The sequence below is a fragment of the Hemicordylus capensis genome, chromosome 4 (assembly GCF_027244095.1).
Source record: "Hemicordylus capensis ecotype Gifberg chromosome 4, rHemCap1.1.pri, whole genome shotgun sequence".
NCBI classification, from domain to species: domain Eukaryota; kingdom Metazoa; phylum Chordata; class Lepidosauria; order Squamata; family Cordylidae; genus Hemicordylus; species Hemicordylus capensis.
The window spans coordinates 97496810-97640988 of NC_069660.1; the positions used below are offsets into that span (position 1 = coordinate 97496810).

General features: G+C 44.4%; 1 long non-coding RNA gene across 3 annotated transcripts; it reads left to right on the forward strand.

The window, feature by feature from the left end:
• Positions 1 to 23406: 23406 nt before the first annotated feature.
• On the forward strand, positions 23407 to 90875 carry LOC128324581 (uncharacterized). 3 transcript variants are annotated; one of them, XR_008306952.1, is made up of 4 exons: positions 23407 to 23689; positions 53275 to 53429; positions 53911 to 54023; positions 90076 to 90875. It is a non-coding gene; the product is annotated as an uncharacterized LOC128324581 (long non-coding RNA). The 3 variants fall into 3 exon arrangements; XR_008306954.1 differs by lacking the exon at positions 53911 to 54023; XR_008306953.1 differs by lacking the exons at positions 53911 to 54023; positions 90076 to 90875 and having other exon boundaries at positions 53275 to 53523.
• The last annotated feature ends 53304 nt before the right edge of the window (positions 90876 to 144179 follow it).

The following is a 144179-nucleotide window of genomic DNA, read 5'->3' on the forward strand; positions in this document are numbered from 1 at the left end:
TCACTTCTGGTTCCTTCTCACCCAAATGTTGCCCTGTTTCCCAGCTGGGCAACATGAGAATGGAATGGAGGCAGCTCACTGGCCCTCCCCACGCAGTTACTGCCCCTAAACATTGTAGGCATCACAGCAATGAAGAAGCTGCGAAGAAGCAGCTTTCTTCTGTAGTGCATAGAAATTGGGCTTTACATGGCTAGTTTCATGGGATTTGGCAAGCTGGATCTGGGAAAATCCAATATCACAGCTGTGAGACTGAGATTTTAGTGCTGATCAAAGTGCGGGTTCCTCTTCTATGATTCATTACATGAGGGAGAAAGAAGTCTTAGATGCTTTAATGTCCAAAATCAGGAGCCCTTTCATATAGAATATAAAGAGATTGGCTGACATTCTGTGCAACATTAAGCACCTGGTGGAACATAATGTTTAGGCAGCTGCTCAAGAGCACTGTTGTGCAAGCACCAAAAATGTGTAATTGTACAATGCAACCATTATATATAATGGCTGCATTGTCATGTAACTGTGTGCAGTTTTTGCATTGTACATCTTGTGCAATGTACAAGAATATATTGCTCTTGGGCAAATACACAAATGTTATGCTACCCACCACATGCATAACATTGCACAGTATGTCAGCCATTATATTATTATTATTTCTTGTTTACACAGACAGGTGTTATTGACTGGTTTGTTTTATCCAGACATCGTAATTCCAAAAGACCTGGGATGCCAGAATTTTGTTATCAGTATTGTTGTTATTATTATAGATATCATCGCAAAATATAGGGTGTTCCCAGGAAAGTTGCTTTTTGTAATTGGCTGGTGGTGATTTCTGTGTCTGCTATGGTGTTGAGGTGCTTTTCAAGGTGTTTTGGAATTGCACCTAGGGCACCAATTACTACTGGGATTATTTTGGTCTTCTTCTGCCACAGCCTTTCAATTTCAATTTATAGATCTTTGTATTTTGTGATTTTTTCTATTTCTTTTTCTTCTATTCTGCTATCATCTGGTATTGCTATGTTGATTATTTTAACTTGTATCTTTCTTGTCGACTACAGTTATATCTGGTGTATTGTGTGGCAGATGTTTGTCTGTTTGTAGTCAGAAGTCCCATAATATTTTTGCATCTTCATTTTCTACAACTATTTCAATTTTATGTTCCTACCAATTTTTGGCTACAGGTAGCTTGTATTTTTTGCAGATTTTCCAGTGTATCATCCCTGCTACCTTGTCATGCCTTTGTTTGTAGTCAGTCTGTGCGATCTTTTTACAACAGCTGATTAGGTGGTCCACTGTTTCATCTTCTTCTTTACAAAGGCGGCACTTGCTTTTTGTTGTTGATTTTTCCACTTTTGCTCTTATTGCATTTGTTCTTAGTGCTTGTTCTTGTGTAGCCAGTATTAAACCCTCTGTTTCTTTCTTCAAGTTGCCATTCTTAAGCCACTGCCAGGTCTTGGTGATGTTTGATTTTCCAGATATATTGTGCAAATATTGACCATGCAGTGGCTAATTTTTCTATTTTTCCGCTCGGTTCTTTACTTGTAGGTTTCATTGGTGTTTAATAGTTTCTCATTATTGACCATTTTAAGTGCATCTTCTTCACTGTACTTTATATGTTCTACAAGGCCTCTTTTCTCCTCCTCTACTGTTTGATGGACTTGCAGCATTCCTCTTCCATCTGAGCTGTGAGGGAGGTATAGCCTATCTACATCACTGCAGGGGCACAGAGCATGATGGTCATTATTTTCCTGGTCTTACGATCTAACATCTCTAGCTCTCCCTGGGTCCAGTCTATTATTCCTGCAGTGTATCTGTTAATAGGTATAGCCCATGTGTTTATGGCTTGTATGGTGTTCTCACCACTGAGTTTGGACTTTAGAATTTTTCTGATTCTCCTGATGTATTCACTTCCAATTTTTCTTTTTAACTTCAGTGTGTGCGATGTTATCAGCCTGGAGAAAGCCCAAGTATTTGTAATGTTCTTTCTCTTCCAGGTTCTTGATATTGCTTCCATTGGGCAGTTCTATTCCTTCTGTTTTTGTTATTTTCCCAGTTCATTATTAATGCAGCACACTTTTCTAGTCCAAACTCCATTGCTATATCCCTACTGAATATACGGACAGTGTTTAGCAGTGATTCGATTTCTGATTGGGGCTTTCCATACAATTTCCATGTAGAGCAGATGGTTTATTTTAGTTGATGTTTTAGATGTTTGGTATCCGAGGCCTGTTTTGTTTAGTATTTGTGAAAGTGGAGTCATGGCAATTACAAACAACAGAGGGGATAGTGAGTCTCCTTGAAAATGCCTCTTCTAATGCTAACCTGTCCAAGTGTCTCACCATTGATTGTTAACTGTGTACTCCACATGCTCATTGCTTTTTAAAAAATAAATATCTGAATGTTTTTGCTGACACCAGTTGTTTCTAAACATTTTAGTATCCATGTGTGAGGCAATGAATCGAAGGCTTTCTTGTAGTCAATCCATGCAACACTTAGATTGGTTTTTCTTCTCTTGCAATTTTCTAAAATCATTTTGTCAACCAGCAGCTGGTCTTTTGTGCCTCTGGTGTTTGGGCAATTTCCTTTCTGTTCAGCTGGAAGCTGCTTATTAGTTAATAAGTGTTGCATTACTTCATCTGCTATTATTCCAGTTAATAATTTGAACATGGTTGGCAGGCAGGTTATTGGTCTATAATTACTTGCAACTACACCTTTTGCTGGGTCTTTCATGATGAGATGAGTTTTCCCAGTTGTTAGCCATTGGTCAATATCACCTCCTTGCAAAATGTGATTGAACTGTTTTGATAGTTGTTTATGAAGGCTTGTTAGGTGTTTAAGCCAAAAGCCATGCAGTTCATCGTCGCCTGGAGCAGTCCAATTTTTAATTTTCTTTGCTCTTTCACTTATTAATTCTGGTGTTATTATTAGATCTTTCATTTGTTGGTTACATTTTTCGACCTCTTTTACCCAACTGGCTTTTTTATTATAATCTATTGGATTGCCCCATAATTTCCCCCAGAATTGCACTGTTTCTTCTTTATTTGGTGCTTCAACGTTTCAACGTTTCTTGCAGTTTCTCCTTCTATGCTTTGGTAGAAACGTTTCTGGTTCGACTGGAATTGGAGGATCAGATACTGTTTGGTGTTTTCATTCTTCAGCTTCTTGTCTTTCATATCTTTCAATTTACTAGCATCTGATCTAAGCCTGGTGATTTTATTTTCTAATCTAATCTTCCATTTAGGTGATGTACTACTTTCTTTTTTAACAGGCCTACTGATCTTATATCTGAGCTCTTGTGTTGTTATTGTTGCTGCACTGTACATTAGTTGGTTTGTTTCTTGCATATTATTGATTATTATTTCTGCAAGTGCAGCATTTACATCTTTTAATGCCTGAGCAAGTTCTTTTTTTGGCAACTGTTTTTAGAGCTGGAAGTCGAACCCTGGTATTTGTTTGGTTCATGTGCTTTAGTTCTTTTTTTGTTTTAGTTCTTCTTGCTTTTCTGTTAAATGGCATTCAGGTTCTTGAGATGAAGGCAAAGGAGAGGTTACCTGGTTTTGCATTTGAAACAGTTCAGTGACAGTGGCATCCTCTATTGCTGACACCTCCTCCACCTGCGCCTGAGCAACTTCTTCAATTGGTGGTAATTCTTCTATATCTTGAGCTGTGTGTTCCTCTTTGCAGTTCTTCCTTTCAACTTCTGTGAATACTTTATTTCTTATTATGAATCTTCACTGGTCTGCTAGCCTTTGTTCTGTTATTTCTGTATCTGGATGCTTCTCTTTCCAAATTTGGTGCATTCTTTTTAAATAACCTCTTCTAGTTGGACTAGACATGTAATAGCAAATCATTATTTCCTTGTTGGTGTTTTTTGTATATTTTTTCCGGTTAAGCGACATTTCTTCCAGTAAACCCTCAGTCTTCTGCCCTGGTTGCTCAACTGAAGATCCTGAGTCCTGTAGCCCACTTGCCACCCAGATATCCAGGAACTCCAGCACCTGGCACGGTCCTTGTTGACCTGGACAATGACCAATCTGGTATAGATTTATTAAAGTTACGTTTCACCATATTGTTGATGGGAGAGGCACTCTTCATCTGGCTACTCTGATGAGACCTGTCCAGTATGGTTGAAACTCTGGCATAGCTCTCACCTTCCTCAGAGCACGCAAGCCCCACAACCACGCCAAGGTAGTGCCTCATGAGGGGTTGTTGTTGTTGTTTTTATTATTTAGCTAATTGTGTTTCTATCTTGGATTTTGCTCTTTAAAAATGATGCATCTATAAAACCTTACTCTAAGGATTTCTTACCCCACTTTTTACTGCCTTTAAACTCCCTGATGATTAGCAAAGGAATGAAGCACTCTGTCCAAACCTGTTTACCAATTTAAGCCATTAGCAAGGTCTGTTTCCTCAAAACTGCCAATGCTAATCTGTAAGAGGTGCTTGGATGTCCTGAACACAGGCCATGAGGAACAACTGTTTAAAGGCCTGGGACCACCCTGTCTGTACCAACAAAGATTTCAAGCTCCCTTTGCTAGTCTAGGCATAAAAAATGAAATTGTGTCACGAAGCAATCCAGACATGCTCCTCTGTGAAATGTGGGTGCAAATCAGATTAGACAAAACTCTTAGTAAAGTAAATGTGTTTTATTATAAAGTAGAATCAGACAAAAACAGAATAATAAAATCTTTAGGCTGATTTTTCTTTTTACTGCTTGGTTTGCATGGTAATAGCAAGCAGGCCTCAAGTAGGGGTGTGCATGAATTGTTCAACGCTGAAGTGGTTTAGCTCGAATTGGGTCTGTTCAGCCCGAGATTCTGCAGAGGTAGGAACCGCGCCACTGCTGCATGGGCAGCTTGCTAAAAGTGGCATTGCACGTGCTTTGGGCTATGCCTGGACGGCGCTGGCAGCCAAACCAGGTGGGTAAAACCCTTTACTTCTCTCACCACCTTGCAGCCTCCCCTTCGGGATTTGCAGGACCCCCACTCCTTTACTTGTAAAGGGGAATCCTCAGAAGATTCCTTTTTACAAGTATAGCCACTCAAACCGTCAAACTGGTTTGGTCAAACAGACTAGACCAGCCAGCCAGTTCAACCAAACCTGTTCGGCAACATGCAGTTCAGTTTAAATTTGATCCGAATTCAAACCAAACCATGATTTTTGGTTCATATACATCCCTAGCCTTAAGATCCAGTAACAAGCAGAGTAACGAGCAGGGCTCAATGGACTGAGTCGACTGAATCCATTTTGAAGATTCCACAGTAACTCTGTCTGCTTGGTCCTTAGTCTGAAATATCTCCAGCCAAACCATGTATTTATATAACAACACTTTTATTTGTTAGTCGCCGCATAACAAATTGTTCTTTGGGCAACTTACAACAACACAGCAGTTAAAACATCCCATTAAAACACATAACACAAAACAAATTACAATAGAAAATACAAAACACATTGCAAAATATTTTTTTTAAAAAAATTTAAATCAATTTTTTAAAGCCTGCTCATTGCTTCCACAAACCAAAAATTGGGAGCACACATATATTCCCCCTAGGGGATGGAGCCGCTCGGGGAAGAACAGAAGGTTCCAAGTTCCCTCCCTGGCAGTATCTCCAAGATAGGGCTGAGAGAGATTCCTGCCTTCAACCTTGGAGAAGCCGCTGCCAGTCTGTGTAGACAATAGATAGACCAATGGTCTGACTCTGTATATGGCAGCTACATATGTTCCTATGTAACACAGTTTTTGATTGTGTGAATGACCTCTAGATCTTGCCAGTCCCTGTTGCACAAGCCTTTATCCTGTCTACCTCCTTGAATCTAGTAAAACTGAAAAAAGCAGGGACAATGGAGAATTTCTAGACTGCAAATTTACCAAAGGAATAGTTCCAACTTAGTAGTCAATTTTGATACACAGAGAAAAGGCAAAGGCATTCAAAGGCAGACAGTTTAAAAGAAAACCAAAAGGTTAATGCTACCTTTAAATGTGATGTTCTAAGCTTATCAAAATTCACATACAATTAGACCTGCAAAGCTGACAGCCTAACATTAGAAAACTTCTAGGCTTAGGGAAAAGAGGGGCTGTGGAGGTCAACCTTGTCCAATTAGCTCCTAAGAGAAGAAAATTTATTTCCCACTCTTGATTAGAAAGATCAATGAGAGAAGTTTTCCCTGCTGTCAGGGAATAGTATCAGTGATAACATTTAGCATGGTCTCCATTAGGTTTTTCACCAAGGAGAAATCTCAGCAGGGAGCGCATTCCACAATCTCGGGGCAGCGACCGAGAAGGCCTGACTCTGTGTAGCCACCAAACGAGTTGGCGGTAACTGGAGATGGACCTCCTCAGATGACCTCAATGGGCGGTGGGGCTCATAATGAAGAAGACGCTCTCTTAGGTACCCAGGGCCTAAGCCGTTTAGGGCTTTGTAAGTTATAACTAGCACTTACCCTGAAGTCCCTGCAAGCTATCAGGGAGCACTTCACATGCAATTCGGGTTTTTAATTGTGCATTAGAGTGTAGCCTAATTTATATCAAGGATTTTTTTAAAAATCTACCTTTTGCTTTGGTTTTCTGGAGCTACTTCAAACAGAAAGGTCTTCACCTGATGTCTAAAAGAACAAAGTGACAATGCCAGGCAAGCCTTACTAGAGAGGCTTTTCCACAGATGGGATGCCACCACCAAAAAGGCCCTCTCCCTACTAGCCACCCATTTCTCCTCCTTTGGCAGGGGCACTAAGAGCAGGGTCTCTGCTGAATCTCCTGGGAAATTAGTCCCATCCTTTAATAGGAAAAAAAATGTTAGCATTGGATCAAGGGGCAACAACCTGTCCCTTATGATGTGACCAAGTGAAGATCTCACAAGTCTCTAGAGAAATGACAAGAGACATGGTTTTACCAAAGCCATTTTGAGAAGTAATTCAAATTAATGATTGGAAGATGAAGATCTAGTTTTGACCTTTCTGGGCTAGTCTGACCAAGTATTGTGAAGTGATCACTTAAGAGCAAAGAATGACAAATGAGCCATTATTTAGATAATATGGAAGTGAGATCAAGGGTTTGGTTGTCCAGAGAACAAATAAGAAAATGCTTATCCCAAATTTATTTATTTATTACATTTATATTCCGCTCTTCCTCCAAGGAGCTCAGAAATAAGTACATACTTATTTTTATCCTCACAACAACCCTGTGAGGTAGGTTAGGCTGAGAGATACATGACTGGCCCAGAGTTACCCAGTGAGTTTCATGGTTGAATGGGGATTCAAACTTGGGTCTTCTCAGTCCTAGTCTAACACTCTAACCACTATGCACTCTAACCACTATGCTCATCTAACCCAGACTGTTTTTAGCCCTATTCAAGCATTAGATAAACCCACGTATCTGCAGTTCCTAAATGTCAGCAATCTGGCCACCCGGTAGGGAAGTCTAGGATGATAGTTCACCAAAAGACCAAACTGGGTTGCAGAAGCGAAACACAGCTTGGAAATCTCTCTCTCTCTCTTTTATGACTCATTTCTTTTTTAAAAAGGATTTTTTTCTCCACTTTTTTGTGGTTTGGGGAGGCATTTTGTAGTTTCAAGAGGCATTCTTGGGCACATGTAGACCCCGCAGAGTATGGTACAGTAAACAATTTCAATGATTTTCACCTCTCTCTTTTGTGTGTGTGTGATTTTAAAATATCTTTTGTCAGTTCTGGAACCTAACCTCCCATTTCCCATAGGCATAATGCCTTGTTACTCATGGTTTCATTACTTACGGTAGTAGGCAAGGGACCGAACTCCCACGAGTAACAAGGTATATCTGCAGTCTTGGTTTAACTAAGACTTTATTCAGAAACAGCTCTATTCCCCCCCTTCTCCTTCCCTTCCCTTTTCTTTCTGACTCTACCCATCCCCCACATGCTCTACAGGCTCCCCACTGGGACAAACTTCTAAAATCACAAAACATAAAATACCATTAGATAGAATACAACAGGAAGTGTGTTGCTGGAACATAGTGAGGACTGAAGCATTTTGTATTTGAATATTATTGAAACAGACATTGCATCTTTACCAGCTGTTTGCAAGAGGGTGGAGGTCAGAAAACCGGAAATAAGCACCCCGCAAAAAACCAAAATCATGGAAGGCTGTAGCAGAATGAATGTTTGTTCTTAATTGACTATGTTTTTATTAGACACCTCTTTTAATTATGATATTGGCTGGTAATTATCTTTAGGAGGTTAGATGGAGTAGAGTGGGTAAATAAAGTAAAATGTAGTCACTCAGAGCTTGGCTGGCCAATTTTTTAGTTCAGGAAATGTTGAGCATTTTGTGGTGGAAGTGATTCAGCACAGAAGAGCCCCATTAAAACAATTATTTGTGTTTCTGAATATGAAAGTGAAATTGATGCAAACCAAGTTGCCAAAGCCCAGAACATTGTAATAAAACTCTCCTCTGATCATAACATACATCCTGCAGCATCTAATTTCAAGTTCCTTGATTAGCACCAAATACATTTGTTTTTGAAGAACCAAGTGTATTGATGGCAATGCAATCTTGATCATATTCTGTTACGAATACTGGTTTCACTATGTTTTATTTCTTGATGTTTTTCTATGTGAGATGGAGTATGTAAATTTCACTTTTATATTGCTTTAAAAGAAAAAAACTTACAATTAGATGTAAAAAAAGAACTACACATTTTGTTGGTTGTATAATTTACTTCAGGTTACAATTTCATACTTAGAAATATAATATTATCAATGAACTAGCATGATTAAACCATGCATTTCAAAATGGATAAAGACATTCCAATGTTCACAGTAAGTTTTGATATTTCTTTCTGATATTTTACTAGAATTGTTAGCTTCTATAAGTATGTCAATTTCATTTTTTTTAAAAAATGAAATATGTAGTAGTGCAGCTTTACTCCAGCGGTGGTGTATACCAGGGATGTACATGAAATTGATTTTGCATTTCATTTCAAGCTCAAAAAGAAATGCAAAATGGTCAAAATGTTTCATTGAAGCAGTGGCCAAGTCAGCTGTTTCGACAAAATAGACCCCAAATGTTTTTAGTGTTTTGAGAGTTCCAGCCATAAGGAATAATGGGGAACTCAAAACACCCCATTGTTCCCCATGGATAGCTCCTAGGGACACCAAAGTGGGTTATATAGTAGGGCAAGATGGGTGCTACCTACCACCCAACCCACAAAAGCAATGGGCAAGCAGACAATTTTAAACAGTTTTTTAACCTTTTCCCATAGGATCTATGGCAGTTTTGGGGAAAGGTTAAAAATTTGTTTAAAATTTGTTTAAAATTTAAAATTGCCCACTAAGTAACACCAGCAATCTATGTAACAACAGTCATTAAAAAAAACCAGTGTATGTAAAAACAAGATCGAAATGTGGAGAAACACACAAAGGTACAGGAAACTTAGGCAATAGAGGGTCTGTCTTCATGGTTCAATCAAACTGGGCCAATTGGGAGTCCTGGAATGTGACAATGAGCACAGTGTCTCTGGGATAAACTACTGATTACTCTGCAATCATAAGAACAGAAAGGGAGAGACAGGTCCATAGCTCATAAGTGCAGTAGCCACAAGCCTGAGATTGATGTGCATTCAAGGGATTGGACTAGGTGTATGCATGGAACCAGTTTGGCCGGTTCAGTTTGAATTCGGACCAAATTCGAACCGACCCAGCCTGGTCCAGGGTCTGGCCGAACTGGGTCTGGCAGTGTACCAGAAATGGTACGCTGTGTACCATTTGCGAGGGAGTAACAGCAGGAGGGAGGGCATGCCCTCAACTCCTGCCTGTAGGCTTCCAGCGGCATCTGGTGGGCCACTGTGTGAAACAGGATGCTGGACTAGATGGGCCTTGGGCCTGATCCAGCAGGATTGTTATTATGTTCCTATGGCCACCAAACCGGGCCAAACCAGTTCATGGGCCGGTTCAGGGGTTACACTTGTAAAGGGGAATCCAGCAAGGATTCTCCTTTACAAGTAAAGGGGCATTCCCTATACTAAGGCGGGGGTGGGAAGAGAAAGGTTACTTAGTTACTATCTCTTTACAGGTAGCAGGGACGGCTGAGGTGATGGTGGTGGAGACCGCGGAGGAAGCAGTGGGGGCTCCTCCAACCCACCCACCCCGGCCTCCAGAAGAGCAGCCTGGGCTGGCTGCCTCCCAGTTTGGGACTCCATACACATGTAGAGGCCATTTTTGTGACCTCTGCACATGCACAGAGGCCATTTTGCATTGCAAAAGGCCTCCTTGCATGTGTGGAGTTCACAAAAATGGCCTTTGCATCTGTGCAGAGGCCCAAACTGGGCTGCAGCCAGCCCAGGCTGCTCTTCCGGAAGCCGGGGGGTCGGGGGGTTGGAGGAACCCAGTGCTGCCCCTGACACCTCCGCCACTGATGTCTCTGCTGTCACCACCCCTGCTGCCTACAAAGATAAAGTATTAAGGACCCTTTCTTTCACACACACACACACACACACACACACACACACACACACACACCCCTACCTACCTTGGTATAGGGAATGCACCTTTACAAGTATATCCCCTGAGCCGGTTTGGACCAATTATTTTAGAAGCGGGACTGGTCTGTTTTGAACTTGGAACGGCACCCCCGTTTGCAGGGCTAGTCCAGTCCGAAATTGGACGAGCCGAACAGGCCATTTCGATTCAAACTGCAGTTCGAAAAGAACTGGCTCGCACACCCCTAGCTTGGATTCACAAGGTTTTGGGTTTTTTAAACCTATTTCTGTGGAACAGCAGAGCTTTGTGTCCTATTTCAAACTGCTTATGAAACTCCCTTGAGCTTTGAAAGTAATTTGATATTCAGTTTGGATGGGCACTAAAATCAGAGCTTCTGGGCACACTAATTCTCTTAATGTGGCTCCCTAAATAGTGGCGTAGAAGTCAGATGTATTCAGAGCTCAGGAACTGCAGGCCAACATTTTGGGGTGGGTGGCACTTTGCATACAAATTCCCACAGGGGAAAATGACAGCAAAACTGCAGAAAGAATCAGATGAGCTATCTTCACATCCCATAACCTGTGTCCCAGTAATTCATACCACAAAATACAGATTCTCAGGTGGAATTGGAACATCCTGCTCACTTCAGGACTGCCACTTAAGGCCAAACTACATGTTAGCTTAAATATATCATTGGTGCCAACATGCTCAAATTCTCTTTATGAAATATAAGTGATGGTAGGGGTGTGTGTGTATTGATCTGGATTGGGACACTGAGGGAGAATGGCTGAATGATGAGCACACTGTTGTCCTCATCTGGATTCCCTCCCACCATCTGGAAGCAGCAGCAGCAGCAGCAGCAATTGGCTGTTAAATGTTGCCCTAACCGTAGTTGTGTTGGGTGCTCTAGTTAAGTGGAGAAGAATGAGCATGTTATTTGTATATTAATTCCCTAGCAAAACTATCCCATCTGAAGAAGTTGATCCATTGCATGAGAGCTGCCAATAATAGGTCTCCAAGAACTGGGGGAAAAATATTATTCAATGCTATTTCTGATAAAGCACACACACACAAAGAGTAAGGGGGTTATATGACAATTCTTGTTGATTCAGTGTATCTTCAGTAATCTTCATAGCCTCTTCCTGAGGAAAATTGGTGTATAAAGTCACTCACTCACTCACTCACTCACTCTCTCTCTCTATCTATCTATCTATCTTTAAATATGTATACCACCTTTCATGAAAACAATCCCAAGGCAGTTCACACATAAAAATTAAAACAAGACTATAAAATTACACAATTAAAATATTAAGCTAGAATATAAAAACATAGATCTGACTAAAAAGATTTAAAATACAAGCACTATACAAAATACAAAGAAGCAGCAGTAGAGATAAACATACAAAATTAAAAAAAATCTATAGTTACCAACAAATTATCTGTAAAATCCAATCTAATTCCTTCAATGTAGTTCAAAGGGTATCCCCTCTCACTTAACCAGCCCATCAAGATTCATGACTGTTTTAGAGATGCTGCCAAAGTTGCAATTTCTTTGGAAATCTGTGACTATCCAGATGATGGAAGTCTCACTACAAATGTTCATAGGAAGCCTACAGATGTCAATTCTTTTTTAAAATATGGTGTTTATTGCCCAATTCACAGATGATAAGATTCCAGAGAAATTCCATTGCATGTCTACTCATTGCGCAGGCAGCATTAAATCAAGCCAATATTTTCCCACAGCATTAACGAAACATAAACTTCATTTTCTTTTTGCCATCTGGAAGAACCCTGAATAAGTTTTTTTAAATGGACACATAAATACATGACTGTAACAGACAGATATGTAAAAAGATACGTATCATACAAGTACGCTTGGTGGAGCCCGTTCAGCTCCTTGGTTTTCCTTGGAGCTTAGGGCGATGAAACAACTCGGACGACGGCTGGAGCGACGCTGGAGGAAGAGTCGTCACGAATCCGATCGAACACGGGCTAGAACCCATTTTAGGGACTATGCCGTGGCGGTGGGGGCAGCGAAGAAATGTTTTTTCTCCGCCTCCATTGCGTCTGCTCAGTGCAGACAAACAGAGCTGTTTCGTGTGGTGAAAACCTTGCTCCACACATCCCCCCGGACAATGGGGGAGGAGTCATCTACAGCTCTTTGTGATCAGTTTGCCTGTCGCTTTGCAGATAAAGTCGTTTGCATCCGTGCTGACCTGGACTCCAGAGTTTTGGCAGTTCCAGCAGACGTGCATTTGGTACCATCTGGTCCCGTTGTGTTGGATTCTTTTCGGTTGGTGCGGCCTGAGGATGTGGACAAGATTCTGGGCAGTGTGTGGGTGACTTCGTGTGCTCTTGACCCTTGCCCTTCATGGCTAATAAAAGCTGCCAAGGAGGGGACAGGCAGATGGCTGGAGGTGATTGTTAATGCTTCATTAAGGGAGGGCAGGATGCCATCCTGCCTCAAGGAGGCGGTGGTAAGACCTCTATTTAAAAAGCCCTCCCTTGATCCCTCCAACCTGGACAACTATAGACCTGTGTCTAGCCTTCCTTTTTTGGGCAAGGTGATGGAGCGTGTGGTGGCGTCCCAGCTGCAGAGGGTCTTGGATGATACAGATTATCTGGACCCTTTTCAGTCTGGCTTCCGCCCCGGGTATGGGACTGAGACTGCCTTGGTCGCTCTAATGGATGACCTACGCCGGGAACTAGACAGGGGGAGTGCGTCCCTGTTGGTTCTGCTGGACCTCTCGGCGGCGTTCCATACCATCGACCATGGTATCCTTCTGGGCCGCCTCTCAAGTATGGGAATCGGAGGCACTGCGTTGCAGTGGTTCTGGTCCTTTCTTGAGGGGAGGGTCCAGAAGGTGGTGCTGGGGGACTACTGCTCGGCCCCGTGGCCGTTGGCCTGTGGGTCCTGCAGGGTTCGGTCTTGTCCCCCATGCTGTTTAACATCTACATGAAGCCGCTGGGAGAGGTCATCCAGAGATTTGGACTGAGTTGTCAGCAATATGCGGATGACACTCAGCTCTATCTCTCCTTGTCATCTGATCCTAGAGAGGCGGTGGATGTCCTGAATTGGGGGCTGGAAGCCGTGATGGGTTGGATGTGGGCTAACAAACTGAAATTGAATCCGGATAAGATGGAGGTACTGTTGGTCAGTAGGAGAGCCAATCGGGATGAGGAGATTTTACCGGTTCTGGATGAGGTTGCACTCCCCTTGAAGGAGCAAGTATGCAGCTTGGGGGTACTACTGGACCCGGCTCTGCTTTTGGAAGCTCAGGTGGAGGCGATGGCCAGGGGTGCCTTTGCATGGCTTCGGCTGGTGCGCCAGCTGCGTCCCTTTCTTGAGAAGGCAGATGTGGCCACGGTTACCCACGCCTTAGTCACGTCGCAGCTGGATTACTGTAACACGCTCTACATGGGGCTGCCCTTGAAGAATATCCAGAAACTGCAGCTAGTGCAAAATGCAGCAGCGAGGGTTTTATTCGGAGCTGCCCATTGGGAACATATCACCCCCACTTTGAAAGAGCTGCACTGGCTGCCAGTTTGTTTCCGGGTCCAATTCAAGGTGCTGGTTTTGACCTTTAAAGCCCTAAACGGTTTGGGCCCGGGGTATTTGAGGGACCGCCTGCTCCCAAGGGTTGCTGCCCGCTTGACGAGGTCATCTGAGGGGGCTCTGCTCCGGGTGCCGACAATGAGGGAGGCCTGGTTGTCGTGCACTCGGGACAGGGCCTTCTCTGTTGCTGCTCCTAGACTCTGGAATGCTCTCCCAGTGGCCATTCGTTCCTCGGACTCCATCACAGCTTTTAGAAAGCTTTTAAAGACTTGTCTTTTTACCCAGGCTTTTACATAATCGTTTTTTACTGCTGCTCTTGTGTGTTTTTATCTGTTGTCTTGTTTTTATGCTTGTTTTTAGCTTGATGTTTTTACTGCTTTTTATTGTATGTTTTAATTTTTGTAAACCACCTTGGGGTTTTCTTTTAACGAAAGGCGGTATAGAAATGTAAAAATAAATAAAATAAATAAAAGTAGGTATATGCCTCAGAGAAGCCAAGGCTGGCGGCAGCTTCCTGTTAGGTAGACCTTCAGGGGCAAACTTGGATTTGTTGTTGTGTAAAGTTTGAATGAACTCAAAAGTTAGCAAATGGGTAGCAAATTTCACCACCTTTCTCATCACTGTACTTACTGCCATTAGTTTGCATTGTCGTTATTGACTACACGTTGTATGCTCAGCGCTGTAGTCTTTCTTGTGTCTTCTCATAAGATATTTGGCAGATCTATCAATAATACTGAATCCTGGAGTCCCAGCTCTCTTTCTTTTTTTTAAATTTTTTTTCAACATTGTTGTTTTAAATAACTAAATACACCTCAGTTCTCCAAAATCTCACATCTCAAGTTCTGAAAGAAAGCTATGTGAAGTGTGTGTGAGAGAACACTAGATAATAGGGATGTGCGAAATGTTTCGGGTATGGAACGATCTGTACCTGAATCTGCCTGTTTTGGGCGATATGTGCACAAAACAAATCGCCCATCTGCAAGTCCCGACTGATTCGGCTCCAAAACAAATAGCTCAAATTTCAGAGCCAAAGGTTTTGTTGTTTCGGACCGCCATTTTGTGGTGATCTCCACGTAGTCTCCATTTTGTGTTTGCCGCCCTTCAGTGAATGAAAGCATGGGCTGATCTACTGATGATTCCCTCCTGGTTCCAGATTGGCTCTTTTGGCTCTTGCCACTCCTGACTGACTCCACATTGGCCAGGGGAAGGGTCGAAGAAGGGGCAAGGGTGTGGGGGGAGTTCAAGGAGGGATTTTCAATTAGATTTAAAGAGGCAGCAGCCACCATTCTGTCTTTCTGCCTCATGGGAGAAGAGAGAGAGTGCTTTGCTTTGCTTTGCCTTGCCTTGCCTTGCCTTGCCATGCCATGCCATGCCATGCCATGCCTATTGCCTTCTGCCTTGCCAGCCTGATCCCAACCTGCCTTGCCACTCAGCCTGCCTGCCCCTGCTACTGCATGCCAGCCTGGGAATGGATTATATCTGATACATTGCTTGTTTTTTGTCCCTGAGAAGAGAATTATTTTTTCATCCCCTTCCTGCTGCTGAGAGAATCACTGCCTGCCTGTGCCTGCTGTGTCTGTGCTAGACACCAGCCCTAACCCCTGTGGCCACTGGCCACCTGGCCAGCCACCCCCTTTCTCCCCAGATTTTCCAGGCTTTTGCCCCAGCCCCTCCATCTGAAGACTGAAGAAGGAGAAGAAGATTGAAGAAGAAAGAGTTGACTCAGAGACCAGACCACAGAAGTGGACAACTGGACACACAATGTGGGTGAAGCCCTAGACTGAGTGAGTGCCCATTTAAACACACACACACACACACACACACACACACACACACACACACACACACCTCTGGAATTGTGTATTCTTGGGATTTTTTTTTCCTTGTTTGGGGGGAGATTTTGGGTTGCAATTGAATTTTAAAAGTTCTGTGTTGTTTAGTTTTGAAGTTTAAACAGGGGTTCAGTGTGGGAGGGATCCCCGTTAGCTAATAATAGTAGGTGGTTAGAAGGGTAGCATAGCCACGTGGTTTTAAAAAACAATTCTGTCATTTTTCCCATTCCAAAGATATTTTTTTTCATTTTTAAAAAACAGAAGCCTGTCCTCCAGCCCTCTGTGCCCATAATATATCAGTATTAATATTATGTGCCCAGCAGCCTACAGGCTCTGGGTGGGCAGGAAGGCACATACTCTGGCCTCCTCCCTGCACCCATTTTCCCCTCACCCCCAACTGCAGCATTCTCAGGCCATGGCAAAAAGTAACCCTAAACCCACTAAACCTTGCACAGATCATACACGCATAGGTATACTATGCTTTCCCCCTATATAATCTCAATTCTAGCAGTATTTATATTATGCAATTCAAATGCCTTGGATGGTTTGTTGTTGTGCCTGTATTTTGGGGACCTCATGGATGGGCACAGGACAGGTTGTGTGTGTGTGTGTGTGTGTGTGTGTGGACTTCTTTGCAATGAAGATTGTGTCATATTGTGACTTCTATCATCATCATCATCATCATTTTTATTCAAACTAGATTGCTTGCATCTACAATAGGTTGTGCTGGTGCAACAGGCTCCAATCTGTTGCAGAAATGTCAAAAAAATGTGCCCAAAAATTGTGTGCCATTGTTGTCATCATCACTCTTTTACCTGTGTAGGTGGGAGGGGGGCCAAACCTCGCTGTTCCACTGGCATAATGTTGCACTCTTCCTTACTTAACTTGCTTTTATTGCCAGGTGCCACAGATGTAGCTGTGTCTGTTGCTTGTGGATGAAAAATGCTTGGGGGGGGAGGGAGGGCAGGCCACATTTGATGCTGCTGTTGGCCCTAGCCTGCTGCCCTAGCCTGCTGCATCTGTGATATCACGCTTGCTTGCTTGCTTGCTTGCTTGCTTGCTTGCTTGCTTGCTTCCTTGCTTGTTGCTGGCTGCTGCTGTTACCTTGCATTGGGAGAGGGTGCATGGGGGCAGTGTATTTCATTGTTGTTGTTTCACCTTGTTGTGTGTAGATCAATTGCATTTCGGGTGGGGGGATGGTGGCAAATGAGAGTGGATTCATAGTTTGTCATTGAAAATGAATCCACTCTCATTTGGTACCAGATAATCTACACTCAGGACACCTCAGAAACAACAAAACCCAGTACCCCATGGGCTTGTGGGTATGGGGGTGGTTGGCATCCTATGTGCACTTCACCACCACTCTCTCTGGGCCACCCCAGTGTCCCCCAAGTGGAGTTGTGGGGCTGCTGAAATCCCCATTATTCCCTATGGGGAGAAAGCTTAAAGATGCGAAAACTTCTCAAATTCTTTAAAAATCACCCCTTTGCCCAATTCCTTTGGAATCTGGATAGTAGCAGGCACCCATTGGGACACTACCGCCTGAACCACTCTTCTGCCCCTGAAACTCCCTTTCTGCCCAATTCTGCCCCAAAGACATGCCAACTTCAAAAATCATTTAAATATCAGCCCTTTGCCCAATCACTCTGAAATCTGGGTGGTAGCTTCCTTGCACCCATTGGGCACTACCACCCACCACAATGCCCCCTGCCCCCCCGGGAGTTATAACTAAGGCTGCTGAAATCCCCATTATTCCCTATGGGGAAAAGCTTAAAGATGCATAAACTTCAAAAAATCATTTACAAATCAGCCCTTTGCCCAAACCTTTTGAAATCTAGGTGCTTCCTTGCACCCATTGGGCACTATCACCCACCACAACGCTCCCTGGGCCACCCAGTGCCCCATACGTGAAGCTATAAGGTTGCTGAAATCCCCATTATTCCCTATGGGGAAAATCTTAAAGACGCGTAAAGTTCAAAAATTCTTTTAAAATCACCCCTTTGCCCAATTTCTTTGAAATTTGGGTGGTAGCTTCCACCCATTTGGCACTACCCCCCCCCCACTCTTTTGGCCCTGGGACCCCTTTTTTGATCTGAATAAATTCAGATTCAGATTTGGAAAATTTGCTTACAAATCGAATTGTGTGATTGGGGGGGTCAGATTCGGACCCCAAACAAACTGGGGGTGTTTTGATTTGGGTACAAATCAAAATTAAAAAATAGTTTCATGCACATCCCTAATAGATAACTGCACATTACAGCAACACAATTGATTTTATGTGAAATCTGTACTGAATATACACTCATCAGGCCTTGAACCAGGGGAACTGGCTGTCCCTGTTCTCTGTGTTCTTATGTCCAGTGACACTAAACTGCCTGTCAGATAACTTCAGTCCAGTCAGAAGCTTTGTTTATTTGAAGTACTGGGAGATCATTCTGCCAAGTCAGAAAATTAGGTGATCCAAAACCTGCAGCAGCAGGTCATCTTTCCTTAGGTAACTTTATGGAGCTCCACATCTCTCTGTTTTGACTGAGCAACTGGTTACAAAGGCCAGCCATCAAATGATGCATTTGCCTTCTCTCCTCTGCTTATTTTACTATCCATCTGCTCTGCATGCTCCCCAAAGCAATTTTATTTGTACCTCTGCACTCTGAAGAGGAACTGGTGCTTGTCACAGACTTTGCTTTGTCCTTTCTACAATTCTGCCGCATATTCTTCCACTGCCTGGGACTGGCAGTCTTGCTTAGCTTGTTGCTTACACTTGTAGTCTCATGAAGACACAGTGAGAATTAAGCTCCAAAGTGGGAACTGTTAAATCTTCATTTTAATAGCCTAAGTGCTATGTTTTAATGTCTCTTACATGATGTTCATAGCCTTTTGCATTATTTTAAGGAGCTAAATATTGTTGAACACGCACACAGTTGGAAACATTAGAAGAAAATGTGCATAGTGTAGTGTTGTTATTGCCATAATTTTGGCACAGGATTTGAGTTTGTTTTTTTGGCTGAAGTTCTGGGTTTTCTTTCGTGACAGACATTGTTTTCTTTGGTTGAGTATAATGCCTTCTTGGGAACATTTTCTTTAGGACAATTCAGTCCCAGATTTGGTCATTTCAATGATACCCTTATTTCTTCCTCTAGCTTTTCATCATTTTGTTTTAATATTAAAGGACATTAATTTACTATGCAAAGTTTTGTGTCTTGTAAATGTGAAGAGGATCCTACTTGGCTACACACTGCATAAATCCATTAAAATGCTTGAATGCAAAATCCTCACATCAGATTTGCTTGGGCTGTAATCAGCAGTCATGTGCTGCATGCAATCTGCAATGTAGCAAAGTATAATTTATATGAGATAAGGAGAGGCATATGTATCGAATGTTATGCTATTTGAAATTTAATTAGCCACATCAATTATTACGTAGGTAGTTCTTCCTTTCTCCAATGTTTCTGAAGGTTTTGCAGATGTTGTTCTGCCACTACTTCCAGATGTTACAGACTTCTTTCAAAGTGCTGGACTGTAGCCCATAAGGGGATTTTCTATTGGAAAATTCTGGCATGGACTGCAATTCCAGCCATGTATTCTGTGCTGTGAGGAAATGATTGCATGTGAGTAGAATGGGGATGCAGAACTTGAAGTAAAAGTCAAGTCTGAGCTGAGAAGGATATTGGTCTACAAGACCAACCATGGGTGAGAAGGGCGACATTTTGTGATTATGTCAGCTTTCTTATCTCAAATAGACCTGGATCAAAGCCCAACATGGTACCTAATTTGCAATCCTAGCCCAACCTGACCCAAATATAGAGGCTATTCACAAGTGCAGCCCTGCCCAGGCTAGGGGTGTGTGTGTGAAGCACCGGGATTGAGTCTGATGCTGGCATTGTCCCTGCATCTAGCTCCACTTTTGAACCTGGCATTTAGTGAACCTACAATTCACTTAACCTGTTGGGTTAAGAGGGTTCCCCTGAGCCCACCGCCATTTCCGGCAGCAAACCGTAGGTGGGGGGTGGGGGGATGGAATGGCTGCTCTAATGCAAGCAGCTACCACGCTCATGGTGCAGTGCACCTTGGTATGCAGGAGGGGGGAAGTCCTCCCCCTTTCCTGGCTATAGCCTTCACCGTACTGGTGCTCATGTGGGCTCATGGTGCGGTGAAGGCTCAGAGAGCCATTGCATGTCTCCCAGGGAAAGAGGCAAGTTCCTGCCTTCCCTGCAGCCCTCCCAGCAGCGGCCATGAGTTTGTGTGAAAGATCTCATAAACTATGTTTCAGAAATAAGCTGATCCAGCCAGAAAACTATGTGGATAGAGGCAACCTAAGTGCAGCTTGAAACTATTACCATAAATTTCCAGAGCTGAGAAAGCATGAATAACATCCTAAACATTCACAAAGAAAGTGACAACATACATTTCTTGGTTTAAAACATAGGCATTAACTTAACAGCACTGGCTAGACTCTTCACAGGTCTGACTCTTCACAGGTGATTGGTCTGTGCTGGATGCGCTGGACCTGTAGAAAGCCCCCTCTTGTGAGCGATTTCCTGGAGCTGTGAAGCCATGCCCACAGCCTGGCACTGGCATGGGTGGAGCGAAGCTCGGAGGACTAGAAAGTGGGAAGGGGAACTCTAACCTGCCTCTGGAGTTTCCCAAACTGGGGATGGGGGATTATCTTCCTGTAATGTCTGAATGCAGCCTCTGTTTTCCACTACTCTGCAGAACACTGGGAACAGAAGGCCCCAGGAAGCCCACCTGGAAGTTTTTCAAACCTGGCTTTTGGTTCGCTTCTCTTCCAGAATGGAGGGTGTGCGTTCGCATATCAGCCAAATTTACCCCAAAGTCCCTGTGAGCTATCAGGGAGCACTTCACAGACAATTCAGGGTTTTCAATGCATGTTAGAATGTAGTCCGATTTATATCCGGCGTAAAAAAAAATCCACTTTTTGTGTTGTTTTTGGGGGGGCTACACTGAACTCACAGTAAAGCCTTGCAGTAAACCCGCATAAAGCCTGCTGTCTGGGAAAGCTCAAGGACGCCTGAGGCCTTTTACAAGACTCTGAACTGAAGGTTCTTGCAACCTCCCCCTTCTCTTCAAATGTTTGGAAATCTTTCAGAACCCTGGAGAAAATTCAGGCAGAGAATTAAACTATAGCTTTCTGCCATAGGGGCTGAGAACAAGCCTGATAAAGTAAAATCATATCTCCTGTTGCATGTAATCGGGGAGGAAGTGCTAGAGCTTTATAATAATTTGCACTTTTCAGAAGGTAAAAAAATGAAATTTAGTGAAATCATTAGGAGATTTGAGGAGTATTCCATGCCATGAAAAAAATGAGACATTTGATAATAACATTTGATTCTTCACATGCATGCAAAAATTGGATGAAACTATAGTGCACTATGTTACAGAATTAAAGACTCTCAGCAGGACCTGTGCTTTTGGGGACCTGACAGATTCACTCATTGGGGACAGGATTATTTGTGGTATTAGGGATAATGCAGTCCATGAAAGGCTACTGAGTGAGGAAGGCCTTACTTTAGAAAAGGCTCTGAAGATTTGCAAGGCTGCAAAAGTGTGAAATTACAAGCAAAATAATTGATGGCATCTGAGGAAACTGTGTATGAACTCAATAGGAAAGCTGTGAGGCAACAAAAGCCAACCCTAGTAATGCAACAGCCAACTAAGAAATCTCAGACTAAGACCAATGGGAGCTCAAGATAAGAATGCAGGTACTGTGGCATGCACTGTGGTCCTAGACAGTATGCTGCATTTGGAAAATCTGTTATACCTCAGGCAAAGATAACCATTTTGCAAAATGCTTCAGGTCAATGCTGAAACTTCAAGTGCATGCTGTTGACCACCTCGTGGGAGAGGAGTTGTATGTGGATGTAGTAGAGTCAAGTGGAGTTACAAGCAGCGATTGGATCCAGCCAATGGAGCTGAATGGAACAATTATAGCTTTTAGACTGGATACTGGTGGCCATGTCAACATTTTGCCAGAATATGAATATAAAACACTCCATTTGGTTAATAGAGATTTTTGAGGCTCCCATTTGGCTTAGTTCCTGAAGAGTAGCATAAGACATCCATGGGATATATACACATACTGATAGAGTTGACACTTCAATGGATGACATCATTGTTTTGGGCACAACCAAGGCTGGAGACTTCAGGAGGTCCTGGAGGCAATCAGAGCTGCAAATGTCAAATTAAATAAAGACAACTGCAGCAGCTGTGATCTCGCCATAAGAGACTACTGGAACTGTAGACATGAGCTATCAGTAATTGATGGGGTTGTTTTCAAAGGAAGCAAAATGGTGACTCCATTGAGTCTCCAACATGACATGTTCTGGAACATTCATGAAGGTCATTTAAGGATTGAAACGTGTAAAAAAGAGCACAGTATATTATGTTTTATCCAAGGATCAATCAAAATATTGCCAATATTGTAGAAAACTGTTTGAATTATGCAACAGTCTGAGCCCCTGAACCCACATCCCATGCCACAAAGGGCATATGAGAAAGTTGGCACCAACCTGTTCACATGGAACTCAACTATATATCTGATATTTATGGATTATTATTTCTTATATCCTAATATTTGTACTTTGTGCAGTACTAGTAGAGCATCAGTTATTGCCAGCTTGAAAGCTGTGTTTGCAAGGCATGGAATTCCTCATGAAGTTATTAATGACAATGGGTCCCAATATCTGAATTTTGATTTCAAACAGTTTGTTAAGGAATAGGACTTTCATCATACTACCTCTAGTCCGCTTTATCCCCAGTCTATTTGTCTTGTGGAAAGATTAATCCAAACAGCAAAAAAATCAGCTGAGAAAAAGCAAGGAAGGTGGAGGATTGATCAAGCACATTTGGCTTACTGCAGTATACCTCTAGAAAATGTCTACTCCCTAGCACAGTTGTTGATGGGCAGGATGATATGCTCCACACTGCCCATAGCTGATGTCTTATTGATGGGTAATGATGATGGCCAGATAAGAGAAAAAACGGAAGCCCTGAAACAACATCAGAAATAGTACTTTGACAGGAGGGCCCAAGAGCTTCCAGGACTGAAACCAGAAGACTGTGTTATATGAGGAACCATAGCTCCAATGTTTGGGACCAGCAAGGTAATATTAAACAGCTAGTGCTACCATGATCTTATTGATTCAGATGGACCAAGGGGAACTTTATCAGCATAACTGGAGAGAACTTTGAATGCTTCTGTGTAGTACTAGAAATGAACCCAAAAATTGTTCTCCATTAACTGGGTTGCCTGCAGTGTCAGAACATACAGAAGAACACCTGGAACAGCCGCAAGAGACCACTCTTTATGACAAGGGAGAGCAGCCATTCCGGCAGTCCCAGCAGAAAGTGAAGGCCCAGAGAGACTCATAGAAAGGGCAGAGCCGTGGGTGGTAAAAACTCACTCCAGAGTGAAATGCTGATAACCTCTCCTCTGCAGAAGTAGTAGTTCAGGCAGATGGCTGTCCTGTTGTTTTTGTTGTTTGTTAAGAGGGAAGATGTGATTGTTATAATTTTGAGATAGTCCCTAACATAGAGCAGCAGGGAAGGTGGAACCTATTTTACTTAGAACCAGTTTGTGCTGGCTGTACTCAGCACAGTTTAGTTTTATTTTCTCTGCAGTAAAGAAGCTTTTCTTGCTCAAGTGCCTGTCCTTGTGTTGAACCCAAATTATTACAATCTGCTAGATGCAATTCTGTAGTAGTCAATCACAACATAGGCATTCTGGACCAGAGGTGTGCTGTTTGAACCAGGATGGGAGACTCCATTCTAAGATGGCATCTTTGAGTGCCTGGGGAAAGTTCATGAGGATCCACTACAGGCTTTTATTTGCACACAAGGTGAGTCATTATGCCTTCCTAAAAGGGTCTAACTGAGGGGGAAATGGGCAGCTGTGAAACCTTTTGCATGGAAGCCTCACAAAACAGCCACCAGTGAGAAGTTATAGAGACCTGGGGAGGTCAGTGGTCTGGGCTGTTAGGAACTAAGGACAATAAAACAGACTAATAAAAGTGATGTGCATGTCCTTAGTGCAGTCTAGGAAAGCCAATGGCCGACCCCATTTAAGGGCATAGTGGTAGGAAAGAATGGTTAACATGTGTAACAGATTATAGCAAACATATGCAAGAGGTAAGGAGCAGAGACCAAACCCTGGAGCCAGAGGATACACAGGCACATGGAACACCGGGACTTGTATATCACCTAGGAGTTCATATAATTCACAGCTAGCAGTGTACAAAGACTTTCTTGCACACCAATAAATATTAACTGGAAGATTATGGATACCAATGGATTTGCAGCATGACCTTTAGTGTGCTACAACTAAAACTGAGGAAGGGTGAATGAAAAAGTGGACTAGCACTTTGGGACGTGAATTTGCTTTCTGTTTTTGTACCTCCTAATCACCAGTCTTCACTTTTCTCCAGGCCTTTCAGTCTGACCTATATATGTTTACTCATTATTTATTTATTTATTAGATTTCTATACCGCCCTTCCAAAATGGCTCAGGGCATTTGGAAGTAAGAAGTACTTGGAAGTAAGAGCCACTCAGTTCATTGGGGCTTATCCCTAAATATGTGTGTCTATCTATCTATCTATCTATCTATCACATTTATATCCCACTCTTCCTCCAAGGAGCCCAGAGCAGTACACATGGTTATGTGTATCCTCACAACAACCCTGTAAGGTAGGTTAGGCTGAGGGAGAAGTGACTGGTGCAGAGTCACCCACAACGTTTCATGGTGGACTGGGGATTTGAACTCAGGTCTCCCTAGACAACCTCTCTAACCACTACACTCAACACTACACCACACTGACACATTAATCAATCAAAGATATAACAATTTTGTTTTGACCATTGTAAGCAGAAACCTGATTAGAAGGTTCATGTTGTTTATATTCTTAAAATGTTATTCTTGTTTTTACAAGTACATGGAAAATTTGGGTGCAAAATCCATCCGGGCCTGGTAATTCTTTTGGCTTCTTTCCCACTCCTCCCAACTTCCAGGGATTTTGGTCATCTCTTCTCTTTTCTGTAAAAATGTCAAAAAACCATATCAGTTTGCCACTCTGGAGAATGCCAGTGACTTACCATGAATGCCTGTTGTTATTATGACTAAGTGACTGCTAGAACTTCAGTGTTAAGTTCATCTGTCATCCTGGATCCCTGCTGAAAGCCCCTTTGAAAACATGACGCTCTTGCTGCCGTTCCATCTCTTGGTGTAGCTTCAGGCAGACAAAGAGATCTTGTTTGCTACTCACTTTCATCTCTGTGCATTATCAGCCCTATTAAAAACAAGGAAAGAACTCTCGTCCCCTGATTGGGCAGCAGCACCAAAGAGAAGAAGAATGAAAGAAAAGAAAAGGCAGCTTTTCCTTCTAAGAACCTCAACACCCCAACATATCCATCACTGTCTCATGTAATCACAGCTAGGAATATAAGAGAAGCCTGTGGCCTGTCAGCCTCACAGATGGATTCAGTGGTGATATGAACAAAATCAAAGTCTAGAAATCAGTGAATTCTCATTATAAAGATATATGACCCTTCCCTCCACTCAGAATAATGGAATTTTACATCTAATGGCTGTGAGAGGAGCCGTTTATTTTGCAGCTGTAGTGTATGCTGCATTGGGAATAGTTTCTCTTATATAATTGGCCCTCGAAATGATGAGGGCAACTCTGCTTGCTGGGAGTAGTTTTGGCTGCTTTAATTATGTGCCTGAGTGAGGATGTGAACCTGGGGAGAGCTGGGGTGCTTCAATTAGAGTGGTTATGGGTAGGGGAAGGTATGGCGTGGGGCCTCTTTTACATTAGAAGAGTGGAAGAGTGGTTCAACATTTTATTCTTATCTCTTCTTCTGGCTGTTCCCATAATGGGAGGGTTGCTGGCTGCTTTATTAGACTGTCCTTTGGCCTGCTGGTGCTGCTGTTTAATGCCAGGTCAGAGCAGAATAAAATCTCTGTCATCCATAATTTAATTGTGGAGGAAGGGGCCAAACTAGTTTGTATTATGGAGACCTGGGTGGGGGAGCTGGGAGAGATTAGTCTTTCCCAGCTGTGTCCACCTGGCTTTATTTCAGCATCAGTAAAACCTGGAGGGCCGAGGTGGGTGGGTGTAGGATCACTATAATTCCTAAAAGCTCTATTTTCCTCTCTAGTCCTCCTGTCCAAGTGAGTGCCAGTTCAGAATGTTTTTGGACCTGGTTTTGGGCTCTTGGGACTGAGTGGGGATTCTGTTGGTGTACTGTCCACCCTGCTGCCCAGCTGTCTCCCTGCCTGAGCTCATGGAGGGGGTCTCAGATTTGGTGTTCAGGACTCCCAGAATGATTGTTCTGGGTGACTTCAACATCCATGCTGAGGCTGCTTTGTCTGGGGCGGCTCAGGACTTCATGGCCACCATGACAACCATGGGGCTGTCCCAACATGTTGTTGGCCCAACACATGAATTGGGGCATACTCTGGATCTGTGTCCCCCCGCCCCCCAACTGGACAGGAAGATAATGATTTGAAAGTGGAGGTTATATCATCTATGACCTTGTCATGGTCAGATCATGTCCTTCTGAAGTTTAGAGTTTCAGTGGCTACACCACTCTATGAGGGTGGAGGACCTATAAAAATGGTCTGCCCCCAGAGACTGATGGATTCCAAAGGATTTCTGAGGGGTCTGGGGGTATGGCACACACTCCTGCTGGTATGATTCCTGCTGGAATCGCAGGTGCTTCTGTTTCTCAATTCCTAAGAGCAACTAGAGCTTCGTTGCTCTTGGGAATTGAGATATGGCTCCGGCGATTGACACGATCCCAAGTGCCCTCTCCCGCAAAACAGAACCCATGCAGTGTCTTGGTATACACTTGAGCTGAGAGAGATGAAGCAAGCTAGGAGACAGCTGGGAAAAGGTGGAGGAAAACTTGGGATGAGTCTGAGCAAACACTGGTTAGAGCTCATTATGGAGCCTATTCTGTGGCAGTGACGGAATATAAGAAGCTGTTTTTCTTCATCCACCATTGTATCCTCTCAATGCTATCCCTCAGGGCTTTTCCGGGTAGTGCGGGGCCTTTTGAAACCTGGCCCTGAGCAAGATGTATTTGAACCCTCGGTAGCACACTGGGACATATTAGCACAGCAGTTTGAGGGTAAAGTCGGTCAGTGAGTTAGACTCATTCCAATTCACCATGGGTTGGACTGATGCTATAACACCTGGTCCAGTTTTGCAGGAGGAGTTTCAATTATTGGTCCCCGAGGTTGTGGACAAGATATTTAGTCAAGTTCGGCCAACCACATACTTGGTTGACCCTTGCCCTTCATGGCTTATTAAATCTAATAGGGAGGGTTAAATGCCTGATGGAGAGAGGGAGTGGTCCCAGCTCTATTGAAGGAAACTATTATTTGACCACTCCAACATCCAAGATACTCTAGAGGATATTCCCTACTTGCAAGAACCTCTAGTACAGGAAAATGAAGTTAGATCAGCACTCCGGTCATTACCAAGTTGGAAGGTTACAGGAACTGATAGAATAGCTACAGATATGGCAGGCAACAGAAGAAATATCAGTCAAGGCTCTAACCAAACTATGCCAGCAAATTTGGAGAACGACACAGAGGCCAACGACACAGAGGCCATACCCATACGAAAGAGAGGAGACTTAACAGATTGCGCAAACCATTGAACAATATCCTTAATTTCACATGCTAGCAAAATAATGCTCAGGATCATCCAATGCAGATTAGAGCCCTACGTGGAAAGGGAAATGCCGGATGTTCAAGCTGGTTTCAGAAAAGGTCGAGGAACAAGAGACATCATTGCTAATGCACGCTGGATAATTGAGAAAGCCAAAGAATACCCCAAAGTCAATATGTGCTTTATTGACTACAGAAAAGCCTTTGATTGCATTGATTATGTCAAGTTGTGGAATAGCCTTAGGAAAATGGACACCCTAGAACATCTCATTGTTCTCATGAGAAACCTATACACAGGACAGGAAGCCACAGTCCAGATGGAACATGGTGAAACAGACTGGTTCCAGATTGGTAAAGGAGAAAGACAAGGCTGTATACTTTCTCCTTCTTTATTCAATTTATATGCTGAACATATACCGAAGGAAGCTGGATTGGAAGAAAATGAGCGTGGCTTTAAAGCTGGAGGAAGAAATATCAATAACCTGCACTACACTGATCACACTAGGGATGTGCGAAACATTTTGGATACAAAACGTTTTGTACCCAAAACAGCCTGTTTGGGGTGTTTTGTAGACAAAACAAAACACCCATTTTCCAGATCCAAAAGTTTTGTATACAAAACAAAACGTCCCTGTTTCGGCTACAAAACGTTTTGTTGTTTCGGACCTCCATTTTGTGGTGATCTCTGAGTCAGTCTCCATTTTGTGTTTGACATCTCTTTGAATTTCCCACCCTTCCAGCCTTCTGATCAGTGACCTAAATCATGGGCTGACCTGCTGACAATTCCCTCCTTGTTCCCCATTAGCTCTTTTGCTTCTTTCCACTCTTTACTGACCCCACATTGGCCAGGGGAAGGGTTGCTAACCTATGGGGTGCTGGGTTCTGCTGTTTCTGTGGTGTTCTGAGTGTAGATTCTCTGGTAGCATATGAGAGTGGATTCTTGTTTTTCTCAGAAAATCTCATATGCTACCAGAGAAACTACAATGAACACCTCAGAAACAACAAAACCCAGTACCCCACAGGCTTGTGGGTGTGGGGGTGGTTGGCACCCTTTGTGCATTACACAACCCCTCACTCTGGGAAACCCCAGTGCCCCCCAAGTGGAATTACGGGGCTGCTGAAACCTCCATTATTCCCCATGGGAGAAATCTTAAAGACATGTAAACTTCAACAAATCACAAAAGATCAGCCCTTTGCCCAATTCCTTTGAAATAATTCTGGAAGTTTCCTTGCCTCCATTGGGCACTACCACCCACCACACTCTGCTCTGGGTCATCCCTTTCCCCTTCATTTGAAGTGATACATTTGCTCGAATCCCCATTATTCCCTATGGGAATATTCTTAAAGATGTGTAAACTTTAAAAAAAATCACAAAAAACCCAGCCATTTGCCTAATTCCTTTGAAATTTGGGTGGTAGCTTCCACCCATTGGACACTACCACCACCACCCACTCTTTTTGCCCTGGGACCCTTTTTAAAATTCCAAATCGATTTGGATTTGGATTTGGAAAATTTGGCTACAAAACAAAACAGGGCTGATCTGGATTCAGAAAATTTGGGTACAAAACAAAACGGGGATGTTTTGATTCGGATACAAATCGAAACAAGAACATTCCAAAATGCACACCCCTAGATCATGCCACTCTGATAGCAGAGAATGCAGATGATCTGCAAGCTCTAGTAATGAAAGTCAAGGAGCACAGTGAAATATGAGACTATAACTAAATGTGAAGAAGACTAAACTAATGACAAGGGGTACAGCAACCAGCCTCAGAATTGCTAATGAAGACACTGAAGTGGTGGATAGCTTCTGCCTTTTAGGATCAACCATCAACATTAAGGATCCAACAGTCAAGAAGTACACCGCAGACTAGCACTTGGTAGGGTTGCAAGGCCTTGGAAAGGATATTTAGATGCCATGATATTTCTACACCTACAAAGATTAGGATCATGCGGACAATGGTTTTTCCTGTGACACTCTATGGATGTGAAAGCTGGACTTTGAAGAAGCAAGATAGAAAAAGCATTGACGCTTTTGAACTTTGGTGCTGGAGAAGACTTTTGAGGATACCATGGACAGCGAGGAAAACAAACAAATGGATCATAGAACAAATCATTCCAGAATTTTCATTCGAGGCACAAATGACCAGGCTCAAACCATCATACTTCGGACATATTACGCAAAGATCCAGCTCCCTTGAGAAGTCCATTATGCTGGGGAAAGTTGAAGGAAAGAGGAGAAAAGGATGACCAGCAGCAAGGTGGATGGACTCAATCACAACAGCAATGAATGTTCTTCTGAGAGACCTTAAAGGCCAAGATGAAGATAGATCATCCTGGAGAGAATCTATCTATGTAGCCGCTAAGAGTCGACACTGACTTGACGACACTTAATCAATCAATCAATCAATCAATCAAAGACAGCCAGTCTGGACCCAAACGATGTGAATAACGATATGTGTGTAGCCGATATTCCTTTCCTAGGCAAGGTGCTTAAACGTCTAGTGGCTGACAAGCTCCAGACACTCTTGGAAGAAATGGGTTATCTAGATCAGGGGTCTCCAACCTGTGGCCCACGGGCTGCAAGCGGCCCTCAAGCTCTTTCTGTGCTGCCCTCCAACTTGCTTGTTTGCTGCTATCACACTCAAGGTATTTTCCCTCAGACCCACACTGTTCTTCCTGCCTCAAGAGGCACCATCAACTGCTGCTCTTCCTGTTCCTTTCTTGCAAAAAAACACAATAGCAACATTGTTTCTTCTGGTCTCCATGGTTCCTTCTGTCAGCTCCCTCTTGGGCTTATCCTCTATATTAGCATTTTGGCCATTCTGGGTACTTTGCAAGCCAGCAAAGCTCAGGTACCCATACCACTCAGCTTTTTAACTCCCCCTCTCCATGCATTACCATGTTGAAGGCTATATACAGTATGTATGTAAGGAAGATAAAGCAGCTGTGTGTATTGGTACAGGAGATGTCTGGCCTGCTTTTGCAAAAAAGGAGGGGAAAGGACAGTAAAAGGGCTGGTGTTTTTGTAAAAAAAAGAGATACAAAGTGTTTTGCATACTGAACATATCTAGAGGCTCCGCCCATCAAGGCTCCTCCAAGTGGCTTCCAAGGTTACTGGTGAGGTTGCTGCTGCAGGCAAAAGCATTCCTTCTTCCTTCCTCAACAAGAGCTGATTGAAGTCTTCTTGCTGCTTTGCTTGCTTCTTCCTCTCCTCCCCCACCCACTCCAGCTAGGAGTCTTCTCATGCATCTGTGATTGCAGGAGCTGGTGAGTGGCCCCCTGGGTTGAGAGAGATGGAGTTCTCTCTTAGCAGAGAAGCTGATGGGATTCCCCTTCCCACATCTTCCTCCAGCCAAGCTCCCCCCCCCCGGCTGCCATTTTGCTTCTCATTATTGAGGCTTGGCTGGCAGGCAGTGATCTGTATGTGCAGGTGGAATTCCAGAACAGATTCACTGATTGCCATAAGCATGGAAAGGAAATAAGAATGTTTCAGAATGCATTTGAAGTAGCACCAGAAGATGCAAGTAACTTTTTTCAGATGGAACTAATTGATTTGCAAGCCAATGAGCATCTCAGAGACATTTACAAAGAAAATAGTCTGTTAGATTTCTATTCTGGTCTACCTGATATATTTATCAACCTGATATATTTATCAACCTGGTCTACCTGATATATTTATCAATTGTCTGTGATCTGAGCCTCCACAAAACTAAAAATGAGCTGATGTAATGCCTAAGAAATCAGAGAGATATTAAGGCCACAAGAACAGCCAATGGTTTCTGTAAAGATCTGTTAGATAGCTATTTGAAAGTTACATGGCCAGCAAAGCACCTCAGCTGAGAGGCACCAAGTGGGCCATTTAAAATTTAAAATTCGAGCACAGCACCTCTTAGCTGAGAGATGCCAGGCTAGCCACTTAATTTTCAAATCACCTGCACAACACCTCTCAGAAGGGAGGCACGGTGCTGGCCATTTAATTTCCAAATGGCCCTGTGTGGCAACTTTCAGCTGGGAGGTGCTGCACAGAGCATTTAAAAGTTAAATGGCCAGTGAGCCACCTTTCAGCTGGAAGGCAGCTTACTGGCCATTTAACTTGGGTCTGACTAGAAATTTCCGATTTAAGATTACCTGAGCCAACAATTTAGGAAGGCTCCCCTAAATTGGGTGTTGGCTCTCCAGCAATTTATCTGTCAGGTTGGATCCAATCAGATCCTGCATTTTTTAGGCTTCATAGGCCTAGCAAAAAGATTGTGTGTGAAGTTGCCCTGAAATATTTATCTAGAAGAGGTCCTTTATTTAGAAATTTCTTCAGCAGCTCTTCCCTGCTAGTGCCTCATAGGGCAAATGTTTTACTGGGATCAGACCCTCGAACAACCCCAACCCACAATGCATTTTGCACAACACGTGGTAATACAGGCCATGCTTTTTCTGGGTGCCTTCTAAAACAACTTCAGCCTAATTATTGCTTTTTTTAGAAGACAAAAATCATCATTGTTGTTCCTGACTTTTGTTGCTGTGGTTAAACAGTAACACTTAATAAAGGGAGGGCAAGAATCTCCATGGGAACAAAATGAGAGAACAAGAGGGGGCAGGCTTTGTGGAAAGAAAATGGGAGACTAATAAGTTGTTCATACTGCATGGATTAAAGGTCTTCTGTACAGTGAAAGAGGCTTCCTGTTTGTTATATAGACCTTTTAAAGTGGAAACCAGCCTGGTGGCTGTAAATCTGAAGTGTTATACATTCTTATAAAGTTCTGTCAGCAGTATCAAATAGTTTATAGCCCTGTGTCAAATTAAGGGCTGATTTCATCTAGCATCACCAGACGTATCAAGTCAATAGATTACGCTATGTTTTTTACAATTTTCAGCTTAATGATCAAAATAGCTGTTACTCATAGTAGGGATGGTCAAATGGGATATTTCCCTTGCTAACTAGAATTACTATTGTGTCCTTTTCAGAGTGCCAAATGTTTGCAAAATCTCATTGGGGGAAAACTATTAAACTGTCAAATTTTTATATATGGGTGTGCCAACATATTTTTTTCTAAGTGGGTGTGCCAAAATTAGGGTCATGATGTAGAATGTTTTGAGGTCTCATGAGAACAATCCACCCAATTAGGTGTTTTTAACTTTGGAATTCATGCAATATTATTTGATTTAATCATGTGATATGGGTGGTTCTGGCAGTTAATCCTTGAGTGTTTTGGGTACAGAATGATGCTAATTTTGAATGATGAACTAATTTTGCTGCCAAAGCAAAGGAAAGCTACACAAATAATGGGTGTATCACTTAGTTTGGCGTGGCCTTCAGTATTTTGGATTCAGTTTAGGGCTGGGGGAAAGAAACTGTGTTAATTTGCCTTTTATTTATTTATTTAAAATATTTATACCCTGCCCCTCCAGTACACAATTGCTCGGGACAGCTCACAGCATTTATAAAACAATGTACAATTAAAGATTAATAAAGTTAAACATGTTAAAAGACAAGGCTAAAACCACATTTAAAATTACAATTTTTTTAAAAAAGTTTCAAATTAAAAGTTATTAATAAAAAGCTAAAAACTGAGAACTATAAAAACTCAAGAAACTACCAGATATTAGCAGCGGATATAACATTTAAAAGCCTCATGTGTTTTAATTGTTTTTTTATAAAACACTGAGGGAGAGAGCATGGCAAAGCTCTTTAGGGAGGGGGTTCCAAAGCCAAGGAGCCACAACCAAAAAGGCTTTGTTTAAATTGTACAATAATTCAGAAGGATTTTGACATAAACATATGCATCCAAGTCCCACAAAACATTAATTAGCCACAAGGTGTGCACCTTCTTACCCAGTAAACAAATGCTGATGAGTCCAGTAAAGATAAAAAGATTTAATTGATTGGTTAAAAATCTGCCACAACTTCTGCAGTTCAAAGGTGCTTCTTAAAGGTAGGTTATCATATAATGTACACACGAATGAGTGATCCAGCTATCAAAACCTATGTCAAATAATGTTACATAGGGATGGATGGTCAATCAATAAAACTTCAGAAATAATGAAATCATGTTTTGTCAACATCAAGAGATCCTGTTTAATCTCGCTCATGCTGTATGCATTCCAGTCTGGTAATTCCTTCTGGAGACCATTGCATCCATGTGTAGAGTCCCCCCTCAATCATGTTTGTCCATCAGAAAGCTCTGATGCAATGGCCATGCCTGCCAAAACATAACAGCCTCATGGGTTATGTTTTTTCAGACTGTTTGAATCCAGTCTCTATTCCAGTCAAAAGTGAGGAGATATATATATATATATATATATATATATATATATATATATATATATATGATTGATGATAAATAATAAGAATTTGACAGTACTTTCACTCAGAGCTGGCTATTTGAACAAGTAAAATTAACAAGAGCAAACCTGAAGTATTCACAATTTTTAGTGAACATTTTTAGCAGTGTTAAAAATTGCTTCTCTTTTTCATTTTTTCCCCAGCAACCGTGTCAACATATTTCTTTACATGGCCCTTACTTGCCCTCATTTTCAGTTGCTGTCACTTGCCCTGAGAGATGCCAACATGTAGGCAAATCTAGCTATGTTTGCTCTGCATAGTGCTGTGGAATCATCCAAGTCGCTATAGCTCTTTTCAGACATTCAGTGAATGAGGGTTTGGAAGATGGCGGGGTTACAGAATCGTACTCAAACCCAACCCTGACCCAAACCTCACCCTGTGACATCCTAACTGCTGAGACCCCCAGGTCTGACTGAGCCACCATCAGTCTGGCATCTAAGATCTGTTGTTTTCTAGAAACTGGTGATCCCAGATAATATACTTCAATAGGGTCAAATTGTTGGCAGTCGACATTTTTATTGTGGTCTGTGCAATCATCCAAGTGTTTCTGGAGCAAACAGCACAATGGTAATGTTGAAACAATTATGAACAACGTTGAGGCTAAGGCCTTTCTCCAATCATGAGATCCAAACACTGAATTGCAATGCATATAGTCATTTGTGAACCAAGTGGGATTACCAAAGATTGCTATTGTAGCAAATAATTGTACATTGTTTCTCCAGGTTGTCATGGAAATTAAATTCAATGATTTTTTAAAATTTATTTATGATATTTCTATATCACCAGTCATCAAGTCTCAAGGTGCTCAACAAATGCAGAACGTACAGTTAAGTGCAGTTAGAACAGTATTTTAAAAAACCCAGTGGCCGATGTGTTTCGTAGCCTTACTAGAGAGGAACAGGAGCTGCTGTCTTTAAAAAGGCTGAGACTATTCACACGATTGCAGAAAATCGGGCTAGCCTCTGCTAGCCCGATTTTGTGCAATTGTGTGAACCACCAGGCTCGGCTGCAAGCCCGGTGGGTCTTGAGCAGGTAACCCGCTCAAGTACCCCTCCCCTAAAACCGGGTTTGTGGAGCGAGCACTCTGCAAACCCGTTTTTTAAAATCATCAGTAGACACGCCACGGCTCCGCGCCGTGGCTACTCACAAGGACGCTCGCGCAGGGCATGCTGGAGCTTCCGGGGGCCAATCAGCCCCCGCTCTCCCCAGCCCCCACCACCTCCGTCATGGAGCCAGCAATTTTGTGGGTGGCCAGTCTGGCTGCCCAGGGCTCCCGCTCTGATCGTCTGCAGGGAGAGCAGGCTTAGCTCAATCTCCCCGCTCAGCTCACCAATCCGGGTCTCACTGATTGTGAGACCCGGCTCGCTATCTCACAACTCAGTCCAGGAATGTTGCTGAGCAGCTGAGTGTGCAGAGAGGGAGTGATTTTAGCTGCTCCCCCTCCAAAAGTACTTGTCACTGCCAGAAACATGTCCCTTAGTGTCACACAGCCCTCAGGGATATATTTCTGTCAGTGAAAAGTACTTTTAGATGGAAGGGGAACAAAAATCACTGTCCTCTCCCTCTCTGCACATGTTTGGCTTCTCAAAAGTGTTCTTGGCCAAGCTCTGAGGCAGCCTCTTGTGAGAATGCAGTTCCCGTTGCACCCTAGTAATGCTGCAGAACATGTCAACCAATTAAAAACTCAATCAAAGAAATGTGTTTTCCAGGGTTTCTTAAAGGTCATCAAATATGTTAATCCTTGTATGTGCTGAGAGTATGAAAGAGGCAGAACAATAATATATATGGGTGAATGGGTGGAGGGAGGCAGGCAGGCAAGGGACAGGCCCAGGCCTCTCAGCGGCCTGAGGGGAACGAGCAACCATGGCAGTGGTGGCAGTGTGGAAGGGCCCGGTCAATCGCTGCTGCTGCTCCTGTGGGGAGGGGGAGGAGTAGGGTTCGGGTGAAGGTGGGGAGGGCTCTGGGGATAGGGGACTGCAGCTTGGCCAGTAGGCACCACAGTGCAGCAGCCATGACCACGAGGGATGAGGGGGATGGAGTAAAGAGATGGGGGAGTGACCAAGAGGGGCAAGGGGGATGGAAGCAACGAGATGTAAAAGGAAGAGCAGGAGGGCTGCTCAGGTGAGGGTGGAGAGATCTCTGAGGTGAGGGGGGTTGTGGCAGGGGGTGAGGGGAGCAATCAAGTACTAGCGCACAGATGCTCTGCACAGCTTAAGCTAGTAACAATTATTATCTTATTCACCATCTTTATCTATACCCACTGATTGGATCCACATTCATCAATATCCACAAAGACCACATCTATATCCACAGATTGAAACAGAAGGGTCATTTGTGTGTGCTCAGTACCCAGTGGTACATGCTCACACCATGGATGAGGACTTGTCCTTCTTTTAGTTTCTCATTATACATGCAGTTTTATTTCCAGCTCAGCAGTTGCTGAATTATCACTGAGAAACACTGTAAACCAAATGGCAGGTGGAAGATGCTTGACAAAAGACTGGATCTTCATGGCTGAAGTTGCTCTTATATAATGGCCAGACTTCACAGCATCTGCAAATAATCTTTAAAGCCCTCTGCCAAAAGGCTGACATACTCCGGAGAAGATGGCAAGTTCTCTGGTGCTAAAGCATCCCCACTTATGTGAAACATGAGGGTACCCACATTTAATGAAACATGTGGTGTGTTCTTCGCCCATGCTCATTTAATAGAACAGGAACAGCTTGCACATGGGTTTTTTTTTAACCATGTGTTCCTGTAAGGCTGAGTCAGCATTATATCCCTTAAAAGCATCATCTTATATACAATATTTTTATACAGCATTGACAATAAATGTTTTATCGTCTAACACTGGCTTCCTTGCTATTGCTGAGTGTAAGAGGATGCAAGCCAGAGAAATTTCTCTTTTATTTCTCTTTTAAAACGGATATGTGGTAGAAGCATAAGTCAGAGACCTACAAGGTGCAACTATATTATCAAAATATTGTTTCCAATGTAGTTATTTTCCTGGCCAGAAGCATTTTTTTTAAGAAAGCAATAAGCTTTGAGTGTCAGTTTGGATACTCCAAGGACTTGAGTTAATATAGCATTAAAGTCCATGCAAATATATGATGTATCTGATTACTGCATAATACTTTATTTCTATACTCAGGATAGGGAACAAACCATCAACTCATAAAGTCAATACAGACAATCATAAAAGATTGCGAGGAAACATGATATCTACAATGTGGTTAAGTATGAAATGGTCAAATCACAAATACACCAGGCAGTGGGCATCTGGATTATTTTAGCAATCAGTGAACGGAAGCATGGCACGTGACTCCTTCAGGAGGCCAAAGGGCAAAAGTGGCTGTGATTAGTGTGTAAGTCTGATGAAATGATCACCACAGTTCTCTTTTTTAGGTCTAAAAATCTGTGAATGAATTGGATACCTTTTTTTTAAAAAAAATCCTGTACCTTGCATACATGCTTGATTCTGATTGTTTATGAAGGGGATTGGAAGCTGCAGCAGTGTGGCAGAACCATTTGAGCTGGCTTAGCATGGAATCTGATGTGATTCCTTTTTCAAAGATTACTGCATACCCTGCAATATTTCACAGGTGAAAACAGAGACACCCATATTTCTGTAACTCCCTTATTTCCACGCCAAGCATCAAAGCCTAAGCCCTACACCCTGCTGAAGGATATTTTATGCCTGCAGCATGTTAAACTATATGTGCGTATGCAATGATAGGGGTGGAGGTCATGCAAATGGCCTTTACAAGCACACACACTAGAGTCAGGATGCATCTGCCTTCCACTCAGAGATTTAACTCAAGAGTCTTTCTTTAGAGAGACTTCCCCCCATCCTTCAATGAAATATGATAGTCACAGGCTTACATGGCTTTAAAAATGGATTAGACAAATACATATCAGCAGTTATTAGTTAGGTTCTATGGGTAACAAGTATTAGGCTACATGGAGCCTCCATGTTCAGGAGCAGTGGGCCACTGAATACCACTTAGTGGGGAGCAACTGTGGGAGAGGGTTACTGCCTTTATTTATTTATTTATTTATTTATTTATATACCGCCTTTTGTTAAAAGACAACCCCAAGGTGGTTTACAAAAGTTAAAACACAATAAAAGACAATAAAAATATTAAGCTAAAAAATATAAAAACAAACCAAATTTAAAATCTATAAAATACAAGCATAAAAACAATTCAACAGGTAAAAACACACAGAAGCAGCAGTAAAAACGATTATGTAAAAGCCTGGATAAAAAGCCAAGTTTTAACAAGCTTTCTAAAAGCCGTGATGGAGTCCGAGGAGCGAATGGCCACTGGGAGAGCATTCCAAAGTCTGGGGGCAGCAACAGAGAAGGCCCTGTCCCGAGTGCACAACAGCCGGGCCTCCCTCATTGTCGGCACCCAGAGCAGGGCCCCCTCAGATGTCCTCGTCAAGCGGGCAGCAACCCTTGGGAGCAGGCAGGCCCTCAAATACCCCTGGCCCAAACAGTTAAGGGCTTTAAAGGTCAAAACCAGCACCTTGAATTGGACCCGGAAACGAACCAGCAGCCAGTGCAATTCTTTCAGAATGGGCGTGATGTATTCCCAACTGGCAGCTCTGGATAAAACCCTAGCTGCCGCATTTTGCACTAGCTGCAGTTTCCGGATATTCTTCAAGGGCAGCCCCACATAGAGCGCGTTACAGTAATCCAGCCGTGATGTGACTAAGGCATGGGTAACCGTGGCCAGATCTGCCTTCTCGAGAAAAAGTCATTAACTTTTTGTGGGCTTCCTGGAGGCATCTGACTGGCCAATGTGGGGAACAGGATGCTGTACTAGATGGACCTTTGGTCTAGTCCAGGAATTATCTTACATTATTACTAGATACCTCAGAAAGGGCAGAAACTTGAAGAACTCTAGTTCACATATATGCACACAGAGGGAATTTTTTAAAAGGCCTCTCCAACTTCTTTCCAAAAGGCAAAAATACAGTGAGGTCATTCACACAATCAAAATCTGAGGCTATTCTGATACACACCCTAACCCAGGCTAGGGAAGCCCAGTCTGGGTTAGACTGTGCGTGAAAAGCACTGGGACCAGGCCTGATCCTGGCAGGGCAGTGCTGCCTAGGCCTGCTTTGAAGCCCAGCTCTTAGCCTGCTCAAGTGAGCCCTTAACCCTGGCTCCGGAATTGTGTGTTTGCTGGGGCTATGTTTACCTCCAGGGGACTCAGAGACAGGCACTCTCCCGGGGTAATCCACCAATGCATCATGCAAGTTGCACAGCACATTGTGGGATCAGTTGCAGGGGAGTAACAGCAGGAGAGAGGGCATGCCCCCAACTCCCACCTGTGGCTTCCAGTGGCATCTGGTGGGCATCTGGTGAAACAGGATGCTGGACTAGATGGGCCTTGGGCCTGATCCAGCAGGGCTGTTCTTATGTTCTTATCTCCAGTGGCAGGGACGTGTCATCTCAGTCTCCGGAGCTCCACGCTGATCATCTGGGAGCGCAGTCCACACTCCCAGCAACAAAACAGTACTCGTCTGGGGTGAAGGTGAGTGTAGTCTGGGTAGCTTTTCCTCCTAACTTGCTTCCACACAATCACTTCTACCCAGGTTTTCCTATTAACTTGCTTCCACACAACCGAACATAGGGAGCACACACAGTTTCCAAACCTGGGTAGAACACAGTTTTTGATTGTGTGAATGATCTCAGTATTTACCTAGGAGCAGGAACAAAATAGGAATAAATAGAGCTATTAGTCACGATGGATAGATGGAAACCATATAGGACATATTTGGGCTATATGTCCCTGGTATTTATTTTATTGTTAATTTTTTAAACCACCTTTCACAGAGCATCCCAAAGTGGGTTACAAAGATAAAACACACACACACACACACACACACACACACACACACACACACACACACTTAAAAAGACAACAGAAACAGGAGAACTGAGAGACCTGTCAGCCCCTAATGGGTAAAAGCCTATTTTTACCCCCTTTGCTCCTCCACTACGACCTCACAGCTCACTTGACAGCTCTAGACCAGACTGAAATCCTTTGGGGAGCTTCATTGCCAGGCAATGACCCTTTTATTTTCTCAAGCTTTTTAATCTGTCGCTGAGCTCTTCAGTTTCAACTCATTGCTATAATTTTGTGTTCTATACTGCTGTTTGGAGTATTGACTTTAATATTTTAATTCTTCACTGCCCTAGAAGCAGTAATGCTGAAAACTGGCCTATAAACCTCTAATAAAATAAATGTTGGAACAGACATATTTCAGCCACAAAGTACACTTTTGGACACTGAAGAAGCACTTGCAACTGAAAAGGCACAAAGCTAGTTAAGCTCCGGCTTGAGTGTTCTTCCTTTTTAGGTAAATAGGGGTAGTTGGAGTTTCAGTTGGAAATTCTATTGTAATTGATCCAGCCTAGAAAAGATGCAACCATGTCATAAAGACAGCATTTGAAGTGGAACTATGGTGATCTGATTTGAGAGTACACTCTTGATGGATTCAGACATCATGCTGAAATCGTAGTTCTGTGTGACCCTCAAGAGCACACACTTCCCTGCTCCCTTGCCCACATGCAAGGGAATTCTACTTCAGACTATAGTTAGAAACAAACCAAGAGTGGTCATGATCATGATGTTCAAATCAACCAATCTTTGTTTATGCTAACCAGAAATAAACTCCACTCCAAAACCCACTTCAAACCTTGGATTTGGATGGTGGTTTATTTCAAGACTGTTTGGTTTGGACCTCACAATGGATCTTGGTTTGTTTCTAAACACAATCAGAGACAAAACTCTTCCGACTTGTGTACAGGCAAGGAGGATGTGTGTGCACTCTCAGGTCTTGGAGATGTCATGTGGAAGATCCAAGATTTAACCAGGGTTCTGCATGACATCTGAAGATGATAAAGACCTGTATTAGAAATGTGTAAAGAAAAGACCATGGGAAGAGAACCTGGCATTTACCCTGAAGTTGGCAACTAAAAAAAAAAGGGGGGGGGAGTGGTGGATCTTGTGATTGTCTTCAGGGAATTGAGTAAATAAAAAATTCCATAATGCCATGAGTAGGATTCCATGAACATACACAGACATGAGAAGATCATTGCATAGGAAAACAACTAAAGCTAGGAAACAGTTTTTTTCAGTGCATACTCCTAAAGACAATCAAGGATAATGCAACTGGCAAATACTCGTCACATGCAAGAAAAAAATCTGTTTTAAAAAGGGGGGAAATAGGAACTATAGACTTCTATCTTTTCACTCTTGGGTGTGAATTATTTTTTTAATGCTTCATTTAGTAAGAGGAATGTCTTCCCTTCTGAATTTCAAAATGTTAAAAATAATACAAATACAAAGAGAGCTCCTGTAGCCATTTTTAGCCTCAAGTGCCATTTTATAGCTTCTGCAATAAACTCTTTTATAAAAAAAAAATGTCCATAATGGCTTTAATCACAGACATTTAACAACAGCTGTGCATTTGGCTCGCCTCTCAGTTCCCAATAAATCACTGATATAATTAGTGTTTCCTGTGGCTATTTGCAAAGGTTTTAGACTGTTACTCTTGCCTATTTGGCAACCATGCCTTTCACAACACAATCCAGGCTATGATTTCCACAGGTACATAGTTTTATATAAGGCTATTATTCTTTGGAAAGACTTCATACTAGAATAAAGAAAGATATGTGGAAGGTCTGATGAGTGTTCATTTAATTATCATGAGCAATGCTCATTTTCTAGCACAGAACTTTGACAATTAGGACAGATTTTACAATGCAGAGAGATTAGCTGAGGTGAAACTCCTCACTTCTGTTGAAATATAAATCATGAATCAATGGGCATGTCTCTGATTCAAGTCAGATTCCATGAGACTCCACAGAAGTTCATCAGTTACACCATCTACAGTGTTAAAAATGAAAACAAATAAATCCAAGTTGCCTCTCTTTTTCTTGTTCCAAACATGTTCACTGATGAAGCGTATCTTTTCTCTAGGAGTGCTTTTATTTCTTTTTGAACTTGGTAGTATATCTTTCATAACACTCCATGGTTGTAAGACAGAGGTGTGTGGGGGTGGGGGCTGATCTGTTTTTAAAAAGCAGCAACGACATAGAAATCTAGTGTTTTTCGCTAGTTGAAATTAGATATTACACAATATTCACATGACTGAAGGACAGCATTGTATGTGCATACTATAATGTAAAGATAGGCATAAAAACACAACATTCCTTCCTTGATCTGTTTATAAAAATAAAGACTGACATGATGCTCAATGCAATGCTGGCCAACATAATGTGCAACACAGTGCCAGTGTTGGCCATCAGCTGGCACTGCTCTGCACATACCAGGCCCCCCCTGGTTGTACAAGAAGGCAGTTGTGCAAGTCCTTAAAACTGCACACCTAAAGTTGCACAGTGCTACTTCAATTGGATTCAATAAATTAATAAATTGCAGCGGGGTATGAGGAGAGTTGTAGTTCAACAGCTGCTGGATAGCCTCAGGTTGTCCACCCCCGAGTTAGCATATCTCATACTTAAAACAAATAATGCCATTTGGCCTTAAGTTTCTGATAGAAATATTAAGCTTTAAATAACATTACCTAAAGTATTGTAGTAGATAAGGATTGCACCAGATAAAAGTGATATTATTTGCAGAGCAGACATCGAAAGAAAGAAAAAGAAAGCAGGGGTGCTTTCCAGATTACCTGCTACAACTGCGGTACAATGCTTCGGCTTGGCAGGATCGTATTCATAATAATCCCCAATCAAAAAATCCTTCAGCAGGAAAATACATGAACCTTTTTGTGACGTACATATGTAATAGCACTAAATCTCAGCGATTAAATCTGAAACAAGTCATCTGAAATGTGAACGGCACCCTGCTAACAGCGTAGGGACTGTGGTGTCACAAGACATGGAGTACAGAAGCACTCTTAGCAGATAAGCCGTGACCCTCTTGTACGGTCTAATCTGGAGGGAGGGAGGGAGGGAGGGAGGGAGGGAGGGAGACAGAGAGAGAGAGAGAGAGAGAGAGAGAAAGAAAGAAAGAAAGAAAGAAAGAAAGAAAGAAAGAAAGAAAGAAAGAAAGAAAGAACCATAGTCCTTAGGTAGAAAGCAATATATGAAAAACCTACTATTTTCAAAAAAGCAAAGGTGGATAATTTCCCCAACTGTGTCAATAACCAAGGGGCAAAATAGGTTTTGAGACAGAAATGGGATCATATAGAAAAACAAGGCTTAATCATTGCTAATTAAAAGTCAATATTCCAAGGAGGATGGCGGGGGTGGTGGTGGTGGAAGCAAGCCCACTTTGGTAGCCACCTGCCTCCTCTTTGACAATGTTTTTGAGATCTTTAACTTGTGCTGCTTTAGGAGCCACTGGCTGTAAGTGTATCACCTGGTTGGAATTTTTCACGGAGCTTGAATTTATTACAAAACATCCCCAGTCAGGCAGAACTGTGCAAATTAAATTGGATTTACATTACAAAATAGGTACCAAGCCCAGGCGTCTAGGAAATGCCTAGGGGCGAAATCTGTAGAAAATGGGGAAAGAACCAAACCCTAGTCAAGGAAAACAACATTAAAAGGTAGACTTGACTAAAAGAGCAATCCATTTGCTCTTATTGGCTTCCTGGAGGCATCTGGCCGGCCATTCATAGAAACAGGATGCTGGACTAGATGGACTCTCAGTCCCATCCAGCAGGGCTCTTCTTAAGATCTTAATGTTCTCACATTTAAATTCCAACTTCATCTGCCCTAGGGGTTCCTAACTGAGACACATCAAAATGAATTAAACGTTAGAGGAAATAAACAGACTTTGGTGTGCAATAAGAACTTTGGTTGTGTCGTTTATGATAGGATCAAGTGTTCAGAGTCACAGTGGCCTGACCCTCCTGAATCACACCCCCACCCCCACAGTCCTATTGCAAAGGAAAATAAGAGAGTTATTTCAATATCTCCTCACATCAGGATCTAGTCATGACTGAATAGTATACAATTGACTAATTTCATTTTCCAGGAACAGCCAAGACCTCTTTGACTTGTTGCAGGTTGTGTTATCAAAATATGGTTTCTACTTCTATAATATAGAGGTATGTATATTAGGATCTGTAAATATGGAATTGCTTCCATATGCTTTTGAGATTGCATCTACTTTGGGAATGTCATTACAGCCCAACATAATCTTGTATAAGCCATAATGTAAACTGAAATCTTATTGCAATTTATTAACAATTGGAAAAGAATCCAGGCTTTAAGGTCGGCAAAACAGCAAAGCTAATATGAACTCCATGGATCTTCTCTGGTAATTCAAACTAGCTACCCTGAGAATCTAATAAAGCCCTTCTAGAGTCATAGTACTGGAAGGCCTTACCACGTCCATGTTATGGACCGACTGTGGTTTCTCTCGTAAATCAATCAAAAATGAATTTGTAGAGTGCCTCAAGTAGAAAGACTGTGTATGCCCAAGCTGCCCTGAAGGAGCAGATGGCTCTAGAGCAGGGATTGTCAACGCTGGGTCCCCAGATGTTATTGGATTCAACTCCCATAATCCCCAGCCCCAGTGGCCTTTGGTTGGGAATTATGGGAATGGAAGTCCAATAACATCTGGGGACCCAACGGTGAGAATCCCTGCCCTAGATGACTCAAGCAAATCTTCTGCAAGTACACAGTAACAGAAGCAGAACTTTACTGAGCGCCACAAGTATCCAATTCATTCAGCCCAGTGTCCTGCCACTAGGTGGTCAATTAAGGATGTTACTAAGCTGAACAATTTATGTATTGGTCCCCAAACTAGGGACTAGGGATCCTGGTAAGGGAGATGTTCTTACCGACTACAGCCACTCTGCTCATGACCCCTCACCTGCCCCTCAACAGACTATCCTGGAGGGAGAAGCTGGGACCAGACTGGGCCACAAGCCTCCCCCAGCCAAGTCTCTGTGATGCAAACCAGGTCAGCCCCTTCTTGAATGGTTTCTGATTTAAACTGGACTGCCCTGGCATTACAAAGAAGCCAGGTGAGGCTTTGTGGGTGGTTGGCACTGTTCCCCATGGTCAAATACTTGGCAAGACAGCCAGAAAAGGAAACAGCTAGTAGATTTCTGATTTCCCTTCCCCATAACGGCCTGCTGACTTGCCAGTGTTACTTCTTCTATTCCCCAACACAAGAATAAAGGTAAAGGTAAAGTGTGCCGAGTCGGTGTCAACTCCTGGCAACCACAGAGCCCTATGGTTGTCTTTGGTAGAATACAGGAGCGGTTTACCATTGCCCTCTCCCAAGCAGTATGAGATGATGCCTTTCAGCATCTTGCTATGTTGCTGCTGCCCGATATAGTTGTTTCCCATAGTCTGGGAAACATACCAGCGGGGACTCAAACCGGCAACCTCTGGCTTGCTAGTCAAGTCAATTACCTGCTGCGCCATTAGGTGGCTTAACACCAGAACATGCACTTCATTATCAGTGGATATGCCCCCGTTCTCCTCATCTCCAGACAAACCTAGACACATTAAAAACCAATCTTGCCCAATACTTAAAACAACAGAAGCTAAAACCTAAAATCCCTGCCCAACACTACCACATAACCATCACACACACACACACACACACACACACACACACACACACACACACACACGTTCCTGGGCCAGGGGGGCTGGCCCTTGCCCTTGTTTATTTACTTATTTATCATATTTGTATTTATTTATGTATCATTTAATATATGATCTGCCTGATATGTACATCTCTAGGCGGCTTGTTGTCCCCCAAAGTGGGTCCACCAAAGGGGTGACTACCTTTGGTGTCGTCCCTTTGGTGGCAACCCCACCAGTGGTGGGACCGCCACCACAGGCAGCACTGCTATATAGTCTCAGAGTCGGCTAGTCTGGGCTGGTGGTATCCAGGAACTTCTGACTCACCCTGGGTCCCAGTCCTGCACAACCCCCACTCATAGCAGCAACAGCCACAGCCCCACAGGTCACCTCCAAGATAGGCAGCAGGAAGTGAGCAGTGGAGCAGACAGGCAGGCAGCAATAGCAGCAACAGACAGACAGCAATGCAGGCTCTCACCCTGAGCCCTCTCAGAAGTAGATGGTCTCTGCCTATCCTGCCAGGCTTCTGGCAAGCTCAGGCCACAGGCAGCATCCCTATTTGCTTCAGAGAACCCAAGATCTGAAGCTCACTTCAACCCTCAGGTTCAGATTTTGGGTTCTCTGATCCCCTTATCGATTATTTCCCTGGAAGTGCTCTGCGACACATGGCTGCATGACCCTCATGGACATATTTCTACTAGTTACAGGGTGATCTGAGGGGAAAGTAGGAACCCCCAAATGACCTCTCCCTACTGGGCACAGCCTTGGTAAGGAAGGCTGCCCAAGCTAAGCTCTCCAATCCTCACCCGCTTCAGTAGTCCAGATCTCAGCCTGTGAGATTTACTTCTAATGCTTAGAATTCAGTGCTTAGAATTGTGCTGCCATTATTTTTATCTGAGCGCAGAGACATATTACACCAGATCTCAAAGAACTACACTGTTTACCGATACATTTCTGGGCACATTTCTGGTATCTATATATATAATTCTCCTGGGTGTGCCTTGGAATGTGTGTCCCAGTGCCCAGCTGATTGGCTGAGTGGCAGACGCACCTGATTGGCTGAGGCGCATCCAGGAGGATTGGTCGCCAGAGATGGCGGCGGGCCCAGCCCGGCCGCGGAGGCAAAGCCCAGGAGGAGAGAAAGAAAGTGGGGGGTGGGGAGCAGAAGTGGTGGTGGGGAGGAGAAGTGGATGGGCCTGGAGACTGGGGCAGAAGGTGGGGGAGAAGAGGTAACCAACGACCCCAAAGAGCGCACAGATGCTCTGTGCGGGGTTGGCTAGTTTACCTTTAAAATCCTACCTGGATCAGGGTCAGAGTACCTTAATAGCAATAGCACTAGCAATAGCACTTACATTTATATACCGCTCTATAGCCGGAGCTCTCTAAGCGGTTTACAGTGATTTAGCATATTGCCCCCAACATTCTGGGTACTCATTTTACCGACCTCGGAAGGATGGAAGGCTGAGTCAACCTTGAGCCCCTGGTCAGGATCGAACTTGTAACCTTCTGGTTACAGGGCGGCAGTTTTACCACTGCGCCACCAGGGGCCTCTTTCTCCTGCACATACTTTCTTATGTTCCAAGGACATCCGAATAGGCCCTGTTTACAGTGCAGAGGTGTGTCAGGTGGCTACCCAACATTCCCACTTGTGAGCATCACTGTGTTATGCTCCTTGGATAGGCCCACCAGGCCCGTTTTTAAATGAGCTGCTTCTGGGTGACCACAATGTGGCATTTTAGTCAGGATTTTTCTGATTCATATTCTGACAATGTTGTTATAAATAACATATTTATGTTATTAATAGCATTATGAGTTCATTGGGATTGTTTTTGAAAGCTTCTTTGCACTCTAGAGTGGGAGATACAAAAACAAATACAGAAGAAATACATTTCTATCATATATACCTTTCCCGATCATTCATATGCCTTCATCCACCCATTCATTCCCTCCACGTTCCCCATTTATTTATTTGCTAAAAATATTTATATCGTGCCCCTCTAGCACACTGCTAGAAGAGTTCTTCATTCCTTCCCCATGCCGCCCCTTCCACCATCTCATTTCTAAGTTGAAGACAAGAGTCATAGAACACAACCCACTGTGAATCTTTCCTAGTCAAGTTCCACTGAATAATAAGTGGATTGTGCTTAGAATCAGTAATACAATGAATATTTACAATGAAAAATTATACAGAAATAAATTCATAAATAAACTAAATGGCTCCCTGTCCCCAAAGGGCCCACAATCTAAAAAGAAACGTATGAAAGACACCAGCAACAGCCATGGGAGGGATGCTGTGCTGAGGTTGGATAGGGCCGGTTGCTTTCCCCCTGCTAAATAAAGAGAATCACCGCTTTTAAAAGGTCCCTCTTTGCTCAGTTAGCAGGGAACTAAATGAGAAAGTAAGCCTTTCTTTATATAGAAGCCTATGCCTGATCATTTTTATATCTGTAACATATGCTAAAATAAGAAAGCCAAAAATGTTACTTTTGCATGCAAACATGCTTAGTTTTATTGGCTTTAAGGAAGACCTTTTTCTCCTTGCCTGCCCTTCAGGGCTGAGCCATAGTGTCCCTATTAGTGATGAATGACTGAACCTCCAAAGAAGCACATGTGAGGGTTTGGTACTAATCCTTCCAAAAACTGCCAGAACTTTCTAATCTGGGGAAATGTTTTAGAATGACATCAGTGTGATATTTTGATTTAGAGCCAACGGTGATATGCAGCGTGACTCAGTATCCTGATGTGACATTCTATGCTCTGTGAACCATTTGGTAAATGGATTGCCATTTCATTCAGAACAAGTAAACTCACAGCTGAGCACTAGCACAAGCCGAGTGCAAAATACTAGGCTTGTCCACAAGAAACCACGGGGGAACGAAGACAAGTGCTAAGTGTGTGCGTCATTTCCTGCTTTAATAGTGCAGCTCTAAGGTAGCAAAGAGTCTACCTTAAAATATGTCTGCACATTGAAGCAGACATATTTGGAAGCTCTTGATCCCACTTCCAATGAAATACTTTTGCTTCTTGCTCATAAAAAGGATTTTATTTTCCCCTTTATGTTTATCAGGTTTCTGTCACTTTCTTGAGGTACGTCTAAAGTCAAATTCTGGTGTAAAGACCGGACAAGTTAAGACTCCAAACAGTGAAATACTTATGACTGACACCTGAAGATGAAGCTTTTTCTGCTCTATTTACAGCAAACCATCCTTGAAGATTGTTCCAAGTTTTGAAGGATGCTATGGGTGTATTGGGCACGAACCATATTGCCACATTCCTAACAGGCTACATCTTACAGACCAATCTTTTGCATATATACTTGGCTGTAAGCCATTCCAGTGGGTGGTGAGCACCCTGTTCCAGATCATATGTTCTCCTTAGCATGCACACCCTCACCATATAGAATCAAGCTTTTAACAGGCAGCATCAGCCAGAGGGCTAGTCATTTATTCCATTGAAGCAAAAACCAAGAGTCAGACCGTATAATTCAGTGCCCGTGTATTCAGAAGTAAACCTGTCTGCGTTTAACAGGACATACTCTCTGATTAACTGCACATACTAACCCAGCTGTACTATCACATACTGTACAAACTATCATAGCCCAAATGTATGCTACAATAAACAGGTTAGTTAATCTTTAAAGTGCCACAAAACTCTTCATTGCAGGCAACATAGATTTGTGAGATTTCTACATACTCTATACAAGAGGCAAGAGCATTCATTCTGATGTTCTGCGCAACTTAATATTAGTTCCAATTGCTTTGGAAGGGGTTTCATCAGTTTTGGAAAAGTAACACCCAGACCTAAAACAAAGCAGAATGAGGATGTATTCAAAAGCAGTCCTGCAGGGCAGTAACAGCTACATGCATACTTTGGGAGTGTGGGGGGAGTGAAGGTGGAGGGGCTTCATTTGCAGGGGAAGGCTGTTCTGGTGCTTATTTAAGGAACGTTTGGTAATTTTATGCAGACTCTCTTGGGACCCTAGAAAGCTTAAGTGATGAAAATGCCTGCATGTCTTACACAGCCTCATGCATGTTTCTGCTCAAAAGGGAAATGTGAAATTACTGGAACAAAACCTGCATTAGAGCTTCACAGTGGTATTCCATGCTGGGCACAACCTCTGAGTCAGGAGAGCAAACCTGCTCATGATGGAAGCCTGTGGACTTTTCCAAGTTCTCTTGTACCCCCTTCAAGAGTCCCTGGTTATCCTGCTGATCCTTGATCATTCTGTACATAATCCCCCACTGCCTCTGCCCCCACAAGCTATCCTGCACTACCCTTGCAGTATCCTCTAATTTTTTCATCATATGTTCCTGGCCTGGCTCTGCCTGCAGCACTGTCTAGTGCTTCTAGTGATGCCTGCTAAATTAAAAGAAACGGTGTCAATCAGCAGTCCTTATTTCTGATTCAGGATTGTATATAATTTTTGCTGAATGTTGTAACTGACATCAAATTCTGTGCTTTTGTGTTGTTTACATTTTATCATTCTTTGCAACATTTTATTTTGTTCCTAATTAGAGCCTTCACCTGAGACTTTTCATTAAAGGGTATCCAAATGATCAATCAGTTTGTGCCCCAAACACATAGTATTTGTGTTTGATAGTTCTCCAAACTCCTGTTCCAAGACCCTCACACAATTTCCAGTCCACAAGCAATAGACAGAGAGTTACTATTTCTCTCTTTCTCTCTTTTATTAACCACCAACCTCTATTCATTTACGTGTGTGCAGGGGTGTGTGTTGTCTGTCTCTCCTCATTATATCTAATCATTTTTGCAACTGTTTCTGGCAGTGGAGGCAGCGCTTCATTGCATAGCCACCTCCCACACTACCACCATGTTTTTCTCCATAATGCCCAGCTGTAGCATTGTGAGCAAAAATGCATTATGGTGCATTGTAAGGAAACATGACCGCCTCCACAAAAACATAATGCCCGCACTGGAGGCGGTCATGTTTCCCCACAATGCCCCAGGCTGATGCAAAACCTAGGGCATTGGGGGTGGGTGTGTCGAAACATAGTGGCATGTAGGAGGGTGCTGGAAGCAGCTCTGGCTTCTACACTTTTAAAATAGTTTAAAGGAAGAAAAAAAAAGCCAGTCACTTGGTCACAGTATAAAAGTAAACCCCCATTGCAATGACGAATGAGGATAACAAATGACACACATGCTATTCATTACTCTTGGCATTAATTTCCAAATGAATGAAAGTTAACTATATCATTTATCCATAAATAAATGCATATCCTATGGATTACTGTCCTGTTTGCTGCTCTCTCTCTCTCTCTCTCTATATATATATATAGAGAGAGAGAGAGAGAGAGAGAATAGGCTCTTCTCCTCTAGCAGTGAGACTCCACTGCTAGAGAAGGAGAATACCAGTAGACAGCCTTCAGAGAACTAAGTTAAAGGAAAGGAAAATAAAGGAAGCAACAAAATGGTGGGGCATTGCTACAGGGGCATTACTGGCACTTACTTTTTTAAACATAAAAAGGCAGAATTCTGAGATTCTAAAAGAGGAATGGATAATACAACCTTCTTTCTAAGATTTAATGCTGAGAAAATGTGTTGTCTCAGCAACAGAAGAATCACTGTCCTAAGGCAGTATGTTTGAGTCCTATCCAACAAATGAACAACAAATGCATATGTGTTGCATTAAAGAAATAAAATTGGAAAAGGCCAAAAGTTTCCAATAATGACCTAAAGTAAAGTGTGCCTTCGAGTCGGTGTAGACTCTTGGTGACCACAGAGCCCTGTGGTTGTCTTTGGTAGAATACAGGAGGGGTTTACCATTATCTCCTCCTGTGCAATATGAGATGATGCCTTTCAGCATCTCCTATATGTGACTAAATGCACAGAACCCCAAAGGGCGTATCAAAATAACCCTATAAGCTGAAGCTGAAAAAGATAACTATATTCGAGAGATCACAGGCATGCGAAACACACAATTTTGTAAGCACCATACATACACGCATGTGAACTGACCCTTAGCAAAGCCACAGGGATAACTCAAAACAATAGTTCTATAATCTGTAAAGAGTTATGCCAGTGTTGTTGCTTAATAAATATTCATCTGGTCTACAAGCTGCATCTTGGAATCGTCAACGTGACATCTAATAAACATAACCAATCCCAGCCACATCGCAACAGCATTTGCTTTACATTAGCGTCTGAGCCAAGAGTCCAGTTTGGGAGTGTCTGTGTCCTTTATGCCTAAAACCTGTCCTACTTCAAATAAAAATGTAGCAAATAAATGACCCCACAAAGACTTAGAAAATGACTGAACACTGTTGATTTTAAAACACTTCCGTGTCACCCAAGGAATGATGCCTGACGAGAGATCTATAGTGAGATTTCTATTAACTAATGAAAAAGAGTGTCTTTGATTAAAAGATGAAAAAACGACCTCATTAAACAACTCAAAACTCTGCTCCCAGTTACGATTATTGCTACTAAATAAACCAAATAGTAGTAGCAGCAGCAATCACAGTAACAGTAGTATTTGTCACCGTGTTAATTTAACCAGAATGTTTAAATTGCTTAGCAGTGTGGCTATGAACTGATGATAGGAACAGGGCTAAATTAGTTATATGTCCATTTCTGGAGACAAATGACCTTAAAACGGTGGTACATATGCTGGTAACCTCTAGGCTTGAATACGGTAATGCATTCTATGTGGGGCTGCCTTTGTACATAGTTCAGAAACTGCAAATGGTACACAATGTGACAGCCAGATTAGTCTCTGGGTTTACCAGAAGGGACCATATAACACCGATTCTAAAAGAACTGCTCTGGCTGCCGATATGTTTCCAAATAAAATACAAAGTACTGATTATTACCTACAAAGCCCTTAATGGCTTAGGTCCAGGGTATTTAAGAGAGTGCCTTCTCTGTCGTGAACCCTGTCACCTATTAAGATCATCTGGAGAAGTCCAACTGCCATTGCCGCCAACTCGTTTGGTGGCAACTCGGGACTGGGCCTTCTCTGTGGCTGCCCCAGGGCTTTGGAATGCACCCCCTTCTTAAATAAGAGCACCTCCTTCTCTGTTTGTTTTTAGAAGGACCTTGAAGACATACCTATTTTCCAAGGCCTACAACTGAGATCAAATTTTAAATTTTAATGTGTGTTTTTATCTAAAATGATTTCTATCTTTTTATGAATTTTAAATGTTTTATATTATGTTTTAATTCTGTACACTGCCAAGAGATTTCTATACTAGGTAGTATAGAAATCCAATACATACATACATGACCCTCAAGCTTCTGCTAAACTGGGGCACCTCTATCACGTAGTGTGCACTTTTAACTCCACTTAATTGCAGGTACAAGCATGAGAGACTAGATTTTAGAACCAGCTACTAAAAAATATATAAAGCAATATAATTGTAAGTGGTTTATATAGTGATAGACAGACAAACAGACCGATACTTATGTAATGAACACTATTATACTTTAAATGCAAGCAAATTCAATCATGGAGATGTGCCTCTCTGGAGTTAACCATCCAAGATAACTCTTGACGGCTTCTTCCACCTCTATGTGCAGTAGCCATCCTACAGATCCTAAAATGCACACTCCGCTGTCAAAATGGCTGCTCTACATACAAAGCATGTTAGTATCTGTAACAGAAGCAGTAGACAATGACTGACATCCTGTCTAATGAGGAACTGAGGGGTGTGATGGAAGTCTTTGAACAACTCCCCTATTCCCCCTGTGTGTGAGCTGCTGCAAAAGAGCCATTAGGGTTCCAGGTGCCCCCACCCCTCACCCCAGAAGGGCTTTGCAAAATCAGAAATGATTTTGACCATCAGTGATGTGCTCCTGGTCTTGCAGATGTCCTTCCAGAGCATGGGAAGTGCTTGAAACTCAGAATTTCTTGAATGGCAGAAGAATGCTTTGACAAGACAGTTGCTCTTTATTGGGACAGCACCTTCTCCTTGGCGGAAAGACCCATGATCTGCAGTCCTTCAACAACGCTGAGAGCTCTGGTATATTTTAATGGTTAATCACTATATCCGATGATAAAGGAGTTCTATTCCTAAAAAAATGATTTTTAAAAAAACCCCAAGCTTGGCAAATTTATACTTACTCTTTGCAGAGTGTTTTCAATCACATCAGTCTAAACACCGAGTAGTATTTTAAACAGATGTAGGCCATCAGCTTCTCTAAACACTGTAATTGTTTGGCAGCCCTGTTGCTTACATTTAAAGACCTAATGTGCAAGGATACATAGAGATACCAGGCACACACTTTCTGCTATACCCCCAAACACAATTTATGTTACGTCAGAGGCCCTTAACTCTCCTTCCATAAAATCCTTTTTAGTGCAGAAAGGCCTGGCACCAAACCTCAACCATTATCCCACAGCTTTATATTTATGTACTTCAGACTCTGCCATTTTATAATATTTGGTTTGCTGGGCTTGACAGAAGGATGTGGTTTGTAACCCTAGCTCTTTGTTCTCATTAGTAAAACAACACAGATATGAAGTCCTCAGTGGGCATTCTCAACATCTCGCATGGCACAAAGCGAAATTCTAAATTGTGAAACAGAAGAGGACAGGCCTAGAGAAGAGAGATACGGTCAGGTGCTTCTCTTAAAATATATGTTAATGTTTCCTCACTTTTTTGTGGTTGTTGACAGAAAGTGATCTAAGGTCTTAAAGTAGTAGAAAAACCTCTTAAGGTTTACATTTGCTTTCCGTTAGTTGAAGAACAGAAGATTTAAAAACATTTTTTCTTGTTCTATCTTATAGGCCTGAAACATGTTTGTTAACAATTGATAACCTTATGGTCAAGCTGATTTCTCACTGGCAGATGCTGAATTATAAGAACGCTCTGTCCAAAGGGCGAATTAAAACACGAAATGCATCCTGTCATTTCAGCAGTAGTTCAGACCCTGTAATTAGGCCAGGTTGGCTGATCTTAAACTCAGCAGACATTCACCCCAGAGGCCAGCATTAAATGTACCCCACAGACATAACCATGAAAGCACCTGCTGATAAATCGCTTCTTGCACATAAGGTGAAGTAATCCCAATGATGATGTCTGCATTGCCAGATGAAATTATTGTTCTACCCCCTCTGCCATGGCAGTCTAGGTCTGATATAGCAGATCAGGGTGAAGAAATCCATCTTTACACAAACTCATTGCATATGCTGGAGTGAGGCATACACAAGAAAAAATGGTCAACATTCACATTCTGATTAATTCTTTGTAAACCAGAGCAGTTTGTAGCTTGATGGCCACTAGCTTTCTGCAGCACTCATGTCGTTTGGGAAATAACTCCTTAAGAATCCTCTATAATAAAAGCCTTGAGAGTGATCCTGTGTCATTTCTCGGCCCGTGTCTTTCTCGGCTGTTGTGGGCATGCGCGGAGTGCATGCCCAGAACGACCATGAAAGATACGGCCGCCCAGACACCGGCGGCCATGTTCAGAGACAGCAGGGGGACCTGGAGGACACAGGCAGCAGCGGGGGAACCGGGAGGGCTGAGGCAGCAGTGGAGGAACCGGGAGGGCTGAGGCGGCAATGGGGGAACTGGGAGAGCAGCGGGGAACAAAAAAAAAACACAGGCGGGGAGGGAAAAAAGTAAAAAGACGGGCCCACGGAGGGACCGGGAGAGCAGAGACGGAGGCGGAGGAGGTCGGTGGGTGGCGCGGGGCGTGAAGGGAATGACACAACAAGCCGCTTCTGGGGAGGAAGAAGCAAAGAAGGGAAGGGACCCCGCCAGCAGCTCCGCGGCCACACAAAGGGAACCCGCCGCGGCCTCCTGCCTTGCTTTGCTTTCCCGCGAGTGTCGCTTGCCCTGCTGAGCCGAGCCCAGCCAAGCCCGGCCCCTCGCCTTACCCAGCCAGCCCCGCCACTGCTGCTGTTCCTCCGCCTCCTGAAGCTGCGGCCGCACTCAGTCCCCGTCGCTGCCACTGCCCCCTGCGCTGTCAGCGTTGCCACCACTGTTGCCACTCTCACACACGAGAAACGGGTGTGACTGTGATGCTAATGCTGCTGCGATCCTAAAAATCCTTGGGGCAGAGAGAGCCATGGCTTGCTGCGCAGAAGGGCAGAAGGTATGAGGCCCCCTCCCAAAACACTCCCAGAAACAACCCAGTGCCAACAGCTGCCTCTTTTCGGTTAATACACAATACAAAATACACAAGAGCAGCACCCCACACACACTAGAGCCCGTTATTTAAACGGGCTTAAAAATACTAGTGATATATAAATGATTTCCCACACTTAGGGCAGGACAGGCTAGAACAAACTACTTAATAACTGGAAAATGTGTTCAATTTTTTTAAACCTAATTAGGGGGCACAACTTTACTTTACTTTACTTTACTTTACTTTACTTTACTTTACTTTACCTTTTGCTAGCAAGGCTCCTCTCCCTTAAATAGCTGCATGACAGGCAGAAACTGGCAGGTAAAGCTTTTCCTACATTGACATTCTGGGAAATTTTTTCACCAGCTAAATATCTGTTTCATGTTAGGGATGTGCCAAAACGTGATCTGGCTTCCGAATCACAGCACAATCTCTTTAAAATCAAGGTCAGTTCTCTTCTCCAGCAGTCTGCATGCAACACTGGAGCGCACATGGTCTCCATGCATGCATGATGCACTCTCTCCCAGCAGCGGTGGCCATTTGCGTGGTCACCATGGCAGATATTTAGTTGGCATGTGGCACACGCAGGCTGCTGGGGGAGAGTGCTGCCAGCACATGGGCATAACTGGGGGGAGTGCTAGGATTACTGCAGTGACAGCGATCAGAGGAGGAGCAGGGATGGACCTGCTCTCCTCCGCACTAAAGGGGCTGGGTAAGCCCTCGATTTTAAAGGGATTGTACCGCCATTTGGAAGCCAGATCACATTTCGGCACATGCCTAAATAGTAATACATGCAATAAAAGAGAAAACATAGAGGTATCCAGAATAAAATACAATTAAGCATAATATCTGAAGGAGAAATAGGGGGAAATGAAAGGAAAGAGAGATGTGGCAAATATTTTAAGCAGTCAGAAAATGTAAAGGCTTTAAAATATAACATTTATACTTTATGTAAGCACACAGTAAAAATCAATAAAGAGGCAAATGCACAAAGTGAACTCAGAGGTAAATGCCCCCATTTATAGGGGTGTGAAATTCAGGTTTTCAGTGATTCGGTTCAGGACCCGAACCGAATCGCCCCTGTTCTGTTCTGTGCCCGAATTCTGCTGACCCGAATCACCCCCGATTTGGTTCAGATTCGGATTAAATCCGAATCCGAATCGATTCAGATCAGCAAAATGGGCCCTGGGGCCAAAAGAGTGGTGTGGGGTGGTAGTGCCTAATGGGTGGAGGCTACCACCCCAATTTCAGGCTGATTGGACAAAGGGCTGATTTTTTGGGAATTTTTGAAGTTTTAGTGACTTTGGGGCAGATTGGGGGCATAAAGTGGACCTGCCCCAAAATAGTGGGGTGGGGTGGTAGTCCCTAATGGGTGGAGGCTACCACCCCAATTTCAGGGGGATTGGACAGAGGGCTGATTTTTTGGGAATTTTTGAAGTTTTTGTGATTTGGGGGCAGATTGGGGGCAGAAAATGGATCTGCCCCAAAAGAGTGGGGTCAGGTGGTAGTGCCTAATGGGTGGAGGCTACCACCCCGATTTCAGAGTGATTGGGCAGAGGGCTGAATTTTGGTGAATTTCTGAGGTTTTTCTTCATAAGGTGCAGTGTGCTAGATTGATTCATTCATCATACTCATAGTAAATGAGAGTGTAAAAAAGTGAGAGTGGGGTCTGAAAGTTGAGTATGATGAATGAATCAATCTAGCACACAGCACCTTATGAAGAAAAACCTCAGAAATTCACCAAAATTCAGCCCTCTGCCCAATCACTCTGAAATCGGGGTGGTAGCCTCCACCCATTAGGCACTACCACCCCACCCCACTCTTTTGGGGCAGATCCATTCCACTCTCTGCCCCCAATCTGCCCCAAAGACACAAAAACTTCAAAAATTCCCAAAAAATCAGCCCTTTGCCCAATTCCCCTGAAACTGGGGTGGTAGCCTCCAGCCATTAGGCACTACCACCCCACCCCACTCTTTTGGGGCAGATCCATTCCACTTTCTGCCCCCAATCTGCCCCAAAGACACAAAAACTTCAAAAATTCCCAAAAAATCAGCCCTTTGCCCAATTCCCCTGAAACTGGGGTGGTAGCCTCCAACCATTAGGCACTACCACCCCACACCACTATTTTGCCCCTGGGACCCAAAATTCGGGCTGACATCACTTCAGACCTTTTTGCATTCAAATCAATGGATGCAAAAAGGCAGGAAATTCAAAGAGCTGTCATCCCGAATCACCCGAATTTTTCGGGCCCTAAATTTGGGTGATTTGGCTCGGGCCCGAAAAATATTGGGGGGCATCGGGGGTGATTCGGTTCGGACCCGAATCACCCGAAATTGCTCGTTTCGGGCACAGATCGTTCTGTGCCCGAAATTTTTTGCACATCCCTACCCATTTATTTATTTATTTATCTATCTATCTATCAAATTTATACCCCACCCAAACTTACATCCCTGGGTGGTTAACAACAATAAAAATAATTCTCTCCCAACTAGAGTACCACCTCCACCTTTTTAAAAGTCAGGGTGCGTTCCTTTTCTTTTCTTTTCTTTTCTGTTCTTTTCTTTTCTTTTCAGCTTAGAAAGAGAGGAATGGCAAGAGAGTGTATGTGTACCACACTGACTGGTTTGTTTAAGCTGCCCTTGAGAATACTTGAAAAACTGAGTTTTGATCCAGACGCCTTCAAATTTAGATTCAGCTGAAAATGCAATTCACCCCACTACTAGGCAGCCTTTCCTGAAGGAAATTATGTCCGAGGAACATGGGATTTGTAACTACCTCTGGCTTCTAATTCAATGAAGAAGGAAGCTAAAACTACAAATCCCATACTCTCTTGAAGGAAATTACGCTCATACAATGCTCTAAGCATGTTCATGAGCATCATTTTCAGCTAAGAAGAGAGCCCTTCCCATCCCTGCTTCCTTCCTCCATCTTCGTAAAAATAAAGTGATGGGGTTTGTTGTTTTGCTTGGGAAGGAGGAAACTAACAGGAATTATCAGGGAAAGGTGTGGGTGCTTCACTATTTATTTTTTTTAAAAAAATGTCCTTGAGAATCCTAAAAAAACTAATTTGTTTGAGTATTCACAGAGACAGCTTGAAACAATCAAATGGATTTTTTAAGTGAGGCAAGGAGAGTTCATTCATTACTACTAAGAATTCCTTAGCCCTCATCCTCTGCTTCATAGCTACTGCTCTGATTTACGTTGATTGACCTAAGTCTGGCCAAAAAGAACTCTGTTAATGACTGGCTGTTCTTGGCCAGCTGTGTGAGTGATGGAGGAGGCCTCTCCTTGAGAAACAGACACCACCTCCCACAAATTTATTATTCTCCAGTTGAAACACATTTCACATTTAGGATTCAGCTAACAGGGATTTCCCCCCTATACTTTTACTACTAACGTGAAAAAGATGCTTTTCTTTTTTGCAGTGTCTGGCTGAGGAGCTCAGGCACTGAATGTGGCTGTTTCTCTTCTTTAGGCACAATTAAATGCATCTTAGACAAACACACAGCTCCATGCTTCTGTCTGGCTGATAATTTTCTTAGGCCAATGAGTAGAATGTTGTTTGCTATTAATTTCTTCCTTTTGTATCAGATTTTGTTCTTTCCCAAAGGAATTTGCACACTTGCATAGAAAATACAAATGACTGCTATTTTGAGTTAATTTTTAATTAGTGGAGTAAAATAAGACTAGATATTTGAGATGACCATTAAAACAAACCATGTACATGTGTGTGTGCACATACATAGACTTCCAAAAGCAAACACAGGCTGAAAAAATCCTACCTTTGAGTATGTATATATATGAGTATGTATATATAGTATGTACACCAAAAACGTATTATCCAGAGTGCTCAAACCTCAATTAACTTAATTAAGTCATTTCACTTTTCACGTGGAGATAGGTATATACCAGTTGCATTAAAACTATTTGCTGCCAAAGTACTTCCGCAAATTATGTATGGTGCACAGTTAGGTACATTTACTAATTTTGCCTTGATCGAATCTTTGCAAACTAAATTTATAAGACGTATACTCCAACTTCCAAGGTGTGTCTCAAATTCTGTCATTAGAAGAGAGGTGGGAATGACCACAATTGAATCCTGCTACTGGAAAGCCATTATACTTTTCTGGCTAAAGCTTGTGTAAAGGTTGGGTTGGCATATCTTATCCTGGAGGATCCTTTTAAATCTAATTGGGAATTAGGAATCATGGAAAAATTATCAGCATATGGATTCTCCCTAGTGGAGATAACCAGACTAGGATTTGATCGAGCTAAGCGCTTGATTATTCAGCACATACAGGATGTAGAATTGCAAATGGAACAGGCAAATTTACCGAGTGGTATATATCTTGGAAGTCAGAACACTGAGATTAAGCCAGCTCCATATTTAAGTAGTATCTTGATACCAAAGTTCAGGCGAGCTCTTACTCTCGCCCGACTAAATGACCTACAGCAGTCTTATTTGGAAGATTTGCAGGCACGTCAAGTGTATCTAGAGTGTGCCCATGTGGATCTGGCCATATCGAAACAACCGCTCATGTCCTGTTGTACTGCGATCACTGTAGAGAAGTAAGATGTAAATTAATAGCCTCGCTCTTGAATAATTTCCCTGGTCATCAAGATGAATTTTATTTAAATTACTTGCTTACCAACCTAAATTCTGATGTTGTATATATGGTGGCTAAATTTTGTTATATAATATGTCAAATGCAGACTCACATGGTGTAATGAATTTTCTATTGTTGTTTTGCTATTTTTATTTTTATCTGTTTTTATTTTATTTTACTGGTCTATGACCGAAATAAATAAATAAATAAATAAATAAATTAGAGAGAGAGAGAGAGAGAGAGAGAGAGAGAGAGAGAGAGAGAGAGAGCGCGCTATGATATGTGTGTGTGTGTGTGTGTGTGTATTTGCAGAGCAACTGCCAAGATTTGCTTTAGGGCTCTCGGACCATAAGCCTGATGCAACTGAATTTAGACAGTTTCAAGTTTTTTATAGAGTGTGGCATGTAGAGCCCTGACACTGGCCAGGGGGAAAGGAGCCAAATATTTGTCAAATAAGTGAACAAGACTACCCAAGTAAGTTGGTTATTCTGAATGGCTGATACCGTCATGCACCAGATGGTATTGTGCTATACCTCACTGGGAGACAAATAAGGGCAAGCTAGACAAACCAGATCAAAAAGAAATTCCCAGCAAAGGATATGAAGAAAAAAAATGTTTCGAAATGTGTGCATTAGTCATCATGTATTCCAACATCATGTTCGTCTTAGTGATAATTTTTAACATCTTCACACTCAATAAAAATTTTAAGTTGGAAATTATCTCAGCTGAGACCAATCTCAGCAATTTGTTGGACCACACAAACAACTTGAGCTTAATAATATCTTCTGTAGATATAGCACACATTTGTAATGGCAAATCATTTGCACTGCAAAAGAAACAATGCTTTAATATTCTCTTTGTGAGTCTCCCCAAGCAGTAAGGTACTGGAGAGGTGAAATGCAAACAAACGTTAAACAGGGACATATTTGGAGGCTGTCCATTTCAAACTGGTTTCCAGGTGGGCTATGGGATGGAGATTGCCTTGGTTGGCCTGATGGATGATCTCCAATTGGGAATTGACAGAGGAAGTGTGACTCTGTTGGTCCTTTTGGATCTCTTGGCGGCTTTCGATACTATCGACCATAGTATCCTTCTGGAACGTCTGAGGGTGTTGGGGGTGGGAGGAACTGTTTTACAGTGGTTCCACTCCTACCTCTCAGATAGATTCCAGGTGGTGTCGATTGGAAATTGTTGCTCTTCAAAATCTGAGCTTAAGTATGGTGTCCCTCAAGGCTCCGTACTTTCTCCAATGGTTTTTAACATCTACATGAAACCGATGGAAGAGATCGTCAGGAGATTTGGAGCCGGGTGTTACCATATGCTGATGACACCCAGATCTACTTCTCCATGTAAACTTCTTCAGGAGCTGGCATAGCCTTCCTAAATGCCTGCCTGGAAGCAGTAATGGGCTGGATGAGGGAGAATAAACTGAAGCTGAATCCAGATAAGATGGTGGTACTTATTGTGCAGGGTCAGAACTCTAGAGACGATGTCGATCTACCTGTTTTAGATGGGGTCACACTTCCCCAAAAGGAACAGGTTTGCAGTCTGGGAGTACTTCTGGATTCACACCTCTCCCTGTTTTCTCAGGTTGAGGCGGTGGCCAGGGGTGCTTTCTATCCGGCTGATACACCAGCTGTGCCCGTTTCTCCAGACCAATGACCTCAAAACAGTGGTACATTTGTTGGTAATCTCCAGATTTGACTTCTGTAATGCGCTCTATGTGGGGCTGCCTTTGTATGTAGTCCGGAAACTTCAGCTGCTTCAGATTGGCAGCCAGGTTGGTCTCTGGGTCATCTCGGAGAGACCACGTTACTCCTTTACTGATGGAGCTACACTGTCTACCAATAGGTTACCGGACAAAATACAAGTGCTAGTTATAATTTATAAAGCCCTGAACGGCTTAGGCCCTGGGTATTTAAGAGAGCGCCTTCTTCACTGCGAGCCCCACCGCCCATTGAGGTCATCTGAGGAGGTCCATCTCCAGTTACCGCCAACTCGTTTGGTGGCTACACAGAGACAGACCTTCTCAGTTGCTGTCCCGAGATTGTGGAATGCGCTCCCTGATGAGATACGATCCTCCCCATCTCTGGCAATTTTCAAAAAACACTGGAAAACCCATCTTTTCGCCCAAGCTTTCTCAGCTTCCTAAACTTTTAGGTTTTAATTTCTGGTTTATTTTTAAATTGTTAAATTGTTTTTAGTTTTTGTATATGTTTTTAACTTGTTTTATGCTATTGTTAACTGCCCAGAGACAAAAGTTAGGGTGGTGTACAAATTTGATAAAATTAATTAATTAATTAATTAATTAATTAAGGCTTTCAGGAGCTTTTCCAAATTGTGATTGAACGCAGTTCCTATACACATAGGCTGGCGGTGGGGGGTGTGTGTGTGTTCATAAGAAAGAACCATTTACAGCGACGTTATGCGTCCTTAAAAAGTAGCAGTTTAGTGCAGTGCTCAAAATGGCTAACGTTAGGCCCTTCTTGCCACAGTAAAGCCATATGTCTGGGAAAGCTCCTGGGGGAGGGGAGGGTGTCAAAAACTGCCACTTCCTTGCTGCATAGACATTCTGTTAGGCAGCTCTCTCACTGCACTGGTGCCTCCTTTGTCTGTATGCCAGCCTATGGTTTTAGCTTCTTTCAGCATTTCAGCCCCAACCATAGCATACCACACTTGCAACTGGTGTGAATGGAGGTGCCTCACCCTTCTAGGGCAAAGAGCTGGATATTATTTCTTTAAGGACTGGGCAAGCATTGGAATCAGTGGGAAAGCCATTCCCCAGTCAAGTTAATTATTTTTAATGAACTAAAGTAGAGCTGATTGTGGTTCTTTCCCCCCCTGCAGCTTATTAGTTTGGGAAACAGTGAAAATATTTGGCATCCCTCCCTGACCATCACAGAGACCGCTTTGTGCTTCCCATTCCCCACTCTTCCCTTGTGGGTTTTGTCGGCTCTCACATCTCTGCCGGCTGACGCTGATTGATTATATTAATATCACTGTAAATATTACATAATCTCATTTTTATAATACCAGGGGCTACAGGAGGATGAATGGTTGGGATTTATTGTGCCATGGCTATTAAGGCAGGAAAAAAAGTCTCAATTCTTTATATTACTTTGGATTGTAAACTCTTGCTTGCTACACTTAATGGATCCATATCGGTTCAACAGATACTGAACAACTAGGGAGACATGCAAAGGGCCAGGGCTAATATTCAGGCTTTGGGTTGCCACCATCATCCAATAAAAGGACTTGTGGATGCAAATACGAATCCGATGAATATTTATATACTGCTTTCCAATACAAGTTCTCAAAGCGGTTTATATAGATATAAGTCAGTCAGCCAGTCAATAAATAAATTGAATTAAATTAAATGACTCCCTGTCCCCAAAGAGCTCACAATCTAAAAAAGAAAAAAAAAGTAACATGAGATAGACACCAGCAACAGCCACTGGAAGGATTTTGGGATGCAGATGAATAGGGCCGGTTGCTCTCCCCCTGCTAATAAAGAGAGAATCACCACTTTTAAAAGGTGCCTCTTTTGCAGGGGGCCCAAAGACATCATTCTTTCCCAGTAAGATAGTTATCACATCTATTGTACATGTCACCTGTCCCTTTCCCCTTCTCTATCAAACAGTGTTAGCTAAATCATGCTGTGACACACCATGCAGAAGCCAAAAAGGCTTAGTGATGAAGCTGCAGCTGGGTCACTTCTTCATGGTTCTAAAATTGGACAACAGATGCCTTTGTACAAATTATGAATGCATTAATTCTTTTTTAAGTATCCCATCTTTCTAGTAATATGGTCTTAAGGTGGCTTACACATTCTGTATAAGCCACAACCACCTTAACACAAAGCAGGGTAAAGTGGGCTGCTTTGGGTGTCAGCTTGTGGACCAGTTCTCAGGACCGGCATGGCAACCCGCCAAGCAGCCTCCCCCACATGGATGGTATGTGCAGAGAAAGGACGGTGAAATGACACCATGCGGCTCTTCCTCTTCCCTTCTTAACAGAAGTGGAAGGAAATGGGAGAGATCTGGAAGGAAGGAAGGAGGGGGAGGTAATAGAAAAACCTCCTTCCTTTTTTCCTTTTAGACCTCCCAGTTTCTTCAGTTGGGCAGTTTCACACATAAACAAGTAAGTATGCAATAGCCACTGGTTGACGCCAAGCATGGGCTCCTGCTACTGCTGCCAATTCCATGACATCTGAACCTGCCGGTGTCGGGTAGAGATTGTCAGTAACCCACCTCAGCCTGACATTCAGGACCAGACATCTTAAGTTGGCTTGGCAAAGTCAGACTGAGATGGGCTACTTACATTCTCTACCCGACATCAGCAGGTTCAGACCTTATGGAAGCAGTGGCTATAATGGAAGAGTGCACTCCACAGGAACTGGCGGCTCTGCTGTATATCTTTGACACTTTTGCATGCAAAGCTGTCCCTTCTGTTCCCCTCTAAGAGAGGGAAGTGAAGGGGCCCCACTTGGTGCTCTATTTCAGGCAAGGAAATGCTGTGGGCTGGCACTAGAAAGACAGTGGGTTGGATCTGGGAAACTTTCCCATCCCCTCCTCACCATGACTCCTTGTATGACCTCAAAAGTAGCTGCTTAGAGTTTGGAGACTAGTTAGAATAGCGTGAGATGTGGCTTAGGGAAATCAGCCAAAACTGAGTGGAAGCACTTTGCATGACCAGAGTGGATATCGTTTCCCCAGCAGCGGCGTGGTTATATACAGATGTTCTCCTAATGCTGGCAAAGCCCTACACCAACTAGGCTCTGATGCAAGCAGATTTTACCTTGCTTTTCATGAAAGTAGGATGAAACTGCCTAGCTCTGCCCTGCTTTCCTCACATATGATGCCACTATACCTAGTGCTGGGCAACCCTCTACATCTGCTGCCACAGCTAAAAGGGGTATTTCCCTGTGTGGTGAGGTGACAACTGAACTCTTAACTGGTTTATAGGGATGTGCGAACCGGTTCAGATCCGAACCGGTTCAGATCCAAACCGGGGCGGTTCGGCGGTTCAGATCCGAACCAAACCAGCCCTCAGGTTCGGGCTGCAGGTTTGAATTCGAACCGAACCGGGGATGGTTCTATTTGGACCAGTTCGGACTGGTTCTGACCAGTTCAGACACTCAAAAATTGGTAGGATGGTAGCTGGCACCCAGGGGTACCTGTCACCCAAACCCCAAAGCAATCGGACACTCGTACAATTTTTTAATGAATTTTTGAAAATTATTTTTATTTTTTTCTCATATGATATAATGGGACTCGAACCAGGCCATTATTGCTTTTTGTGGAGCACCCATGGGTGCCAACAACCATGCAAACCCTGAAGCAATCAGACACCCCTATGATTTTTTATGAATATTTGAAATATTTTAAATTATTTTTTTCATTGAGTATAATGGGACCCAAACCAGTCCATATCCCCTATTGTGGAGCACCTAGGGCACAAAAGCGGGGTGGGTGGTAGACAGACAGGGGTGCCTACCACCCAAAAAATCCCAAGGCAATTGGACACTCCTCTGATTATTGGTGAATAAGTGAAGTCCCTTTCACAACATTCCCTGCACAGCTCTTTCAGGAAAGCACGGGCAAGTTTGGAAGGCACTCGACTTCCCAGCATGCCTTCCAACATCTTGCTGGAGTGCTGAGAGGCTTTGTTCTTTTATAAGGGACCTCGGAACCAGTAGGGAATCAATTAGGGATCTGGGTCCTATCTGGCCCTATCTGGAGGCACATGTTGGGAACATTCAGCTCTGCAAGGTGCCAGCGGGGCTATGCAAATTATTTGATCCAGCTATTCAGAACTAAATATTTGCACATAGGCCTAATTCAAACTCCAAGCAATGGAATGCAGTTTATTAATGAGTCCCTGTTCTAAAGTTTCTCACTGCACTTGTCCTTTATGACACTTCTGTTTTAAATATATTACACTGTTAGAACAGACGTTTGCACTCTGATCCTGACTACATGGGCCTTAATCAACGGAGCTCTCTGAGGCTCCAACATGGAGCACACAACGAAGAGATTAGAGCAACTCCTGTTTGCACAAAGCACTATTTGTGAAAATTTTCCATTGTTGTGTTTAATTGTTTATCACTCCCTGACTACCTCTGTTAAAGCAATTATAATGCCTATGAGGAGGAGGGGGAAATTATCACTGGCACTTTCCATTAGCCCCATATACAAGAGATAAAACCTATCATAGTGAACATAGATCCTAATCTAAGGTATAGAGAGGCATCTGCTTCCCATTACAGTTTATTACTTGCAACATTTGAATGGTATTTCTAATGTGGTGAAATGTTTTCAAAAGTGGAGGCCTGGGCTTCCCAGAAATACAAGGAAGAATGGTGATTGTGTGGGTCCTTTGGGGGTCATTTGCATGTGAATAAGTATTAGTCAGTATTTGCAGGGGAGCTGGAGCTGGAAGGAAGGAGTGCCTCTTTAGTTTGAATAGCTAAGCCTAAGGTAAAGTTGAATGGAGCATATGGCCAGAAGACAAAGAAACTGACATACAAGAGCATATGATGAGCTCGGCAAAATCAGACCAAGGATCCATCTGATGCAGCATCTATTGTGCCCAGACCCCACAAGGAGACACGGAGACATTGCTATGGAGGAACGGTCGATTTATTGAAGTTTATGGTACAGACTCAATTGGCTGGGATTGCATGGACATTCCCCACAACAGTGCGGTGCCTAATAGGCTGGCCACGCCGTGGCCGCCCCCACCTAACCAACCATGGCGATAGCACCTTGGCTCCAGGCAACTCACCCGCTCTCCAGCAGAGGCGCCCTTCTCCGCCGACCTAAGGTCAGGTTTCTGACCTCCCAGCGACAACCCCACCGACGCTGCACAGCCATACGGATGGGGTGTTGCCTGAGGAGGGGCAGGAGTCAAGCGTCATTCCTGATCTGTCAAGCCTCAAGGGATCAGCTCCTCCTCCTTGATTTACATCTTACCTAAGGTGCCACACCCTCTTAATTAGCATTTCCTCACCACACTGTACCTGCCACAGCGGGTGTTAGCCCAGCTTAACGACCCTCACCCCACAAACCTAAAATCGCTGTTTCCAATCCCAGCCTGAGGTCGTCTAAAAAGAACCTCATGCCCATGGCAGACAAGTGGACCCCGTCCCCCCGGTAGAGGGCGGGCTGCGAGTAGACAATGTCGTCGTGTGGTATACATCCGCCGCCATTGGCTACCAGAAAGTGGGCTATCGGCGCATTGACCCCCTGTCTTGCCCTATCCACCTTGTTCTGTTTGAGCGCCCCCCACCAGACCCTGCGCTGTGTGATGTCAGACCAGAGGACGACCACCCCAGGGCACCAGGACAAAACCACGGCCAGGTCCTGTTTGATCTGCCGGGCCAGGGAAATACCTAACTGACTAACTAGGTCTTTCCCGCTGAAATGGAAGATCAGGATGTCCGGTGCAGGGTTCTGCTCCAGGTACTCCTGCAGCATTGGCAGCAGCTGCGCTCTCCGCATTCCCCTTCGCACGCGCCACTCGATAGCGGCCCAGCCGCGTTCCCGGATCCGTGCCTTGTACCCACTTGAGGGCCCAGAATATAAAAGAGTGGCCCAGGACAAGGACCCTGGCCCTCCTGCTGGGAGGCTTCACCCCTGTGCAGAAGAGAGAACATGCATGAGGTGGGAACCAGGGGGGGGAGGGGCAATTGGGACGGGGGGTGGAGGGGGCACCCTCCGCCCTATCGTACGTATCTGCGGTAGGCCGCAGACCTCCAGCAGCCTAGGCGCTGGATTGAGGCGCCCGTGTAGTTGAGCCTTGCAGCCGCTGAGGCCGCTCCGATCCTAAACAAGTGTGAGGACAGGTGGCCTGTGGACACCCCAGCCACTTGAAAGGCCTTCCTCATCACAGCCCAAAATTGGTACTGGGATAGGGGGTTGCCATCAGCGTGCACAAACAGGCACCCCTTGGCCTTGCCCCTGACCGCCATGTAGGCTCCCAGAGCCTGCACCGGGCACATGAGGTGATTGTCCGCCCTATGCAGGGTGACTAGCTGACCCCTGCCCCACTGGTCGGTTTTAGAGAAACGAAGCCTCAGCAATACCACTGCTGGGTCCATGGACAGGTCGCTCCTCTTCATGACCCTCACAGTTGTCCCTCACGCTCCTTTGGGAAAAAGCTCCCCCACCCTGAAGGCCCCATAGAAAGACACCAGCGCCGCCGCTCTGAACAAGGCTTCCTCGTAGGGGCAAGAGCATACGGCCTCCAAGCTCTGCACAGCCCGCCCCAGGGCATCGGGTGTAATGGGCCAGCGCTGGTCGGGCTGGGCCGGGGTCTCCCTGGCCCATCCCTCCAGCATGTGCCGGACTCAGAAATTGCCCGAGTGATCGGGCAGCCCCTGGGACTTCGCATAGAAGGCCAGGGCTGCCATGTGCCCCAGAGCCTTTTTAGGTACCAGCCCCAGGGGTGATACCCTCAGAGTCCGTAGGGGGGGGTTCGCTAAAGGGGCCCAGGACACAGCCCAAGGCCACCTCCTTGTTGATCTTCCTAAGCACTATGTGCTCCATCCCTCTGACTGATTTCAAATTGCTGGCCATAGTAAACCTGCGTGGAAGCTGGCACGGGATCCTAAAGCCTTCCGAAAAGCCAGCCTCCAGAAAGCGTGCGTGCTCCCTGTCCGGGTAGTCACGCAATAGCCGCCTAAGTACAGTAAGCCTAATTGGGGTGGGAGAGGCCTGGAGGGCGTCATGATCCTGAGCTACAGCTCAGAATGCTGCTTTTCCCAGGAGATCCCCGGGTAGTTAGATGTGCACTCCCTAAACGCCTGGTCGTAGGCCTCCCACGAGTTGCCGGCAAAGTCCATAAAAGCCCTGTGAATGGCGTCGAAGTACTTGATTAGGGCGGGGCCCTTCTCAGGGTACTTCTCAGTCACCACCCCCATGTATATAGTGAAACCAGAAACCCAGTTGTTCCAGTTGCGCTCGATGGGCTTCCTTTTGGTCCTCTCCTTGTCACTTTCCTGTTCCCCTTCCTTGCCCACGGGCTCGGGTTCTTTAAATAGCAGTTGGAAGACGTCTATATACTCGCCCTTCCAAATGCGCTCCTTTACATGCGGGAGCAGGTGGTCGCCCAGAGGGACTGGCCCCCCATTGAGGCCCCCGCTATCGCCGGCGGTGGGTACCCCAGCTGGGGTGGCACGCATCCCAGGCTGCCCCGCTCCTCCTTGCCACACCTGATTACACGTTGCGTGTGGGGAGGCCCAGTTCATGGGCCCAGGGAACCACCCGAAGGGCCCACCCAGAGGGCTCCATGGTGGGCCCCAAAGCCAGACTCCCAGTGGGGACTCACCACCTTGTCCCGCCTGCTCCCCGGAGGTGTCAGCTGCTGCACTGCTCCCGCTGGAACCCTCCAGTGTCTCGCAGCTAGCTGCGATGCCAGCGCTGGGTCCCTCCGGTGTCTTGCTGCTAGCCGGAGCCACCATGGCTGCCTCAAGCACCTCTAAACGGTCGGTAAAACCCTGCATGAGTTTAGTCTGCTTTCCGGCCATGGTCATTTCACGCGGGCATGGAGGCAGGGAGGGGCCGCGCTCCCTGTGGGCCCCAACCCCAGATGGACCCCTGCCATCCCTCCGCAAGGCCTCCCGCTCACCAGCTATGGCTTCCAGGCGGGCAATCAGGGCCTTGATAGCCCCCAGCTCCATGTCCCGCTTGTCCTCGGAAGAGGAGTCTGGTTGAGCTGGGGGGCCCTTGCGCGTCGCCACGCGCCTCTTACCCTTCCCCACAGGTGCCTTCTTGGGCCCCATGGTGCATGTGTGTGTGCGCTGCCCATCTGGCTGGGAGGGACCTGAGCACCCAGAGCACCAGCCCCAGAAGGTTCAAGGCTAGGTCGCCCCAGCACCCCTCCCACTGCCCCCTGTGAATGGGCGGGGGGGATGGAGACCCACGAGGTGTGCCCACCCGGGCCTTATACCCAGCCTGCCTGACCCCCTCCGCCGCGACCCCCAAACCTGAGCCGGGCTGGACCTGGCCTGTTGATCCTCCACCAGTAATCCCAGCAAGTGTTCAAGTGGTCCTGAAGGTGGTGTGCAGCAGCCCTGCATCGCTGCTCGCGAGGTTTAGGGAGGGTGCCGCAGGTGGGCGTCTGGGCCCGCACCCCCGTTCAGCCCCTCTGGGCAAAAAACTACAGCCCCCCAGGCAGGAAGGAAAGGAGGCGAGCCAGGAGATTTATTGGACTGCGCTCGGAGGGAGGGGGGAACGCCGCGGGGGGGGGAATCGCGGGCGGGCGTCTAACCCCGAATCTCCGCTCGGCCCTGCTGGGCCAAAGCTACAGCCCCCAGGCAGGGAGAGGAAGACGGGCAGGTGAGGGGGGTCATCGCGGGCAGGTGTCTAAGCCCGATCCTCCCCTCAGCCCTGCTGGGACAAAGCTGCTGCTGGGCCCTACTGGGCCAAAGATACAGCCCCCAGGCAGGGGAGGAAGGAGGGCAGGTGGGGCGGGTGGGCGTTAAAGGCCGGGCCCGCCGCCCCGCTGAACGGGCCACGCGGCCAGGCAAGATGGTGCCCGGCATCGGCCTCCCCTGGGCCGGGCCCAGCTCACCTGCTGCCCGGAAGTGCAGTGAAGACCGCCGCTGGGGAATGGCCGGGCCAGAGAAGTTGCTGCGGCCGCAGCGGCATCCCCGCTGAAGCCGCCGCCTGTTGTCGGCCGAGTCCGGGCCGGGACTAGCTCGCCCGCCACCCAGGAGCGGTAAAGACTGCTGCAGGCGGGCCTCCGGCCCGACTCTCCACACTTGCCCCCGTCGCCTGACGCTCCACTAGTCCAAGCCACGTGCTATCGTGGCTTAGCCGGAGCTCGTCCCGGCGCGTCTGCTCTCTCCAAACTCGAGAGGCAGACTGAGCCTGCGCAGGCGCACTGCGGGGCTCGGCACTTCCGGTTTGCACTGGAAGTGCCCCAGGAGCCAATCAGAGGCGGCTCCCTGTCCCACGTGCTCCCTGAGTAAGGGGGCTGGGACAAAACAGCCGTGCCGCGGAGGTGCGGCGAGCGGCTACCTTTCCCCCAGTGGCCAACCAGGAGGCTTTTCAGACAGGAGGCTTTACCTCGGGTTTACTGTGAGGCTTTACTGAGAGCTCAGGGCATAATGGATACTCCAGTGCAAAAAGAGGAATTTTTACCCTGGACATAAATCGGGCTAGGTTTCAATACAGAAGGGGGGAAACCCCACACTGAACGGACCTTTGGGTGAATCTGGCCGTTATGTGAATGTACACCCACCCTCCCAAAGTAAAGTTGCAGTAAAGTTGCCGTCTGAAAAAGCTCTTGATGTTTCTGGGAAACCCACAAGCAGGACACGAAGGCATCGGTCATTCCACATGACTTCCCCCTTTTCAGTTGCATTTGCACTGTGTCCAAAATTAATATTGATTGGCAGATATCAGTCAGGACGATAATCTCCATAACACACACACTGACTCTCTCCTGTGTGAGTGTGTTTTTTGGTAGATAAGGATCTTAGTGCCATGCTGCAAAAATAAATATTATAATCCTTGTGCCATGTTGCCAAAATGTTTTGACCCTGAAGTCATCACCAGTAGCCGGACCTAATGTGGTTTTACAAATCATAATATCACATTGGTATCACTTTCCAGCGACTCCATCTGTGAAAACAAGGAACTGAATGAGAAAATAAAACCAGACAGTGCAATGACTATGCCTTTTTTAATAAAGAAAAATCAGTAAAGATTTACTTTCCAGTGCTGTTAGGTAATGCATGATAATCCTGTCTTCCTGTCCACTCCAGTGTTTCCCATTTTAAAACCTGAAAGAGAAAACTCAGGGAACATATATATTTCTCAATGAACTGACTTTAATCAAAATCAATTTTTTAAAATGAATACAAAACATGGCAAGTGACATCACAAACGAAGGCTGTTACACTACTCCCGAAGAGATCCATGCATCATGCATGCAGTGCAAACATGGCTAATGTCAAAGATTCCCATTTCTGATCACTTTCTCTGAGATGCTGCACATTTGGAAGGAGTTGCTGGTGTGCACAAGTGCAAATACTTTCCATCATGTTACTAAGCAGGGAAACCTTAAGTATCATCTTTATGTGCATGCACCACTTCTCAATGCGTGTGTGGTAATGAACTCTGCTGAGCAGGATAAAGGGGAGCCAGGAAAACACTAAGTGGTGAATTCTGGAGTTGGTGAGGCTTTACTGGGGTTGTATATGTGATGTCTGTCCTATATTATTCGCACATTACTTCAACACACTGATGCAATTTTCTCATGCCTGCCCATGCTTTCAGATGCAAGAATCTCCACCTAATGGCACCTATTTTTTAGTGTGCCACTAAATAGTGTGCACCTTTTTTTTTTTAAGTGTAGGGCAATTCCACCAGAGTGCAATGACTGTTCATACAATGGATGATCCTTTCTATGCAGTTCTTTGCCAGGAGTCTGCACGTGCCCTGTGAGGGAAGACATCAGTTATGGGTCTTTGCCACTTTGGGAACTCTGCTCTCACTTCTCTCTGATGCTGGTGTTTCTGCTTTGATTCTGAGGACTTCAAAGACCGTGGGGTCTCTGTGATCTGAACCAGGAATTTCCCAGAATGCCCGGCTATTTGAGTTGATGACATGACCTCAATTCACTGACATTTGGGGTGGAGGGGCATCCTAATTTAATATTCAGAATTCCCATTATGATCTAGTTTAATTTAGCTGTGATGTGGGTTCTTGTGATTTACCACATTATGCAAATCTCTACTAGTATATTTGGAGACAAGGTAGATTTTGATGGTCTGTGTTGAATAGCATGAGAAACAATTTGGCCTATTGCATAAGTACTTTAACAGCTGGTGACCTGAAAGCTGTTTTGCTGAAATAAATCACCTAAGTGGAAAACAATCTGAAAAGCCATAGACGGTGGAAACTTGACAAAGCCTTTATTGGCAATATTTGGGGATGGTCTGAAGAATGAGTCAACTGCTTTCCTATTATTTTCAACATGTCACCTATAAAAATCTGATATCTCTGTAGTTGCCATGCCTCTGAAGGTTTCTAACATCAGGGCACCACAAAACTCTGTTGTATAGCTCATTGTCATTCCAAGTCAAGTAAAGATGCTGTCAAAGCTCAAAAGATTTTGAGTATATGTATACTTTTTGGATCAATTAAAGTCCAAGCTATTTGACACAGCTTGGAAGTTTCAATAAAGTTATAGGGCAACATTTTCCAAAAGTCTACAAAACCACAGCTATAAAAGAGTACCAAGAAATATTATGCTCATCTTGGATTGAAAGGTGACTGTTAACATGTGCAGTTCTGGGTACTTGCAAAATCATATAGCTATTAAAGGCAGTTCCTGGCTTCCATCTAAGAACATGGAAGCAATGAGTCTCTGTGCAGACAAAAGCATTGCTTCCCCCATCCGGCTGCTGAAGATTCTAACACAATGTAAGATGAGCTGAACTTAAATCAGGGCTGGTCCAAAACATATCCAAGCTAAATACTGGGGGCAGCACTGCATTATCTAAGAGCTGCATCCCAGAATGCCTTGCAATGTCCCAGGGGATGCATATCACAGGTGGCTCACTGCTTTGCCCTTGTCCCTAACAATATTGCCACCGTGTGTGTGTGTGTGTGTGTGTGTGTGTGTAATTTGGCCACCTTTGGCTATGGATGGGAGATAACTCCACCTCCTTTACAAAGCTTGTCATTGGGTGAGTGAAGGACTGGGACATAGAAGGAACTGCTCTCCAGATTCAATAGTGCCCTTCATCAACTGACAGCCACTGTAGTGATGACCAGGAGCTCAGGGGAGGGGGGGAGGGGGGAGGGGAGGGGAGGATACTCTCCTGAGCTGTGCACCCAGAAGACATTGGGGTTGTACAGTAACTTGTTACTCATTCATTCAGAGCTGGTCTTAGTGAGGAGAGCTGTTCTTGTGGTAGCAAGATGACTTGTCTCCCTAGCTAAGCAAGGGTCCGCCCTGCTTGCATTTGAATGGGAGACTACATGTGTGAGCACTATAAGATATTCCCCTTAGGGGATGGAGCCACCCTGGGAAGAGCAGAAGGTTTCAAGTTCCCTCCCTGGCTTCTCCAAGATAGGGCTGAGAGAGATTCCTACCAGCAACCATGAAGCAGCCACTGCCAGTCTGTGTAGACAATAAGGAGCTAGATGGACCAATGGTCTAACTCAGTATACAGCAGCTTTCTATGTTCTTAAGTTCCTATTTTTGTTATTAACCAAGTCATCACTCTCAGTATTCTTTTGTTAAAATCCCATTCATTTTGCTCCTCATATGTCATTTCATTTGTTTCCATAACTCCCATTCATTTTCATATTCAGTTCATTTCAATGGGAACCCAGCTGCTCTTCTGCTGCCAGCAACTTCTGTGGTTTTTCTATCCAACTGTCACAACATTTTCAGGCATTATCGTATCCATCCAAGTGATCAGATTTGCTAAATTTCAGGCAGTTAGACGATCCAATAGGGACTCTTTTTTTCTTAACTGCTATCTAAATTAAATACAATGAAAAAGTGGCCTGGTGAGGAATGACCAGGAAGATGGACCTGGACACCCGGCTTTGGCAGCAGAGTTTGGCACTGCAGAGGAGCAACAAGCAACCAAGCAAGCAACCCAGGATGCCAGGCTCTGGCGCCAGGGCTTGGCATGGCAGCAGAGGGCAGAGTAGGGAGACAGAGGGCAGAATAGTTAGCAACAGGCTAGAGTAGAAGATGCTGATGAAGTGGCAGAAGTGTGAACAGGCAGGCAGACTTGGGCACCAGACTCTAGCACTAGAGTTTGGCGTAGCTCTAGAGATATGAGTAGGTGAGCAGAGTGAGGCCATGGCAGTCTTTGACAGCAGACTGGCATGGTAATAGATGTGCATGCAGCCTTTGGTGCCAGGCATCATTCATTCATTCATTCATTCATTCATTCAGTTTTTATACCACCCTTCCTAAAGTGGCTCAGGGAAATTTGCATTAACCACCCCCCACCCCCCCACACACATAATAACACAATTAGAAATTTTTTTAAACCAGATTAAAATAAAAATAAAAACTAGATATCATTAAAAGCCAGGCTAAAAAGATGGGTCTTTAAAACTCTTTGCCATTAGCACCAGAGTTGGGCATGGCTGAGGATTAATTAACAAGCCACCTAGGGAGACTCAAGGGTGGTTGAAGCTGGCATTTTCTGAACACTGTACAGAGAGCTGGGGAGAGAGAGGAGTAAGGCAAGCTGTGGCTGGCATCTTCTGAATACATCAGAGAGAGAGAGAGAGAGAGAGAGAGAGAGAGAGAGAGAGAGAGAGAGAGAGAGAGATGGAATCAAGGGTGTTGGAGTTGGCATTTTCTGAACATTGCATGAGTGTTCAAAAAAGACTATGTTTGCTGAGTTATGGTGTAGTCAGAAGGGCTATTCCAGAAAAGATGAGGCTTTTTATATCCCTGGTTCCACGCATGTGCCAGACTAATGGTGACAACCTTAACAGCCACCAATGTATCTATCTGTTATGTTTGTGTAGCTCATGGCTATACAATACCTTAAGCATTTTTCTGTGGGGTGTATTATGTTTTCGGGCTTACGTTGTAAAATTACAACTTGCATGGCCTTCTGGTTGTTCTGAGTTTAGCATCACATTATTTCCAAGCAGCCTGATTGATGAGAAACAGCTGTTTTGTTTTTTATACAGCCCCACTAGAGCCCCCCAGTTTCTGTACTTTGTTTTATATCTTATGCTTCAGGTAACAATGCCCCCTTTAAAGAGAAGTAAGTAAGTACGTAAATTCTTTATTCAGTCACTGACCAGAAAGAAAAGCAGGCAAGCAAGCAGAGGTAGGTCCTGAACACCCGGTTGATCTAGGAACAGTTCCTGTCACAGCACTGAACAGACATGCAAGTACTAAAGGCATAATCCTCCACTGCCTGTTTCCCCATTTAGTCTACACTCTCAAATCGACCCATGAATAAAGCAAACTGTGTCTGTAGATATTTTTCTTATTGATTAAAACAATATTCCCTTCCGTCTGCTCAGGAACTTTCAACCTGTAGTAAAAGACACCAATTTCCCCTGCAGTTAAAAACACATTTTTTTGTTCAATAGGAGCCTTGAAAAGTTGTTAAGATCTCGCAAGTCAAGGAGAGGTACAGAGCTTTGCAATTAAGGTTTCAAACAATGAGATGAGGCACACTACACCTGAGAGGCCAGTGCTAAGAAGAATTGGCATCTTCGTCAGACAGAGAGAGGGGGAAAGAAAGAGGGGGTGGCAGAACACATCCATCGGGGTCGCCTGAACTTGTCCCTTTCTTTCCATCCCTACAAGATATTACTTTGTGTAAATGGATGTTTACAGAGGAAAGGTGTGTCCACAGTGTCAGTTTATTCAGAACAGATGCCATGTATACCCTCAGATTTTTCTGCAGAATCCTGACATTGCTGCCAAATTATTGATTTCAGTGTTTTCCTTAGCACCATTGAATTCATGTATAGTGGGGTGAAGGGGAAATGTACAGTGGAGTGAAGGGGAATGCCTCCATTGCATCAATCAACAGCGTGCCCCACCACCCACAATTACAGTGGGGCTTGTCTGTGTTGGAGCTGGCACTGTAGCAGCATCAGCTCTCAGCAGCAACATCTCCTAATAACCACTAGGGGCTTAGGAGCATGGATAGAGATTGCAGTATTCTCCCCTCCTTTGTTCTCCCATAGTCTCTCAGTAGTCTTTCCCGAGATAGGTGTAGGCAGGGGTGTAGCTACAATTGAGCAGATGGGTTCAAAGAACACGGCCCCCGAGCTCCTGAGGGGCCCCCAGCTCCAGAGAGAGCGAGAGCGAGAGAGAGCGAGAGAGAGAGCTGGTCTTGTGGTAGCAAGCATGACTTGTCCCCATAGCTAAGCAGGGTCTGCCTTGGTTGCATATGAATGGGAGACTTGATGTGTGAGCACTGCAAGATATTCCCCTCAGGGGATGAAGCCGCTCTGGGAAGAGCAGAAGGTTTCAAGTTCCCTCTCTGGCTTCTCCAAGATAGGACAAGATTTTTTTATTCTTTTTTAATAGGATAAGATTTTTTTTATTGAACCAACAAACTACCAAAGCATACAGTACCTTGCCAAAGCACAATTATATACAAAGTGGTTGTTTGTACATGATATATCTACAAAGATTTACACACAAGGATTTGGAAACACACAAGTTATGAAGTATATGAAGGTAGTACTGGAACTTGGGGGTGGGGGATTACAAGGCACCACATCAGGTAATTGGGGGGGTTACGTCCGACGTCCATTTCCACAATTTGTCCCATTGCTGTTTAGAAGAGATACTCTTGTCTTTTTGCACATAACCATACAAACTTTTCCAGAAGAGATTTACTGTCTCATCTGCGTGAACCTCTTGGTCGCGTCTTCCCTCCCTGTTCCTATGCACAAGCATTGCATAAATGACATACAAGTTTACTAACCTGATTACGAGAAGGGGAACGTTCCAATTCCCTAGTATGGGGGCACCCGTTCTGTCCCGTTTCCTTGAAGGTTTCTTTCTGGGACCTCGAAAGGAGGTTCTATCGCTCAAACCCGAGGTTAGTTCTTCCCAAGTCTGTTTTTCCAAATCAGGCCACTCTAACAGCTTGCTTACTCCCTGCCACACTCTTTTGGCTACCACACACTCTTTTAAGAAATGTGAGTGGGTTTCCCTGAATGTTTTGCCTAGCTCACTAGCTTTCTGTTTGCAGGTGATTTTAGGGCACTCTTGCTGGTCCTCTGGGAGCCATGGCTTAGCCGCATTAAGTGGTAGTACTTGATGGTATAAGCGCCACCTTGTTTCCCATAAATGGAAAGGGACTTTTTTCTCTTTAAAGAGAGCGATAGGGTGATCGGGTTGTAACAAGTACTGTGAAGTGCGGTGTTTGTAGCATTTACATTCTAAATCAGGTTTTAAGACACCCACTTCTAGAATCTCTCCATAAATTGTTTTCCTTAGCTGCTTAATTGAGGAGGATCCTTTAAATAGATCCGGTTCAACTTTCCATTTTTTAAGTGTGAATAACAAATCTCTCAAGTAGTCTGGGTGTTCTCTTTTTAATACTTGTGTGATATTGCCATTGAAAGATCCTTTCCCCCACCATGCTATGCCCCATGCTGACTTGCGCCAACACAGAACGAAAAGCGAGACCCAGGTTTTTTGCAGGAGGTTGGACATATCATGGACATTCATGAAAATCCAGTTTCCAAAATTGTAGGACATGAATTCAGTTACAAAATAGGGTTGCAGGGCAGGTAGGGCTAGGCCTCCCCGCTCAACCTCCTTAAATGCTACTGCATGGGCCAAAGGGAAGGACGCTGTGTGCCATACTAGACGGAAGATCTGGCTTTCAACTCTCCGAAGGAGATCGAGCGGGGGAGGATAGACTACCGCCAGGTTATGCACCGGGGGTATCAGGTAAGTCCGGATGTAAACTGCTTTCTGGTACATGGCAAGGCTCCATTTTTTCCACATGGTGATTTTAAGCATTACTTTTTCTTCCCAATCTGTCCAATTTCCCCCCCAGGCTTTTTCCTTAATCCCATATTCAATCCCCAAAATGTTTACTGTATCTACCCACTTCAGTTTGGACTCTGGGGCCCCTTCGCTTTTACATTCAGAGATGGTTAGGCACGAGAGTTGCTGGCGTCCGGGGTCCATTTTAACAAATACGCTTTTGTCAGCATTTAATTCTGAGCCCGAGATCTTGCCATATTCCCAGAAGAGGTTTAGTATTACAGGGATTTCATTTTCATTCGATAACAGTAATGTAACATCATCGGCACGAGCTACAAATTTTACCTTAAACTCAGAATGCGGTTCTGAGTGGACAGGTGGTTCGGCTATCCCATCACTCTCCCTCCTCCTCCCTCCTGGGAAGGTCTTGCAGGGCGGGGGGATAGAGACCGAGAGTCCTTGCAGATGGGGCTCTCTCTGAATCCTGATCAGGATCGGATTCAGGGCCAAAACATAAAGTAATGGACTCAGTGGGCATCCTTGGCGGACACCCGAATGCAAAGTGATCGGGTCGCCCCGCCATCCATTAATCTGTGGTGCCACCTTTGCGTTTGTATAGAGCAGCTGTATCCAAGTAACGAAAAGGGGTGGTATACCTTTAGCTTTCAACAATGTCCACAGATAATTGTGGTTCCTGCCTGCAACCTTGGAGAAGCCGCTGCCAGTCTGTGAAGACAATACTGAGCTAGATAGACCAATGGTCTGACTCAGTGTATGGCAGTTTCCTATGTTCCTATGTTCCAACCCTCCCTTCATTATATCCCTCACTCCAAGGGGCCACCAGAGAGAGGGGCAAACACAGACCCCCCTCTCCCCTAGCTCTGCCCTGGGTGTTGGGTAGTCTCTCTCTCCCTGCAACCATATGCTCAGCTAGACTAGGCTAGAATATGCTGTAGGCTTCCCTATTTTTTTTGTTACTTCTAAATAAACCCTTCCTTCAAACGTAAACAACTGTCTCCAGACCTCCTGCTGGCTAAGTTCTCCCTAAACTAGTTTTTACTCTGCTAATAGGGGTTGAACTGCCATCCTTCTCTACAGCCTGAAGAGGGGAAAGCCCAGTGCATGATGGCAGGTGCTTCTGGAATTGCAAGAGTGACTTGATCTAGTCTCCCAGTCACAGAAGCACCTGCCATCATGCATTGGGCTTTTCCCTCTTAGGACAAGCCCCACTGTAAGCATGGGCAGCAGGACACTTTTGTCCTTCTGTACAGGGTGACAGTGGGGCAATTTTAAAACTCCTGAATGAAGCTTCTCTTGTCCTGTAATCTTTTTAAAGACTTGATTTCTGGCTATTGGTCAGCTTTCAATGCATTTGCAATGACAGCTTTTCACTTGTGGGCTGGAAAGTGCTATTGACTCACCTGGTATAAAAGAGTGGGCCACTTGGTGACACGATCGGTGAAGCCCCACCTTTCTGAATGACTTGTACTCCATTTTTCTTTATTGTGCATATTTCTATACTGCCCCAAACATACGTCTCTGGATGGTTTACACCTCAGATTTTTCTGTGGTGCACTGGTTGCACAACATTTTCTGGTTGCACTGCCACCATTACCTGTCCTGCACCCTGAAGCTCATTCAGAAATGATCAGCTACCCAAGAGAAAGTGCAGAAGTTCAGTTCACTTTCTCCCACTCCCACTTCTCAGGAGATAGGTCAGGTGGGGTCTTAACCTTCATTGGCTGCTTGCACCTCCTCTGCCATTATACTCATCTTCCCGCACGCATTTCAGCACCAAGCTTTTGCACATTTGTTAAATGTTTAAATTTTCATTTCATTTTTGTTTTAAAGCCTAAGTGTGTGTGTGTGTGTGTGTGTGTGTGTGTGTGTGTGTGTGTGTGTAGAAAGTAAGGGATAGTTATTTAATTTTTAAATTTTAATTTTGTAAGAAAGGTGGGATATGTTGGTTTTTAAAAAAAATTAAAATAATATTAAAATAAATATGGGGCTGCTGTAATTTTGCTACAACATGTACTGCAACAGTATCACTTCACCTTTTAATTTCAATAACTGATGCATGCCTTTTCTTTATTTTTTAATTTTCATTTTGTGCTAATAAAAACAGTAAACAACATTAGGTTAATAACTGTATGTTCCAACATTTTTGCTTGAGTCCACTATGGCTGGTATAGTGATGGGCTGCCCATGTTTTCCTTTGCCACATAGAGACATTGTGGGACTCTAATGAAGAATATTGCACTAGATACTATATTAAGTGCAGTTTGGAACCACAGCACTGGTAGACCTGCCTGTAGTTGACTGCAGAAGAGCAATTCCTCAGCCACACTAGGCTCTAGTGTGAAGGGGGGGGTGATGTCTCAAAAGGGATGGACAAGCCATAGCTCAGGAAAACAGCACATGTGTTTTCTCTGCATGCAGATGGTCCCAACTTCAATGGGTAGTCTGTCCAGCTAAAAGGTTCTTAGGACATCTGTGCATACCTTTGGAGAGTCCTTACAGGAGCAGAGCCTGTCTTGTGCTGGCAGGCATAAATTGCTAAATTTGCTAAGCAGGGTCTGCCCTGGTTTGCATTTAGATGGGTGACTACATGTGAGTGCTCTCTGTTGTAAAATATTCCACTTAGGAGATGGGGCCATAGCTAAGTGGAAGGTTCCAGGTTCACCTCCTGGCATCTCCAGGTAGGGGAAATTCCTGCCTGAAACCTTGGAGAGCTACACAATCAGTGTAGACAATACTGAGCTAGATGGACCAATGGTTTGACTCTGTATAAAGCAGTTTCCTATGTTCCTAAGCTGCTGTTGGAGTCAGAGCAGACAATATTGGATTAAATGGACCAATGGCCTGACTTTGCATAAGGAGGCGGGATGCCCAATGGTGGGATCCTAGCATCCTCAGCTGTGATGAGCTCATCAAAACATTAATAGAGTGACATAAGAGCTAGCCTTGGCAAAACTGTGACCATGCAATACAAACAGCATATGAAATACAGTAGTCTCAGCATGACCTGGAGACAGGGTTTTAGTGCATATGTGCTCTTGGGTAAATGAAACAGGGAGGCTATTCACACGAGTGTGCAAAACCAGGCTAAGGGAGTCCAGCCCAGTTTGGCACGTGTGTGTGAATTGCTGGGATCCAGCCCAATTCCGGGGGCACCATGGCAGCAAAACCACTTATAGGGCCTCCTTTCTACATGGGGTTAGGAGAGCGGGCGCTCGCCTAACCCCATTTATTTGATCATATATCAGCCGCGGCTGCATGCAGCCATGACAGGCAGACTCATGGAGAGGAGGGGGGTCCCCATAATGCACTGCGCACTTGTGCAGAGCATTATTGGAGCCCTGGGAAGTGGGGCGATGTAGGGAAGTGCGTCCTGGCACTCCGACCCTTGGAGCTACCAGCAGGAGCCAGTGCTAGTCTGGGTGAGTGATCCTCCCACCCAAGGAAGAAGGGCTCAGGTGTGGAGCCAGCTGAGCGGCAGCCTGGGTCCAGCCCCGCCCGGCAGCCCCTTTGTCCCGGCCACGTGCACCCCAAATGACCCCCCCCACCGCCTGGGCTACTGGGAGCCAGCGAGCGCTTGCCAATTTTTTTCCAGGCAGCATTTGCTGCCTGAAAGTGTCTATTCCCCTTTCTCTCCCTCAGGGAGGGAGAGAAAGGGAGAATAGACGCTTCCAGGCAGCAAGCACTGCCTGAAATGAAGAAGGGCTCGCTTGGGCTCTTTAGAGCCTGAGGCCACAGGGGAATAGACGCTTTCAGGCAGCAAATGCTCCCTGGAAAAAGATCAGCAAGCGCTCGCTGGCTCTTGGGGGTGGCGGGGGCATTTGTTCGGGGCTCTTCCAGAGCCCGAGCCACGCCCCACAGGAGGTTCTTCGGCAGCTCCTGCCATTGGAGGCCTGGTTTCTTTGAACCCTTTCGCACAATGGTGGCTATGCCCCTAGAATGGCTGCTCATGTGTGGGGAGGTAAGTGCTTTCGGGCTTCCTCCCCAGAAAATGGATAGCCCTTTCTCACTGCACGTGAGAAAGGGCACAGAATGTAATGGCAGGAATGATTCTTCCATCTCCCAGATCAGTGATTAGCTTACTGAATGGACTCAGTTTCCCAAAGCACAAAAGAGGAATATTGTCTTCCAGCTACCACAGTAGAAAGCAATCAAAGTTCTTATTATTTGTGCAATTTAAAACTCAATGTTATGCTAATTTCCTTCTTTGTGGGGGGTGAGGGGAGAGATCTCATGTTATAACTGAGTTTGCTGTAAGAAACCATTATTGATTATGCTTAGAGTCAGGAAATATTAAATTTACACAGATGAAAAAAGTAGACATCAATCTTCCATGTAACTTAATAGTTTAGGAGAAAAGATTTAATTCCCTCTGCTGGATGAAAATCTGAGCATGATTATAATCTAGCAATCATTTAGAAAAGACAAAAAAGAAAAGAAATGAAATACTGTCAGCTATTAAAAACCAAACAGCACAGCAAGTTTTAAAATCTGACTTGCAGCCAGAGGATCAACAAACCATTTTAACAATTTTTAAACATGTGTTCAATGAATAAAACATAATAAACAGTCTTCAATCATTTAATAGGCCAGAGCCAATACAGAGTTAAGCATGCATAAGTGTAGTGCATTAAATGTCCATAAGTATACTTAACTGTGTTGGATTGGGGCCCCTACCATTCACTTTTCTTTGAAAGGTAATTCCAATGAAAGTAAAATGGAGAAGCAAACATTATATAAACATAACCTGTGGCTGTGTGCTTTCTAGAGATGTGATCCAATTGTATGGTTAGGAAAGCTAAGGGCCAAATGCTGTTTGTGCATCGAATCACAGAATGTTACTGCTGGAAGGGACCTTGGAGGTCTTTTAGTCCAACACCTTGTTTTGTGCAGAAAACTGTACAGCATCATTTATAGATAACCATTCACTTCTGTTTGAAATGTCCAGTGGAGAGTAGGCCTGTGCAACAACAGAAATGTTCGGATTGGGTCTGACCCGATCTGCTCCAACCCCGCAAATGTTGGTTCAGTGTCCATTGGACCCTTTCAAAAGTTGGGATCGGGTTGGGATCGGAGTTGGACAAAGCTTTAAAAAATTGTTTAAAGTAACCACAGATACTCACTGTAACGCTGGAAGAAAAGTTATCCCACACCAAAGAAACGCAAGGAAAGGGAAGTGACACTAGTCAATCATAAAAGAAGCCAGGAAATTGGCTGGAGGTGGTTGCTTGTGAGTGAAAAACAGGCTGAAAACTTTTTAATTTTTTTTTTTTAAAAAATTAGATTCATACATGGACAGGCAGGCAGGTGGGCAGAGAGAGCAGAAAATGGGCCCCACACCCCGCAATCACTGGGGCGGGGGGGGCAGACTTGCGCCATGATTTGGAGCTCTCAAAAGCTCCAATTTTTTGAGGAAGGGTTCTGAGAATTCTGATCTGTACTGGGCTGGCCAAGTTTGGGTTGGGCTCTTTCTGAACCCTTCCAACTTTGGACATGGTCTGATTTTACTGATCTGATTTTGCACAAACTTAATCGAGAGCCCAACCCAAACTTGTGTGAAGTAGACTGTCCCACTGGCAAAAAGCTCTTAGAGTTATGAAATTTATCCTTGAATCTAATCTGAATCTGTTTCCTTGTAATTTCTACTCTTGATTCTAGCTCACATTCTCAGAAGCAACAGAGAGCAAGTCTTCTCCTTCTTCTATGTGATAGACCTTCAGATATTTGAACAGGGCTATCATATTTCCCCTTATCTTCTCCAGTCTAAAGATGGCGAGCTCTCCCTGCCCATCTACCACTGGCATCTGTGACCCCCACTCACTCCCACTGCTGGTTGATTTGCATTATACCACCATGACATAGTATACTGACATCTCTGTCTTGGCACCTGTTATTGCTGGGATGGGCTCATGCTGGGATGCTGATGTCATTCTACCACATTGCCGTGGTATACTGTGAGATAGCAGGTGCCAGCTGTGGATAGGTGGGGGCAACTGGTGGCAACAGCAGCAGTGAGTGGGGGGCTGCCAAGGAGGCCAGTGGCAGGTGGGCAGAGTGCTAAGGTGGGTGACTAGCAGCAGACTGCCAGAAAATCTAGACATGGGCCATCACTGATATCGCTATTCTGCTATATAAACTTAATTTATGAAATAGCACTGATAAATATTGTGGACTACAAGGGTGAATATTTAGCATGTTCAGTCCAGGGAAGTTGCAAAATCATATCCAAAATAAGTCAGTCCTGTCTTCCATCTCAAAAAAGGAGGCAATTCCTCTTGTGCACAGAAATACATTCTTCCCCCAGAAGAAGAATGCTCTTATATTTTCTTTATTTGTGACTACCTATCCATAAATATGACAGCCAGTCTCTGGAATCAGTTACCATCTCTGTCATAAACCCATTGGGTGACCTTGGGCAAGTAAGTCACTTAGTGTCTCTTTGCTTCAACTCCCTATTATTCAAATGAATGGAACAAAATCCTACTTGCAGAGGTTGGGGCAGTGACGACAAAAATGATAAAAGTGGCAGGGTCCTTTGCACATTAGATGTTTTATATAAATGAACACAATGAACAATGATAGTAACACTGCATACTAAGGAGCAAAGGGACCATGCCTCCAATGGCAGGGGAAGAAATAACAGTGGGTGGTGGAAAGAAGAAAAAAAGAACATGTGCAAGGCAAAGGTAAGGAAGACAAATCCAAGCACTATAAGACAAGGTGAGGTAGTATTCAAGAGTTAAATCTGTCATTATAAAAACACAGTACAATGAAAAGCCCCAGAGAATCACAGTTTGATTCTTGCTCTGGTGAACTTATATAATTAATATGAAGAAAGATGGGGGAGGAACATGTACAGGCAATGTCAGACCCCACCAACACATGGGAGGAATTAGACGTAAAGAATGCAACAATATTTGAGCATGAAAAAAAATTACATTAACATTGAGCCATACCATAAACACTTCCAAACCCAGAACTAGGGGATTGCCAGGAAAAACAGAAGATCTCAAATGGATCACTCTACAGCATGCTGCACAATCCATCTCTCAGTGACTTTGATAGAAAGCCTCCCATCGATTTCCTTGGAGTTGGCCCAGCCCCAGTGAGAACAAGCTCTGCCTATCTCGAAAAGACTAAGATGTTCTGGTTGGTGCTCTTTTTAGAATGATGTACAGAGGAGACTAATCTTACATGCCTTTGACACAAGTGGGCCACAAATAAACCCCATGAACAGGAATGTGAGAGGGGGTTAAGAAATGCAGAACCCTCCCCTTCTTCTTTGCTCAAATTAATTCAGATGAAAAATTATGGCAAAATATTACAGGAAGTAAAGCTCAATTCAAAGGAAATTACCAACTGAGGAGAAACTCTAACATAATGAAACTGCAAAGAGAATATTTTTCTTACCTGAGAAGTGCATGCAAAGCTGTCTGATTATCTGAAGGTTAATGTTAATCCTTTGGATGCACAAATTGGCTTCAGTGGCCAAAATGATTGTGCTGTGATATTGAAAGTTCCATGTTTTCCCTTTTGGCATAGTTATATGTAGGATCTTTGTGACAGACTAAATCTAAGGGGAGGGTGGGTGTGGAATTACCTGTAATGGGACACCCTTGATATTTTACAAGTATATTGCAAGGTTTTCTTTACCTTTTTGATCAGTGACCTGAATTTTACCCAAGTTTCTCTGATGGGCCAGCCATACTTGAAACCGGGTAAAACAAGCAGCTTCAGGCAATAGATTGTGAACCAGTTCTCAGGGGTGTCATGGCGGCCACTCAGTGCCCCTCCAGAAACGTCCTGCAGAAGGAAGTCTTCAAAATGGTGCCATGCTAGTTTCCCTCTGACCTTTGTTGTGTTCTATTCAGTGAGGTGATTCTCACGAGCAGCAGGGACCAGGCTAAGGGAGCCCGGCCCAGTTTCTGCCACTTGTGTGCTGCAATGCGAGCCACACGGCTCCCGGTGACAATCCCGCCTATATGCCCTCCCTCTTAAATGAGGTTAACAGAGCAAGGGCTCCGTTAACCCTGTTTTTTTGGTTGTGTGTCTGCCACAGCTGCTTGCAGCCACAGAAGAGACACTCGAGGAGGGGGGACACACTTGTGCGGTGCAGTACTTGGGCTCCGGGGGTGGGGCACCATGCGGCAGCACTTCCCTTTTCCCAACCTCCAGAGCTGCCGGACAAGGCGCAGGAGCACCCGTGCGAAGCCGTTGCTCATCTGCACAGGTGATCAGCCTGCCCAGGAAGGGGTGGTTGATTATCTGCAGGGAGAACGGGTCAAGCCCACTCTCCCTGCAGAACGTCTTTCAGCTCTACACACGGATCATATGTAGAGCCTTAGCATCTTTTATGTTTTGTTGCTTAGAACTTTGTCCCAGTGGGGATCCTGTAGAGAGGGTGGGCCTAACAAATAAACATTCTATGTACAGAGCCTCCTTGGTATCTTTTCCTGGAGAATATTGCTAGAAGTACATGTTACCAAGAGAACCTGTTTGGGGGCTCCCAGGAGCACCCCTATACCTGGTTTGGGGCTACAAGCTTGTAGTCCCCACATTTTGCTGTTCAGATCCCACAGGACCATGAGATCTCTAATAGGTTCACATGAGCTAACTGATAGGGCATGTCACTTGGCGAGTAGCCTGGGGAAAGGTGGCTCTCTGGTCAGATTTCATTCGGGATTGCAGAAGGACCTCCCTGCGCTCGCCCCTTTGACTGCTCTCAGGTGGAGAAGCCAGAATAGACATGATTTTATCAGTGCTCTTCTTTTCAAGAATTAGTCAAATATTCTCCCTATGTTGGCACAGCGGGTAAAAGCATAAGAACACAAGAACATAAGAACAGCCCTGCTGGATCAGGCCCAAGGCTCATCTAGTCCAGCATCCAGTTTCACACAGTGGCCCACCAGATGCTGCCGGGAGCCTACAAGCAGGAATTGAGGGCATGCCCTCTCTCCTGCTGATACTCCCTTGCAACTGGTACTCAGAGGCATCCTGCCTTTGAGGCTGGAGGTGGCCTTTAGCCCTCCGACTAGTAGCCATTGATAGACCTCTCCTCCATGAAGTTATCTAAACCCCTCTTAAAGACATCCCGGTTGTTAGCTGTCACCTCATCTTGTGGCAGAGAATTCCACAAGTTGATTATGTATTGTGTGAACTTCTGTTTGTTGGTCCTAAATTTCCTGGCAATCAATTTCATGGGATGACCCCTGGTTCTAGTGTTATGGGAGAAGAAGAAGAATTTCTCTCTATCCACTTTCTCCACACCATGCATGATTTTATAGACCTCTATCATTTATCCCTGCAGTCATCTTTTTTCTAAACTAAAAAGCCCCAGGTGCTATAGCCTTGCTTCATAAGGAAGGTGCTCTAGGCCCCTGATCATATTGGTTGCCCTCTTCTGCACCTTTTCCAGTTCTACAATATCCTTTAGATGTGGTGACCAGAATTGTATGCAGTAGTCCAGGTGTAGCCACACCATAGGTTTGTATAAGGGCATGATCATATTAGCAGTTTTATTTTCAACCCCCTTCCTAATGATCCCTAGCATGGGCTTGGCCTTTTTCACAGCTGCCACACATTGGGTCAAGATATCACCTCCTCAGGAAGGAGCAATAAGCGGTAAGAAGTCATCTCCTCTGATAACAAGCGTGTTAATGGCTGGCTCAGGGCACGGGAAGCTGGCTTGTTAAAACATTCCTAGACCCTCCCAAGGTCTTTCCTGACTACATGAGATATTGCCAATATCTTGCCAATTTCATTCCACCCTGCACAGTTTTGCCAATTTCATTCCACCCTGCACAGTTTCTTGACCCAATCATTCCACTGTGCTGTTAGAAGGACACCCAGCAAAGATCCGACCGGATACAATGGACTTTTTGTAGGGGATGAATGGCAGTTCAGTCCCCCAATAGAAAGCAAAACCAGTTTAGTGAGAAAGCAGCAAAGCAAGAGGTATTCAGACAGTTCTTTAGTATTGAAGAACTGCAAGGATTTGTTTAAAGAAAAGGTTACAAACAAATTTGAAAAAGCCTGTAGCTTAATTTCAGCTGTGTAGCTCATACTGAAGAGAGAGACTAAAACAAACCGTCATCTCTGGAGAGACAAAATGGAGACTAACACTGGAAGAACCAAGAGGTGAGGAGTCCAGCACATTTATCCATGACCCTAACCCCCCCCCAGTGGTCACTATGAGACATTGCTGCTGAGAGCTGATGCTGCCAGGGTCCTAGCTCCAACACCTTTTTGTTCACTATTGTTGCCACCTTTGTCAATAGAAAGGTGTGATCAGCATAATGCCCCCAGGCAAGATTTTGTCTATGAGTAGTCAAGACACAATCAATCCGCGTGTCTCAACTTTGGATTCACCGGGTGTGTTTTCCTTGGATTCACCAGCTGCCTGCCATCATATCTTGGCATTGGCACCTCCATCTCGCCTTACCTTGACTCTCGCCCCTATCTTGCCTATTGCCTCCAGATTGGCCCTTTCCCCTGCACAGCCCTCTCAGCTGCAAGATCCTGGTCTCCTGAGATCAGACCCACTTTGGATTTTGCCTGGTTCCTGGAGCCTTGCCTGGCCCTTGGGTCCCTGCTCTTGCCTTCTGCCTTCTTGCCTGCCCGAAAGGAGAGAGAGAGGTCCCTTGGTATCGACCAAGCAACAAGGGTCCAAACACCCCACCAGTCCTTCCTAAACCATCCAAACTAAGAAGTGGTGATGGGAGGAAACCCAAAGATATTGCTTTTGAAGTTTGGAGGCACCTAAGATGCCCTCAAGAGGAAGAATGAAGATACTTGCCCAGTGCTGCAACCAGTGTTACCTCTAACAGGGATTCCCAGATGTTGTTGACTACAACTCCCATAATCCCCTAGCAAAAGCCATTGCAGCTGGGGATTCTGGGAGTTGTAGTCAACATCTTGGACATCTGTTAGAGGGAACACTGGCTGCAACCTCTTTCTAAGACAGAGATAAGGGCTTTTTGTTGTTTAAGTGGTGCACCAAACACTTGTTCCATCACTCCAAGGATGATATTCAACAAGGGAAATCTTCACCAAAAAGCCAATGTAATAAGACATAAGCCTTAATATGTCTTACTCATAAATATAAATTGACTCCATAAAATACATGAGGAAAATTACTTTCCAGTGTTCAAAATATATAAAGAAAATTGCTTTCCTATGCTTGAGCGCAGCCCAGTCCAATGACTTGAATTAAAGGAAAATATCTTAATCTTGAGCTCCAAAAAAAGCCTACTTCAACTTGAAGAGGACTTAGAATGGGTGAATAAGAGTTGTTTGTACATCTTTGGCATATGATTATGACATAGGACAATGGGTTCTTCACCACTGTAATGGATGTAATGTTTTATGTATCATTTAGCTCTATTCTGGATTGTCATTTATAATAAAGATACTTTGATTCCAATAACATCTTCCCTTAATTTAGCTTCTTTACTAGGGGCTGCTGGAAAGTTTGAAGACAGGGTGAAGCTGAAGAATGAATCCTGACAACACTGGCACTGTTTCTATTATACAAGAGGAAGAGTGGTGAAATGTGATGCCCATATTTCAGGAAACATTGTGTGCTTTGTTTGTAGTTCTAATAACTAGCCAAACATTGGTATACATCTCAGAGATCAACAATAGGCCTTGAGATGGATTCAGAATAGATGCAATTGAAAAGCAAAATTGACTTCCCAAAGCTGAACTGCAAAGCAGCTCTCTACAGAGCGTGGGGAGCAAAAGACCTTGGCATTGGCACCACATTTCCAGTGCTACTATTTTTGTTGAAACACTGAGGGAACTGCAATCTGAAGGTTCTCCTGATTTTTGTTATTTACTTAAAAGCAGCTGTTTGTAAGTGGGGTTCAAACTGGATCAGAACCAAGGGATAGGGTGTTTAACTTTTCCCCACCCTTAAAGGCTCCTTAAATCCCTATGCTGTAGTTGGCTACATGGGGCGGGGGCATGGAGCACAGATTCCTTTATTTTTTGTCCTATAGCACTAACAACAGTTGCAGTGGGAGGGCATCTACATCTGCTAAAAAGGACAAGTGGAAAGAACTGGATACTGCCACCCCCCCTCCAGTGCCAAGGCTCTGATCTAATTCTAAGTCCTGTGCAGGTGTTTTTATGTAAAAATAAAGATCTCAGGAGACCCGATCGTGGCTCTCTTGCAGTACTGTTTGCTTTTAATTTGACCTGATATGAAGAGCATGTCTGAGAATAAAATGTGCCTCCGTTATTATAAAGCTGAAATTTATAGATTTGTATTTATTTTCCATTAAAGCACGTTACATGCCTAATGGAGTCGTGGTTCTGTGACTTTCCTCCACGTCTGCCCCATCAGCGCCTCTTACATCAGCAATGCTTCATTAATTATGCTTGTGTAAATATTTACAGCAAATAGCTAGATGCAGATTCCTAGCAGCAACTGTGCTTATGGTGTCACATAAACAGGATGGAGAGTCTCATGTATGAAAAATGCATCACAGGAACAAAAGGCAAGCAGGGGCTGAAGATGATGAATCTTGGGCATGTGACTTAATGCAAGTTATGGTCCTGCTCCAATCAATAAAGCCTAGTGCTAATGGAGTCTTAGCCCCCTTGTCATTTTTTTAGTAGCACTATGAGGGATGGCCCCATATGAAAACTAGAATATTCTGAGCTTTTCTTCAGGACCAACAAAGAGCCCTGAAAAAACGAGCAAATATATTTTGGCATACACTTTCATGGGCTAGAGCCCTATTTGAAGGTGCATGGAACTGATAAGGTAGGCTCTGACCCTCAATATCTTATGCCACAATATATTTGGTTGTCTTTAGGGTTCCACAAGATTCTATTGTTTTGCACAAGAGACTTAAACAGTCTTGTCTATTGAATGTATTTTCATTCATAAAAAATAGACTTAACTAGCTTTACATAGATGCATTTTATCTTTGGATCTGGAACTGATTCACTCAAAACTGTAATATTTAACATTACTTTATATATTGACTTTTACCATCTTCATTGAATAGCACAGTGAGTCCACACCATGTGCAAACAGGCTACCAACCATTATTGTCCCGAGAGGCGGGTCATTAATTCACTTTGTGGCATGGTACATTTCAATGAAATGTGTATCTGTCTCTAGAGAGTTACAAAGTGAGAAATATGATATCTTTTTGTGAGGTTAATTACCACAGACCTCCTCCCATTCAACATCTTCTCTTTTTTTGGCTGAATTATATCTCAGTTCTAATATAACACAATTCGACAATTTTTTTCTCGAAAAATGCCTGAGATTTAACATGAATAATTAAAAATCATTATCAAAAATGAATCATATACATTATAGCATGTAAATAAAATTCCACCTTGAAATTGATTCTAACTTGCATTATCTTCTTGTCCCTTTCTCCTGATTTTAGATTGTGTTTAAAATCTGTAAAGTGTGCCGTCGAGTTGTTGTCAACTCCTGGCGACCACAGAGCCTTGTGGTTGTCTTTGGTAGAATACAGGAGGGGTTTACCATTGTCACCTCCCACACAGTATGAGATACTGGGGCTATTCTGATGATCGGGGGAAATCGGGCTAGGAAAGCCTAGCCTGATTTTCCCCGATCATCAGAACCACTGGGCTTGGCTGCAAGCCCAGTGGTTCTAGAGTGGGTAACCTGCTCAAGAACCCCTGCCCCCAAACCAGGTTTGTGGAGCGAGCGCTCTGCAAACCTGGTTTCCAGAATCGTGAGTAGCCACAGCGTGGCTTCGTGCTGTGCCTACTCATGAGTAGACCCCTGGAGAGGAGACAAAAAGCCGCCTCCTGACTCCGGGGGTCTCCCCAGTATGCCCTGCGCACTTGCAAAGGGCATACTGGGGCTTCTGGAGCCCGCACAGCCCCCAAGTTCCCCAGCCCCTGCCGGCTCCGTCTGGGAGCCAGCAATCGTGTGGGTGGCCGATCTGGCCGCCCAGGGCTCCCTCTCCACTCGTGAGTGGGGAGAGCAGGCTTAGCCCGCTCTCCCCACTCACCCAAAGAAACCGGGTCTCATGATCGTGAGATCCGGCTCGATGCCTTTCAGCATCTTCCTGTATCGCTCCTGTACAATTACCAGCAGAGATTCGAATTGGCAACCTCTGGCTTGCTAGTCAAGTCATTTCCCGCTGCACCATTATGTGGGTTTAAAATCTGTACTCATGCTGAAACATTTCTTTAATATGGGCATAGGAGGAAAAGGAAGCTGCGGAGACTTGAGTACACAGGTGAATTTAGTCCTCTAATCCCAGTTCTATTAATTTAGCTTTTTGTTTGCGTTCATTTATTTAACAGATTTACTTGAAGGCTGAAGTGCAAAACCAAAAAACTGCAAACAAAAACATTAAAATTCTTATATTCTGCAAAAACCAAGTCCCACTAAAATGAATGAGAGCTGTGCAAAATCAGTAGCATACTCTTGTGCAGCATTTGTGGGAGGCCTTCCAGAAGGAGAACATTGCTAGATGGGGCAGGCAGAACTAGGCTTTGCAATGGAAATCCAAGGCTGCAACTCCATGTGGCCCTCAGACCCCGGTAAGAGACAGGCATGATGAATGGGCTGAATTTGCAAAAAGGATCTGCAATGGCAGATAAACCACCCCTCACAGGAGACAGCCTTAAATGGTGATGGCTGCCTTTCGCAGTGGTGAGTAACCCAACCGAGCTCAGAGACCATCAGCAGAGGACTGCTGGGGCCTCCTCACAGCCACACCGTTTACTGTGTTAAGGGAGGACTTGCCCAGTCACCACCCCACAAGCCCTAAAGGTCTGTGTGGGTGAAGCAAACAACTTCCCAAAGGGGGGGTGGTCTATTTTTAGACACCCCTGGGCCACGAAACCCTGGGAGGCTGTTCCATGGAATCTGCCCAAACAGTACCTCAAACACCAAAATTTCACCATAATTCTCATTACCTGCACTCACCTGCCAGTGTGACTGGGATACTACTGCTACAGAAAAAAGATCCCACTCACTGTGGGACAGGCGAAAAAATTCCTATCCATGGCTAATTGAGGAAGGACCCCAAATGCCTGCTGAGCCCCTTATGGCGCCTGGCTAATCCTACACTGAGAAATGGGTGGGTGGGTCGGTGGGAACCAAGCTGCTTCCAAGTGAGATATCATGGGTGGGGTCAGATTATAGCAATCACCTTGCCCACAACCAATTGGGCACACACAGTTATGTACCTTCCAATGGCATACCTGACATACTCTGCCCTTCATGAGGCCAGACTCAATTCTGCCCACCATTCTGGGCACTGGGGTCGTGAGTGGCTGTTCCCTCATAACTTTAGTGGAGGGACTGGGAAAGAGCTTGCAGGGGAGAATCACTAGGGACATGGAGTTGCTTAACCCTTCCAATTCTTCTCTGCAAATGGCCTCTACTCATCACCAGCCCGCAGCATTTTTAATCTCCCCCACCCCCGACAGGCTTCAGAGCTAGAAATGAGCTAAGTTGGGGGCAAGCAGTGTCAGAGGGACATTTGCAGCTGAAAATGGGTAGGTGTGAGATGGTTAAGTGCTGCTCTTCCTCCCCCCCCACCAATTCTCCCTGGTTTGGTGCCACCCTCTGCCCACATTCCTGATGCCTCAGCAAATGCAAGGTTGGGACCATAGCACTGTCAGTGTAATCATTTATTCCATCCTGAGCTGCATATAATAGGCCAGTGGGCAAAAAGCTCTGTCTTTTGTATGTACACTAAAAATACCTAGAGCAGGGTTTCATAACCTTGGGCCTCCAGATGTTGTTGGACTACAAATCCCATCATCCCCAGCCATGGCCTTTGTGGCTGAGTATGATGGGAGTTGTAGTCCAGAAACATCTGGGGGCCAAGGTTAAGAAACCCTGACCTAGAGTGTTTAATCTATTTCACATATTTCAACTTTTTTTTAAAAAGGGGGCAACTTATAAACAGGCAGGGAAGGTGGAGGAGAGCTGGTCTTGTGGTAGCAAGCATGACTTGTCCCCTTAGCTAAGCAAGGTCTGCCCTGGTTGCGTATGGATGGGAGACTTGATGTGTAAGCACGGTAAGATATTCCCCTTGGAGATGGAGCTGCTCTGGGAAGAGCAGAAGGTTCCACGTTCCCTCCCTGGCATCTCCAAGATAGGGCTGAGAGTGATTCTTGTCTGCAACCTCGGAGAAGCCACTGACAATCTGTGTAGATGATACTGAGCTAGATGGACCCATGGACTGACTCAGTATATGGCAACTTCCTATGTTCCTATGAAGGCAGGAGGGAGGTGGGGTGAGAGAGATGCTTATGTTAGGTTTATGGAGACCAAGTGACTAAATTGTGAACGATGCATTCTCCACTTTTTGGAATATGTTTTCATTCTACAAATGGAATGGAAGGAAGGATATTTGATTTGGACATAGAGAGACTTCTGACAAAATAATGTGAGCAAACTAAGACAGATGAGAGTTTTGAGCTCCCCCCGCCCCGCTTCCTAGAAAGCTCATACATGCCAATATTTACATCATTACACATGGCATTCATTTCCCACTTGTAGCTAATTGGGAGTTGGAATGATTTTCTTTCCATTTTCTGAACTGTTTTTAAAAAAGCCTCCATATTGGCTTGCTACACGAAGGATAAATCTATTGTTACCTGATTATTACAACCATTTTAATGGCTAAAGTACTAAAAACAAAAACAAGTCCTGATTTGACAACTACAAAACAAACTTCAAACATGCCTGAGAAAGGGACTTGTTTTGAGCCCAAATATTACATCTCGTATCTCACACTGTGAAACCCTAGTATAGGGGTTTCCAGCCTTAGGTATCCAGATGTTGTTGGACTACAACTCCCATCATTCCAAATCATAATGGCCAAATGATGGGGATGATGGGAGCTGTAGTCCAGCATCATCTGGGGACCCAAAGTTGGAAACCCCTACCCCATAAAAATCTGTGGACCTCCAACCCAGAGTCTATGCAGGATAAAGCTCCCATTACCATATGGGGAAAGTTCCATAAGAATACACAGAGGGGGTCTTTCCAGACACATAGCTGACAACAAGAAAGCTCCACTGACTTTTATGGATCATTGCAAGCAAAAAGATGTAAAGGGTGATTCAAGTTAGTTTTTAAAATATGCCAAAAATACACCTACACCTTTAAGTTTTATGTGTGCAGCTGCATCTATACAAATTCTATAAATAGATATTAATTCACACATATCTAGATAAACATGTATCTGTGTGGTTAGGCAACAGTCTTAAGCTTAGTATACAACTGCTATTTCAGTGCAGTTGTTGAGATCAGGTGAGGTTCCATTATATTATGATCACAACAAAGCACTCCTAAGACTTGCAGCATCTGAAAATCAACACCTAGGGTGTAATCTATCAACCATCTTAGCAACCTGCTACCTCAAGTCAGAATATTGCAAAAATATTGTACATATATTGTGTTGGTAATACTACAGATATATTTTATTTATTTATTTATTTAACATATTTTTATACCGCCCAAAACTTCTGTCTCTGGTATCTCCACCAGGGAAAAGATTTATATCCCTACCCAGCAGGGAGGAGATCTATGTGTGTGGAAATCAGCTAACTCTGCCTGTGTCTAAGACAATGGTAATGGTGCATACAATGAGATGCTGCATTTAGGGTTCCCCTCTCAGATCCAGAAGTCTATAACTTGCGTGCATGTTTCTTTAAAAGAGGAATGTACTGCTGATCTGCTGTTCAGGAAGGAAAGGGGACACCAAGAGGCTGGATTCAGTCTCCTTTCCCAGCCAGGATTTTAGCTTTTTAAAATAGCTCCCAGACACTTTGCATGCATCCGTATCATTAACTTTTCCCATCGACTGGAAAGTTAATCTCAGGATATAAGCCACTCTGCAGTTACATCATATTTTCAGAAACATCCATTGTGATATAATGAACTATGCTACGTTATTTCATCTCTCATGTTTTTCAGCTTCACCATTGACCAAATACTTCTGTATTTCCTTAAACAAGATCTAACAGAAGACAGTAATACAGCTTTTCACTATGTTGGAGTCCTGCCTTCTAGATAGACCCAAATGCTGAATGTTGGATCAGATCTGAAGACTTTCCTAGCAGGAAAAATGACACAAACCACATCTGGCACATCATCATGCATGTTTCTTAGATAGCACCTTCCATTGGAAAGCTGGAAAATATTTTTAAAATACCAATGAATAAGGGGTCTAGGAAGGAACCTAGTAGCACCTGCTATTGACAATGGAGAAAAATGTGTTGTTTAGAAACCAGGGAATGATGATCAGTAGTATAATACATTTGGGACCCACCAGGGGGCACCATTATAGTCTTCTCTCACACTTCTGAAAACATTTTTTTTAAAAACCCACCAATATGCTGCTTTTAATCTCTCTTTGCTTATACTGGAATGATCCATGAACCTGACAGCTTCCAAACCTCCTCTGTCTCTGTTTAATATCACATTTAAATAGCCCTCACTGGACTATTGAGAAGATGAATGAGATAAGGATTTAAAGCTCTTTGCATGCTAAATACATCAAAGAATACTAAATTAGGGCTGAGCTGACTATCCTCAGTTTTACCATTTCTGGACTAAAATTAGACGTTTCAGTGAGGTGCAACCACTTCCCTAAAAATATTTGGATTGTGTGAATATTGACCTTTTCAAAAAGTGTTCAGCACTATTGTTTCCCTTGCTTGTAGTTTCTTCCTGACTCCTAGATAAGTTACATGGGTGATGCCATCCAATCAGGGATCACATAGTGAATAGGATGATATCATAACAGTAAAGTAGCCAGTCAGAGCTCACTGCCCACTGACGTCAATGAGGGCAACTGAATATGAGGGAGAAATATGGCAATTTCAACAAAGAAGCAAACATTTTCACAAGTACTGAAAAAGCATCAAGAAAGAGAAGCATTTTTCGGCACTGCCAAAGACATCTTTGCAAAAACAGTAAGCAGCTCTGTTCACTTTGGTGAATGATACTAAGCAAGGTAAAGGGATATTAATGTTGTTTAATAATATTGCTTAACAAGTGGAACCTGCAAGAAAAATGTCCCGTCAGATCTGAAATTTCATGTGTTACGTTGGTGAGGAAGGATCAGAAAAGGGCAGGGGTTCTCAAACATTTTGATACCATGACCCCGCAAAATCAGGGGTACTCAAGTTGTCGGTTGAGCCTCCTGGCAGATGCAAACACTTTAAGGGGGTTTGGGAATCAGGAGGGAGCTGTTGGGAGGCAGGGGCCTTACCTAGTGTCTTCAAGGCACAAGGATAGTCAGGGGCAATAGGAGGTGGCCAGGGAGATGGGAGCCGGCCACCTGCCTCCTTTGCTGCTCAGAAAGCTGAGGACAGGCACAGCAGTGGTGCTTCTCTGGCCAACCAGCTCATTGCTCCTGCCCACCTCCATGCCTTGGAAACATTATTGGGTAAGGTCCCTGCCTCTCAACAGCTCCCTCCTGACCTCCTTTAGAGTTGCTTGTGACCTCGCAGGGCATCCTCCTGACCCACAGTTTGAGAACCCCTGAATAGGACATTGATGGGCAGCCGGGAGATAAAATATAGGGTTGAGAGCAACTTGTCAGAATGGAATTCTGTCTCTCATTGACCTCCCCTCCAACTTCCAGTGCTATTGGCTGTTCACTGTTGATTCACATGAGGAGAACCTCCTTTTGGAAACTTCATTCAAGTAATCTGTGGCTGCAAAGAACATGTGTTATCTACTTCCTTAGGGGTGATAATTGGTCTGGGCCTCCACCCACAAAAAAACAACCCCTAACATTTTGGGGCAAGCCTTGTGGTCCCTTCCAAGAACCCCAAATATGTCTCATCCCTAACAGGAGTTTGTGGAGATTTGGTGCCTATCCATACATTCCATTAGCAGTCAGCAATATATACAGTGGTCCCTCTACTTACGAAATTAATCCGTTCCGAATGCACATTTGTAAGTCGAAAAATTCGTAAGTCGAAAAGCGGTTTCCCATAGGAATGCATTGGGAACGGATTAATGCGTTCCGGAGCCTAGAAAAAAGACCCAGACCCCCAGTAAGGCTTGCAAACTGCACAGGAACATTTCTTTTCAAGAATAAACAGGCAGTAAACAGGCAGGCAAGTCAAGGAAACCGCATGTAAAATTTGTAAGTCGTGGAAACCCCATCTAAAAATTTGTAAGTCGAGGAAACCCCATCTAAAAATTTGTAAGTCGAAAAAACCGCATCTAAAACCGGATCTAAAACTGCCGTTTGTAACTCGAAAAATACTTATGTCGAGTAGTTTGTAAGTCGAGGGACCACTGTATAATGAATATTAAAGCTATGCACATGATCCCCACCCGAGCAGAGATCATGGTTGGGGGAAGGCAGAGTTCAACCTACCTGCCCCCCAGACGATCCTTCTGTGGCTTTGTGGGCGCGCCACAACACACCCATGCAAGCTACGCTGCTCCTGGCAGTGCAGAGCTCCGGAGGCCTGACTAGGGTGGGGATCATGGTAGTGGGGAGGCAGGGGTTCCACCTACCTGCTTCCCAGGCAATCCCCGTATGGCTTCGTGGATGCACCACTGTGCGCCCACACAATCCACGCTGCTCCTAGCAACACAGATCTCTGGAGGCCAGGCATCTGGATATCCCATAATGCATCATGCGGTGAGCACGGTGCATTGGGGGGATCACCCACGAGCCCCATGAGCAAGGAGCCCAGGCACCCACACGACCCTGGCTCTGGAGTCAAGGGCACACTTGCACTCTTAACCTCAGCTAAAGGCTTAAACACATGGTTAGGTGGGCGTGCAGTGCTTGCATCCACGTGGATCCCAGCTCTGCACACGAGCAGCCTAGCCTTAGCCTGGGCTAGGATGCTCGTGTGAATAGCCTCATTGGCTGACATGATCCTCAGACTTCTAATGATGGAAGGAGGGCTGCAGATGGCTGAGTCTGCAAGAAGCCTTCAGAATCCCTGCACGGAAGACTTCTTTCTGCCAAGGACTGGGCATGGAGGTGGAGAGGGAGCACTTTCTGCATCTCCCCCTTACTTCCAGAAGCCTTTTACAATTGTCTATATGTGGGCTGTACACCTTTCAGAATCAGATTTAAACAACTGTAAAGGGCTTTTTTTTTGGAGGGGGGAGAGGCACAAAAGTGGCTCCCCCCTCCATGCCAACTGATGAAACTGATTGCCAAGAAATGTAGGCCTGACAAAAGGCAGTACTTTTTCAAAGAATGCACAATTAACCTATGGAATTCTCTGCCACAAGATGTTGTGACAGCCAACAGCCTGGGTGGCTTTAAGAGGGGTTTAGATAAATTCATGGAGAATATGTCTATCAGTGGCTACTATAGGCCACCTCCAGCCTCAGGGGCAAGATGCCTCTAAATACCGATTTCAGGGGGAGTAACGGCAAGAGAGGCATGCCCTCAGTTCTTGACTGTGGGCTCTCCGGAGGCATCTGGTGGGACACTGTGTGAAACAGGATGCTGGATTAGATAGGCCTTGGGCCTGGTCCAGCAGGGCTGTTCTTACGTCAATCCTACATTCCAACAAATGAATGCTTAGGGTGAGGAGCACTGTACAGCGCCCAGAGCCTCTGGATGGGGCGGTTATGCAGCTGAGATGAGTGAATATGGGACCATCATCATATCTAAGTGGGAGCCAGATTGCACCTGTTTGGCCCCACTCTAAACCCTATGCATTGATTGCCTGTTTTTTTTAAAGTCCAACGCATGTACAGTTTGAGTAGTCGCTGGGCAAAAGAGGTCCTGAACACATGGAAATCAGGGTAGGGTCAGATAATGTCGTTCCCTTCCCCGGCAGACATTGATTATCCCCACATCCACTCATCTGCACAGGGCTGTGACAGGAATATTGCAGCCAATATGTTCTTACATCTTTTGGATTGGGGTACCAGCCACTAAAATATTTTTAAGCCATCCTCCAAATTGAACAGTACCAATTTATTTACCTCTTGTTTTCATGTTCCCTTTCATTTTCATTCTTGATGTTGCCATACTGATACCATCAGTGCAGCCTGGCCTATCTTTAGGAATTATGCACAACCCCACAGTTTAGAGTAAATAACGTTTTGTTAACCAATGTTGGCCACATAATTTACACATGGTGGGAGTGAGCTGCAATTTGGAGAGATGTTTTTTTCCAAGGGGATACAGAGTTGTTCATTGGATTTGTTTCCAGATTAATGAAAGCTCTGCCTTGTCAAGAAGGACTGGATGCCTGGAAGCATCAAGGCACCTTTTCCAACCTGGTTAATTGATTCTCATGGCGAAGATTCAAAAACGGCTACGTCTGTTCCAATTGCCCCTATTCAGCAAGGACAGTTCAGGAGCAGTTCCTATTTTCTGGTCCTTGTCCCTAAGAAATCAGTGTCCCTATTTTGTTTATATCTTCTTAGGCATGCCTTTAAAAATCTTTAACGTGGCACACCGGCACTAGAGCTGCTATTCTTGAGGTCCCCCCAAGTCGCCAGGAGTTAAATAATTTAGACAGACACACTTTGTTTCTTGTGTGCTTACAAGTGAATATACAGACAAGAACATCCTGTAACACACAGCCTGCCATATAGGACAATTCTTCCTGTCTAGTATCACAGCTATACAATCAGACTAGGGCCAGCTCCAGGTATGAGAGGACCCTTGGCAATGTGCCACCTCCTCCTATCTTGGTGGCTCCTCCCCTTATCTATGCAGTGGACATGATGGTGGTTGCAGGTTTCTATTTTTCTTCCACAGTCACGACTCTCCACCAAGTTAAGGGCCTTCCCAAGGGGTGGCTGCTGGTTGCTGGCTGCTGGCCCAACTCTCCCTGCGGGGCAGGGCAGGCATATGTGTCTGGATTCCCCCAGGTTGTTTGGCCCCTCAGCAACTGCCCAATAGTGCCATGTGTGGATACTGATGCTGGATGAGACCCAGGCTGTGTTTAAATTAGTTTTTTCTTGATTTCCTAAACACAAAATGGTGGTGGGCTTACTGATTACACCAGGCTTCCCCAACCTGCGGCCCTCCAGATATTGCCAAACTACAATTCCCATCACCCCCAGCTACAACCTAGTGTGATTGGGATGATGGGAATTGCAGTTCAGCAACATCTGGAGGGCCGCAGGTTGGGGAAGCCTGGGTTACGCAATCACCTATTTAGTATAAAATGTTGCTGAATGTGAGTTGCAGCAATTCTATAGCAAGTGCCATCCTATCCTGAGATTAAACATGACATGAAACAGTTTTAAGCCTTTTAAAAGTAAACTTATGATCATTCTACTAACACATCTAGTTCAATAGCCTATGCAGGACAGACTATTGCAGAATAAATGAATACAGTATGAAGAAGGCATAGAAGACCCCTCACTCAGCAAAGTGTCATGGGGGAGTGCCAGTGGCGCTTTTGAAGCCCAGACCTGACCACCGTGAGCCCCCTCCCAAGGCCCCCCTGCCGTGAGGCCCCCCTTTAAAGTATTTTTTTTTAAACTGCCTGACTGAAGGCACCCCTGGAGACTGTGGCTGGCGGGCAAGAGGCTGGTTTGGGGGGGAAGGAACTTATGCAGGCAGAGTGAGTGCTGGCACACCCAGGGCCAGCCTGCCTTTGCAGGGAGGAGGTGCAAAGTAGGGTATGTGAGCCCCCTGCCCGGGCTGCTGCCCCACTCGCCCTGCAGCAAGAAGACTAAGGCTGGCAGCCAGCGCCTGCTTGTTGGCCCACTTGGTGCACCCCATCGCATCGCCTCCTGTGCTCCTCTGCCGCAGGCGGTGGCGGCTGCTCCTCTGGTCAGCCAGGAATGCTGGGGCCCCACCTGTGGTCCCCTCCTGCCCACTGCCCTGGCCTGCCTCTGCACATGAAGAGGTGCCCCTGGACATCCCTTGATGCCACCTCCTGGGACTCCTCCAGAAATAGGAGAAGGAAAGCTCCTGCATCCACCCCGCACCCATAGCGGTGGTGGGATGGGTGTGGGGTGGCGGCATGCCCCTGAAGCCCCTCCCCCTGAACATTTGGAGTCCCCTCCCAGAGACAGGAGGCCATGGGCCAAATCCTCAAGGTCTGTGACTAAGAGCACCTTTGAGGAGCGCCAGTGTGGGAACAGAGGCATTACAAGCATGGCCATATGACTGCCCATGAGGAGGAACGGAATACTAAGTAAACACTTATGGGGCTGGCATCTCCAGTTAAGTCAGGGAAAGACCTCTTCTTGACCCTCAGAAGAGGTGCTGCCATTCAGTGTGGAAAAAACTGAGCTAGTTGGACCAAAGCTCTGGTTCGGTAGAAGGCAGCTTTGTATGTTCCATGGGGATGGCGCCATCGCTCAGTGGAAAAGCATCTGCTTTGTCTGCAGAAGGCCCAAGACTCAGTCTCTGGCATCTCCAGTTAGGGCTGGGTCAGACTTCTGCCTGAACCTTGGAGAGTCACTGCCAGTGTAGACAATACTAAGCTAGATGGACCAATGATCTGACTCAGCATAAGAGAGTTTCCTGTAAGCCATGTCTGGAAGGAGGTGTTTCCCAGGGGGTGAACACTGAGCAGATACTGTTCCCCAGATGCATAGCTAGGGGAGAGTGTCTGCCCCTCTCCCTGGTGCAGGGGCGGCTCGTGAACTCTCCTCCGGGAGGGGCGGCGGGCGGCTTTTAAAAAATTATTATTTTATTATTATTTTTTTTTTTATTATTTCTCTCTGTAACCCGCCCTGTGTAACCGCCCTGAGCCTTTTGGAAGGGCGGTATAAAAGTTTTAATAATAAATAAAAATAAAATAAATAAAATAACCCGCCCTGAGCCATTTTTGGAAGGGCAGTATAGAAATCGAATTGATGATGATGATGATGATGGGGGGGGGGGAAATAGGGAGGGTTGGAGCTGGGGGACCCTCAGGAGCTGCGGGCCCAGGTTCTTTGAACCCATCTGCTCAATTATAGCTCCACTCCTGCAGTTCCCTCAAAGAAGAAAGCTCTGTAGCAGAAAATGCATCCCACGGTGGGCATCGTCATATTTGACTGAAGGAAATTCCCCCATGCTGCAAAGCAGATGCATATGAAGAAGCAGGCTCTACCTCCACTCTTTGAAATAGCTTCCAGCACAGGGGGGAAAATGATATTTAGGCAATAAAACTTGCAAATCAGTACTATGTATCTTAAAACCAGGACTATTGGGTGTTTGCAGTTGTGAAATGAAACCAGCTGTTCCCAGAAAGCCTAGGAGGCTTTCTGGTGTCAGATGATACTCTGTTCCTTTATTTTAAAGTACTCCATATTTCTTGAACTTTTACAAGATGAGAGATTTACCTTATGCTTTGGTTCAAAGGCATTTCTTTATTTTTAAAAGTGCAATTGGTCCAGTGGGTGTTGAAAACCCATCTTATGAAAGCCAGGGATGATGCTTGTCTCAATACTTGTTGCCTAAATAATATGTCTGCCTTAAGGCCAAACAGCTTGGTTTTCAGGTTGAAGAGTGTGTGTGTGTGTATCTTGAATCAGTTTGAGCAGCAACTGAGGATAGTTGCAATCAATTAAAAATATATTCCTTAAACACACACACACACACACACACTTTCTAGATGTCCACCTCTTGAACCACTGGCATGGCCAGACTCGCCAGCAGTGGACAATAAAGAGCGCAATACCAGAGGGGCAGCTGCATACTGTCCTCTGTACCAGGGCTAAGAGCAGTGGCAGCCAGTGAGGGTGACTGGTGGGGCAGTGAGAGGTACCTTTAAAAAGTGCCCGGCATCCTGTGTGGAGGCTGCTGTGGCTCCAGCACTCACCTGGCCTCTGCGCATGCACAGAGGCCATTTGCATGGTCAGCATGATGTTGCTGACCATGCAAATGGTCTCCGTGCATGTGCAGAGGCCAGATGAGTGCCAGAACCATCGCAACTGCCATGCAGGATGCTGGGCAGGGCGTCGCTGCTCACAGTGGCTTGCAGGTTCCAGCGGTACCACTGGTAATAACTTCTTTAAGGTACCTCTCACCATCCCCCCAGCACTGCCCTCATTGGCCACCACTGGCCAAGAGAAACAGGGGAGGAGGAACCTGTGGTCACTGGTGGTGACATGTTGGAGCATAGCTGCCAGAGGGTAGAGGGAGACAACAGGGAAAGCCTCAGCCTGTGTGGTCGACTGAAAGAGCAAGCAATGGCCCTGCGACAGTAGGTGGGACGGGTGTGGGGGATGAACAAGGCTACTTAGGGGAAAGGCTGCTGAAGATGAGAACTGGACAGAAGGAAACTGAGGACCTGGGTGCCCAGTTAAGGGTCAAGCTGATGTAGAGATCTAACTGTAGGATGAGGACCCAGGGTGGTAACGAACCACCTTACCTATGCTCTGAGGCACACAGGGGAGAGGCCAGGAATCCAAACTGCCAAAGTGACTCTGACCCTGGAATAAATGATGGAGATTCAGAGAGGCCTAGTATGAACAGCATTTGTCTCTTCAGATAAACCGTAAGTATGGTGAGTGGAGGAGGTTTTGTTACACGTCAGCACAGAAGCATGGCAGCTGACAAGTGTGCTTCTGTGGTTGCTATACCTGGAAACACCAAATGAGATCTAGAGCAGGGTTCTGTAACTCAGCCATTGACTTCCTAAGCAGCAGAACATGTGTGCAGGGCCGGGTGTGTGTATGTGTGTGTTGGGGGGCAATTCCACTGATCTTCTCTACTTCCATAAGTGCTTGTTGCCTTCCAAGAATATGGAAGACCCTCAGGGACATATTTACAGAAGGCAAAGAGAACTCACAGAGGCAGAGGAGATAAACGAAAATCACTCCTCCCATCTCCCCGAATTCTGCTGCTCAGGAAATTCTGGCTGTGGGGAAACTGCCTTGATTGTGTCCTTAAAATGCCGTTCTGGATGTCCATGGATATTATTATGCTCGAATATGGTTAGATCCCATTACTAGCCATTGGAAGAGGCTTAGTCATGAATAGCAGAAGTCACATTGATTTAAGTTTCAGTGGAAGTTGATGGTGTGAGAAATCAGCCTTTTATTAATTATTGGGCTATTGAGAAAATGAGTGGAATATACACATTTTCAAACGTGCAAGCCATTTTCCTTTCCTTTCCTTTTCTCCCACTCAATCAGTGCTCACAATAGTTGAAATATTGAGAAGCTGGATCTCATCCTTCTTTTCCTCTAGGAGTAACCCAATCATATTTGCAAAACTCCATTTGTCATCATAGTTAATTATAGTGGTGATATTTGAGCCAAGGCTTTTTTGTGTTCTCCACATTAACTGAAAAATCTGTGCAACAGAAATGTCAGATCTCTTGATCGTGGAAATAGACATGGCATGGACATCTTATTATAGTGAGTGATTTCAAGCCAAGCCCAGGTATGTCTCCAGAACCTGTTTTTAGACCTAGAAACATGGAAGATAGTAGTAGTAGCCTTTGAGCATGGACTAACTGTCTTTCATTCATCACTGAAGAAGCCAGATAATCAGTGTGGTGGAGTCAACAGAGAGCAGTGCTTATCAGAACCATAGTGGGATGAAGACTATACCCTGAGTAAGTAAGAGTTAAAAAGGCCATAGAGGTAAATAATCTGCACTGCTCAAGATACCCCTGCAGTGACTTTTTGATGCAAACTGTCTGCAGTCTCAGACTCATTCCACTTTTTATCACATTGCTTCACTTGAAGTTATGCATTTATGAGACCACACCACTTTTTTTAAAAAGCCGAGCACGCTTCTGCAGCATGAAGTATTGTGTAATCTTGTGAAGGAGTATGTGGCAATAATATGAGAAGAGCAATAGTGTTTATACACTGGGGAGTATAACTGCAGGCAAATGTCCAGTAGATTGTTGTCCTTTGTGTCATAAGGAATCAGATGTTGCAATGTTTGTGCATGTTTATTCGATTCTTAATTAAAAGCTAGTGCTGAACTAACCTCAAAATGTGCATGCTTTTTAAATGTTTGTATAGCTTCCCCACCCTCACACTCTCTCTACTAATCTTTTTTTCAACCTCCATTCAAAGAGATTTTACACACCACTTGATCCCCAAACCTATCCCAGCTACTCTGTGTGCATTCCATTCTCCAGCACGATGGGACATTGCTATATGAAGGCACATCATGGTATCAAGTGGTGACTAAAGCACAACATAGTGGTGCAGATCTATATCAAGAATGCATCTCTTGATATATGAACGCATTCACTGCACCTTTGCTTTTGCAGCTTCCTTGAGATGTCTATGATAAGAGGAAGAAATCAAAACATAAGTTTCTATGTCATGGGAATGATATTTTCTTAGAAGTATTTCATTTGTAAAATAAACATGTGAAGCTGCCTTAGTCAGACCTTTGGATCATCTAGCCCAGTATTGCCTATATTCATTCATTCATTCATTCATTCAACCTATTTGTATACCGCCCCAAATGCAAGTCTCTGGGTAGTTTACAACAAAACAATAAAAACAAGTTAAAAGGTTACAACATTGCAACAATTTAAAACAAAACAATGAGGCGTGTCTCATGATCAGTGAGACTCTCCGAGAGCGGGTTTGCAGGGAGAGCTTAGCCCGCTCTCCCCACAGACAATTGTTCAGACAGCCCTGGGCGGCCAGATCGGCCTCCCACATGACTGCCAGCTCCGCCATGGAGCTGGTGGGGATTGGGGGCCACATGGCCCCCGGAAGTTCCAGGATGCCCCACACGAGTGCGCGGGGCATCCGGGAGAGACTCCCAGGGCCAGGAGGCTTGTTTCAGCCTCCCAGCAGGGGTCTCCTCATGTGTTGCCACGGCGTGGAGCCATGCTGTGGCAATACATGACAAAAGAACCTGGGTTAGCAGAGCGCCCGCTCCACTAACCTAGGCTAAAGGGAGGGGGAGTTAAGGGGGTGAACCACTTTGGGGAAACTGGGCTTGCCTGAGAGCCCGCTGATTCCCACAATCCATGGGAAGCAGATTAAGCTCCCTTAGCCCGCTTTCCACTGATTGTGAGAATACCCTCAATGTTAAAACTATTAAAAATCAGTAGACTATTAAAACAGTACCTAATTAAAGGCCTGGGTAAAAAAAAATGTGCCTTTTAAAAAGTTTAAGCTCTGAGGAGGATCTTATTTTATCAGGGAGTGTGTTTCAAAGCCCTGGGGCAGCAATGGAGAAGGCCCATCCCCAAGTAGCCACCAGACGAGCCGGTGGCAACTGTCAGTGGTCTCAGCCTCTTCAGATGAACTCTGTAAACATGAACGGCATGGGAAGGGGAGTGAGGGGGGATAATGGATGTGCCAGGGGTGGAACTTCTGGACTCACTTTGGATGGCACATGCGAGTACACCACCCTTTTCCTCAAACATCTGAAGCAGTTGCCACCATTGTGCCAACGAGTTCAAAGAACCCAATGAAAAGGGCCGCCGAAGCCTCATGGCTCGGGCTCTAGAGGAGCCCAGAGTGAATTCGCCCCTCCCACGCCCGGGCCGCTGAGAACCCGGGCAAACTCTCTGTTGGTTATTTCAGGCAGTGCCGGATGCCTGATAGGATGTTTCCCCCTTTCTCAAGGGAGAGGGAGAGAAGGGGGAAAGTGTCCTATCCACACCCTTGTGCACATGATGTCACATGCACAGGTGTATCTGGAGGGGGCCACCAAGAGGGTCTGGACCCAAGCCGTCATTTGGCTGGCTCTGAGGCCGGTCTGAAGAGGGCTTATGTCTGTCAGTCTTCACCCCCGATTCGTTGCTTGTTCTTCCCTACTCCTATAACCTCTAGTTTTTGTGGTGTTGGCTGTGTAGAAATTCCCCCAGCTGTAGCGAAAGTTAGTATGGGGGAGAAATCACAGCAAGTTTTGGGGAGGGGGAACTTCAAAGACCTGAGGAAAACAGCAAACAAAAATCACAGGCTGTTGTGTTTTGTGTTGGCGAAGGTCTCCAAAATCTTCAAAGGCAGCTGAAAAGGGCTGTAGATTAAGGCGATGAAAATGACCTTTAGCCTACACACTGCTGCCTGAAAATCCAAAGACAGCAGCTGGTCCCGGAGCACCTCAAGACTACAAGCTTGAGTAGCAAGCAAAAGACAGACTCCATCAATGGCAGGGCAATCTCAATCCCTTCAGGTCACATTACCTACTATCTATTATTATGGAGCATTCCGCAGGGTACATTGGCCAGCATCCAGACTAATGGAGCACTGGTGCTGCTAGCACTGCTCTAAAGATACGTGGAAGAGGCAATTTTCATTGATTTCCCCTTCCCTCTGGCACCAACTGTGACTCCTAAAAAATATGTCCCCAAAGACTGCACGATCCTCAGGGATATATTTTTAGGAGTTACAGTGGGCCTCAGAGGGATGGCAAAATCAATAAAAATCACCTCTCCCCCATAGCACCAGGACAACATTAGCAGCATTAGCACCTCATTAGTCTGGATGTCAACCAGAGTGTAGTTTTGCATAAGTTTGCCTAGCCAGACATTTGTCACAATTAAGCACACCTATTCACCTATTGCTCCTTATTCTTTGGCAAAGATGCTCTCTTCTCTACCCTAAAGATACAACTCAAACCAGATTGTTGTGAAACAGATTCTTCCATTGATGTTGTGTCTGAATTGCAGCTTGCTCTCCCACAGCTAATTGGTCCCTTTACATTCCTTTTGTGCTATTCGGGGTTGCTTTATGAATGCTAAATTGCATCATTAGTAGGTCACTTCTAAGGCAAATCTTCTAAGTCACTACTGATAAATGAACCTTGTGCTGAATTGTATATTTGTCTTACTTGACTAATTTTGATTTGTTTTAGTCTGATGGTTCCAATTCCAGCAGCCTCCTGGCTTTGACGCAATATAGTTTGCAATTTTTCACAAGTCACTGTTACTCACTTTATCAACAATTGCTGTCGTCTATAATGCTTGTTGCAAGTTGCCCTGACATTACATAGCTTCTGTTGCCAAGGGTATAACATCCATGACAGATACACTGTTGTGTTTCATACTAAGGACCCAGATTCTGCACACACAAGCCACATTAGCTTCTTCTGATGACAGTAAGAAAATAAGTCATAATCCAAGATCAGGGTCTTCAGGGAAGGTGGATTAAAGAATGTATGTAGTGATGATTTTGCATAACCGACTCCAGTCTGGAATAGGACAGCAGTTTATAATTTAGTATGTTGCAGTCATCTGCAGAATTCTACTTTTGACTATATTAAACAGGTTGCATTTATAGTTTAACCTACAGCCATCTGCTTTTCCTTTGTTGCTTCTGATATACTAGCATTACTTCTACATCTTCCTAATTCTCTTTGAGATAATAAGTTGTACTTAACTACTACTACAGATACTTATCCTCTCTAATAAAACACTTGGTGTCCGTCCGTGGACGGACACCAAGCGTGTGTCCGTGCCTCCCTGCCCTGTTCTGCGCCTGCGCGAAGCGCAGGCCCAGAACAGGGCAAGGGAGACAAGCTCGCCGGCACCCGGCAGCCATCTTGCGTCCCTTGCGCCCAAAGCGGCAGTTCGGCAAGAGGCTTTGCACAGAGAGGAGCTCTGCTTGCGAGCTCCTCTCTGCCTCTTAAATTAAGGGCTGTCTACGGCCGACAGCAGTCAGCCAGGGTAAGGGGGACTCGGCAGCTGGGAGGGAGGGTGGGCGGTCGGCGGCGTCGGCTGCGGGAGTAAATTTTTTTTTAAAGTTACATGGCCTCCGCTCCGCCCCCGGTCTCTGTCTCCCCGGCCTGGCGGGGGCAAGTGCCTGGGCCGATTTGGCCCTTAAAGGTAGGGGGGGAACGGCGGAGGGAGGGGGAATGGCGGCGGGGGGCCAGGAGCGCCGTTACTAGCGCCCGTTATTCAACGGGCCAAAATTCACTTGTATCTGTATAAGTATCAACAAAGTTTTTCAATAAAGTTCTCAAAGCAGTTTACTAATAATAATAACAACAATAACAATAAAGATGGATCTCTGTCCGAAAAGAAGTCACAATCTAAAAAGAAACATAAGGTAGATGCCAACAACAACCACTGGAGCAACGCTGTGTTGGAGTGGAATAGGGCCATTTTATCTCCCCCTGCTTAAGATATGTTTCCTGCTTCAATTAATACAGGTCAGATGTTTATGGTAGGTGGCATGTTTTTCCTTTTAGTTTAACTTGAATTATATCTCAGGGTGGTCATTTGGAAAGTGCTTAATCTACTTTTGGTCTCCAACTCATTTGCCACTGTTCAATCCATAATCCACATTATATGATCTGCAAATAGCTATGGCAAACTACTAGAAATGAAGTCAATCCCATTGAGCCTATTTATTTGTTTGTTAGTTTGTATGTTTGTTTATTACAGTTATGTCCTCTCTTCCTCCGAGGAGCTCAGAGTGGTGTACATGCTTAGTTTTATCCTCACAAAAACCCTGTGAGGTCGTTTAGGCTGAGAGATACATTTATTTTTTATTTAATTTATTTATTGTTACATGTATACCACCTTTCATTAAAACAATCCCAAGGTGGTTTGCAGAGAAAAATGAACACAAAACTATAAAAATTACACAATTAAAATATTAAGATAAAGTATAAAAACATAGATCTGACTCAAAAGATTTAAAATACAAATGTAAGATAACCATACAAAAATACAATCATAAGATAAACCATACAAAATACAAAGCAGCAGCCGTAGAGACAATCATATAAAAGCCTGGGTAAAAGGCCTAGATTTCACATGCTTTCTAAAAACTGTGATGGAGACCGAGGAGCGAACAGCCACCGGAGTCTGGGGAGCAGCAACAGAGAAGGCCCTGTCCCGCTTGCATGACAGCAGAGCCTCCCTCATTGTTGGCACCCAGAGCAGAGCCCCCTCAGATGACCTCGTCAAGTGGGCAGCTACCCTTGGGAGCAGGCGGTCCCTCAGATATCCAGGGCCCAAACCATTAAGGACTTAACAATCAAAACCAGCACCTTGAATTGGACCTGGAAACAAACTGGCAGCCAATGAAGCTCTTTCAAAATGGGTGTGACGTGACCCCAGTGGGCAGCTTCAGATAAAATCCTAGCTGCCACATTTTGCACTAGCTGCAGTTTCCGAATATTCTTTAAGGGCAGCCCCACATAGAGTGTGTCACAGTAATCCAGCCGTGACGTGACTAAGGCATGCTTAACTGTGGCCAGATCGGCCTTTTTGAGAAAGAGATGCAGCTGGCACATTAGCCAAAGCTGTGCAAAGGCACCCCTAGCCATCGCCTCCACCTGAGCTTCCAAAAGCAGAGCCAGGTCCAGCAATACCACCAATCTGTGTACTTGCTCCTTCAAGGGGAGTGTAATCCCATCCAGAACTGGTAGTATCTCCTCATCCCAATTGGCTCTCCTACTGACCAACATTATCTCTGTCTTGTCCAGATTAAGTCTTAGTGTATTAGCCCACATCCAACCCAACATGGCCTCCAGCTGCCGATTCAGGACATCCACTGCCTCCCTAGGATCAGGTGACAAGGAGAGATACTGCTGAGTGTCATCTGCCCCTGGTGGCGCAGTGGTAAAACTGCCGCCCTGTAACCAGAAGGTTACAAGTTCGATCCTGACCAGGGGCTCAAGGTTGACTCAGCCTTCCATCCTTCCGAGGTCGGTAAAATGAGTACCCAGAATGTTGGGGGCAATATGCTAAAATCATTGTAAACCGCTTAGAGAGCTTCGGCTATCGAGCGGTATATAAATGTAAGTGCTATTGCTATTGCTATTGCTATCTGCATGACTGGCCTGAGTCACCCAATGAGTTTCATGGTTGAATGGGGATTCAAACTCGGGTCTTTCTGGTCCCAGTCCAATGGGAATAAGGCCTGATCATATGAACTACTTTGTTGGCACAGCATCTTAGTGGATTGGGAGAATGTGTGTCAACACTCGTGTGACACTCTTTTTGAAATTCTGCCTCAGCTCTATCACTGGCATAGCAGCAGTCCTGGACAAGTAACCCCTGCCCTCCTGCGGCAGAATGTTCAAGGAGCAAAGTGTTCTTATCCTGTACAATGACACTTATCTTCTCTATGGAAGGCTACCAGTGCCTCTTAGGCAACATTGTAGAGCCCCCTAGAGTTGCATAGGATGCAGCACATTGGTGCAAATGGGAATCTCCTTTTTTCTGTTGTAAAGGATTTCCTGTCACATCTTTAGGCCTAGACCCAGGTCTCCACTGGGTATGGAAGTAGAAGTTTTGATTATTTTTCTGGCACAGGAGACATGGAAAGGTAGTGCTTTTCTACCATTTTCCATTGTTTCATACTAAGGATCCAGATCTGCCCACCCAGAATCTGCAGGATCACCCTGACTGGGGAGGAGATCTCATCTCGTGATAGCAAGCATGAATTGTCCCCTTGGCTAAACATCATCCACCCTGGTTTGCATTTGAATGGGAGACTACATGTGTGAACACTATCAGATATGGGCCACTCTGGGAAGAGCATCTGCCTGCTTGCATACAGAAGGTTCCAGTTTCCCTCCCTGGCATCTCCAAGATAGGGCTGAAAGAAACTTCTGCCTGTAACCTTGGAGAAGCTGCTGCCAATGTGTGTAGACAATATTGAGCTAGATGGACCAATGGTCTGACTCGGTATAAGACAGATTCTTATGTTCCTATGTCCAGTCTGACCTTCTGGTTGGCTTGATAAGCCATATCCAGCCTCAGACCTTATGTGGGTGATCTCTTAACTCAGTATAGTTAACCTGCCTGTGTTAACTTTCCCTAGCCCTTCGTTACAGGGTTTTGCTCCTTGCATATTCTTCCCTTCCCTAACCCATTCTGCATGGCTTTGCCTCCTTGTGCATCATCCTCAGGTTTTCTTGGTAACCAGAGACCCTATCTAAGCAAACTAATGACTAGCCTCTGAGTCCTTGCTGGGTGCATAGGGTTCCTTCCTGTCAGTCAGATTCCTGGCAGCAGAGCGGGGAAAGTGTCACTTCCTAGGAATTGTTTCAAGATCTCTCTGAGATAGAGCAAGTCATTGCTTGCACAGTTTCAGCTAAAGGAAATAAATTAGGAATGTAGGAAGCAGCCTTATGGAGCATTGGTCCATTTTATAAGCTGCCTTATAGACCATTTGGTCAGACCCTTGGTCCATCGAGCTCAGTATTGTCGACACAGACTGACAGCGGCTTCTCCAAGCTTGCAGGCAGGAGTCTCTCTCAGCTGTATCTTGGAGATGCCAGGGAGGGAACTTAGAACCCTCTGCATGCAAGCACAGAAATGCTCTTCCCAGAGCAGCCCCATCCCACAAGGGGAATATCTTACAGTACACACACATGTAGTCTCGCATTCAAATGAAACTAGGGCAGACCTTGCTAAGCGAAGGGGACAATTCATGCTTGCTATCACATGATCAGCTTTCCTACTCAAGCTTTAAATTTGGCTATACATCCAAGTGCTTCTGCTTGACTGGAAACTGGAATAAAGTATTCCCAATCAATGCCTTGGGAAGGAGTGCTCAAATCCAATTAAATAAGTATTTTTATAATCTCTCAGCAATTAAAGTGGACCATTACCTTTCCCTTTCAAATGTGTGTATTCCACTTGCATGTTCCAGATTTTAGGATGTCAGATGAAGGATATCAGATGAAATGGGTCTAACCAAGAAAATGCATTGTCACCAAAAGGCCCATAATGAGACAATTGTTGCACAGCTCTGTCTGCTTTATTTATTTTTACACTTATATCCCACGCTTACTCCAAGAAGCTCAGACATAGTTAGTCTTATCCTCACAACAACCCTGTGAGGCAGACTAGGCTGAGAGATACGTGAATGACCCAGAGTCACCCAGTGAGTTTCATGGTTGAATGGGGATTCAAACCTGGGTCTTCCCGGTCCTAGTCCAACACTTTATGAATTTGGACATATCCTTGTTCAGTTATCCTTCTAACTGAAAATATTTTACAGTGGTGATTTTAAAGTGGCCTTTTAAAGTGGTGGTTCTCTTCTCTTATATTTAGCAAGGGAAGAGCAATTTCCCCTATTCAGCCTCAGCATAACATTCCTCCAATGGTTGTTGCTGGTGTTTCCATTTTGTCTCTTTTTAGAATGTGAGCCTTTTGGGGACAGGGAACTATCCTCTTCCTGTTAGTCTTTTTTCTTTGTAAATGGTGTTGAGAACTTTTCTGTTGAAAAGCAGCATATAACTTATTCTATTCTATTCTATTCTATTCAGAAATGTTCTGGCAGATTGGAAAGTATTCAAACCACATAGGCATCAAAATTTATTCAAAATTCTGCATTCTGTTACTCAGAAAGCTTTAGGTTTGTGAAGCACCCTGAAAGGAAATACTGACAAATCCAGCCAGTAAAGGAGTTATACCAGCCAGCATACAATCAAGATGCCAAAAGCTGTCCCTGGGCCTGCAACACTGAGAAAGCCACAGAAGTAAAAGAGATGTTGCCCACTGAATTTTAATGAAACAAATTATGTCTCTTTCATAATATGAAGGCACATGCATGAGAATAAGTAAACAAAGAAGAATTAAGGATTAGTCCAATTTATCCTAGAAAAATCCAGGAGTAATAATACCAAAGCTCAAACAATCTTAGATTCTTTGCATTTTGATTCAAAGGTGAGTTTTCAAATCCACTTTCTTTTTTAATGTAATATTCTAGAAAATTTTTACATTTTGGATTTATTTATTTTTTTAAAGAATGAGTACAGTGAAATGACTCAGTTTAAAAAAGCTATCGCAAAAATGTTCTTTTTCAAGGAAAATACTCTGGAGAATTACTGAGGATATTTTTGTAGTTTTATTTTTGTAGACTCTGATCCAACAAGAGCACATATGCAGACTTTTAAAAAGTTGATATCCTGCTAATCAGTTGTTTGGCTGGATCCACCACCCACAGCTCCTGCCAAATAACTGATTAACAGGGTATCAGCTTTGGAAAGGGGACTACTTGTACACAGCCCTGACTATGGGATCAGGCTCTGGAATCATGCATGTAGCATGCATTTGCACACAGATTTCCCACTATCTAGGAAAAGTGGCATGGACTCCTGCTTCTGACTTGGGCTGATAGGGACAGCTGTTGCTGGTGGTTTCCCTGTACTAAAGCATCACATGGCTGCCTTCTTGTTTTTCTTCATATCTTTGCAATCATCTAATTAAAATAACATTCAATGGGGATTCTCTGTGAGGGGACGCAAAACACATAATTGCAACAAAGTGTATGACAATGGCATGAAAGGCTGGCTGGTTTGCCTTGGATTTTAAATTAGCATTTCTTTGGTAGATTTGGGTGCTTTACTGAAGGGTGCTTTACTTTGGCTTGCTTTACCGAAGTATCATTCTTCAGTTCATAAAATGTAATTATGCAGTTCTGGGGGAAAGAGCTCAAGGATAACTTTGAGCTGCTATTAGGCTTTTGTTACAGAAATGAGCTGCGGTGTAAAACCAATTTTAATGGTTTTATGGTGTTTTGAAACTCTTGTTAGGAAAGGAGGAGGGAGAGAAATTCCTTGCTTGTGAGGTTCATTTGGTACTATAATTCACTCAACATTTTGAGAGACAAAGGGAAAAGAACTTGCCAAACTGTTGTGGCTGACACCTCCCTCCAATCAAGCAACTCTACATCAGCTCAGTTGTTTCTTGAGTTCATTAAGGCTGCCTTAGGACACAGTTTTCTTCCAGAATATAATGCATAAATGTTACCTTATGTGTGAAACAAGATATGACTCTTTGGGATTCTGCCAATCGTATCCAGGGAAGTCAGATATATTTGGAATCTGCGTGAACTGACAGTAGTTCTGTGCCTTTGCACGTTACATATTCAAGAGATCTAATATTCTTTTGTCCTGAAGCATAACAGAGGTGCCACAGGTTTATACCAGACTGGAACTTTTCTTTCATCTATCTATCTATCTATCTATCTATCTATCTATCTATCTATCTATCTATCTATCTATCATATTTATATACTGCCCCAAACTTAGACTCTCTTCCATAGTAATGGTAACAAGCATGGATCCCCGGCGTCCCAGATTGTGACAGCCCATGGATTTAACATTAACATTACATGTGATGATCTTCAGGGAGCTGAAAGTGGAATGACAGAGCCATTGTTTCCCATGGCATACAAACTCATTTTTTCTGTCACATCATTGGGGCTATTCTTACAATCACAAAAATCAGCCTAGGAAAATCCTAGCCCGATTTTTGTGATCGTTAGAACCACCGGGCTCGCAGCCGAGCCCGGTGGTTCCAGAGCGGCTAACCCACTCCTGTAGCCCACCTCTTAGCCCAGGTTTGCGGAGTGAGTGCTCCGCAAACCCGGGCTAACTGCTCATGAGTAGCCACGGCGCGGCTCTGCAGCACAACTACTCGTGAGTAGACCCCCGGCCAGGAGACTTAAAAGCAGCCTCCCGGCTTGGGGGGTCTCCCCAGTATGCCCTGCGCGCTCACGCAGGGCATACTGGAGCTTCCGGGGGCTGTGCGGCCCCCGAGCTCCCCAGCCCCACCGGCTCTGTCTCAGAGCCAACCATCATGTGGGCGGCCGATCCGGCCACCCAGGGCCCCCTCCCCATTCATAAGCGGGGAGAGCGGGCTTAGCCTGCTCTTGCCGCTCACCAACTGAAACCGGGTCTCATGGATCATGAGACCCGGCTCATTATCTATGGTCAAAGAGGTTTTGCGGTGTTTCAAGAATCATACCACCTTAAACTATCTTACAAATAATTGTTTTCATCCTAAGATGCTCTCAAGGCCACCTACAGAGCGTAGCTGAATAGCGATTGTAACCTAGGCGTCTCCCATCCAAGTGCAATTCTACCCATACAGGAAGTGGGAAAATTCAGCTAAAGGGGCTTATTTTCAACTAAGGCAGTCATGCTGTTTTTCTTGTAAACAGAACATAGACATTTCTAGATGGGAGACTCTTTCCTTACCACTGTGGGTTCTGAAATTCAATGCTCATCTCGCCTTCATTATATCTTATGCAAAAGCTGGCCAAGTCACTGGACCCATTTCTCTGTCGGCAGAAAAGTGTGGTGGGGGGGACCTGATTTTATTCCAAGTCTGGTGATTTTCCAGGCATTCTTTATATTGAACATGACTGAGGTTTTTCAATAATTGGGTGAAAACAGAAGGAAGAGATACGGAGCAAAATAGTGATACTTGCCTATGATAATCTGGAACTGATTATATCGGGGCTTTGTAGATTTTGGTAAATCAAGTCAGGTCACATATGTCTAAGAGACCACCCCTAAAATAATTTAACTTCCCTCTTAATAGTATTCCTTTAGTTTTGCATTTATTTTCAGTGGCCAAGTCAGTGGGGAAGTAGGAAAAACAAAGCTGCAAAATTTGCTAAAAAAAAAAAAAAAAAATCTGTGCCAAGCTAGTGGTGGCACTGTGGGTAAGAGTACTGTAAACACTGGGTCTAGACTCTGGAGCTTAAAGACAGAAGCCAACCTGATTTCTTCTTGTGCGATCAATTTACATAAAATGACTAAAACTGCAAAGAAAGGGGTTTATTTCCCTAAAAGTGGGCTTGTATTAAATTTCATTCTTGGTTAACTCTGGCACTTTCACTTAACTGGAAGTAATGGAGATCTTGGTCTAACAATTAAGCTCTAGCTTTCTGTGCCTGCATCTAAGCTGATGAGCACAGAGGGAAGTCTTAGCTTCTTGGCAGGCTTTGGAGCATTTGAGTTAAGTCTTTCCTTCAGGCAGATGAAATAGCCTCAGACATGTGAAGAAATATATCAATTATCATCATCATCATCATCATCATCATCATCATCATCATCATCATCATCATCATTTGATTTCCAAAAATGGCTCAGGGTGGTTTACACAGAGAAATAACAAATAAGATGGCTCCCTATCCCCAAAGGGCTCACATTCTAAAAAATAATGCATTCATCTGTGTTACTTTGAAGTGTCAGCTGGCTACAAGACATCCTTTGACATCTAGTGATAATGTTTCGCTCAAAGTTGTACACCTAGATAGACTTTCTGATTGACCCTCTTTGGTTGGGTAAATAAACTCTATATTACGGTCAGCTCCAACTTTGACATTCTATGGGTGATCTGAGACTTCTCTGCATCAACTTTCCTTAGCTGTTCTTCTCCAGCTCTGTTTTCATCCCTACTTTGCATTCTTTGTCCTCTTTGCACATCAGCCTGAGATTATATTGGTAAGGAAGGACCATGGCCACATTCACACGCAACACAAAAACAGAGCTGAAGGAGCCAGACATTGCCAAATCTGTACATATGTCCAAATGCAGGACACTCCTTCCAAACTCTAGTTTCACGCAGAGAGCGACCTGAGGTTTGGATTGTACTGGCTGCTGCTAAGTTTCTGTGAGAAATACAAAATGTTGGTTATTACCTACAAAGCCCATAATGGCTTGGGTCCAGGGTATTTAAGAGAATGTCTTATTTGTCATGAACCCTATCACCTACTAAGATCACCTGGAGGTCTGGTTACAGTTGCTGCCAGCTTGGTTGGTGGCAACTTGGGACTATGCCTTCTCTGTGGCTGCCCCAAGGCTTTGGAATATGATCCCTATTGAAATAAGAGCATCCCCTGCTCTGTTTGTTTTCAGGAAAAACCCCGAGATGTATCTGTCTTCTCAGGCTTTGAACTGAAGATTTTTTTAATGTAATGTGCTTTGATCTGTGATTTTGTTTTATTTGTTTTGTGAATTTTAACTGTTTTATACTGTTTTTAATATTTGTTGTGTTTTTATTTGTACACCATTTAGAGATGTTTATCTCAGGCAGGATAAAAAGATTGACAGAAAGAAAGAAAGAAAGAAAGAAAGAAAGAAAGAAAGAAAGAAAGAAAGAAAGAAAGAAAGAAAGATTCATAGCAGGAGTGATGACTTGCATCTTGGTAAAGATTCTAGCTTAATTTGGTGTAGGGAGAAGTATAGATTTCATATCCACATAAGGGGAGCTACCAGATATCACAAAATAACAGCTGGCATTGGACCACACTCTAGAGAGGATTGTTAGGATTGGTTCAATAATACAAACAGCTTTTCCACAGCTTTTCCACACAATTCTTCCTGGGAAATGCATAGAAAGGCATATTACACAGACCAGGACTTCACAGATACACTCCTGCTGTGAAGGCAGTGACTCTAAAGAGTTGCAAAATAACACCATAAGCATTCATTTTACAACTGCTGTTGTGTCTGATTCACAAAAAACATGGCTTTTGGGGATCTTGTTGTATACTAGCCATATTTCAGAATAAGTTGAAGAGAAAAAGTCTTTTTTCTTCTCCTAGTGTATTTCCCACTGGATATTTCCATGAGTTAGAGTTTACTTTTTGTGTAGATTGCAACATTTATTCTATTTTAGACCTGCACTTGCAGTTGTTACAGATGTTTCACTGTGAACATACTATACATTATTGTGCTAAAAAAACTAAGTTATCCAGTCTTGAGGAATTAACTATTTTTCTTCCCCCTTCCATCCTGCTAACAATCTCTGTCCTCTGAGAACACAACAATGCCCAGGAGACGATCAGAAACCATGTGCAGAAAGACACATTTCTGCCTATTAATAACCATGGAAATTTTTATTGAATGTATTATAGTCGATTTGGGAAATCTGTTTTTATCCATTTTACAGTCGATTGTCACTGAAACCACATGCACTATATAAAAGGAGTGTACCATACCTGTAAAAACTTATCTTCTCTGGGGCTTTCCTGCTGTTTGACCATATGCATTAATGGTTTTTCCCCCTGCCCTGACAGAGATCTAATTGTTCCTAATTTCCTGTCAATAAATGGTACAAGCTGTGGAACTGCACTCCTAACGTCGAATTTTCAGTCATTTGTTTGCATTAATGAACATTAAGAGCTTTTACAAATGTCAAGTCTTAACTTCTTGTAGGTTTTTTGTGCTTTGAGGGACGATTGTGTGAAAGCAGATTCATTATTCATTTATATAATGTATTCTGTGGCATTCTCTTGTAATTCAGCTATAGCAGAGCCAATGGCACAGCACTCAGGATTTATGACTCTTCAGTATTCATTGGGAAGCAGAGTTGAGTTGCAGACATGGACTATTTGGCATATTAATAGCCTATTCATACATCTTGCCAAATATTCAGTGATTGCAACATGTCATCCCCCCACCCCACCCCCAACAAAAAAAAATGATTGAAAGGGCCAGCGGTCTTGGAATAGGCACATCCTACATTCTTAAAAGTGCAATGTATGACTTATGGGGAAAACATAAAGTAAAGTAAAGTGTGCCATCGTGTCGGTGTCGACTCCTGGTGACCACAGAACCCTGTGGTTGTCTTTGATAGAATACAGGAAGGGTTTACCATTGCCATCTCCTGTGCAGTATGAGATGATGCCTTACAGCATCTTCCTATATTGCTGCTGCCCGATATAGGTGTTCCCCATAGTCTGGGAAACATACCAGCAGGGATTCGAACTGGCCACCTCTGGCTTGCTAGTCAAGTCATTTCCCCACTGTGTCATTAGGTGGCTATGGGGGACACATAAGGGGATTCTTTATGGAATCCACAAGCTCTGACTCCGCCCAGTATTAGCCCTCCTGAAGACCTTTAAATAGTAGCTAAGGGGAGATAGCTAAGGGGGCCTGGCCCACTCTGGCTCCACTGCACTTCAAGCATTGCCTACGGGCAATACCAAGTCTAGTCAGAATTGTAGTATTTAACTTGGAAGGGCTGGTGCCACTGCAAGAAAGCAGAAAAATGGCTATTATGGCTATTATGGCTATTTGTAGCCAAGAAACCTTGGGAGCTCCAGATTAGAGGAGGCAAAAATCTCATTCAGCATCATTATGAATGAGAGGGCTACCCATGAAAGTTGAGATTCATGATTTCTGGTTTAGATTTCTGGTGCTCAAATGGTAGGATGGCTGACACAGAACATGCCCCATCAGCAGGGTGGGTGCCTCAGCATCGGGAGTTGTGTGGCTAGCAGATATGATCCCACTGTCCCCTTGCATGTTCCCTGATCATGGGGACCAGTTTATCTGAACAGGACTTACACTGGCAGGTTCATGACCAGTAATGGTTAGGGATGGGTCCAGACCGGTCCGAAGGCCATTCTAAAGGCCTCCAGAATATCCGGACCAGTTCGGACCTGGCCGGTTCGGTTCGGGTGAGTTCCTTTAAGGGCGGGGTTTTTTTTAACTTACCCCTCCCGCCACTTTCCCCCCTCCAGCGCGTGTATTCTTTGTAGTAACTGGGGCGGCAGGATACCTCCCTGCCACCCCTTCTCCCTCTTGAGTGCAAAAGGCTTGCCGGAGCCTTTTGCGCACACGCACATCGCGTGCGAGCTTCACGTCTCCTTGATGTGTGTGCACGTGCGCACGTCGGAGAGACGTGAAGCTCGTGCGCGACGTGCGCGTGCGCAAAAGGCTCCGGCAAGCCTTTTGCACTTAAGCAGGAGAAGGGGCGGCAGGGAGGTATCCTGCCGCCCCAATTACTACAAAGAATACGCGCGCTGGAGGGGGGAAAGCGGGGGGAGGGGTAAGTAAACCCTCCCCCGCCCTTAAAGGAACCCACCCCACAGTGCCAGACCGCAGCTCTGCAGTTCCGTGCACACCCCTAGTAATGGTAGGTGCATGCAGGCCCCAGGTTATCCTGCTCATCTTAACAACATATAAAACATTATCCATTTTATGTCCATTTGTTTGTTATGAATAGTGCAAATGTCTAGATTACCCATTTTCCTGAAAAAATATACTCACCTCTTTTATTTCCGTGTTTCAGTGTTGGTCACAGTGATCCACAACTGCAATTTGTGTTTGTGAAAGCACCCTTAAGAGTTTTCCCATTCTTACATTAGATATGAGGATTGGTGAGGAAGCAATGCCAGTCCCTGGACATCAGTAATTAAAAAAGAAAAAGAAAAACAACTTTCCCCATTCTCTTGCCTATTCTTCTAAAATACTAGTAATCATAATCAAATCTAAAAAACGATTGTTTACCGGTCTCCCTGCTGTGGGAAGCAAATTGTCTGTGGTTCTAAAATGACAGTCTTCCTCATGCCGAGACTACAGCTGTCTCCTGCTGCCTTGACTGTGGGAAACAAGAAGGGTGACCATAATGAAAAAGCAACCAGAGTAACTAACAGGGCAATCCTATTGTTCCACTACTTTAGAGTGATGTAGTAGTGATCTTCTGCTCATCCAGCAACAAAGACAGCAGCACAACAATAGCTGTGGACAAAAAGGCCACTGTTACAACACCAACAGAACTGCCAGCAGTGGTACTGGTAACCATCCCTTCAGGAACCAATAATGAGGTCATATGCCAATGATGCCCCACATTATTCATGCAGCAAAAGCACCAATCAATAGACAGCAATAGTCAAAATAACCCCATGATACCACTGAACCCAGTATATACATAACATCCAGCTAGGTAGCCAGAAATAAATCATGGTCTTATCTATAGCACAAGACACAAAGGTGCAATGGATAGGATTGCACCTATCCTATAGGGTTGCTGGAGGGAGAGAGAGGGAAATAAACGCAGTCTTGAGCTCAGGAGAGCTCACATGGCTTTCCTGAGCTCAGGCCACGCCCCCATTGCATGTAACAGCATGGCCTGGGCTTTGGCAAGCCCGTTAGAGCTCTCCCAAGCTCATTTGGCTGTGTTTATTTCCCTTTCCCTTCCTCCAGCAATGGAGAGAAATGGAAATAAGTGTATCTAGCCAGCAAACACTGGCTGGAAGTGCGATCAGGAAGGCTGGGGTAGGCCCTCCAGCTATCAGGCCATGCCCCTTTTGTGTGTGACATCACACTCATGGATGTCATGTGTGGGGGCAATTGGCCCATGCCCCCCCTTGTGCGTGATGTCACGCGCATGGATGTTATGCTCAGGGGCTGCCAGCAGGAGGGATACAGGCCACTCTTCCACTGGCTATGCCACTGAGAACAGCAAATGACATCTGTCAACAGATGGGGCTGCCTTTGTACACATTTCAGAAAGTAATAATTGGTGCAGAATGCGGCAGTCATACTGGTCTTTGGGACAACCCATAGAGACCATGCAACACTGATCTTAAAATAATTGCACTGGCTACCAACATGTTTCCGAGCGAAATACGAAGTGCTGGTTATTACCTATAAAGCTCTTAATGGCTTGAGTCCAGGGTACTTAAGAGAGCACCTCCTTTGTCATGAACCCTGCTGCCTATTAAGACCTGGGGACTGAGCCTTCTCCATGGCTGCCCCAGGACTTCGGAATAAGCTCCCTGTCAAAATAAGAGCTTCTCCATCTCTCACTGGTTTTAAAAAGCCCCCCCCCCCAATGCACCTGTTTTCTTAGGCTTTTCATTAAAATTAATTGTAAATTGTTTGTTTTGATTGTTTTTATTCTGCTTTTTTTTTTTTTAACTTTGCACACCGTCTAGGGATATATATATATCAGGTGGTATATAAATATGATAGATAAGCAAGCAAACAAACAAATAAACACTAATTCTGTTTATTTAATTTTTTAATTTGCATATTTATATATATTTGCTGTTTGCACATGGTTTGTTTACTGGTTTTGGTTTGTTCTTTACACGTGTGGCCCTTTTGTTATATGTTCCATGGAATAATGCCTACATTCAAAGCCTCTCAGTTCCATCTGCGACTGTGTCGGGGAAAAGGCCTTTTTGCAAGTCTAGCTCACAAGGAAGAATGGAAATGCAATGGGATGCTTACAGGGCCCAGCTTGGTAGCACAGGTGGAACAATGGGAAAGAGGAAATGTAGGTTTGAGCCCTTCATGAGGTGACATTGCAGTGAACTCCATAGAGAAAGCTCTGCTTTTTCTCTTTGCCTGCTAACCTGGCAAAGAGGCACCTATTAATGTGGTGATTCTGTTTATTTACCAGGGGGAGAATAACTGGCCCTATCCACCCCCAGCACAGTACTTCCAGTGACCGTTGCTGGTGTCTGTCTTATGTTTCTTTTTTGATTGTGAGCCCTTTGGGGACAGGGAGCCATCTTATCTATATACATAATTCTCCTGGGTGTGCCTTGGAATGTGCGTCCCAGCGCCCAGCTGATTGGCTGGATGGCAGAAGGGCCTGATTGGCTGAGACACACCCAGGAGAATTGGTCACTGCGGCAGCGGCAGGCCTGGCCGCAGAGGCCAGAGGCAGCAACAGACCCACGGAGGCAAGGCCCAGGAGAGGGGGAGAAGGGGGGGGCAGAAGTGGCAGTGGGGATGAGAGGCAGCTGGGCCTGGAAGTGGAGACTGGGGCAGAAGGTGCGGGGGGGAGAGGTAACCGCTGGCCCCAAAGAGCGCACAGATGCTCTGTGCGGGGTCGGCTAGTTTATTTATTATTTCTCTATGTAAACTGCTTTGGAAACTTTTGTTGAAAAGCAGTATATAAATATTTGTGGTTGTTGTTGCTTTTCAGATAGTAGTCAGGGTGCCAACATGTACTTTGCACAAAAACTTGATTCCCTCATGGTTGCTCAGGCTTTATAGTAGGGTGGATGTGTGAAGGCTGCAGGCATAGATCTGCTATAGTAAGGAGTTTTCTTGTAAAGTAGATGGAAAATGATAGTGTATGGAGAACCAGAATCAGCCAGCATCCACACTTCATGGCCATTAAGTTGACAACGTGGAGAAACAGACTCTGACACTATCACATTAAAACAGTGTAAGGAAGCGGTTCAGCTGCCTCATCATATGATAAATCAGTAATGTAGTGTACAGCAGACTTGCAAACCTTAGCAAAGTGTGAGTGCCTCCTTTTTTTGCGCCTGTCGCAAGTGGCCTTCAGTGCAGGACAGTGTGCAAGATTGACTTTGTGGGCAGAGTTTCCACATCGGTAGCACTGGTAGCTCCTCTTTTCTTGTGCTGCCACTTTCTGGGGCAGTGGCATATGAGAAGAGTGGGTTTGGAAGGATTGAGACTGAACAGCCTGGATTTCAAGAGGTGGGTTTTGGGGTACCAAAGAGAGCAATTTGGCACAGTGAAAAGCATTTCCCACTGCCCTAGCCATCTCTATAGCTTTATCCAAGGTATGTTTCCACTCCAATAGCAGCTTTTCACACACTTTGGTGCAGTTTATTTTCATAACAATCTGATCCCTGATCATTTTATCAGTAAGGCTGGCAAACTCACAGGTTACACTAAAGGCATGCAAGTCTGTGACATACTGATCGATAGATTCACCTGGCAGTTGGGATCTAAAATAGAACTTGTAATGTTGAGGTGGCGGTGGGATCTGAGCCATACTGCAGTGGCATCCAGTGAACAACAGAGTCCAGGACTGAGAATGAACAAGGACCTTCGGGGGGTTGTGCAGGTCAGAAAGCTGGAAAACAATCCGCAGCTGCAATAGTTGAAAGCAGTTCGGGAATGTAGGCCCAGTAATGCAATGAAATGAAGTTGCAGGAACATTCACAAACTTTGCAGGTTCACACGCTTAGCTAGTTCAAAATCTCATCGCTAAATGTTTTATAGCTGCTTCCCTCACAAACACAAAGTAATCTTATATAGATTTAAGAGTTTATTCAGAAACAACTCATTTTTCTCATTCTCTGTTCCCTCCCTTTTCCTTACTGACTCCACCCCTGCCCCCCTACAGGATCCCCCCTGGGACAAACATCTAAACCACAAAACACAAAAGATTACTGGATAGAATACAACACAGAGCAAAGTCACTGGCCAGCTTCATGTGTCAATTTCAAAGGGCCCTCTCAGCCCCTTACATTTTCCATGTATGGAAAATGCAACTTCAACTCATTTCCTTCCTTTGTCTGTTTTAAAGAGATATGTTGTTTACCTGAAGAAAAGGGGAGGAAAAAACCCTCTGAATATTCAAATATGCTCCAAATATCTATATTTGGACCCTACAAATATTATTCAGAGATATGCAGAGTTCTAACTATTCAGTTCTGTATTCGGTATCCAACAGCACTGAATCCACACAGCCAGTTGAATATTTGCACAGTCCTCCCTAATGGCCACTCACCCTTTTTATTGCTATTTGGCCCTTCCCGGCCTATGAGAGGATACAATACTCAGCTGCTGCTCCTGTGTTTCTCTCCTTCAAGGGAGGAGGAGATAGATATTTATGGAAACCCCGCATGTCAGAGCCACTAGCTGCAAGTGTCCAACCAAAGACCTTCTGGAAGCTTAACTGTATCTTTGTCCACTGAGCCATTTCCTTTCCCTGGCCACGCATAAAACTTACTCTTTCTGCCAGACTTCTTTTTTCTACAATGAAGCAAAAGATGATCTCACACTGATGGTCTCTTATTGTCTAGCACTGCTAGATCTCTTTGGCCCCAACAGCCGTTTCCCCTACATCTCTGCACTGTAACTCCAGTCATCCTGGTCAGACTGTCTTCTTGGAGGTGTTCATATGCACTGACTGAATATAAATCCTCTGAAATAATTAATTCAATAATTCTGGAAACATTTGCTGTCCTTTCACAATGGATATACTTTACCTTCTGCCATTTGGTTGGGTCCACCCTATTGATAACAGTTACTTTTGTTCAAATACACATTTGCCAAATTGGGAGCATGCTCAATTTCATTGTTTCCCCTTGGAAACTTCATATTGCACCTAACACCTACTATCAATATGGCAGATCTGATCGTTTAACTAGAGCTTGTATTGATCTGATCTTACAGAGAGAAGCACAGGCTTACATGTGACTTACTTGTTTATCTCAAGTTCTACAACTTGGTATAAATATTCCAGCTTTCCCCCTAAGATTATATAAACTGCTAAATAATCTCAGATATTTGTACAGACAACATTTGTACATGTTTTTCATTATTCAGCCTTAAAATTCCAATACTGGAACTCCATTAGACTCCTTTTCTTTAAAACTTCTCAGTTTTGTATAATCCTTAGCAAGCAGATTGCAGGATCTCTGTTTCAAAAATCCGTTTGTCTACTTTTTCTCTGTCTCTAGAGACCACATCTGTCTAAATGATGTTTAACTATTCCCTGCAACTGGTTAATAATACAGCAGAACAGTTTTGCAAAGATAAAAACATTTTCAATACAAAATGCATGTTTTCTATTAGAAGGAGCAAAGGAAGGGCCTTGAAAAAGATCCTTGAAATGAAAAGTAAGTATGTCTAGAGAAAGGGTGAAAAAAAACTAGGTCACAGCTTTTCTCAATTTTTGTAATTTAATGCAGATCTGAATAATTACTGCACACATTCTTTTGAAATCGAGTTTTATAATATTCCTGTTGCTCAATATCTATTTTCAGATGTTCTTGGTACTATACTTGGTTCTGTTTTCCAAACAATTACACTGTAAAAATGCTTGAAGAGCAAGTTGAAACAAAGTTTATCTAAATATTGAAAGGAAATCTAGCCATTCAGACAGGCCAATTAGATATTAGATTCCTTCAGCAAAATTCATTTCAGTGCTGAAGGGAACTCTATCACACTAAAGAACCTCATGATCAGATAATTAGTTTCCTGTCTGTATCAAAAGCTTGGTTTCCTCACCCCTAAATTAATGCACCCATGCTGCCTTGTATGGCTTGCCTGTACTAGTGTCTTGAACTGATTGTGAAGTTCTCTTCATATAAATCACTGAAAGTTCTCCTGTTAGCACTTACCAAACACTGTGTTTTCCTGGTTGTCTTGTCAAAGCAAGATATAAACCATAGCAGAAGCCCATGTTTTCCCCACCTTACAAGAAAATATGGCAGCCAGGAATGGACATGCAAGCAACAACTGTACGCAACAGTCAGGTCCTTGGGGCAGATGAGCAGAATGAGCAGTATAATGAAGGTATTTTAGAGCCCTTTCCCAGTATGGATTAGACTTTCAGACTCTTTCACCCAAGCAGTGACTTCCAAGACTGATCCAATTTTTCATCAGGTTGGAATTTGGGTCAAAATACAGGGTGTCACTGAAAGAGAATTTCGAATTTATTTGCAGGATGACTCAGCATTTCCTGTGCACAAACGAGTCCTGCAGTCATATTTTTCCCCTTTGCATTTTAAGCCAGTTGTCAGTTCAAGAATGCAAACATCGCAATGACTACTAGCAAGAGGTACAGCAGGAGCCAATATCTCACATTATTCTAAATGATTTGATGACTCCTTAGAATAAGATGTGATGTTTGCCCATTACATTCTCTAGACCTGACATGTCAGGAAATGATGCATCAGCTATCTTGTCAGTTGGAAGAACTGTGTGTAGGGCTGTCAACCATCCAGGGTGTGTGGGGGAAACAAAAACATCCCAAATGGGGCCTGATTCTTTTTTTTTTTAACCCAAACCTAGAAAGTCTAGCTATATAGGGAAGAATGAGAATGCGAATGGAGCATCGTGCTGGAAGAACCAACTTGCTTTCCAACTATATGATAAGCCAGGGTGTTCTCAACTCAGGTCCCCATATGTTGGACCACAACTCCCTTAGGAGTTGTAGTCCAACAACATCCGGGGACCTGAGGCTGAGAACTCCTGTAATAAAATATTATCAATTAAAATATCAATTAATTCATAATGATTATTAATTAATAATTATCAATTAATTAAATATTAAAATAATTATCTGGTTATTAAGCTAGTGGTTGTTTTACTCATAACATGTCATAGTGCTTAAGAACAGCTTGATGCTTACTGTAAGACTAAACAATGCCTTTCAATCAGTGTTAAGGTCTAAGACAAACCTTTAGGCATTTGCCAAATGAAAACTCAGAAAGAGTGTTTTATTTAGCAGTTTGTTTGTTTGTTTGTTTGTTTGTTTGTTTGTTTATCTCACTCTTCTATACCATCATCCACTCTTCCATACCATCCAAAGGCTCTGGGTAGTGCACAAGAGGTAAAATACTACAACATTTAAAACAAACAGAATTTAAAACAAACAGGTTAAAGCAATATAAAAACAAATCTAAAACAGTTCAGAGCCATTTAAAACCAATTAAAAATACTTAAAAGCAATTAAAAAACCCTAGAAGGCCCGGCCAAACAAGTAAGTCTTTAGGGCTCTCTTGAAGACCAACAATGAGCCCAGACTATGGATATCTGCCGAGAGTACATACCATAGGCCAGGAGCAGTTACAGAGAAGGCCCAGTTCTGAGTTGCCACCAGACGTGCCGGTGGTAACTGGAGACTGACCACTCCAAATGACCTCAACATGTGATGGGGATCATACAGAAGAAGGCGCTCTCTAAGGTAACCCAGACCTAAGCTGTTTAGGGCTTTAAAGGTAATAACCAGCACTTTGTATTTTGCCCGGAAACATATTGGCAGCCAGTGCAACTGTTTGAGTACAGGCATAATATGGTATCGCCAGGTTACCCAAGAGACCAGTCTGGCTGCTGCATTTTGAACCAACTGAAGTTTCTGAACTACGTACAAAGACAGCCCCACATAAAGTACATTACAATGGTCAAACCTGGAGGCTGATGCACCACTGTTTTGAGATCGTTCTCTTCAAGGAATGGACATAGCTGTCGAATCAACCAAAGCTGATAGAAAGTGCTCGTGGCCATAGCCTTCACCTGGGATACCAGGGTGAGGCCTGGATCCAAGAGCACTCCCAAGCTGCATACTTGTTCCTTCTCGGGGATTGTAACCCCATCTGGGACAAGGAGATCTAACTCATCCCTCAAATTCCGATACCCTACAGTGAGCACCTCCGTCTTGCTTGGATTCAGCTTCAGTTTGTTATCCCTCATCAAGTCCATTACTGCCCATAGGCAGGCATTTAGGGAGTGAATGCCATTTCAGGAGGAGGAAGAGGAGGAGGAATAATAGATTTGGATGTCATCAGCATAGTGGTAACACCCTACACCAAATCTCCTGATGTCCTCACCCAGTGGTTTCATGTAAATGTTAAATGTTTCCCCAGAAGAAACAGGTACACAGTCTGGGGGTGCTTCTGGATCGGAACCTCTCCTTGGTATCCCAGGTTGAGGCGGTGGCCAGAGGTGCTTTTTATCAGCTTCGGCAGATACGCCAGCTGCGTCCATTTCTTGAAATGAACGACCTCAAAATGGTAGTACATATGCTGGTAACCTCTAGGCTGGATTACTGTAATGTGCTCTATGTGGGGCTGCCTTTGTATGTAGTCCGAAATGCTGTTGCCAGGTTGGTCTCTGGGTCATCTAGGAGAGACCATATTACTCGGTTTTGAAAGAACTACACTGGTTGCCGATACGTTTCCTGGCAAAATAAAGGGTGCTGATTCTTACCTATAAAGCTCTAAACAGCTTAGGCCCTGGGTATTTAAGAGAACGTCCTCTTCGCCATGAGCCCCACTACCTGATTAGATCATCTGGAGAGGTTCATCTGTGGGTGCCACCAACTCGTCTGGCAGCTACTCGGGAACGAGCCTTCTCCATTGCTGCCCCTGGACTTTGGAATGCGCACCCTGTTGAGATAAGAGCCTCCCCATCTCTGGCAACTTTTAAAAAGGCACTGAAGACACATTTATTCACCCTGGCTTTTAATTAGATCTATGGTTCTAAAAAAAATTTTTTTTTAATACGGGGTTTTAAGTGTCTTAAAATGTCTAATGTTTTAAATGATTTTAATTGTTATGTGATTTGATGTTTTAAATTATTTTAATTGTAAACTGGCCAGAGACGCAAGTTGTTGATGGTATAGAAATATTTTCAATAAATAAATAAAATAAAATAAAAAGGGGAAAGGGAGGGGGAGGGGAGAAGAGAAGGAGTTGTTGAATAAACCTTTAGTTATGATTTATTTGTGTCTTTGAGGGAAGCAGCTATAAAACACAGTTGTTCAGTAAATATCACGCTCTACTAAATCAATACTGGAAAGAAGACAAACCATATTTTAAAAAAGATATCCTCGAAGCTTGATAACTTCTCAGCTGACATCAAACACTAGTCTAATGAATGAAAGACATTCTGATGGTCTACTAGAAAAGGTTCCAAAGGACACAGAATGTTTTCAATAGTTTGCAAATCCTATTATACAATTATCAAAAGCTTGCCACATCCATCAGCAGTTGCTCTTTCAGAAAAAGCAAGACTGTTTATTCAGTAACCCAAACAAACCAAATTTGTATATGCAAAATAAATTATGCCAATAATTGTTGCTTATACAAACACAACTGCACACTGTATTACAAACCAATTATTGGGTGGGAGTTTTTCTTGAAGAATTTGGAATTCCTTTGCAAGGAGTAATAGCAGGAAGAAAAACATGACAAAGACGCACCTTTTGAAATGGAGATTCTCTAATATTCATCAGGGAGAGAGTAATTGTCCCTGGACAAGCCTCAACATAGCATCCCTTCAATGGCAGTTGCTAGAGCCTACCTGACATTTCTTTTTGGACAGTGAGCATTTTCGGACAGGAAACTATTTTATACATGCATACACAATATATAAAAGAATCACCACTTCAAAAGGTGCCACTTTGCCATGTTTTTCTTTCTGCATATTATTCCTTGCAAAGGAATTCCAAATTCTTCAGGAAAAACTCCCAACCAATAATTAATTATGTATGATGCAAGCCACTCTGAGAAACCTTTGTCGAAAAGCAGTATATAAATTTTCATAGTAGTAGAAGAAAGGTGAAGGGCAGTAAGTGTGTGAGACGCATAGTCATTTCCAGCTGTGTACTGAAAATATATAGCAGTGTATTTGGTTTGTATCTGGCAAATCTGATCTCATTCTTCTTTGTTACAGGGTACCCTGGGCACATCATTTTCTAGAAGCCTCCTCTCTCTTTGATCCAAAGCCCTCTCTTTATTTACACAATATCAAATATATTTGTTGCAACCTTAAAAGCAGAGCGGGTACCACAACACAACCAGCTGGCTTTTCCCAAGGCCACAAAGAAGTGCAGCAAATGCACTAGTCTGGCAACAAAAGCACCAGTTCTTTGTAGGAAATTTTGAATACAGAAAGAATGAATACTTCAGCCAAACGATGGATATGGTTTTGTTTAGAAAATGCCCATTTTTAAGAATGGCTGAGCTGGTTCCAATCCAGTGGGAAGCACAAACAAAAGACATGATTAATCACAAATGAGGCTGAAAAGAACTTACTGGGTGTTCAGTGAATTTCTTGCCTGTCTTCAGTGTCATCTCATATTAACCCAATAGAAGTCTTGTTTGCAGGCAGGCAATCCCAAGAAGAAATAAAGAATGAATACTGGTTTCTGTAAGTACTTCATTTTTGGCTGTGGTTCAGCTGAAGTTTTGGTCCACTTGTGGTTGTATTTTATGTTTTCAGGCAGTGGTCAAGAAGCCAAGTTCTCTTGATATCTTAACTTTTCTTCATAAATCAAAGGGGATCCAAAAAAACTTCATCTGGGCTCCCCTCACCCGCCACTGCCGGCCGCCTTTTTTCCGGAATCAAGATAGCAGCAACAGGCTAATCAGCATCAGGACTATGACATGTGGGGAAAGGCACGGAACCCTTCCGCCTTGGGCTGTGGTCATGATGAAAAGAAAACCTTTCCCTCTTGGACTGTGGTCCTGATGAAAACAATCATGCACTGGTCACATCCAGACTGGAATACTGCAGTGTGCTCCACATGGGGCTGCCTTTGAAGATAGTTCAGAAGCATCAGCTGGTCTAGAATGCTACTGCAAGGATGCCTGTGGGTGCTAGTCACTACACAAGTACGACACCTACCCTGCATTGCTTGTCAGTTTGCTTCAAAGTGCTGGTTTTGACCTTTAAAGCCTTACACAGCTAGGGACTGAGGTATTAGGGAATTTTGGACCACATTAGCCCATATGAATATATCAGGGCCCTGAGATCATCAATCGAGCCCTTCTTTCAGCCCATTGACACAAATCCAGTTGGCAGGGACCAGTGAGAGGGCTTTCTCAGTTATGGGCCCCATCTTTGGATTGCCATCCCAGAAGAGCTTCATCAGTCTCTCTCTTTAAATAACTTTAAAATCTTCCTTTTTAAATAAACACAGACTGGCTGTGATAGTTATCTAGTTTTAATATTGGCTGCTGTCCTACCTGTCTTATATCTGCTCTGTCTTTTATTGTGTTTTAGGATTATTCATTGTATGATGTCTTTTATGCTTCCATTCGTTTATTCTTTTATTATAGATTTTTACGTATTTTCATGCTTTTGTTTTAAGCTGCCCCAAGCAGCAGTGTGCTGGAGGGGCAGGATATACATATTGCAAACAAGCAAACAAGCAAACAAACCACCTCCAAGGCTACTTTGCACCCTGGGACAGAAGCTTCCATTTTTTCCCTTAGCCTATGTTTTAATTAGTAATACATATCAAACTCTTGTTTCTTAGTTAAAGTTGCTTCCTGTTCCATTACTTATAGAGGGTAAGTGATTTCTTTGCAACACAGAGCCAGTGCAGCAGCAATAGCCCGGTAAAGGGAGAAGAGTGAGAGTGTGCATGTGTGTGAAGAGGGAGCGTGCATGTGTGTGGGAAGTGGCATTTTGTATTTGACACATGCACAGAAGCTTGCATGAGCCCCCACCACCAGCAGCACCACTTGGACAGAAAAAGCAGATCTGTGTGCACAGAAGGCACTAACTGTATGTATTTTTTCATTCCATTGAAGTGAATGGTATGGCTCATATGGACTATGGGGCTCCTGTAAATTGAAGTGATGTTCTCAAGGCATCAGAAACAAACTGTTGCAAAGAAATCGATTGTTGACAGGATAGTCTGCCAATATGTGCACTTAATAAAGGGATCTATAGTCGAGGGAAATTGCTGAATATGATATGTTGTTGTTGTTGTTGTTGGTGGTGGTGGTATTGTTTATAGAGAATCTGTGTTTGGAAATGAAGGCCTCCCTCTTCCTCCTCCAAGGCTTGTGGTACTATTACAATGAGATTTTCACACAGTGATTTGCTGTGCTTACAAGTGGAGGCCAGACTTAAAGCCACTAAGCTACAACCACCATGAATGTGGACTTTTAGGCTGAGTAACTAAAGTCATGTTATGTCTTTGGTTCACTGGCTCCAGAATACTCGCATGGGAATCTAACCCGTCATTTCAGACCTCAGATCCTGCCGTGGTGGGCAAAATTGCTCTCATTAGTCACTCTGTTGATGGAAATACACACAGAGGCTGGAGATGGCACAAAAGACAATGTCTGATACAGAAAATAACCATGTGTCCCTCCTCTGGAGGAGCCAATTTCACAATGCATTCTTTCAATACCCGTGGGCATGTTATATGGAAAAGATTCTTAGCTGCGCCATTTTTGGTAGGTTCTACAGAATTATTTGCACTGCTCAAAGGCTAATTAACTTTGAGCAATACATCTCCTACTCACTCTCATGACTGGGGCACAACTACACAATGAGGCTGTTTCTCACATGCAGCCTAACCTAGGCTAGGGAAGCCCAGCCTGGGTTAGGCTGTGCATGAGAACCAGTGGGGCAACACCACCTACACCAGCTTTTAAGCCCAGCTTTTACCTTGGGTTAATGGTGCCAACATGCCGTTAGTCCAGGATCTGGGATTGTGTCTCTCCTCCGGCTTCATTCATTCATTCATTCCATTTTATATCCCACTCTGCCTCCAAGGAGCCCAGAGCGGTGTACTACATACTTAAGTTTCTCGTCACAACAACCCTGTGAAGTAGGTTAGGCTGAGGGAGAAGTGACTGGCCCAGAGTCACCCAGCAAGTATCATTGCTGAATTGGGATTTGAACTCAGGTCTCTCCGGTCCTAGTCCAGCACCCTTACCACTATACAACATTTGCTCTCATTTAGCCCATGAAGACACAGAGTTGGGCACCTAGAGTGCCCATCTCCTGGAGGAATTCCTCAATGCACTGTACTTGGTGCATGGTGCATTGTGAGATACCTGGAGGCCAGAATGCGTCATCCTGGCCTCTGGAGCTCTGCGCTGCCTAGCACAGCAGAGGATCAGCTGGGAACATGGTTTGTGCTCCCAGCAATGATAGATTCATTGCTGGAACATCTTGGGGTAAGGTAAGCTTCATGCAGCCTTCCCCCCACTCCCCCGCCCACCCACTCATGTGGATAGCTCCATTACCTTGCAAACACAGGCTACTAACCTAAAGGCAGCATCAGGGCTTGGCCAGGTGCCCACGTCCATTAGAGCTCCTACCCAGCTGACCCCTGAAGCCCTTGTTCTAAGGGAGTATCATGTGCTGTCTCTGCTGCCCACGATTGCCCGGTAAGTGTATCCATTGGGCCCTGGCTTACTGGGCACTGATGGGCAGTGGAACCACCACCACTGAATGCTCCTCATAGCGATGGTGCCATTTTAGAATTTCAGGGCAGGACATGGAAAATGTAAAATAGCGCCGCTGCTGAGAGTAGTTCCTACAGCTTCCACTGCTGCCCACCATCTCCCATTAAGGCAAGGCCCGCTAGGAAGGCTTTCCCAGATAACAGAGGCAGCAATGGATCTCTTGCCCTTGCTAACTGAACAAAAGAGGCACCTTTTTAAAGTGGTGATTCTCTTTATTTAGCAGGGGTAGAACAATTGGCCCTTTCAGTTTCCAGCACAGCATCCCTCCATTGGCTGTTGCTGTCCGTCTTATGTTTCTTTTTTAGATTGTGAGCCCTTTGGGGACATGGAGTTTGTTTGTCTATCTATCTATCTATCTATCTGAAAACTCCTTTGGGAACTTTTGTTGAAAAGCGGTATATCAATATTCACCACTAGCTGGGCCTGGCACAGAGCATCTGCACACTCACTCACCACCTTCTTCCCCCGCCTGCCATGTCACCTTTTTTTGTCACCCCCTGCCACTTTCTGGCTGGCCAGGGGTCAGCTTCTTCTCCCTGCCCCCGCTTTCTGCCGGGCTGGCGAGCTGGCAGGTGGGCTTCTCCCCCCCGCCCACCCCCGTTTCTGGCCGGCTGGACCACCCACCACTTTCTAGCCAGCCAGGAACCGGCTTCTCCCCCCCTGCACCCCGCCACTATCGGGCAGGCTTCTTCTCCCCCACCACCCCGCCATGAGTGGAAAGATGATGTAGAGCTGAAGGGCTGCAGGGAGACACTGATGGGCAAGGGAAGGTCAGACATCCCCTCCTACTGACTGTTTCTACTCTAAAAATGTTCTCTTGTCAAAATTGTAGCAGTATGAAGCAAACACAGGTTTAAGAACTCTGTGAGTGCTGTAAAACATGTTGTTTTGCTCTGCAAGCAGCGAATCCAAAAATAGTTCTGAGTTCTGGAAATGGGGTGGTCCTTTGACTAGAACCCGCAACCCATGCTGGTTACAACATGCCTATAAAAAGCAGATAAAACAACCAGGAAGTAATTTCATCCTGGGTTTTTCTGGGGGTGTTTGTTTGTTTGTTTGTTTGTTTTGAAGCTTTTAATTCTTGTTGTGCTATTGACATTTTTTGTACCATGTGGCTATGAGTAGTTGCTTTGGAGACAGCAGGGCTGAGGCTATGAGTGGCCTTGGAGATGGCAGGATCAGTGGAATGCAAGTGGGACCAACTGAGGGAAAACTGACACATCTCAAGGTCCTATTAAGGGTGTGCTGAAGTGGTTCCCATTAGACTCCATAAAACTAATTAAGCATTAACATGAAATTTAAATTTCATCCACTTTCATCCTTTTCTGATTAACTCAACAGATCTTGCATATAGTCAAAGGGAGACAGCTGTCCAAGAGGTGTTTGGGGGATAATGTGAACAGTAGCATAGCACTGCTTTGCTAGTTTGAGAAAGCAAAAAGGGGTTCAAGGCAGTTATGTACAGATATGTTAAATTGCTTGTATGAGAATATAGCCATTGGAGCATCTATAACCATTAGGTTATGAACCTAATGTTTAAAAGATCATCGTAATAAAATATAGTGGCTTACATGATGCATAGTGTCATGCCTCAGTCTGTAATCCTCCACCCGGGGGCTGTTGTAGCCTTCTAAGCAGGCCCTATGCTGAGCAGATGGTGTGCAAGCAATGCTACTGTAGTTTCCCCCATTTGCTCCAATGAGTGCTGCTTGTGCAACTGCTGCTCCTGAACACTAGGAGTATGTGAGCCAGCTCAGATTGAGGCAGGCTTGAGTTCGAGCTGGCTTGGCTCGAAGGGTTTGGGTTGAACCAAACCAGGCCTGGTTCTGTCTGAGATTGAACTGAACTGGATTTGATTCAACCCAAGCCAGCTCAGATACCTCTTTACCAGTGGGGGTGAGGCTGAAGAGCTTCCACAAAAGTAGAGTGGGCGGGAAGGAAGTAAAAATTTAACCTCAGATGGCTGCAGCTGCGGGGGTGCCAGTGGCTCATTCCCAGCACCACTGGCCGCCCCCTGAGTAGCCTGGGCCAGTTTGGGCCTTGTTCGGGCCTCTGTGCAAACATGGAGGTAACTAAACTGGCCTCCTCACATGTGCAGAGGCCTTTTGCGTGACCACACAAATTGCACGTGCACGTGCGTGGAGTTCATTTGGAGGCCACACCTGCGCAGAGGCCTGAAATGGGCCTGGACCAGCCTGGCCTACTCAGCGGTCGGTCAGTGGTGGGTAGGGAGGAGCTGCTGCTGCCCCAGCTGCCCCCCCACCACAGCTGGTGGCAGCAGCACTTCTAAAGTACATTTTTACTTCCCTTCTGCCTGCTCTACTTCTACGGAAGCTCACCTGCACCCCCGCCCTTGCCCTTTACTGGTGACTTTCAGAGACGTAAGTTTGGGTGGGGTATAAATTTGACAAATAAAAAAATAAATAGAGGGATCCTTACCAGATTCCACTTTCCTAGTAGATCTCCAAGCCTTTCAAACTGGCTTGCTTTGAACTCAGTCCGGGTCCAATTTGAGTGTGCATGGAACTGGGCTGGGCTGGGGTGGCTTGAATCTGGTTTGGATTTGAGCCGGACCAGTTTTTCCGGTTCCATGCACATCCCTACTGAACAGCATCAGGAATGCTTATGAATCTGCACCAATCTTGGGGCAGAGTGTTACAGGAATGTAGCACTGTGCATCATGTAAGCCAATGTTTTCAAAGTCCAACAAAAGAAGAATCCACAGCTGAACATAAGAAACCACCTGATACTGTCAAACCATTGGTCCACTAGCCCAGTATTGTTGCCTCTGATTGATAATGGATGTCCAATCTTCAGTGACTGTGGTCAGTGGCGTAAGGGGGGAAAAGGCGCCCAGGGCAACCTCTGCCCCTGTAATTGCACCCCCCCGCCCCCCAGGTCCTCACATACCTGCGCTGGCGCCTCCTGGAGTGAGCGCGGCGGTGGAGGGTGGTGGCGGTGATCCGAGTGCGGCGGCAGTGGTGGCGGATCACCGGCCGAGTTCGGCGGCGGTGGCGGCGTATCGCCAGCCGTGTGCAGCAGCAGTGGCGGCAGATCGCCGGCCGAGTGCGGCGGCGGTGGCAGCAGCGATTCGGCGGCGGCGGCGGGCAGCGGCGGGCAGTCTGGCCCGGCGTCGCTTCCCAACTGCAAGGCGCGCCTGCGCAGTTCATTCTATGTGCAGTTGGGAAGCAACGCCGGGCCAGACGGCAGGCCTCGGCATCGCTGTGCTGCACTCGGCAGGTGAACCGATGCGCCGCCGCCCCCCGCCGCCGAATCGCCGCCAGCCACCGCCGCACTCGGCGGGCTATCCGCCGCCACCACCACCGCACTCGGCGATCCAGGGGGGGCGGGGGGCATGCCACCTTTTGGTGCCCCCCCACGTAACCCACCGGAGTGGCGCCCAAGGCACGTGCCCTGCCTGCCCCCACTATCGTTACGCCCCTGACTGTGGTCTTCCCCTCCTGCTATGTGATTTAACCCCATGAATACAGACCTCAATCAAGCCATCTCCTGAAAGAGGATATGGGAAGCAGACCTAGGCTGTGTTCTCACAATCACCACAATCCTGGTTAATGAGTCAACTAGGATTGCTAAGCCCAGTGGAGCTGGTTTTGAGAATATAGATTTATTGAGCAATTCTTGAACCACTCTGGTTAAACCATATTTAACCAAAATAGATAACTAGGATCCGTTTGACCAAGGTTGCCCAGGAAATCTGCATTCTCACAATCATCTCCATGGGGCTCAGCAATGCTGGTTAACTCTTTATCCAGTATCGCAGTGATTGTGATAAAGCAGGCTAACTTGATACAAATTTACTTGAGAGACATCAGAGTCACTTTGTATGAAGGCAGTATGCATCATACTGGGAGTAGAAAGGACAAAATTTATCAAGATAATTTTTTCCTGCATATTGAGAGGGAAAATGCTGGTTCAAAAACTTCAGAAAATGGTTTTAGAGAGATGATAAAACTGCAGCAGTGGTGTTACAGAGGCAAAGCCTTCATTGTCGTCTTCTTGCCAAAACATCTGCTACCATTGTACCCTTCTGAAGCATTCCCCAGTACTATTCTACACTTAAATCTTACTAATTTTCTTTTTCAGTATATGTGGAAACCCAGAGACGGATGTATAAAAGATTACACATTAAGAAGCTAACCACAATTGATGCTAATTTGAATGTGTCATCTTTGATGGTCCCTGGGATTAAAACTCCATGAAGAGATAGATGAATCATGGCGCCAACTGAATGTGACAGTATGGGTGTGAGAAGCTTAAGAATTTGAAGGTAGAGTCACAATTATAATTATTTTTTAAAGTAAGTATGGGGGCGGGGAAGGGGAAAAAAGCCTCCCTCTTCCCCACATGACTTTTATATGCTTATTAATCGGATTTTGGATGAACATCAGCATGCATTTTGAGTGGTTTCATGTTTCCTTAGCCTAACCATAAGTCTATCCAAGCTTTTTCCTGCTGTGTTTACAGAGTCTTCAAATGAGTAAAAATATATTTGTATCTAGCTGAAGCTGTCTCTCCCTCTTAGAAGAATAGGAACCACAGGAATCGCCTACTCTTATACTCCGCCTAGAGACAGGAAATCTCTCTCTCTCTCTCTCTCCTGTAATTGCAAACTTCCCTGGGCATTTTTCACACAGCAAGCTTTACTGCGAGTTTATTGTGAGGCTTTACTCAGAGTTCAAAGCTGCCCAAAAAAACCAATGCAAAAAGTTGACCCACCCCCGATAAAAATCAGGCTACATTCTAACATGCAGCGAAAAACCCAAATCGTGTGTGAAGTGCTCCCCGATAGCACAAAGGGATTTGGGGGTAAATCTAGCCGATATGAGAATGCACACCTCCATTCCAGAGGAGATGTGAGCGAAAAGCCCTGTGTGGAAAACACCCTGGTCATCTTGATCCAGTGCCTTCCTAATGTGCAGCTTATATCTGCTCCTACAGCTTAAGCCCTTTCTCCTTGTGAGCAGAAGAAAATAGTTGTGCTCTCTGACTACTTTTATGAAAATCTTTCCTTCACACACCACTATGGAAGTGTTATGCAGAATTACATAATTTCTGAACCCAAGGAAAAAGCAGGAGTTGGAAAGAAGAAAGGGGCTGCAGGGCCCGATACAATTTAGAGTAGCAAAGTGTACATTTTAGTTTTGTAAGCAACCATGCCCACATGGTTACTTACACCTTCCTTTTTGTTCCTTGTTTTCTGATAAGCCAGCTTCATGATTTTGTTTTCCATCTTTTTACATGCACTGTTCAAAAATGTGATCCATCATATTCTGCTCCATCTGATTTCCATGAGGATAATACACCCCAAAGTTATCCCATTAAAGTGACTGGAGCACAGCAGTGTTCTTGTACATCTCTTATTATTTCAGTGCAGCTTGCACAGGAAGATTTTCTGGTGGATTGTGCCCATGTCACTTCAACAGGTTTGCAAAGGAGAGGCAGTCAATGAATGCTGTCCAGGGATGATTCATGCTGAAGGAACATTGTTGGGTAATGGAGCTTTTACTAGATTTCAAATATTTTTTAAGACTTTGCAAAATAGTCCAAAACATATGCACTGGCACACAGTGATTCTCGGACACATTTCAAGTCATCCAGTCAGAAAAACAAAGTTGAGAACATTCTCCAAGCTTCCCTTTGGCATTCTTCTTAAAACTATGCAAAGCATATTTATGACTACATTACATGTTTTACTTGGACACGTGCAGATTCAAATAATCTGTTTAAAAGGAGTTACTCATGGAAGTTCAACCTAGGACGAGAAAATATGATTGTTTGAAATGTAACTACAATCATTAATTTAAACTTGGAATATGATCGACTTCTTAGATTCTTGATCTTCAGAGTGGAGCCTTGTGGATTTTTTAAAAAAAATTGGAACATATGTGTATCCTGAGCATTAGCACATAAGCTGTGCACAGCCATCCATTTGTATGGTTCTAGGGTTCCTGTAAAAGACGTGGCTGAACATAGAATGCAGGAGAGAGCACTATATGAAACACTGTCCTGCATTCTTGCCTGTTTTCCTTTTGATGTGAAGTCCTGATCCTAAGTCAGCTGAAATAAAGCATTACTTCAGCCTTTGCCATCAGGCTGTAAGAAGCAAATGTTTTACTGCTGAAACTTCAGAATTTCCAGAACTCACAAGAACAGAGTTTATGTGTAAATCTTAAATATTCATGCATCTGAAAGGTTCTGCTGCTTCAAAAAACCCATAGTTTCCTTCTTTGCCTGCCAACATGTCACATGCACCTCACCTCCATTTGTACTGAAAAGTTGACCAGTACCCCTCTAGGCAAAGAAGCTATTCTCACGAGCAGCGAAAACTGGGCTAGGGAAGCCCAGCCCAGTTTTCGCTGTGCGTGAGAACCGCCAGCAGCGCGGCTGCAAGCCCTCTTAAGTAGCCTGCCACTTAACCTGGGTTTTGGGCATGAGCATACCCCAAAACCAGGCTAAGTGATTGTGTGTCTGCTGTGGCTGCAAGCAGCTGCAAAAGCCACAGTCAGGGGGGCTCCCAGTAACGCACCACACACTCATGTGGTGCATCATTGGGGCTCCAGGGGTGTGCCTCCCTGCACCCAACCCGCAGAGCGCCCGAGAGAGGTGCGGGAGGGCCACAGGGAAGCTGCCGCTCATCTGGGCAGGCAATCTGCCCGCCCAGAGACGAATGGAGGATCATCTGCGGGGAAGGTAAAGTTAACCCTCCTTCCTCACAGTTAGCCCCAAAGCTCTTTTCCCTGATTGTGAGAAGGGCTTCATAATTTGATTCCTAATAGATCAGCAACATTCTGAGTGAGTCTGCTTCCATCATGTTATAGAGCCCCTGGTGGCGCAGTGGTAAAACTGCCGCCCTGTAACCAGAAGGTTACAAGTTCCATCCTGACCAGGGGCTCAAGGTTGACTCAGCCTTTCATCTTTTTGAGGTCGGCAAAATGAGTACCCAGAATGTTGGGGGCAATATGCTAAATCATTGTAAACCGCTTAGAGAGCTCCAGCTATAGAGCGGTATATAAATGTAAGTGCTATTGCTATTGCTATTACTATGTTATGTGGTTGATTATTTAGTTTATGGTTTCTGAGTGAACATATGAAGAGCTTTGTTTTATATCAGTTCAGACCAATGAACCATAGTCTCGTTACTCTGACTGGCAAAGGTTCTCCAGGCAGAGGTTTCCCCTACCATACTACTACTACTATGGATATTTATATACTACTCTTCAACCAAATTTCTCAAGTGGTTCACACAGAAGTACAAACAATACATATATAAGATGCCTCTGTGTACTGCCCAAGGTGCTTTAAAATGGTGATGTCAGGCACTGAATCCGGAGACTTCTGCCTGCAAAGCATATGCTCTACCACTGACCTATGGCCACAGAACCTTCATTTCTGTTTCATAGTAGCTTGGAAAGAACTTTCCTCTTATTATGTACCAATATATGAAACAATGGCCACATTCGCATGTAACGCGGAACCAGAGTTGAGGGAGCCAAAGGCTACCCTACTGTTACATCTGAATGCAGGCCTGGCCCCTGGAACTCCAGTTCCATTCAGAGAGCAATCCAGGGCTCCACTCTCTGAACCACAATTTGTAATCAGAACCACAATCAGGTTGTAGTGAGTTTTGCCACTCCAACCCGAGGTTTAACGCAGCCTGTGTTACATGAGAATGCAGAAACACAGGCTGCGTTAACTCCTCCCTCAACCCAGCTGTCATTGGCTGTGTGGACTGTCCTTCATGAAAGAAGGAAGCCCACACACTCAGTCCCCCGCCCCCACAGTCTCGCTGACTGCAGAGAGGGAGCTCTCCGTTACGTCCAAACAGACATAACGGAGAGCAGGGGCAGGGTGGGGGTGGAAATGCAGCCATAAATAACTATATGAACTGAATCATAATATCACCACATAAAAGTGCTCCACAATTGGCAGGTGTACTGTGGAGCAAAACAAAAATATATATCAGACCTGTCATAACAAACGGATCTTCGCAGAATTGATTTTGTGTATAGGACTGGATTTTCCATGACTCAAAGACTGACAGTGCTGCTGCAGAATCCGAATTGCCTTATTATCCAGGACTGGCTTCTTAATGAGGTGGGCTGAGGCAACTACTTCAGTTGGTGGAGACTGTATCAGGAGATGGGGTGAGAGCACCTGTTCCAACCCCACCCTGATAGTCTTCTGGAGGAGGCAGCAGCACAGTGATGCTCAGGGCGCCACTGCCTTCTCCCAAATGCCTCTTGTCATGTGGTCTTAAGGCCAAATTAGAAAATTAATTAATAGCATAATTTGCACCTGTGTGTTTCTCAGGGGACTCTGATCCATATCAAAGGGAGTGGGACATTAACCCTTTCGCCCTGCTGTGGTCCTAATACAAATCACCCTCTTCCTCTCTCGTTTGCTCTAAGTGGGAAGATCCCATTGGTGCTAATGGAAATTTTCCTCCCATGTCAAAGAGCAGCTAT